The sequence below is a fragment of the Brassica rapa genome, chromosome A10 (genome assembly GCF_000309985.2).
Source record: "Brassica rapa cultivar Chiifu-401-42 chromosome A10, CAAS_Brap_v3.01, whole genome shotgun sequence".
Classification (NCBI taxonomy): Eukaryota; Viridiplantae; Streptophyta; class Magnoliopsida; order Brassicales; family Brassicaceae; genus Brassica; species Brassica rapa.
In genome coordinates, this window is record NC_024804.2 from 12,073,591 (window position 1) to 12,210,308 (window position 136,718).

The window sequence follows — 136,718 nt, forward strand, 5'->3', positions numbered from 1 at the left end:
AAATTATTGGTTAAAAGTTGTAGAGAATAGTTGATAACGGAAAACAATGTATTGGTAATTAATATTTGATATGTTTTTTAATAAATTTGGAAAACTTAAAACATACATCTTTCTGAAACGGAGATGATATTTATTAAAATAATAAATATTGTTTTATCAATTGTTAACTTTCATTCGAAATATATTAGCATTATTCAAAAGGTCTGAAAGCTCTAATCTATTACCATTGCAATTTTTTTTTAATAAAGTCACCATTGCAAATGTATTGTAAAATAAATCAAATAATTTTTTTGCTTATAGCTAAAGAAAGTTTTGTGTTAGAGATAGATTTTTCATTTTTCTATAGTAATAACTCACATGATATAAAGTCATCTTCTTCTTAAATATCAAGTTTGACAGGTAACTTTGTCAAACAAAAAAGTTTCACAGGTCACCAAAACCGATCAATTATTTTTGGTTCTAAACTATGGAGTCAATTTTATCTCTTTACAAAAAATCACTTTTTCAACGATAATGAAACGACACAACATCCCACTATCATACCAGCACTAATGCACTGGATACCATCAGAATTCCACAGTTAAACGTGTTTGGATAAGAATAGTATTAGGAAGGATGACCTCTCGAAAAACTCTCGTGTTACATCTCTTTTTATTTAGAAAAGAAAAGAAAAAAAACATAGCATTTATAATCCCGTAACTAATAATCACTAAATTATGTCTTATACATCACTAAATTATGTCTTATGCATTTATGTTATGGATGACAGAAAAAAACATTTATGTTATGATCCCGTAAATAAAAATCACTAGAATTTTTTATAACATTTATGTTATGACCAAAAATAACTTAATTGTTTTTATATTACTTTTTGTTGACGAGGTATGCAGTGGCGGGCGCCAGCCGATTGCATATCGCAGACTTTACGATATATACACTTCACTAAACAATATTTCTACGTTTATTTTGTCAACTCGTTGTATAAAATAACTTAATTTCTAAGTAAAGGAACATTCGTCCTCACCTTCGGCCCAGCAATAATAATAATTATTATATTATAAATTTAACGAGCAGCCGTATTTGAGAAGTCGTAGCGGGGGGAGGGTGGTTAGCTTTGTAATTAATAGCACCCTGGAAGAAACTAGTGCTAGTGCCAGTGGCGGATCTACTTGATCCAACATGGGGCAGCTGCCACCAGTCAGATTTTCAAAAAATAGTGTAAACTATAAAGACACTAGATTGATGCCCCCAGTCATAATTCTTTTTTTGCCCACACGACCAAATTATTTATAGAAAATGGACTTTGAATCCAAAATTAATAGCCCACTACTCTAGTCAATTTTTAATTCCTATATCACGTTAAACTATGTATTGATAGCAATTTTTTTTTTTGGTAATCTAATGATAGCAATTTATTTAGTCCTCCAATCTTTTCTTTATAAAAAAGGATAATCCTCCAATCGTTTTTCTTTGAAAAATATAGTCCTTTAATCTTCACATGCTACATTACCAAAACCAGGTTCAATGTGGTTTATGTTTTGTCCATTCTTTCAATTTTCTTAGTTGACTGCTTTTTACTATTAATCTTTCTCTTATGTTCATACACTAGACATGTTTTTTTCTTCTGAAAAAGCACTATAGACATATTTATTGAGATAACATTTGATATTTTAAGTTTATCTAGCTAGCATCTATATGAACTAATATTATAATATACGAATAATGTTTTTATTGGATACTATATTTAGTTATTTTTAAAGTTTATGCTGCCTAATATTTGATTAAACATATTATATATAGCTTTTATAATATAATCATCAAAAGCTATTAACAAAGATAACAATGCAACCGTGTTTAAACTAATAATACAACATGGTATTTGAAATATATATTAATAAAAATAAAATTTTAATATAAATATATATAAATCAAATAATTATTGGTAAAAAAAATATTATGTATATTAATAAAAAAATTATAACAAAAAGAAAATGTGACCACTTCTACTCGATTGATATTTTGATGGGTTCAACTATGGGAAAATAGCTTTGTCCCCAATTAAAATTATTTCTAGATAGTGTTATCCAATGCAAGTAGATCAGTGATCACACCATTTATTCTTATCCGTTTTAATTATTTGTTTGTAATTACATGAATATCAATGTGTTTGGGTTGTATTTCTCTATATGTCGGCATTGACTACCGGAAATTCTAACTATAGACATACCGTAGTCTGCTGGTCTCATTGTTAACTGTACTTGTACTTGAACTTGTTATGCGGCTTGATATTTTTTTGGCTTGAGATATTCCTAAAACAAATATAACCTTTTTCAGGGCATTTTTATTAGTTTTAACTTTTTAAGAATTTTGAGTTATATATACAAAATTCTAAATTTATGGTTTAATTAATATTTGTAATGATTTTCGGAAAAAAATTGTATACGAATCAAAACAAAAAGAATTCATCACAAAGACACAAAATTAATCTAGAATCACCCTATAATCTTTTGGGTTAGTGAGAACAACAATCAAGTTCACCGCATCTTTGCATCGAAATATCAAAGCTAACATCTCTATGTTGGAAATTTCGAGGAGGGTTCACCTGTCCACCACTCTTTTTCTGTGACTTATTCTTAGATCCACCATTTTTTGAGTGACTTATTCTTAGAATCATTTTTTTTGGTACAACCAATAGAATTGTGTTATTTTATATACAATATTTTTTAAAAAAAAAAAAAAATATTATTAAGTTATATTATGTTTTTAAAATAAAATTGTAAAAAAAAAAGTGAAAAATAATAGTAGTTACAAAAAAATATATAACGTTATCAGCAAAACACTAAATCATAAACCCTAAATCCTAATCTCTAAACCATAAATCCTAAACTCTAAACTTTTAGATAAATCTTAAATTCTAAATCAAAAACATTAAACATTAAAACACTCAAAAATTTATGATTTAGTGTTTTGCTAACGAAGTTAAAATTTTATTTTTTAATTTTTTTTGTAACTACTACTATAATATTTTGTTTCATTTTTAAAAAAATATTGAATATAAAATAACAAAATCATATTGGTTAGTAAATCTAAAGATAGGTGAATCCAAAAATAACTATTTTTCTCGTGAATCGTCATATTAAAAACCACAGATTACAAAAAGAACCTGTCAAAGTCAAAGAAAAGTCGTATAAAACAGGGTACCACTACAATAAAATAAGACAAAAAAACAAAGAAAAGAAATAATGAGTCAACGTTCAAACATGCACTCTTTATTTATATCTATTTCGTCGTAAAACCAACCCATATATATACAGACATAGATTATCAACCTTTATCACTTACCTTTGTTAGCTTCGACTCCAAAAAAATTAAAAACAACATTTTGTTAGCTAAACCAAAAAATAGAAATAATCACATGGATTACATTTTGCTCTTATTGCCACTCGTATTGTTTCTACTAGCTTACAAATTCTTATTCTCATCTAAGAGTTTCAATCTTCCACCAGGACCAACTCCCTTTCCCATCGTCGGCAACCTCCACCTCGTGAAACCACCGGTGCACCGTCTCTTCCGTCGTTTCGCGGAGAAGTACGGTGACATCTTCTCCCTCCGTTATGGCTCTCGCCAAGTCGTCGTGATCTCTTCCTTGCCCCTCGTCAGAGAATGCTTTACTGGTCAGAACGACGTTATTTTAACGAACCGACCGCATTTTCTGACCGCAAAGTACGTTGCTTACGACTACACCACGGTTGGAACCGCCGCATATGGCGACCACTGGCGTAATCTCCGCCGTATTTGCTCTCTTGAGATCCTTTCCTCTAACCGTCTCACTGGATTCCTCTCCGTTCGTAAAGACGAGATCCGACGATTGCTCACGAAACTCTCACGTGACTATAATGGCCAAGTCGTTGAGCTTGAGCCTCTTCTTGCAGATTTGACGTTCAATAATATTGTCCGTATGGTCACTGGGAGACGTTACTACGGAGACCAGGTTCGTTTCATTTAAATAATTACATAATAATGATTGATACGTTGAAATCACTAATCTTTTACTATTCTAATGTTCTTGTACAAGATAATCAGATATTAAATATTAATACCTAACATGGACATGTTCTGTATTGTGTTTACTACTTCTCATGCATGAAAAGTCATTCGATGTGGAATATTTTGGCTAATTAAAATGAATTATTTCTTAAAGGTTCACAACAAGGAAGAAGCGAACCTATTCAAGAAGCTAGTGACGCAGATCAACGACAATAGTGGTGCGAGCCATCCAGGAGATTATTTACCAATTCTCAAAGTTTTCGGACACGGCTACGAGAAGAAAGTGAAAGCACTCGGCGAAGCCATGGACACTTTCTTGCAGCGACTGCTCGACGATTGCCGTAGAGATGGAGAGAGCAACACAATGCTTAGTCATCTGTTGTCTTTACAAGTAGACCAACCCAAGTATTACAGTGACGTCATCATCAAAGGCCTCATGCTCGTAAGTTCTCTCATCCGTATGTATAAACCTACAAAATCATATAAATTATCACTCTTTGTGTTTCTTAGTTTGCAGAATGCGTTTACAAGTTCGAATAAATATTTTTCGCATCTAACATTAATATATATTTCATCCCAAAGATAAATTTTCCGAAAAAATTGTTTGGAAAATAATATTTTTGCCTTTTCTGATGAATCTTTTATTAGCTAATAATAATAAACTATAAACTTCTAAGTTAATTGTACTATTTGAAGTTTTACTAGTTTAGAATTATTGGAAACAAAGAAGTATATAAAATAATATATTTATAATCAAAATTTAATTATTTGTTATTAATATGTGTGAAAACTCTCAGAATATTTTTTTTTTTGAAACATAGAATGAGTATGTTTCAATTACAATTTGATTATTAATGCTACATAAAAAATTGAAAAAACATAGATGGTTTATGTTTTACTATCTGATTTATGTTTACATAATATGTATAGACTAACGTTTTAAATGTTATGTAGAGTATGATGCTTGCGGGGACGGATACTGCAGCCGTGACACTAGAATGGGCGATGGCGAGTTTGTTGAAAAGTCCTGAAGTGTTGAAGAAGGCGAAAGCCGAGATAGATGATAAGATTGGACATGAACGTTTGGTCGACGAACCGGACATTTTGAATCTCCCTTATCTCCAAAACATAGTTTCCGAGACCTTCCGACTGTGTCCAGCCGCACCACTCCTTGTACCACGTTCTCCTTCTGAAGACCTCAAGATTGGCGGATACGACATACCGCGTGGCACCATCGTACTAGTGAATTCTTGGGCCATCCATAGAGATCCAAGGCTTTGGGATGAGCCTGAGAGGTTCATGCCAGAGCGTTTTGAGGACAAAGAAGCTGCCAATAATAATAAGCTTATGATGTTTGGGAACGGACGAAGGACGTGTCCTGGTGCGGCTTTGGGTCAAAGGATGGTATCGTTGGCTTTAGGATCGTTGATTCAATGCTTTGACTGGGAAAAAGTCAACGGTGAGGAAATTGATATGACCGAAAATTCTGGAATGGCTATGCGCAAGCTCGTGCCGTTACGAGCCGTTTGCCATCAGCGTCCCATTATGACTAATCTTTTGGCTTAAAATTACTCGGTTCACTCTTTCATGATTACTGGTTCGTGTTTTTCGGATTTCTTTTATAATTTGTTTGATTTTTTGGGTGTGACTATTATAAAGATAATGTAAGATTCGATGAAGAATGTTGCAATGTTGTGAATAAGATTCGATAACGAAAGAAGCAAAGAGATTGCTGATTCGATGAAGAATGTTGCAATATCTAAAAAAGCATGAAAGAAAAACATGTAAGAAAGTCTCCTCTATAAAATCTGTCGGTAGATGCATCAAAAAAAATTCTAATATAAGGTAGTGTAATATAAACATATTTTAAAAAAACAAATCATATCAGAAAAATGTATTAATCTATTATCATAAATGCTAAAATATATAATATTATAATATTTTGTTCCAAGATTAAATATTGTAAGTTTCATTTCTAATTTGAAAATTTATATGATTTTAAAATTTTATTGCTACTTTTAATTAAACTATCTACTAAGACTATGTATAATGGTTTACAAATTCAACATCCAATTTTCAACATTTTAACATTCCATATCTTGTTCAAAAAAAACATTTCATATCATGTTGTCTTTCTTCCACATAATTTTCAACACATAATTTACTTTTATATATCTTAGACTATCTTCAATGGTAGATAAATTCAACATCCTACTTTTTTTGAAAATATTCTACATCATCTTCTATTTCTAATATTCATTTCAGTTTTAACATCTACAATAAGTTTGTTTAATATTCAAACCCTACCCCATTATTTTAAATTCATATTTTTTGTTATCTATTATCACTTAATAACTAGTCAATTTTTTGAGTGTTAAAATGATTAGTATATTTTATCATTAAAAAGTCAATTAGTTAAATTTTGATGGTAAAAAGGATTATTTTTGTGATCTATTTAACCAAAAAATAGTTTAATCACAAAATATTGATTGAAGGCTAATACAAAAATTATAGTAAAATTGAAGTTTTTTTATGTATCCTAATAAGGTGAGAATAGTCTATATTTATAGATCATAACAAATCATGAAATTTAATATAATATTTTTAAAAAAATCTGTTTACTACAAAATAAATGAGTTTCAACAATTTGAGGAGAAAAAAATCTCAAAATTTTTTTTGACAACCAATGAAAATATAACACCTTTCAAATTGACAAATGTGTTTCATTCTTTCAATTGTCTAGCATGTGTATTTCACTTTTTCAATTTCTTTCCATTGACATTTCACTGCCTGTCATTATGTCCATACTTTTGTTGCATTCAACTAGTTAAATAAATTAAATGTAATTCACATACACATTTTTATAATTCAATAGTCCCATTGTATGAATTAAACAGTTGAATTTTGGATCTAATTACCTCATTGCTGGTAGTCTTACAATGATTTTGTTTAATAAAATTCAACATTCTATCTCATTATTTTTATTTTCTATTTTACTTTTATATATTTGTGTATCTACATATTAACAACAATAATAAATTAAACTAAGATAAATAACGTTTTTTTAAAAAAATCTTATTTTATATTTTTGTGTAGTAAAAAATCAAATTAGTTTATTAAAAACTAGTAGAATTATATATTAAAATGTGTTTTTATTATGTATCCAAATAAAAGGAAACAAATTTTTCTTTGTAAAGTATGGAAAATGATAAATTTTGATATAAAAAAAAAATTGGCCTACTTATAAAAAAACTAATCACAAACAATCAAAGATTAAAAAGTATCAATATATATCATATCTCTTTCTCATTGAAACATTCAAATGGTACTTGTTCATTTTTTTGTTTTTGTTTTTAAACAAGTAGAAAACATTTAACTCATTTGAATCTACGTACTATTTTTGCTTTTGTCGACAAGTTCATTACAGAAATTCAACAGTTGAATTAAATAATTTAACAGATCTATTGCACGTGGTCTAAATTGTTACTTTCCACTTTTCATATTTTCTCAGTTTCTTCTATTGTCTCAGTTGGTTACTTTCCACTTTTCATATTGTCTCAGTTTCTTCTATTTCTATTAACACTTGTACATGAATATTTTTATACCTTGTAAAATTATCAGAATATCAATAAATTATGTTGACCACAAAACAAACAAGGGGGGGGGGGGGGGGGGGGGGGGGGGGGGTGCTTATTGAATTAAAGATTTCATAAAATTTTAGTTTTTCTCCAAATCCTCCCACCTTATTGAATATGGCATTCATAAAAATTCTTATAAATCCATGGTTATTGGATATAGCATTTATATAAATCCCATCAAATCTCCTTTTATTGAAAAGTATGGATTTCATCAAAGATATATATCAAGAATTATTCTGAATTATTAGAAAAAAATGATTTACACTTCAAATTCAATAAAATTAAATAGCATGTAAAGAAATGGAGTTTCAAGAAAAAGCACGTTTATTTTATATCCTCTCTTTATGCTTTCAAATTAAAAATAAAATGATCAAATCAGTTGAAAACCAGAGAAATGGGTTCGTTGATCTGATGTGTTCGTAAAGTGAGAGAGATGAAGGGGTGAGTGCCTTTCGAAACAAGAAAACCTTTCTTCTCAGGAACTTCTCCTTCACATCAGATCAACAACATTGAATGGAAGTTCCTCGACACACCATTTCTCCCTCGAACTTTCCACTTCTTCACATATGGACATTGATACTGTTGTTGAGTTTTGTACCTTTTAATCTTATTTACATTTCTTATTTTTGTATGCGTATAGACTTGTGTGTTTGCAGTGCGTAAACAATTGCAATGACAAATGGAATTACTGAAACTTCTTCTGCCTTACAGCATCAATTGTGAGACATGCATAGTGTTCTTTGTGTTTACTTTAATTTACTTGAAGACCTTTGTTGTCACAGTCACGATGAGTTTTTCTTTGCTCGCTTAATCAAAGTTATGTGGAAATCAGTCACTTTTAGAAGATTACAATATTGTTATGTATCACCAAGCTTGGTACGAAGAAAAGTTTGTGTTGTCTATTGTCATAAATTATTATCTCTTTCTGCGGAAAAATAAAAGTGATATGTGGGGGTTAATCAAATATACAATTTCTAATTAGTGTATTGAGACCCCATCTTTGCATATGTAATCGAGAAAGATATGTGTTGACTGATGGAGGAGAGTGGTTTGTTACATATATGATATACCTAAGGACCAAGGCACAAATTCCCAATCTCAGATATTTTTTTTTATCTTAACTTGGCACTATAATCCAGAGTATAATTTTGATACTTTTAGATGTCGTTTTTATATTTTCTGGGCAAGCAACATATGTGTCAATTTAAAAATTAAAAATCAAATTATTCATTTTTTTTCTTTCCCAAATCTCCAAATTCCATTCTAATCACCTCCTAAAGACTTGCTCAAATCCCAATTTTTTTATAAAACCACTTCGAAGTTGGTATATCTCCAAATTCCCACAATTCCACAAATCATCAAATCCAATAAGCCCCCACAAAAAAAAATCACACATTTGATTTGTCGGAAAGAGATAAAAAGGGCCACCATTAAAGAAGAAAGCCCAAAACAATCCAGAGAACTATAAGGCCCCAAAACCAATTAAACGTAAAACTGCAGATTGTCACTTCCTTCCCCCACGATTTAACTTCAAGCTAGAGGAGGAGAGGAACCCAGAAGAAGAATCACTATCATCAGTTCTTTCCAAGTTTGATTTGTAACGAAAGATTCTGCTTCGAGCAGTGAAAGCAAATCTGAAGAAGCAGCGAACATCCTCCAGGTTTTAATTTCTCCTTCAAAATCTCCTGCATCCAAATTTCCCATTGTTAATTTGAATTCAAGTTTGCGTTTGCTAGCAAATATACAAAGAAATCGACGATAAATTTCTCTTCTTTGTCATGATCTCTCTCTCACTCGTGATATGTTAAATGCGCCCATGTTGTTCGATGAAATGCCTGAAAGAAAGAAAAAAACTATAATATTAGCAGGTAATTGAATGGACTAGGTTACTGATCATCATCCCTTAAGCCTAATACATTTTTGGTCTGCTTCTCAGATGGGAGATACTTCATTCCTCGATAGAATGCTTCTCCACCTTCGCTCCACTTGCAAGTAATGAGATTTTATTTTGACTCATATAAAGTTTACAACTTGGTATACCAATCGAAAGTTTGTTTCTTTTTTTGTTTCTTCTGCTGCATTGAAGGTACTACAGTGGTTACCCTAAGGATCTCGGGCCATCGCGTGTTATCCATTTTACTTCGGAAAGAGAGTTTGTCCAGCTCCTTCACCAGGGCTATCCTGTGGTTGTCGCATTCACCATTAGGTAACTGCACTTCCCAGCTCAAATTATGCTATATTCCTACTCACTTTTTGTCTCATTGTGTATAACAGAAGTAACTACACACAACATCTTGACCGGATGCTTGAGGAAGCTGCTGCTGAGTTCTATCCCAACATCAAGTTCATGCGAGTGAGTTCTCAGACCATAAGAACAAGAATGCAGAAAACTTTGTAATTGAGTACTGTGACTATTGTGTGTTTGGATTGTTTCAGGTTGAATGCCCCAAGTATCCCGGGTTCTGCATAACTCGCCAGAAAAGTGAATATCCCTTCATTGAGATATTCCATAGCCCACAACAAGTATAGTTCTGTCTTTACTTGTATTGAAACATGTCATGCTTCTTTTGTTTATCTGCTAAAGTGAAAACCTTTCTGATGCAGGCGGGTAATGAAGGAAAGGTCCAGGATCCGAATATCACCCGGTACTCTGTGAAAGTCGTACCTGTAAGTTGAAGCATCACACATTGGCGCTTGTATATACCTTTTTGTGTATAGAAACCTGCATTGTTGTTTGAAACAATGCGAAGAAAATGCACGTATGAATCTATCGCAGAGTCTAAACATTGGTCTTGTTTGTTTCTTTTGGGCAGTACAATTATGACATGAGTCCTTATGGGTTCAGAGAGTTCTTCAAGCGCCAGGGGGTTCGTACTTCGGATCCGAAGTGATGCAACTTGAAGGTCGGTGCGTATTCAAAAAGCTTTTGAGTGTATCAATGGCTTCTATGAGCTACCAATGACTGTTTTTAAGAACTATTGTAATACTACTTTTTCCTTCAAAAGAAATAAACAAAATCATTTCTGAAGTATGAGAATTCCAGGTTTTGTGATTTGCAATGAATCAAAGTAAAATTAAATTGGTAAAGAAGGGAACTTTATACACAATACATGGAAGGTGTATTTCTTATGCCTTTAGATATAAAACAACCAACAACGAACGAACCTTCGCACTTCTTCAGAAGGTTTTGTAATTGTTACCTCGTTGGCAGATAGAGTCAACGTTCCAGTCCTTGACCTCAAGGGTCACGACTCACTCATATATTACAGGTTGCCAGTTAAATGCTTTTGTTTTGATTACTACATTGGGACAAAGAAATTGAATTTGATGTCAGAGTAAAAATAAATGATTGTAGTTGGGGAAGGGGAGATGTTTTTAGCTTTGAACTTTGTTAAAATCAGTGATGTAAAATGTAAGTCGTGTCATCCTCTTGTCTTTATATTATCTCTTTGTTTCCATACACATAAATGTCATTCATAGAACCAACCATTTTCCTTTTATTGTTACTAGGTAATTTTCCGTGCTCATGAAAATAAATATGTATAAAGTAAATATATTATAATAAATTATTGATTTTATTTTAAGTTTTTAATTATTTTTAATTTATATTGAAATTAATATGAGTGATTTATTTTGAATAATAATATCATGTTATTTTTTAAAGATCTTAATCATCTTCCATGAAAGATTTCATTTTCTTTCAAACATTGCTATTACAAGATACTAGAAATTAGAAGAGAGAATCGGTTGTTTTCCATTTTTTGAAACTACATAGACGAATTAGTTAGGTAGGGCTTAGCGAAAAATCAATAAATTGTGACTATTTGAAGATTAATGGGCGAATTATTTTTTGAGTTATTCTTGGGTTTACTCCCTGGTTCACCAACAAATAGAATTTTATTATTTCAAATTCGATATCTTTTAAAAAAAGAAACAAAATATTGTCAAGTTATATTATGTTTTTAAAATAAAAAGGTAAAAAAAATAGTAGTTACAAAAGAAAAGAATTTTTTTTAAAATATTGTTAACGTCGTCAGCAAAACACTAAACCCTAAATCCTAATCCCTAAACCCTAAATCCGAAACCTTAAACCTTTGGGTAAACTCTAAACCCTTGGGTAAACCCTAAACCCTTGGATAAATCATAAACTCTAAATCAAAAACACTAAACACTAAAATCCTAAACCGTTGAGTGTTTTAGTATTTAGTGTTTTTGATTTAGAGTTTATGACTTATCCAAGGGTTTAGGATTTCGGATTTAGGGTTTAGGGATTAGGATTTAGGGTTTAGTCTTTTCCTGACGACGTTAAAAATATTTTTTGTAATTATTATTATTATTATTTTTTTTTTATCTTTTTATTTTAAAAATATAATATAACTTAACAATATTTTGTTTTAGTTAATAAAAGATATCAATTTTGAAATAACATAATTCTATTGGTGAACCCAAGAATAAGTCTTATTTTTCGATTCATATAGATTTACATTTACGAAAACTTTAAGGCATCAGGTTGGCATAATTGTTTAGCCACTTCTATTGTTCTCGGCCAACCCGAGTCCGATTACGCGTAATGCAATTTTGTATTTTTTCAGTTCCATTAATGAAGGGTACATTAGTCGTCATTCACATGCCGTCTTCATCTTTAGGGTTTTCAAGTCGTTTTGTTGTGTGTTTTCTTGCCGTTTTTACTCCAAATCTTGATTTTATTCTTCATATGAGGATGAGAGCTATCAAAATTAAGTTTTATTGTTTTAGAAAACTTTCAGATATAGTTTTTTTTATAGATTTATTCAAGTCGTTTTTCACAGTTAACTCCGCGTTCCACATTTCCCCTGTTGACACAGAAATAACTCGGAGCTCCGCCTAGGCCAACCGATCATCACTTTCTCGGCACAGTGACCCTCTGTGCAGCGTTGACTCGGCCGCGTTTTTTATCATTTGTTTCCATAACAAAACTGTGGGCATAAAAATGAACGGGAGTAAGAACAAAATAGCAAAAGAAAGTGAAAGAACAAAGGCAAAGGAAAGTGATAAAAACAATATATAAATCTACTACAAACTTTTCTTTCGAAGGGTTGTGTCTTTTGGTATTTCCAGAAAAAAAAAAGAAGGTCCTGACTTTTGAATTAGCGATGATTGAAAGTTGAAATGTTTAGACACCGTTTAGATTAACGTCATACGTTTAAATGAAACTAAAAATTGACCATTAGATTGCATAAGGGAGCAATCTCTACTTTTAGATTTGACTTTTATTTTCCTATAAAAAAAAGCTGACATCATAGAAAACAAAAATTAGGTTTGCTATTATATATAGATTACTACTTATTTGTTATAAAAGGCAAAATCAACAATTATACTTTAATACTCCTCCGTTTTTTTAATATAAGTCGTTTTAAAAAAAATTTATGTTCCAAATTATATGACGTTTTCGGTTTTCTATGTAAAATTTATTAACACTTAATGTTATATGACCAATGCTAATATGCATTCTATTTTATTATTGGTTGATTTGTGGTTAGGTAAATAATTAATGATGTTTTTGTTTACAAAATATAATATTAATTTTTTAATCTATGTGCGTAATTTAAAACGATTTATATTAATAAACGGAGGGAGTACTAATACTATTTTACATTAATATTTTAATCTTTAACCAGCAGAGAGTAATTTAAAAAGAAATTGCAGGAGAAAAAAGATTTGCATGGTCCAGAAAAGTGCATGCATGTTTCTTTGCGGGCCATTCCCTTAGCAGTCTAGTACTCCATAAATCAACTCAGGCATGGTGGGATCGGTGTATAACATTAATTGATACTAAGAAAAATGGCAAACATTGGATCTGCCAAGTAACCATTGCTGCTACCCCATACCACAATCCACAAACGAATGCTCCTTTGACGTGACTGTTTTTTTTTCCTTCATTTCATTGTTTAGGGATTTTTGGACAACAAAGAGAAAAATGGTTATAATCAATCGTTTAAAACCTTGGTGATCTATTAAAATAAATCAATAATATATGATTATCAACTAATGCATCTTTTAACTTGTCCATAAATATCCCTTGCGATAGTTAACTAAAAGCCTTAAACAATTCTTTCTTTTTCTTTGGGTTCAATGTGACGAAGACTTGAATTTCGGATTCAATAAGAGAATATGAGACTTTGAGTCAAAGTCAGTCGTGTATTGTAGTCATCTGCACACAACTTCTACGTTCTTTCTATGTAAATTTAATTAATCATTGTAAAAACTCCCTCTCTTTTATAATGATGGATTTTTTTACCTCTTTTGCTGTTTTTATAAAGATAAGTTCTTAGGTTTCTGATGCATATCTTGTTAATTAATAGTAACAAATTACAGACATCAAGATATATTTGTTAACAATAACTGTATATTTTTGGGTTATTATTAGTTTAGAATCATAGGAAATTGTTTAACATAAAAGTTATATGTTTATGATTAAACATTAACTATTTTCTTTATATGTGTAAAAACTATTAAAATATCTGTGAAAAAGAGAGAATACATAGTATAATTTAATTTTCTATGATTATGAACTTCCAAATTCATAAATATGATTCATTTCATTCTTGGTAGGTTATAAGGTTATGTGATTGTCAATGTCTCATGCTAAATAATGGTTCACACAAATATCTTCAATTATAGTTAGAATACTCTTGTTCATATATATATACACACACACACATACATTGAGCATTATATTTTCTGAATTACTACTAGTTTAGTGTCATAGGAAATTTCTTAGTTACAAAATTTTATATTTATGGTTTTCTTTAACATGTCTGAAATTTTTTTAAAGTTTATCTTTGTGAAAAGAGAGAATATATATGATAATTTAATTTTGGGCTTTTTGTAAAATTGACCTACAACTTAAAGTCAAACACAAAACTAACCTCCTTTTTTTTTGAAAATTGGTTTTGCCCTATTCACCCCACAAGTTCATATAATTTACGAAAATGCCATCAATTTTTTTTTTCTTTTCGAAAATGACATTTTTACTCTCTCACCCTCATCATCTTCAAGTAATTACAAGATTGCCATTGTCATCAATACCACAACCACCATGAACAACCAATTTGAAGCTCTTAATGCTCCCAAAATCGATTTACCCTTCTTCTTTTTCCATTCTTGTGAACTAAACACAACATATCTCTCACTTTCTCACCACAATGAGCTAAAAAAACCCAAGATTTTGATTCTAAAATTTTTATGGTTCATAAAGTCATAGAAGCTAACGATTATGGGTGGGTGACTTTCGTTTGTGATTCTGTGTGCTTGGAGAAGCCTTATGTATGCTAAGGAACTTATCTCACCAATTTAAGGTATGAAATCGAGTTTTTTTCCAGATCTGTTCGTCAGACGACTTACTTGGGAAGTCGTCTCGCTGTAGACGACTTACCTTTCAGTCGTCTGGCTGTAGACGACTTACCTGGAAGTCGTCTGGTCAACGCAGAGGTTATTTTTGCAATTGACTTTGAAATCTGTAACCTGAGACGACTGAAAGTTAAGTCGTCTACTATTGTTTGGTTTCAAAAAAAATTCCAAAGAACCTAGACGACTTACATTTCAGTCGTCATAGGTTAGTTTTGCATTTGACTGGATAATTTCAGAAGTTTGACTTCCCCAGACGACTTACATTTCAGTCGTCTGGCGAAAATTAAAATAATAATATTTTTTTAAAGTAAACGACTTACAATTAAGTAGTCATAGGTTAGTTTTGCAATTGAAAAAAAAAACTTCAAGATTTAATTATACACAGACGACTTATAATTCAGTCGTCCACCAGACGACTTAATTGTAAGTCGTCCAGGACTTTTTTCCGAGATTCTGGTCAAACCTCGTAAATCCTGGACGACTTACATTTCAGTCGTCTCGTGGACGACTGAATTATAAGTCGTCTGTATATAATTAAATCTTGAAGTTTTTTTTTTCAATTGCAAAACTAACCTATGACGACTTAACTGTAAGTCGTCTACTTTTAAAAAAATATTATTATTTTAATTTTCACTAGACGACTGAAATGTAAGTCGTCCAAAAAGTCAAACTTCTGAAATAATCCAGTCAAATGCAAAACTAACCTCTGACGACTGAAATGTAAGTCGTCTAGCTTTTTTGGAGTTTTTTTTTTAACCAAACAATAGTAGACGACTTAACTTTCAGTCGTCCGAAATAACAGATTTCAAAGTCAATTGCAAAAATAACCTCTGCGTTGACCAGACGACATATAGTTTAGTCGTCTAGACAACTTAGATTGAAGTCGTCCGCGTCAGTCTTTAATAAACTTTCGTTTTCTTTGTTCTAAGTTTGCTAATGTGTTATATTTTGACTTTTTCAGATGATGCGTCAGTTACATGCAGTGTATGGAGAATGGTTGTTGAAAGATGGATGTTGGAATTTTGTGGTTGATCATTTCAAAGGAGCGAGAATGTTATTTTTGAATGAAAGTTCGACACATGCTGATCTTGTTGCAATGGCTCAAGAAGATTATAACCTGGACATGAACACAGAGTCTGTGGAGCTAACCTACTCATTACAACAGATGGCTCCAGACCTTCCTCCTATTCATGTTACAAGTGATAGACAAGTTCGGAACTTGCTCGAGATAACTAAAACGCATGAAGTACGTCTTTGTGTATCAAGCTTTAGCAAGATGAGAATGGTTTCAGAGGAAAGGGATGAAGATCATGTGGGGGATGAAGCTGAGGAGGGGGATGAAGCTGATGTGAGCGATGAAGATGAAGAGGGGGATGAAGCTCAGGAGGGGGATGAAGCTGAGGAGGGGCATGAAGCTGAAGAGGGGGATGAAGCTGAGGATCATGATGGGGAGGAGGATGCTGACATCCCTGTTGTTGCTGATGCTGAGGATTATAGTGAGTATGGAAAGGTTAAAGATGAGGATGAGGAAGAAGATGATGAAATCTGTTTTGATGATTACAAAGGGGCATATGGTTGTGAAGGAGAAGGATCATCTGCAGACAGAATCTATGTCAACCAGAGTTTTGCTAGTAAGGATGCACTGCTTTCAGAGTTGCGGTTGACAGCGGTGAGGCGTAGGTTCTCCTTCAGAATATTCAAGTCAACGAAAACTCTGTTTGTGGCAACATGTCGTGTTAGTGGTTGTCAATGGAAGGTCCGAGCAAGTGTGAAACATGGGACTAAAACGTTTTGGGTAACCAAGTATTTGGCAACTCATACATGTTCCATCCCAGACAGAATCGCTCAGCGGAAACGTTGTACTCCGAAGTACATTGGTCGACTTTTCATAGATCGAGTTGGAATCATTGATGGGTTGAATCCGCAGCATATCAAAGATGCAATGAAGAACATGTTTGGCATGACACTTGATTACACCACTTCATACAGAGCATTGTTATATGCGCAAGAAATGGTGAGAGGATCAGCGGAAGACGGGTATGAGCGACTGCCTTCATATTTGGAGCAAATCAAGGCAGCAAATCCGGGTTCTATCACAGCTATAGAACTTGATTCTCTGAATAGATTTAAGTATCTATTTCTTGCTTTTGGAGCTTCAATCAGAGGATTTAAGTATCAGAGAAGGGTCATTGTGGTAGATGGGACTCACCTAAGTGGGAAGTATGGGGGTACTATGTTGGTTGCAGCCGCACAAGACGGTAATTTTCAGATATATCCATTGGCTTTTGGGATCGTAGATGGTGAGAATGATGAATCTTGGGAATGGTTTTTCACAAAATTGGCGAGCTGTGTATCTGATGAGTATCCTCTGGTGATAGTCTCCGACAGGCACGCCTCCATTATAAATGCGTGTGAAAAGGTGTTTCCTTGGGCAACCCGAGGAATATGTTATTATCACCTTCAAGAGAATATTGTCAAAAAGTATAAAGGGAAGCATCTCTTGTACTTGGTGAAAGGTGCTGCTTATGCTCATACACTTTACGATTTTGATCGGTACATGGATGAGATACGGAGTGCAAATCCGGATCTTGCTGAGTATCTGGAGGAAGCCGATGTGACCCTATGGTCTAGGGTTCATTGTCAGGGAGACAGGTACAACTTAAAAACGAGCAATATCGCTGAATCAATTAACTCCGCACTGAAGCGAGCAAGAGGATTTCCTATTCAGTTCCTGCTGGAGTTCATAAGGGAGAAGCTAGGAAGGTGGTACTGGAAAAGGAGAGGAGATGCTTTGAGTCTTACAACTCAACATAGTCGGGGTGTTGAACACTTGCTTGCTGTCCGAGAGGAGAACGCGTATACTCTGAGAGTCCAACAAATTGATGGATGGAAGTTCTTTGTGAAAGGTGGCAATAGGGACTGTAATGTTGATCTGGAACTTCAAAAGTGTGATTGTGGTGTCTATCAAGTCGAGAAAATACCTTGCTCTCATGCTATAGCAGCTGGAACAGCAGCTGGTGTGCATATCTCCACACTTGTGTGGCCGGTCTACTCAAAGGATACTTTGTTTGCAGGATACTCAGAGAATATATATCCTTGTGTTGGACAACTTGTTGAGGCACGCACATGCTTTCCTCCGGAAGTAAAGCGTGGTCCGGGGAGACAGAAGAAATCAAGATGGCAATCTTGGTTGGAGCTATCCAGGATGAGAGGACGCAAACCCCGGAAGCAACACAGGGTTTATAGGTGCTCAGTCTGCAAAGAAACTGGCCATAAGCGTCCACAATGTAAGAACTGACGTGGAAGACCTTTAAGTAAGTCGTCCAGAAGACCTTTAAGTAAGTCGTCCAACGTCTTAACTAGAATTTTCTTCTGGTAAGTCGTCCAGAAGACCTTCTGGTTAGTCGTCCAACGTCTTAATTAGAATTTTCTTCTGGTAAGTCGTCCAGAAGACCTTCTGGTTAGTCGTCCAATGATTTTCTATGTTTTATGAACTTCTCTGTAGTCGTCCAGAAGACCTTTAAGTAAGTCGTCCAATGATTTTCTATGTTTTATGAACTTCTCTGTAGTCGTCCAGAAGACCTTTAAGTAAGTCGTCCAATGATTTTCTATGTTTTATGAACTTCTCTGTAGTCGTCCAGAAGACCTTTAAGTAAGTCGTCCAATGATTTTCTATGTTTTATGAACTTCTCTGTAGACTCTATGTTATGAATTTATATGTTTTATGAACTTTTCTTTGTAGACCTTCTATGTTAAGCATTACATATTCCGAAACTAATTCCAACAGTGCAATTTAAAAAATACAAGTTAAACATTACATATTCCGAAAGGTTACTGCACTACCAAACTAATTTCCTACGGAATTCTAGTTTGGTGTGAGGATAGGTTACAAAAAACATCATCCTATCCTGACCCTGTTAACATCCCCTAATCTACCTAACAACAGTACACAAAAGCATCAAGTTCAAATACAATCGCAATAACACATCCAATATCTAATCATACGTTGCCAGGTTCTCATCATTGTCTTGGTTTTCCCATTCATGGCACTTAGGAAGCTCTCGAAATATATCCAGCGCCATCTTCTCCCTGATGGTCTTCCCGTGTTTTTTGTCAAACGCGGTGGGAAATTCTATCCCAAGAGCATGACATTCGATGTACTTCAGAGTGAAGGGGCCACAATCACCAGCTCGGCACTGAGGTACTCCAACGGTTTGTCTCGCATATGTGTATGGCTCCAATGTGTATTGAACCTTTTGTTCGTCAGAGAGCGCGCACTCAACAAGCAGATAAGGGACCATTGTGACAAAAGGCTCCATTACCTCATCGAGTTCTGCAGGGCTAATATGAGAGACAATGCTGTCCCAGACGACGATGTGCCTCTTAGGGATCGATATCCATATAGCAATCCAATGCTGGTTCTTGAAGTTCACAGGTGCATAGATATCATCCACATCCACCCCCCAAACCTTCTTAGATTGGCAAAAAGAAGGTATCAAGCCTGCATGATAATTCCACGCCCCACCAGGGAGTCTTCTTCCTAAACCGTTGGCATCAGGAGCGTCGCTCTTAAAATCAGGGTAGGAGGCCCTCCACTGCCGAGAAAAGACATGATCAAGAAAGCACATTCTGTCGCTCCTGAAATGTTCTGGATGGTTTTGGTACCGTTGCCTCAGTATATTAATAAAAGCATCCATTTGCTGCATATAAAACAATACAAGTCAAAAAAACTTACAGACGACTTACAGACGACCTACAGACGACTTAGAGACGACTTACAGACGACTTACGTAAGATAACTACCAGACGACTCACAGACGACTTAGAGATGACTTAGAGACGACTTAGAGACGACTTAGAGACGACTTACAGACGACTTACGTAAGATAACTACCAGACGACTCACAGACGACTTAGAGACGACTTAGAGACGACTTAGAGACGACTTACAGACGACTTACGTAAGATAACTATCAGACGACTTATAGACGACTCATAGACGACTGACAGACAACTCACAGACGACTCACAGACGACTTATACAAATCAGAAAAGTACCAGATAACTACCAGACGACTTATATAAGAGTAAGAAAATAGCAGAAGACTTACATGGTCGGTTAGCCATTCTAAGGGGGTTCGGAGGACCTGATAGAATCGACTTCGACATCTACGTGGTTTTTTTTTCAGAGGCAGTTTATAAGAACTGCAAACACAAAATGTAAATAATCAAATGGAAGCTTTTTTTAATCAAATATAAGTAAGCATATTTTTAACAGCAACTTACGGATCTTTTTGCACCCATGCAGTGAGCTCCTTCGACTTCATCTTGTCAATGGGTGCAAAAGGATCATAGCCTCCGCCAACCTGTTTGTTTGGAATGATCTGTTTGGCAGTGCTGTTTCCCTTAAAAGGAGTTTGCTGTGTGGGAGCAAGCTTCCTTTCTCGCACACTTTTTTTACGGAGATTCACCAAAGCAGTCTCCTTCTTTGTCTGCCTTCTAGCTTCTTCAACGAGTAAATCTGAAGCGGTCGAAACTTGTTTGTCCAATATAAGAAGGCTAGGATCTTCACTCGGTAAGTCGTCTGCAGGACTCACAAGACAGAGCTCTCTCGAGGAACTCGGTTCTGTAGTAAGACTCGGTTCTTTGGCTTCCTTCTGTCCTGCTTTCGCCCCATTCACACTTTTACTCTGCAATTTCGAGTTCACAGTGTGTTTAAAAACTATTAACAAAAGCCCTTACTGCAAAGATCAAATTCACACTAGAAACAAAGCACACATGTTCAGAATCAAGGCATACAGTGGTTCATCAAAGCACACTAGAAACAAAGCACACAAGAAACAAATCACATCAGTCCTGACTCTTCCTAACACATTGCCTAGTGACTCTCTTCTCTGCAATTTTGGGAGAGGTTTTGGTACTAACCCCGGGTTCGTCAACAGGTTTTGGTGGATTTGAAGTGGTTGTAAGTTGACGATCATCAGAGAACCCCCTCTGTTGGTGATTCCCACCTTCTTCTCCACAGCTTCAATCCTATCCGCCAGTAACTTGAGCTCCTTAAGACACGTCCCAAAGCCAAGATTAATGGCATCAGATATGTCCTTCAAGGTCTTTTCAATCTGCTGACCTTCACTACCCGCCGCAGGTTTCTCAGCAGAAACAGAAGACCCTTTACGAGCTTTCTTCCGAGGTCTGCTACTTTCTTCCTTCACAACACTCTCTGACTTCACGGGACTCACTTCATTCTTCACTGGAATCACTTCCATCTTCACAACCTTGCGAGTACCGGTGACTGGCCAGCATTCCATGGTCCACTCCCATCCAGGATCATTAAACATGACTTTAATTATGTTATCCGCGGCAGGGTCATCTACGTCTCCGTCCCATTTTGGAAACATTTCATCAAAATCCTTCTGAACGAAGTTCTTCACGATAGTCTGCAATAAATAAAAGATATAAACTTAGTTAAGTCGTCTGAGAAGTATTTTGTTCACAGACGACTTAAAGTTAAGTCGTCTGAGAAGTCTTAGGAGTGAAGTTAAGTACTTGTTTATTGATAGCAGCCTTAAAAAATTTGCGTTGTCTTTTGCCACCCTTGTAAGCCAGCAACAGTGAAGACAGTCTGTTTGGTACGGGAGACCCATAATTAGCACCCAATTCTGGCAGAGCATAGTACGCCCACACTTGGAGCACTTGTATGAACCCATCAACAGTGTAACCAGTTTGCGTTAAGTCTTTTGCCTTCAGAGAATCCATCAGCACCTTAAACGCCACTCTCCCCCATGGATAATTCTCAAATTTTTCTAAATCCATCACTAGCCTTGCAAGACTAGCTGATGTAGCGGATGAGAACTTTTTCCCTTCGATGTACCCTGCGTAGATGGCAAGGTATCCCAGCCGCATGCGATCATCCCGAGACCACTCGTCGCAGTTGTAAAATGCTTCTGTTATCTGATCAATACTTGGCCCAGTATCGATATCAACACCCATCTTCTCCCAGAAAGCAGCCATCTCCGTCGTAACCTCACACCTTGGATTTTCCAGGTCCTTGATGTAATCGCAGTTCAGCCCAGTGAGGTATTCAAACTCTATCAGTGAAAACCTCACAGGTTGTGAAACGACAAGACTCCAGAGCTCAAACTTCTTCTTGATGTCTAGCTGGAAAGAGAGCATAAAATGTACCAGCCTTGAAGTCCAACCAAAGTCAAGCTCCTTGAATTTGATGAACACTCCTAACTTCGACGCCTTCAGATCCTCATATTCGTCAGCTGTGAGACAATCACATAGAGCTTTAAACAACTTCGTGTCATCAGAATGATACGAAATGCTCCTGATTGCATCAGGCTCTTCTCCTAATGTAAACATCCTCGGCGGGAATTCTGGTAAATCCATTTAAAGGCCTGCAAATAATCACAAACAACCATCTCAAACAACCATCTCAAACACATAGGTTGCGCACTATGCTAAATGCTATAGAAGACTTCCAGACGACTTCCAGGAAGTGAGAAGACTACTCAGACGACTTCCTGGAAGTCGTCTGAGTAGTCTTCTCACTTCCTGGAAGTCGTCTGGGTAATCTTTCAGCAAAAGACTACAACAATCTCAAAATCTTTTAAACAAAAGACGAATGACTTACAGTTGGAGAATATATTGTCCGAGAAGATATGGTCGGAGAAGATGTGGCCCCAAGCCGTTACAGATCTGCAAATCGAAGGGAAAAGAAGAATCAATACTAAAATATTTAGGGTTTTTCCGGCGGCTAAACGCCTTAATACATGAGAAATAACATACCGGCGGCGGAGTTTGGCAAACGAGATTTCAGATCTGAAAAAAAGAAGCGGACGGTCAGTTTAAACTACGAAAATACTCTACGGCATGAAGGAGAAACGAGATTCGTCGTAATCGGAGAGATTACCGGCGAAGATAACGGCGGAACACGACCACGGTAGGGTTTTCGTCTTATCGCCTTCGAAATCGCCGTTGGAGAGAAACGGCGCTAGGGTTTCGTAAAATTGTGAAATAGTGAAAAAAATAGCTTTTATATGTCCGGTAAATGATCCGGTTAGGTTAAAACGTACATTGGTAAAATTAAAGGTTCGGTACGATGTGGACGACTGAAATATACGTCGTCCGTGTAAATTATTCAACAGACGACTGAAATATAAGTCGTCCACACCCTAAACATAACCCCTAAACTTATTTATCTAATTAAACACTTCATAAAATCAAATCAAACTTGAAAAGTGTTTACTATACACAGAAATAAACACATATTGGTGAAAACTAATTTTTGAAAAAAACATTTTAGTTTTCCAAGATCTAACCCTAACAATACATACAATACTACAACATATGTTTGCCAAACTCCTAAACCAAAGAATATAATGATACACTACTTCCACTCATCTATCTTCAAAACAAATCAATTTTATCATATCTTAATTTATATCACTTAAAACTGTTTATAATTACTTGATTTTTATTTTTCACGCATCAAAATATTTTTTACAAGATTTATAAATTATTTTTAAAATAAGCTGGTACCAGACGACTGAAACTTCAGTCGTCTAGACGACTTCCAACAATTCAGACGACTCAGACGATTTACTGGGGCTATATTCGTAAAAATGGCTTCTGTTTTTTTGTTTGGTCACAAGGGGCTGAACTGTAATTTCACTAGGCTTTTAGGTTAGTTTTGCATTTGATTCAAGTTTGAGTATATGTTTGGGATTAAAATCAAGTTGTGGGTTAGTTTTGGCAAAAACCCCTTTAATTTTTTGATGAATTTTCAAAAAACCTTAATTATTTTAGTTTCATTTTTGGTAAGTAATAAGGTTATGCAATTATTAATTTGTAATGCTGCTATCTAAAATAAAATTGAAATGACAAATAATGGTTCACAAAAATATCATCATTTATAATAAAAACAACTAAATGCGTGTATATTAAGCAGAGCCCATATACGTTTTCCTTGTCTTTTTATCTTCCATTTTAATAGTTTGCCTTGTAAGGTGTTTCTCTTCGGAAATGTTGATCTATTAATAGCATCCACTACCGAATTTTGATATATACCTTTTTGTTTCTGTTAGATCATTCTGGCTTTCTGATTCTCTCTCTGATATTTTGTTCATAGAATCTTTAAAATCAACAAACGTCAAAACAATTGCTTATAATCAGTCTTACTTTATCATATGGTATGTGTTTTACTTCATTCATATGATTATTCACTATATATAATAGTTATGTTTCATTGGTTTGTTTTGTGTGCAAGGCGGAAGAAGAAGAAGGAATGAGAAAGCAGGTTGTGTTGGCTAAGCCTTTCTCGTTAGACGATGAGAAAGACTCTGAACATACAACTTCCAATCTCATCCAACGTATCCTAAGTCTCTTTAAAAACGTACGGCCAGGATCCGATCTCACTAACTTTCAGGTATGTAACTCCCTTTTCTCTGATCTATATACGTTTGCCACTTTTGGGTCTAATAATCTCTATCTTTCACAGATTTCAGTTACCAACAAAAGAAAATCTATTTTGTGGTAGATAATATAGTTTGCTATAAAAGGAAATATATATTCTGTGGCAAATAATGAGAAAAAATATTTTACCATTATTATCTTAATATAATACATATATACTGATATATACAATGGTCTCTGGCTTGGTGAACAGATTTTTACTTCCTTTTATTATAAAATTAACTTAATAGTTTTTGTTTACTGTGAAAAGCTTCCACCTCAACTGAACCTACCGAGATCGCAACTACAGTGCTACGGCGAGATGGTCTACAGTCTGAACGGTCAAGATTTACTGGGAGAGTGTGGTCGCCGTGAACAACCAATCGAACGGTTCAAATCAATCGTAACGTGGAACATCTCAACTCTCCGGCCATTGATCTTTGGCCTGGCCCCGTATAATCCTATCGTGGGCGAAACTCATCACGTCTCCAACGGTCACGTTAACGTCCTCGTAGAGCAAGCAAGTGCCTTTTTCATATACTCTTTAAATTAATAACAAGTGTATTCAATGCAAAAGTATAATCATTAGCCTTTTTTTCTGTTTCTTGCAGATATCGCATCATCCACCAGTATCTGCTCTTCATGCAACCCACGAGAAAGAAAACATAGACGTAACGTTCTGTCAATACTTCACACCAAAATTTCGTGGTACAAAATCAATATTTATATCCCCTTCTTTAACCTCTAATAATTTTTTATTTGTTTTGACACATTATTAAGTATTTATTTAAATTATTCCCTAATAATTGGTATAAAATTCAAATTTATTAATAACGTCAGGGATTTTATCTAATAGAAATTTAGATAAATAAAGTAATCATAGTGGTTTATTTAAAAAAAAAAATAGGTGCGTACGTGGACGTCGAGGTCAAGGGTAAAAGAGTGGTGAAACTTCTAAACCAAAAAGAGACTTACGAAATGAACCAACCAAGACTTGTCATGACTTTTCTGCCGGTGACAGGAGCACACTGGGCAGGAAAGATCGTGATAAAGTGCCTTGAGACTGGACTCGAAGCCGAGTTGCAACTACTCTCTGATTCATTCTTGAGTAGATTCACAGGAAATAACAAGAGATCCATTAAAGGCAAGATCTTTGAATCTTCCTCTGGGAGACGACTCTATGAACTCTTTGGACAATGGGACAGGTAACAAACAAACAGAACCCATCTTTCAAATCTTATTACAAGTTACAAAACATAACTTAGTGTGTACATAAAATGTTTTCAGAACCGTTACTGCAAAAAATCTGAAGACTGGAGAGGTCGAGGTTATATACAACGCGAGTGAAAACATTGCAGAGCTCAAAACGCCCATCGTCAAGAACCTGCAGGAGGTGAGCGCGAGCGAGTCGGCGATGGTGTGGAGCGAGGTCAGCGAAGGAATCATGAAGCAAGAGTGGGAGAAAGCAAGAGAAGGCAAGAGAGATGTGGAGGAGAAACAGAGAGAGTCTCGGAGGCAAAGAGAGGCTTCTGGACAATCATGGATTCCAAAGCATTTCTCTGTGGTTCGAGCTGGTAAAGACTGGGACTGTGTTCCATTACAGCCTAGAGTTCCCCAAGCTCCTATTGTTGTACCTCTCTGATTCATATATATAATTCTCTCTAGAGGTCCTACAATAAGTAAAGAACTCATGATAAGTACAAACACAGAGTTGCAAGAGATTCTCAAGCCGCAAAAACACAAGCAAATAGATTTTTAACTTACCAGTTTATCTCAGATGAGTTAGCTTTGGCTTTTGGTGGTTTTAGCAGTCACGAAAACACACTGACCTATTTAGGCATACATGAGAGCACAGACATAACAAACTCATTAGCTTGCTTCAGCTCCCCAGTGGAGCAGAGTGAGCTAACGGTTGAGTGAAGGCTGTGAAAATCATTAACAAAGCCTTCTTTCTCCACCTCTTTTTCACCAACACCATTCAATAACTTCAACCTTTGATAAGAGCCCGAGTTTTTTTTACCAGACAGATAGAACGTGGAGCTTATCTCATCTAGGATCTTAACAGCCTGAGAGACCCTTCCTTGCTCACACAGCTCCACGAGGAAGCCTCTGACTGATTCGGATTCAACTAGTTCTGCATCAACTCTGTTAATCAGCCCAATAACAGGTTCTGAAACAAGCATTTCTCTCAGGACGCTTCTCGCTTCTTCCATTCTCCCTTTCGTGCATAAGCCTTTGATCAGATACAGAAACCCCAAGAAATCGGCTGAGATGTTTTTACCCTTGAACTCAGCAAACACTCTGAGAGCTTCTTCCATGTCACCTCTTTTACTGTAACCTTTGATCAAAGAACTGACAGTGAACGCATCTGGCGTTACCCTTCCCATCATTTTACGAGTTAAAACGTTCACGGCGTCCTCTGTTCTCCCTAGCTTGCAATACCCGTCAATCATGGAATTGTAAATGAGAATGTTTGGTACAAGTCCCTTACACACCATCGTGTCTAAAAATTTCTCAGCGTCAAGAAACAACCCCTCTTTGCATAAACTGTCAATCAAGATTCCGTAACTGACATGAGACGGGACTAAACCGATTTTCTCTAGAGAATCAAATAGACGAAGAGCTTCTACAAGACAACCTTGCTGGCAAAGTCCGTTAATGAGTGAGTTGTATGTGATGATGTTAAGAGTGATGCCTCTCTGTTTAGCAACAGTGCACAAATATAATGCCTTTGTCATAAACCCTTCCTTGCAGAGACCATTGACGATGATTGTGTAATCGATAACATCCATGGAAAGCAGAGTATTTTCAACAAGTGAATAAGCATCCAATGCTCTGTGATTGTCCACCAGAGCTTTTAGAAATGTGGAAAGACATGTAACGGATAAACCCTTTCTTCTCACAACCATATAAACTTCAATCGCAGCGTCGAAAGAACCGCTCTTGCATAAAAGCAATATAGCATCATTGAAAATCATGCTCGAATTCAACTGCTCGAGTCTAGAAACCAAACAGAGTATTCCTTTCTCGCCTCCGCTAGCATGAACTGAATGTAACAAGGTATGAGATGTATTGATGTCTAGATACAGACCTTTATCAAACATCTCCATAAGAACTTCCGTGGCTGTTTCAAACATCTCTTTCTTGCAGAGTGCGCAGATGATGCGATTATAACACACAGCTGAGGAGGAAACCGAGCTTTTCCTCAACTCATCAAACACCTCAAGTGCCTCTTCGATCTGCCCCGCTCTGCAGCAGCCTTCAATCATCGTCGTATACGTGACTGCATCAGGAGTCAGCTCCATCTCTGGCATTGCCCCGTAAAGCACGTGAGCTTCTCCATACGCACCGATCAATAGAAATGCTTTCAGGAGAATGTTGCACATAACCAAGTCCATAGGGATTCCAGCTTCTACAAATCTACGCCTAACCTCTAACACAGCATCAACATTCTCTTCCTTGATATAACTATCTAACAAAGTACTATACGTTACAACATCTCCCAAAACCCCTTTCGAAATCTCGTCTGCTTCGGATACTCTCCCCGCCCTGCACAGTCCATTAATCACGGCGTTATAAGCAAGAACGCTCGGTTTAACCCCTCTCTCCTCCATATCTCCCAACAAAGCGAAAGCTCGGTTCAAATCTCCTTTCCTACAAACTCCATCGATCAAAGTCACATACACAAACTCATCCACATCCATTCCCATGCTCAAAACTCTATCAAACAACCTAAACGCCTCTTCAAGTCTACCCCTTTTGCATAGTCCTCTCATAATAGCAGTGAAAGTGATCAAACTCGGTTCTATCCCTTCTTTCATCATCTTCCCTAACAACCCAAACGCCTTCTCGAACCTTCCTTCCTTGGAAAACCAATCTATCAGTATAGAATAGCTAACCACATCTCGGTTTATCCCCTTCTCCACCATCTCCCTATCTTGGATTAACGCATCCATCAATGCGCCTCCTTTAAGGTACCCATGAATCCAGTTACTATAGAAAACACAATCAAACTCAAACCCGTCTTCTTCTTCTTCCTCCTCGAGTCTCCTAACTAAACCCCTAACTTCATCAACTCTACCTAACTGACAAAGAGCGGTGACGATCGTAGTATAAGTCACAACGCTCGGCGACAAAGCTTCTGACTTGACAGCAGTCTCGAAGAACCCTAACGCGAGCTCCGGTTTACCGATCCTACAAAACCGGGAAACCACAGCGCTGGAGACGAAGTTCACATCCTCGCTCGTCGTCGTCATCATCATCTCCAAAACCTCGAGGGCTTTCTCCATCTCTCCTCTCGCGACGAAGCGGTGGATCAGCGAGGAGAGCGCCGAGGGGGAAGGAAACGCGCCGTGGCGGTTACGGTTACGCAAGCAATCGCTGAGGATCGAGAGGGCCTTGTCGGGATCGGTGAATCCGCGGATCAGGGAGTCTAGCGTGCGGGTTCTGGGGAAAAGGGAGGATTTTGAGATCTGGGTGGTGATGAAGTTCGCGGCGTCTTCGTATCGGTTGAGGTTGAGGAGTGATGAGGAGACGAGGGAGTGGATGGTGGGGTTGATTGGGAGTTTGTTGGAGGCTAGCTGAGAGTAGAGGAGGAGGATGGTGGTGAGCTTGTGGCGACGGTGGAGGTATCGGAGGAAGGTTTCGATGGAGGTTAGGGTTGGGGAGAAGCCGCTTTTGAGGAGGGATTGGAGAGAGAAGAGTCCTGAAGAGGGACGAGGATGGAGCTTCATGGGAGAATGAGCAAATGGGACTCTCCTTTAGCTAATTCGCCATTTCAGAGAGAAGAACCGAACCATGGCAACGAAGCAAACTAATCGAATACAATAATAGGCTCGAGTTTGCATTGGATTTCGCTTTGAAATTGTACCGGTCTCTTCTGATTAAACCGGTAAATTGGTTTAACCACCTATAGCTTGCATTTCGCTGCTTTGAAATTAGCTTGGCGGGCTACAACAACAATGGAGGTCATATTATATACTATGGCACAGAATATTTATAGTAAAAAGTTCTCAGCTCATTGTGCTAAACTACTAACAGCTCAAATATTACAACATCATAAACCGGTTCATACTAACCAAACCATGGCTAAAATCACAATAACCAATTCCTTAACCAAAAATCTCTGCTTACTACAGCTTAAAAAGCAGAGTAGCCCTGTCCCATCAAATCAAATAGACAATTAAATCCCAAAAGCATTTTCAGATTCTATCGAAAATTTACAGTAATATGCAATTCCAGTCTCAAGAATTTGTGTCTGTCTCTCTCTCTCAAACTACTGTGCTGGTGTAGTTTGGGAAGAGTTTGACCAGTTTGTTAACAGAATCTGAGTGGAACTTCCTCGCGAATAGGTAACATGGACGTCTAATTCCATTCCATGTACAAGGCCAATGCAGCTCATCTCCACGCTAAGCAAAATAATAAAGAAGAGAAAACATATCACATTTTCAGTGTTTTCAAATACGGTAAAATCAAGCAACGTACCTTGCCAACGCTTGTCACGTGCACGCTCATGTCGTCTGACTGCAAGAAACCAAGGAGAGAAAGTATATATCAGAAAGCGAAGAGACAAAAGAGAGGAACTGAATGTTTAGAATATATCAAATGTTTAATAGATGTGTTGAAAAGAGTGTTGTTGGAGACATTACCGTGATATTTTTCAAGAACTTGAGTGAGATATCTCGGGCTCTGTATGTCTTTGGATGCCATCTACGCTCAGACCAATCAACATACGTGACTGACCAGTTCGAGATTCCTCCAGGATCAAGCATCTTTTAAGATGAAGAAGAAAAAGTAAGAACGTCAACAAGGGACTAGAATCAAAGTTGTATAAGAAAGAGAGAGAGAGAGTTGCATTAGTTTGATACACTCACATGGAAGAATGTAGGCAGGTAATGTTCATCCGCAATGCAGTTCTTATTTGCTTCTACCCCAGGCTGTAAATTTTGTAAGAAACACAGATCAGGAATAGAGTAAGACAAAACTGAAACTTATCTCAGAGTTTAAAATCTAAAGCTTGGTGACCTTTAATGAAAAAAGGTTGATTAAAAGAAAGCCGAACTCACTCTGCAATATTGGCGGAATTTTGAGTAGTAGAGATTATCAGCCATCACTATCAAAGCGTGTTGACGCTTCATTGTGAACCACTGCACCCAAAGGACAGAAACCAGATTTACAAAACATCATTCTCCATACATATTATAAACATTTCATAACCAAACAGAACATTCCACAACTCAGGGATTAAGTTTACCTGAGCACCCTTTCTGAAATCTTGCTTGGGGATTTCAGGTAACATGTGATCCATGTGTCTACCAGTCCCATGCGGACCAGGATCCTCAAAACTTGATAGAGAGAAAAGCAAGCATTAGTAAATAATAATGGCAGAAAGATATTAACAGTTTCTGAGAGTCCGTTATTTTACCTGTCAATGAAGCTGACATTTCCGTGAATCAAATATCTATAGGTGTAGTCAAACGTATGCAACGGTATGCAGCTGCAAAGTTAAATCAGAGAGCTGTAAAGATAATATTAGGGATAAGTATCACCCCTTCGGGAATTCAAAGGGACCTTAAGTAATATATAAAGGGTTTAGGGCCACTCCACTAATCACCAATTGATTTTAAGTCGGAAGCCAATACGTTCATGATGACTCACCTCTCAGAAAGAAGAACAAAGTGTTGGTTATCAGGATCTTCAAGAGCGTTTGCCAGAAGCCGCCTCTCAGCATCAACCATAGAGATCCTTCCCCACGTGACATGGTCGCTGTGAATCTCACGGTCCGTAAAGTGACGGCTGATGTGAACTGGTCTTAACCTCGAGGGATGTATGTAAATCGAGAACCTCCCTTCTTGACCCTGGAGAAACTTATCCCAGAGCTTCTCGAATGGCAAAGTACCAGGAGACAAGAACATGAAAGCTATCTTCGATCTAGAGGTCAGAGCCGGAGGCATTCTGAGTATGTCTCTGATCACAACACGAGCAGCGACTTCTTCGTCTGTGTGTTTCCTGACGTGAACGTCAAGCCATCCGGAGAGCGCGGCTTGGCAGCCTCTGCTGGACAAACCCTCACAAGCGGGGCTCTTAACGCTGTGCTGTGGGTACATGTAAGTGCAGATTAAGAGCACGCTTGTGATGCAGATCAATAGAATGATCAGTAAGGGCTTCTTTAGAGAAGACCGAGTTCGTAGAGGTAAGTGTAGGTTCTGTGTCTCCCCCATTTGAAAGCTCGAAAGGTAAAGTTTGAATCTTTTTTGAACTTTCTTTTACATTGAGCTAAAACCTGAAGATGGAAATAGAGTAATTTAGAAACAAATTGTATTGAAAGCATGAAACTTTATGACTTTTAACACAACTCTCTTCAGAAACAAGCAACTAGAAACATTGAAAAAAAAGAACCACACGTTTGGTTTATAAGGATTTTCAGACAAGAAAACCCTGCTTTCTAGGGGAGCATACAGCACGTTGTTATTGTGAATTACAAAAGAGGAAACTCACACAGCACGTACAACACAATTAAGGGAAGTCTCCTAAAGCTACCTACCAATACTATACACACAAAAAGTCTAATTAATTTGCAAATTCGATTTAAACAGAAAGAGTGAAGCCAGAAGCATTCATTTATCAGCGAAGGGAATGAAGAGTTATTATTACAGTACCTGTAAAAAGATTCGAGCAGGATCCGATAATAGGGGGAATGAGAGATGGGTAGAGACAAAGAAAAAAAAAAGAAGAATCTTTGTCGGAACCCAGATCTCAAAAATGGAAGCTTGATGATCTTACCTTAAAGATATCGAAAATTTAAGGAGGACAAGCCAAGAACTTTCAAAGAAACTAAATCAGGCCAAGTGTTTATGTGGATGGATGAGATGATAGTAGGAAAAAAAAAAACTCTTTAATTATCTTCTGCATTAAACACACTAGTACACTAGACTTTTCTGCTCCCCCAATAATGGCGGAATCAGAAGAAACTAGAGATTAGAAAAAAGAAACTCGACTCAAAAAGTTTCTCTAGGCTTAATAATGTAGGCCCAATAAGCTTAGGCCCGTAATGCAAATACCAAGTTCGATTTTTTTTTTTTTGTTTGACCATAAAACCTATAAGGCTTGTTGTCTTATTCCCCGCTTAAATCAGTTAATTTGGTAAATGTTAATCTTAATTCTCAAAATACAACTTTTGACAAACACTAGTTGTCTCAGTTCTTAAAGAATTTTATCACTAATGATGAAACAAAGTTTTTAAAAGAGAGAGAGAGAGAAAAACAGAGTAATGGCGACCAGAGGAGCTAATAACAACTATTTATATGATGAAAGCTCTGGTGAGATAGAAATTACTGGATTGGTGAAAGCATACTCATAATAAGCTAAGACAAAATATGGTGTAACCGCCATTGTTAGCAAAAGGTTTTGACTCTTCTTCTCACCATTTTGTCTTTTTGAGTTGTTCCTCAAAATCTTAGTATGATTTGTATCAATACTCAATGCTCAAGTCATATTTTTAAAATTAAAGTTGTTTTAACATCATACACTGGATTTTAACATTATACACTGGTTTGATGGAAAACATTTCGTTCTTCACTGTTTTTGACTTTTGAAAAAATGTTTCAAAAATCTTAGCAATATTTGACAAAAAGAATAAAAAATTAAGAAAATTATTTCTAAAGACACTTTTTGTCTTTATATTTACTCCGTTAAACACATCTTGCTGGTCACACACTTTTTGAGTGTCCAAAAGCCAATATGCCTTTCAACAAACAAATACTCTCGTTACTTCATTTTGTCGAACAAAATACAACTTGCTGTGCATTTTCTAACAACTTGCTCATATCACTACATATTCCACATTACCCCGTATACATTTGAATTCTCTAACAACTTTCTGCTTGACCTCGCAACTCCACAGAAATGGACCACAACTTATGTAAAATGCCTTAAGCATTTTCTATTTAATCCGTCTACTTACCAACTTCCCAACATCTAATAGTTGGTTACTAATGATTCATATTCCAGCACATGGAGATCCTGATGACCATGTTAACCTAGAGGCACCAGAAATTACTTGTAGACTACAATGTTATTTTTGCCTCACATCTTGCGTCTGGTCTATAGGAGAAATTCAAGGAGTTCGATACGGCCACTGACTTGTTCCATTGGAACGACGAGCTCACAACTATGTGCCTCCAGCGAAGCAAAAAGTGGTGCACGATATCTACACTGTCTACGCCCCAATGATTTAGAACTAAAACCATTGGGTTGGCCTTGTTACTGAGCTTGACAATCGTATTGTTGAGATCTTAGACCCACTGCCAACCTTGTACAAAGACATCTCAGTGCAGCGATTCATGAAACATGTCCTCAAGTCACTCCCTTATCTCTTGAAGCAGATTTCAAATCCCAACCCAGTCCCTGACCTACAGCCTTTTTGCTGCCAACGTGTATCTGATCTATATGTCAACGAAAGGTCTGGTGACTGTGGGCCTCTAAGCATCAAGTTCATGGAGATGCACGCACATGGTGACCCTGCTCCACACATGTCTGACTTTACAAACAGTATTGTAGATGACTTCCGCAAGCAATACTCCATGCATGGATATCTGCCTGTGTACTATGCGCCTCCTTTTGTCTACGACGGTTCCCACACTTTGGTTGTAAGGAGATAAGAGCAGTAGTGGTGGAGACGGTGGACCTCTCTGATACTAATTCTGACAAAGAAGAAGAAGATTCTTCAGTGGTTGCTGATTCGAATGAGGACGAAGAAGAGGATGATGATTCTTCATCCAATGCTGGAGATGATCATGAAGTCAGCCAGAGTCTCTACCCTGTTGACAGTGAAGGCACAATTTCTAATGCTGAAGGTTGGATAGTTCTTTGTTACTAACCAACTAACACAAACTTGTTTCTGAACCTTGTTTTTGTATCAGTTGTTGGAGGTGGAGTCAAATCCATGCTTTACTACCACCCTCAAGAAGAACATGAAATACGAGCTGGTAAGAAACAAGGACTTTTAGATTCGTTTGATGTCTTGTTACTTCTCTTAATATGGTTGGCTTATACATGTATTTGTTGTGTTATGCATCTGATTCCTGCAAATGTAGTGAAAGAACATGGGCTTACATTTTGTGAAAGTATCAAGTACAAAGATGAGGTCGTGCATGGGGTTAGAGAGAGGTCTTATGGTATGATTAAATTTAATGGATGGGGCACGATTCGTAGAAGTAACATGCTTAAAGAGAACGATATTGTACACTGTGAGATGCTTCATATCAGGAAGAAAGTTCACTCTATCAAGATCAGAATCACTCATGGTTGAATCACTCATCACCATTACTGCACTTACCATCATCACCATCAGCATAACTATCATTGTTATCGTGAGTTCTATGGCTTTTTGTTTTGTTTTAGGAGTGTTGTAGTTTTCTTATCAGGGTTTATCTTAATAACACTTTCTTTATCCACAAGAAACCTTCTGAACTTATTGATGTTCATACTAACTAAACGGAAAAAGAAACAACATTGCTCATTGTCTTAGTTCGCTCAGCGAAAGACATTTTTGTCCGAAAACAGCTTAAGAAAGAGGAAATGTTGCTGGAGAAACAGCTTAAGAAAGAGGAAAAGTGTCCAACATGTGTCTTAAGTTGTAAAAATAGTCAAGAATGTATCATATAAAGTAAAGCACTCTAAAAAATTCTTAGCAATATAATTAAAAGCCATTGGATTGACGGTCGGACCAGAATAAATAAAGAACATATTAAACCCAGTTTCCTTATTTGCACATATAAAAGATAGCTTAATAGATGATAGGTAACTAACTGTCACTGTGATAGTTGCTCGCACCTAATGTCCAACAAAGAGTTTTCTCTTTGTGGATCATCTTTTGGACTTAGGAGATGCTTCAAATGCGGTGGTATCTTCTGTGTCAACTGCAACGTTCCACGGCACAGTAAGCTATCGTGCAACAACAACAAGAAACTGTGTCCTAATAATTTTGAAGATGCAGTCGACTATGTAATGTTTACACATGGCATCAATGTCATGTGTGCCAACACATGGAACACATGGTTGAGTGTTCTTTCGGATGCAGCCGCATAACTTGCAGGCCCTCTCTATAGAACCAGTACCATCGACTCTGTAATGTTTCAGGGTGTGTAAACGTATGTAGTTTTTGACTAAACTTTGTATCCATTTGTAGTTGTGGAACCAACAATTTGGTAGAGGGTCCTGTTTCGCTCTTTTTGGTTCCTCTTGGTTATTTTTCTTGATGTACTAACTGTGTAGCCTCTTGATATATATGAAACGAGCAAGTAGAAAATTAATTTTCCGACCATCTTCAATAGGGCCGTGTATGGATCATTAAACATCTCTCTAGCATTACTCTTAAGAATTAGACTAAATAAGTTTCATAATAACCAGAAACCAAACATATAATTCTGACATTGCATAATAATCATAGAGCTCAATCTCAAAACCGTTTCGAAAAGAAAAACAGAAAAACCAAAACAAAGAATCTGAGATCAACAACCACAGAAACTAACACCACCTTGGAAAGAGTTTTATGTTTTGTCTCTGGTCTTAACCAAATAGATCAAAACCAAAGTCACCTTCCTCCTCTTCAGATTCTTCCTTCTTCTTCTCTTCCTCCTTTGCGGCAGCGGCGGACTCACCTCCACCACTGGCTCCTCCAGCTGCTGCACCACCTCCGGCAGCAAATCCTCCTCCAGAACCACCGCCGATGATCACCTGCTCGATTTCGTTTTCAACGATCCAATAAGCATTTCAACAATGTAGCTCGTAACTGAAGATTCTATTACAGCGATCGCAAGTCTTGGATTCGAGACAATCAAATAAGAAGCAGGGCACAAATCTAGATTCATCTTCTTATGAGAGAGTAAGCAATATAGAAACCTGGAAGACGGCGGAGGTAGGGGAGACGAGGGAGAAGGAAGACTGAACTCCACCGGAGGAATCGGCGGAGAGAGCAGTCTGAACAAGCTTGCGCTGGAGATCGTAGGTGGAAGAATCGGAAGCTTCGAGGTCTCCCTCGTGCTGCTTAGCGGTCCATTCTCCGCCTTTGCTTTTGCAAACGAATGTGAATACTCCCATCTTCTTCTTCTTCTTCTTTCTTCTGACGGCGGCGAGATTTTTGAGCTGACGGGAGGAAGTGCTTATTGCGTTTTATATATGAACACGTCGCTGAGTGAGTGAAACCTAATGGGCCCGATAAGCCCATTAAAAGCCTTTATTTTTTAATTGGTCTCGACGTCTTTGTGTGTTTTGTAACTTTTTGATCTTATTCTTCACATAACAAACACTTTTACGCCAGAAGTTTCATGTGATGATTTTATATTGAGATTGTTTTCAAATTACGTGTGTTTATTTGTAATGAAATTTGATAAATAATAATTTGAACAATTTAACAATTAAGAAGCAAATTCACTCTTGGACAGAGCTTTATTTTTCAAGTTTGAACTTTTACAGTTTGGGAAGCCGATAAAATGCACAAGGAAAAAGAAAGGAGAAAGATCAGAGCTTTATGGCAGAGTGAATGGCGACAACGCCACCAACAAGGTTCTCGTACTCCACCTTCTCAAATCCTGCGTCTGCTATCATCGTTGCAAATTTCTCCTGCATTAATCAGTTTCATTGAATCTTTAGCCATTACAAACATGCTTTAAACTTAAAACGTCTTATATCCCGACCAACATATGATGTGTTCATATAACCTTATTAGCTATCAAAACTGTAACGCCTATCTTCTTACATGATCCTAGCACAACCTTTCAACTAAATATTTGGTCATGGCATGTTGTTACTACTAATGTTTTCAAGAAACCCACTAGTTAAAGCATCATTATGGCTACATCATTTTAGCCAAATCTTCCAAACCACGCAAAGCAAAAAATCGCTACAAGACAGGTAATAAAAAAAGTTGAATATTTTGAACCTGAGGGGGAAACCGACGAACACTCTCAACCAAGTATTGGTAAGATTCCCGGTCACCGGCTATTAGTTCCCCTAAGTTTGGAATGACCTTGAATGAATACAAATCGTATCTGCAACACATGAAACAAAGTGAGTCTATCAGAGAAACAAACAATAAAAAAAAAAGACTTAGGGACGTGCTTCCACAGCATTGTATAATCATCAAAACTTACACATCTTTGAAGACCGGAATGTCTACATGGCTGAGCTCAAGGCACAAGAATCTTCCTCCCCGTTTTAGTACCCTGACAGAGCGAAAGACTTTTATAAGATTTATGCATAACCACTGAAACAGGAAACAACACACCAAAATCAAGACCAAGACAACGAAGAAGGTGTAGATATTTATATACCTGTAGGCCTCCGCGAGAGCCTTTTCGATGTGTGTGACATTCCTTATCCCAAATGCAATAGTGTATCCATCCATTGAGTTGTCATCGAAACTCAAGGCCTCTGCATCTCCTTCCACCCATACGAGTGACTTGTTATCTCCTAACCCTATTCAGAACAGTAAAGGAAGCCTGAGCTCACACACACACACACACAAAGCAAAATAGAAAGCAATCAAAAAGGTTAAAGACTTGATGCACAAACAAACATCTGATGTCTGACCTCTCTCAGCAGCACGTTGTTTCCCAACGTTTAACATGTTGGGATTAATATCACACACGTATATCTGAGTTTCTTCAAGTGAATCCTCATCAACTTTCCGCAATGCTCTTCGTTTAACACTGTTAACAGCGTCAAAGATCCTAAACGCAACATCACCTGCACATTAAAAACAACCCCTAACATTTTCAACTATAGAACTCCCAAGAGTGATGAAACAAAAAATTGTACAGACTAACCTGTTCCACCGGCAACATCAAGATGCTTCATCCCTGCAAATGGACTCAGCTTCCCAACGAGTCTGAAATCACCAAAAGCATTGTTTTTTTTAATACAAAACAAGTTATAACACTTGTAATATAAAAGAGTATCACCAGAGAGAGTCTAACCTTTCCTTCCAAAGCCTATGCAAGCCACCGCTCATGACATCATTCATGATATCGTAACTGGAAGCTACGTTGGTGAAAACGTTACCAACCAACTTGCTCTTCTCTTCTTCCTTCACTTGTTGAAACCCTGAAATGGAAGGTTAAACTCAGATTGTAAAAGTCATAATCCGAAATACAAAAGAGATAAAAGGATAGATTTTTATGAGAGTGATACCGAAACTTGTGGCGTGAGAATGAAGGGAAGCAAGAGAGGAGGAACGGTAACTCAAGACTCTGCTCCCAAACCTCCTGCTGATCGATCGAAGTGCCATAGCTTCTGTAAAATTTGTTCCTGCAACAAATCAAATCCCACAGTTTTGATGATGAGAGAGACCACTTCACCTACCAAATCTTAAAACAGAGGAGAAGACAATTTGCAAGAACATAAAAATGCTTCACCGAGAAGAAGCCAAAACCCTAATCTGAAATCTACCCAGCTCAGCTCGACGAAGAGGGGGACGTTCTAGACTCGAGAACTAACGACGAATCAAGAGTAATATCAATGGGAATCTTACTTAGTTTAAGAAAAAATCACAAACTCACAGCTCCGAGATCGAGTCTTGTGTTGCCGGTACCGGATCAAACTTTAACCGGCGTGTTATTCCAAAGGAGTAAATATTGGGCTTCTTGTAATTCGTTATAGGCCCATTTGGTTTTGGTCTCGGCCCATATGACTTAATTCGTTTAACCGGCCAATTAAAAAAAAAAGAATATTGGGGTTTGATAATAGAAGATGAACCGAAAAGATTAAGAGAGGAGCAACATTAATTCGAAAATATTCGATCATAATAACTGGTAGAATCTATGCTGACTTCGAGAGGAAGTAGCAGCGAGATCGAGTGAGGCGGCAAAGGAATGGAAAACATTGTTTGTGTTGAATCTAGCTCGACTCTTGACTCCTTCTACCTCGATCTAACGGTTTGTGCGAACTGAATAAGCAAAGAAAGAAAGAAAACAGAGACACCGTGATTTGGTCACCCGGAGTTCACCGCACTCCTCCGATGAGGAAGAGCCGCTATAACTCTCCGGAGCTGGAAAGATCCAGCAACTGCACTAGAGATCTTAGCTCAATTGAGCTCTTGAGATACAACAATGGCGACACTTCTCTTCTCGCACTTTCTATCTCTCTTCTCTCTAAATCACCTAATCCTTTTCTTCTCTACCTATGCTGTTATCTCATTCAGCTTACAACATAATAGAATTAACTCGAGACTTATATATATAACGTATAAGCTCGTGATTAAGTGCAGTCACACGTGCTCCTCACGTGTAAGATGGTTTACCCAAACCAAGTCTTCAATCTCTCTATCTTGATTGAACCGGAGCCTTAACCTGATCAGGAACACCTTATTTCAACACTCCACCTTGTTCCTTATCAGCTCCACCTTAAACTTCCACTTGTGCCAATACATCAACTCCCTTAACACTTCTATACCTTAACTCCAAGCAACCCCGCCTGGCTTATAACTTATGACCTCCAACGTATCAAGCTTCAGTGACTCTCAGCAAGTCCAATGCACCTTTGAACTTGCCAACGGGCAACACTTTTGTAAAAATGTCTGCTGGATTGTACTCTGTTGCGATCTTCACTATCTGAACCCATCCATCAGTAATCAGTTCCCTCACAAAATGATACTTCGTCTGAACGTGTTTGGTACGCTCGTGACATACTGCATTCTTGGCAAGTGCAATAGCACTCTGAGAATCGCAGTATATCTTCACAGCTTCCTGACTGAACCCAAGTTCGTCTGTAAACCCTTTCAACCAAACCGCTTCCCTTGATGCCTCTGAAAGAGCAATGTACTCTGATTCTGTAGAAGACAGCGCCACAACCTTCTGTAAACTTGACCTCCAGCTCACTGGATTACCACCAACCGTGAAGACCATTCCTGTTGTAGACCTCCTCTTATCAGCATCACCGGCATAGTCAGCATCACAATAGCCACGAACCACAAAATCGCCTTCATTTCTGAACACTAATCTAGTCTTAACCGAGCCTTTCAAATACCTGAGCAACCACTTAACAGCTTGCCAATGATCCTTTATCGGTTTACTCATATATCTGCATACAAGTCCAACTGCGAAGGCCATATCTGGACGAGTGCAAATCATTGCATACATTAAACTCCCAACCGCACTCTGATAAGGAACCCTCTTCATAGCTTCTGCTTGATCTCTCAGTTCAATCTCTGTAGCTGCTCTCAACGCAAAATGAGTACCCATTGGAGTACCAACTGACTTGGCCTGCTCCATTCCAAAATTACCAAGAACCTTAAAGATATATCCCTCTTGTGAGACTGTCAACACTCCTTTGACACGATCTCGAGATATCTCCATCCCTAGAATCTTCTTAGCTTCCCCGAGATCCTTCATTTCAAATTCTGAATTTAGCAGAATTTTAAGCTCCTTTATATGTTGACGACTTCTCGAAGCTATGAGAATATCATCAACATACAACAGCAGATATACAACTTCACCCTCCGGAAGTTCTTTGTAGTACACACAACTGTCAAACTCGCTTCTAACATAGCCACACCTCAACATGAACTGATCAAACCGTTGATTCCATTGACGCGGAGACTGCTTTAATCCATACAGTGACCGCTTCAGCAAACAAACTTTCTCAGGATGATCCTTGTCTTCATAACCCTCAGGTTGATCCATGTAAATCGTCTCATCCAAATAGCCATGGAGAAACGCGGTCTTCACGTCCATCTGTTGCAGCTCCATGTCAAAATGGACTACTGCAGACAGGATGATCCGTATCGAGACCATCTTCACCACAGGAGAAAATATCTCCTGATAATCTATTCCTTCCTTTTGAGAATACCCCTTCGCAACTAGTCTGGCCTTGAATCTTGGACCTTCCTCCTTTGTTGCACCTTCCTTTTTCTTGAATAGCCATCTATACCCAATAGGCCTTTGGTTGTTATTTCGATCAACCAGAACCCATGTTCCATTTTTCTGTAGTGAAGTCATCTCTTCATCTGATGCTTCTGACCATTTGTCACCATCTGGACTTTCCATAGCTTCTCTGAAACTTCCTGGTTCCTCATTACTCGACGCATCTGTCATCAGATACGCGTACCCAGATATATCTTCATCATCTGGATAAACGTGGTAGTCTTGAAGCTTTGCAGGTGGCTTAAGAACTCTTCTTGTCCTGTCCCTCGCAACTTGATAATCACTCTGTGCTGTAGATTCTGATTCTGCCTCAGTTTCCTCCTGAGCTTGAGTTCCTGGAGTCATTGTACAAGGAACGTCTTGTGCATCTCCACCTTGGACCTCCATATGCTTGTTCGTGTCTGATCCTACAAAATCATAACTCAAATTTTTTTTAGTAGAATTTGTTGTGATAGGATTTATACCTGAGTGATCCTTGTTCTTGTTGTTCTTGTACATCAAATCTTCTCTGAACACGACGTTGCGACTGATAACACATTTCTGTTCATCCATCAGCCAGACCCTAAACCCTTTCACGCCCTCTGGGTAACCGGTGAACACCCCTTTCTTAGCCCTTGGATTGAGCTTTCCATCGTCTGTGTGAATATATGCGATGCATCCGAATCTTCTGAGTCCTGTCAGGTCTGGGGCCTCTGTTGTCCACCTCTGCTCTGGTATCTCGAAGTCGATGACTGAAGAGGGGGTTCTGTTCAACAGATACACTGCTGTTGACACTGCCTCGGCCCAGAACTTAGCTTCTAGCCCACTCTCACTTAGCATGCTGCGGACCTTGTTCAGGATGGACCTGTTTAACCTCTCTGCCACCCCATTTTGTTGGGGTGTGTACGAACACGTACGATGCCTTACAATGCCTTCTTCTTTGCAAAATTGATCGAATCTTTGGTTGCAGAACTCTAACCCGTTGTCCGTACGTAGCTTCTTTACTTTCCTCTCTACTTGTACCTCTACCATCTTCTTCCACTCAACAAACCGCTGAAATGCTTCATCTTTCGTCTTCAGAAAATACACCCATACCTTTCTAGACCAATCATCTGTAAACGACAAGAAGTACTGGCATCTTCCTAAGCTCGGCGGAACATTGGGAGACCCCCATAGGTCTGAGTGGATGTAGTCTAGTCTTTCCTTGGTAAGATGTTGTGCTGGTCCGAAGCTCACCTTGTGTGTCTTACCTAAGACACAGTCCTCACAGAACTTCACCACGGAGACTTGATCACTCGGAATGCAGCCTCTTTTTACAAGCATTTCAAGTCCTTTCTGCCCAACGTGGCCCATACGACTGTGCCACAGTTGAGTCTGATCCTTCTCAGGTGATTCTCCCGCACAGCTCTCAGCTCTTATCGCAACTCCTTTTAGGAAGTACAATGTGTCTGTCCCCTTTCTGTAACCTCTCATTATCAAGGTACAGCCCTTGACAATCTTCATGATACCATTGGAACCTTTAAATTCGCAGCCTTTGTTTTCCAAGGTTCCGAGAGATATGAGATTCCTCCCTATTCCTGGCATATACCTCACGTCATGAAGCACAAAAGTAGTCCCGTCTGGATTCTGAAATCTGATAGAACCAACTCCTTTTACTTCGGTAATGGAGTTGTTAGCCATCCTGACTCTTCCTTCTGCGACCTCAGTCATTTCTATGAACAGATCCCTTCTTGGCGTCATGTGAAACGAGCACCCTGTGTCGAGAATCCATTCTTCTGACTCGTCTGTTGACTGAGTAATATTAACCTCTGCCGCTATTAACCCCACCAGATCGTGAGCATCATCCCTTACCATTGACGACTCTCCTCTGTCAGATTGATTCTTGTGTTTATTCTTCTCAAGCCACTTGTAGCATTGTTTCTTGTAGTGTCCTTCCTTACCGCATATCCAGCACACTTTCTTTCTATCTGTTGACTTGGATCTGGACCTGAAGTTCTTCTTACTTGCATAACTGCTTTGATGATTTCTGCTTTCTGATCTTCCTCTCGCAAAGTGCCCTTCTGAGCTGCTTCGAGACCCCGACACATCCTTTAGCTCCTTCTCTTTAGACCGAGCTGAGCTAGCTACTTCGTCAACCTTTATGACATCTCGACCATATTTGAGCGTCTCTTTAAGTTGATCATACCGTGGAGGCAGCGAGTTGAGCAAGAGTATAGCTTGCACCTCCTCAGGAACCTCAATGCTTAGATTACTCAAGTCACCTATGATCTTCAAGAACTCATCAATATTGTCATCGATGGTCTTGCTTTCTTGCATCTTGAAGCTGTATAACTTCAGCTGCGCATGAACTCGATTCGGTAGTGACTTAGGCATGTACAGCTTCTCCAACGTCTCCCAAGTCTCGAACGCGGTGGTACACCTCTCAATCTTACGCAGAACGTGATCTCCTACATTCAAGAAGATTATATTCATCGCCTTCTCGCACCGTTCAGATCTGGTGCTCTCTTCTTCGACGATCTTCTTCTTCTTCTCAGGATCTTCCTCTTCGGTTTCATCTTCAAGCTTCACCTTATCTGCCAGTACATCTTTCAATCCCGAAACACTAAGGTAAGCGTACATTCTTCTTTTCCATAGCGAGAAATCGCCATCACCATCGAATCTCTCGATCTCGCACTTAGTTCCCTTCATCTTCGATCGATCTTGAACGGATAACCGTCGAGTAGGTTCGCTAGCTTGCGAACCTGGCTCTGATACCACTTCTGTTGAATCTAGCTCGACTCTTGACTCCTTCTACCTCGATCTAACGGTTTGTGCGAACTGAATAAGCAAAGAAAGAAAGAAAACAGAGACACCGTGATTTGGTCACCCGGAGTTCACCGCACTCCTCCGATGAGGAAGAGCCGCTATAACTCTCCGGAGCTGGAAAGATCCAGCAACTGCACTAGAGATCTTAGCTCAATTGAGCTCTTGAGATACAACAATGGCGACACTTCTCTTCTCGCACTTTCTATCTCTCTTCTCTCTAAATCACCTAATCCTTTTCTTCTCTACCTATGTTGTTATCTCATTCAGCTTACAACATAATAGAATTAACTCGAGACTTATATATATAACGTATAAGCTCGTGATTAAGTGCAGTCACACGTGCTCCTCACGTGTAAGATGGTTTACCCAAACCAAGTCTTCAATCTCTCTATCTTGATTGAACCGGAGCCTTAACCTGATCAGGAACACCTTATTTCAACAGTTTGTTACTATTTGCGCCGTGAATTGATAAAACCCCGCCGCTCAAGGCTCTACGGTCATGGGGGAAATCGATCGGCGATTTTCCAGAATTGTTTGGATTCGCGGTGGGGAAGAAGAAGAAGAAGAGGAAAGTGAAAATAAAGAGAGAGAGTGAGAGAAACTGACCTTGCGGCGAGGGGACAAGTGAAAGTGACGAATCCGCACGAGAGGTTAAATGCATTCACCTTTTCTGATTTCTCTAATTCTTGTTTAGGCTTTCGTTTTTCATAACCCTCCCTATGCGTTTTAAACTTAATTTTAATTGAAGAGACGATTAATATTTTATTAGCCAGTCACTGAAATCCATAATAATCGAAAATAGCTTAATCTACTAATTAATTGATATAGCTAATATTGGATTTAACCATTTCATCATTATGTTTTGCCAAGTGACTCTCTCCATTTTTTTTATTTTTTTTTTAATTTGTTTTCGATGTGTTAAAACCCGAAATAGCGGGAAGTCCAACCACAAAGTTCGCATCTTATTTTCTCGGATCATCACATTTTTCTTTTCTTCGCATCAAGGAGAATTTTTTACAACGATGCACGCAGCAGCATTGCACCTTGTTCTTTAACAAAACTCTGTAAAAAAAAGGTATTCCTTTGTAGCAATTCCTGCTTTTTCATTTTTGTCTTTGTTGTTGTAAATATACAGAAATAATTATTTTCTATCTATAATCCCACCATTATGCATCACCTTCATGCATGAAGTTTATAATCGTTCAGATCGTTTTTTTTTCTTACTTTTGGGTTTTATGCATGTGGATTCGATCGCCTCGAGACTAATGCATTTTTTTTCTAACGAATCTGTCTGAATATTCATCTCTAATTTGAATCTTCTTTTTCTTCTTGTTTGCTGCCTGAATATCCTCTGTTATTGTGTCTTTTGTCTGAATCTTTGCAGCTCTTCTAACGATCATGCTACCTTTTGTCATGTTATGGTTGAGTAGATATGGTTGAGAATGTTTGGTGTTTCAGTAAAACATGAATCAATAGAAGTTTTTTTCGAGTCTCGATTACAATGGTTGTTGTCACAGCGATTCTAGTACCTACATTGTACCAACTATCAAACACCCTCTGCACGATTCAAGAGACTTCTCCTTTTTGTTTTCAACTGCATTGCGTAGATTATAAATTATATGCCGGTTACACGCACTGATATATCGAGAAGCACCTCTTTCTTTCCTTTCTGTAAATCTGCATTTACAACTTCTTCCGTGTTCCTATTCATAGTCGTTAACAATCTTTGCAGGTTGAGTTTGTTTCTTGAAATCTAAGAAGCAGAATGACGTTTTCTATGAGAGATTTAGATCAGGCTCTCCAAGGATGTGGCCAGAAATCGTAATGCTTTTCTCACTCTTAATGTTTTTCTGTATTTTACAATTGCTATTAAACTATCTGCATATTTTATATCTCATGGTTGTTGCGCATATACAGTGGGATTGAAATATGGCGCATCGAGAGCTTCAAACCTGTCGCTGTTCCAAAAGAGTCCCATGGTAAATTTTTCACCGGGGATTCCTATATTGTCTTAAAGGTCGGTGATCTTTCGTGTATACATCTCTGGTTGATTATATATATACTTCTTTTGATTGTTTTTAAAACCTTCTTACCTAACTGTCTCAATGCCAGACCACAGCGTCAAGAAGCGGTTCCCTGCATCACGATATTCACTACTGGCTTGGTAAAGATTCCAGTCAGGTAAAACACTCTCTTCATATTCTTCTTATTCTTCTTTTTCGTTCTCTTCAGCAGATAATAGTAATGGTGGTGTGTTGATTAAAACAGGACGAAGCTGGTTCTGTTGCTGTTATGACAGTTGAGTTAGATTCAGCGTTAGGTGGGCGTGCTGTTCAGTATCGAGAAGTACAGGGTCAAGAGACCGAGAAGTTCCTTTCCTACTTCAAGCCTTGCATTATACCTCAGGAAGGTGGCGTCGCCTCCGGGTTCAACCACGTCAAGCCTGAGGAGCATCAGACGCGTCTGTATATCTGCAAAGGCAAACATGTCGTCCGTGTAAAGGAGGCAAGTCATTTAACAATGTCCTGTAGATTTCTTTTCACTCAACCTGGAGATTTAATTTGCTCTCATTTACAGGTGCCGTTTGCTCGGTCTACTCTCAACCACGACGACGTTTTCATTCTTGATACAGAGTCTAAAATTTTCCAGTTCAGTGGTTCCAAATCGAGTATTCAAGAAAGAGCCAAAGCTCTTGAGGTTGTTCAGTACATTAAAGACACGTACCATGATGGAAAGTGCGAGATTGCAGCTGTTGGTAAGTGAACTGAACTGTCAGAAGCTATGGAGGCTAAAAGCTTTTTGCCAACTTTATTAAGTTTTTGATGTGAGTTCCTTTCTTGTAGAGGATGGGAGGATGATGGCTGATGCTGAAGCTGGAGAGTTTTGGGGTTTGTTTGGTGGATTTGCTCCGCTTCCTAAGAAACCAGCATCCAATGATGACCAAACCGCTGAATCTGACGGGATCAAACTTTTCAGGTAGAATACCTTTGATCTTAACACAAGTTGCCTTGTAATTGATTACTCTAACAGATTAGTATGTTCTGACGTGAGATATGTTTCGTCTTTCAAGTGTTGAGAAGGGAAAGACAGAACCCATAGAGGTTGAGTCTTTGCAGAAAGACCTTCTGGACACTAACAAATGTTACATTCTCGACTGTGGGCTCGAATTGTTCGTTTGGAAGGGTAGAAGTACTTCAATCGACCAAAGAAAGAGCGCAAGTCAAGCTGCAGAAGTAAATTTCTTCTCATGCACCAAATGAACAGTCTTGTTTTGATGAGCTTTTGCTATATGTCATATTGTCATTCTTGGCTTTTTCAGGAGTTTTTTCGTTCGTCTGAACGTCCAAAATTGAACCTGGTCAGTGTGATGGAAGGGTTTGAAACGGTGATGTTCCGATCTAAGTTTGATTCATGGCCAGCTACAAGTACCGTAGCTGAGCCCCAACAGGGCCGAGGCAAAGTTGCAGGTGTAGTAGACTAGTAGCTATATTGATCAAATTGCTAAAGTTGCAATCTCTCTGATTATGAGATACTAATCTCTGTTTGTTCTTTCACTATAGCTCTTTTGCAACGGCAAGGAGTTAACGTTCAAGGCCTGGTCAAGACTTCTTCTTCTTCTTCTAAAGACGAACCTAAACCATACATTGATGCCACAGGAAATCTCCAGGTAGCACTATATCTTTGTTGATGTATTCAAATAAGTGAACATAACCATAACATAGTCATTTGATTGTTGTTAACTATGATTTTTTTCAGGTCTGGCGAATGAATGGCGAGGAAAAGATCTCTCTTGAAGCAGCAGAGCAATCAAAGTTCTACAGCGGAGATTGTTACATATTCCAGTACTCATATCCAGGAGAAGACAGGGAGGAACATCTAGTGGGTACTTGGTTAGGAAAGCAAAGCGTCGAGGTAAACCTCATCTCATATATATAAAGCTTCTTTCTCTTTATATGTGCTCAGTGATGATGATGATATATAGGAAGACAGAGAAACTGCTATTTCCATAGCAAGTAAGATGGTTGAATCCATGAAGTTTATGCCGGCGCAGGTGCTTCATCCTGGTTTTTTCGTTATAGATTCTAAGGCTACGTACATATCGGACAGGAGTTTATTAGTCTTAATCCGTGCAGGCTCGCATTTACGAGGGAAAAGAACCGATTCAGTTTTTCGTGATCATGCAAAGCTTCATCACATTTAAGGTAATATCTAGGCTTTTGTTTTGTTTGTTTTGAAGTGATTTTGTATAACAATCTCTGCAAAAATCGTTTATTTTTGTCGCAGGGTGGTGTAAGTGATGCTTTCAAGAAGTACATAGCAGACAATGAAGTCCCTGACATTACTTACGATAAAGGTGTAGCGCTCTTTAGGGTTCAAGGTTCCGGACCAGAGAACATGCAAGCAATACAGATAGAAGCGGTACGTGTGTTGAAAACCATTATCAAGCAATTTTGTTCATAAGTTTTAAGACAGATAACTCAGCTATTATCCGGCTCCAACAGGTTTCCACAGGGCTAAATTCTTCGCATTGTTATATATTACATGGTGACTCTACTGTTTTCACTTGGTGTGGCAATCTAACTTCCTCCGATGATAAAGAACTTATGGAGAGAATGTTGGACCTGATCAAGGTAATATTGAGCTTTGTTTCTGCAGTTTGGAAGCTTACCTCCTCAGATCTCTAACATGGTTGAACCTCTGCTTCTTGTCTTTTTTTATTTTCTATGCAGCCAAATGAACACACCAAGGCACAAAAGGAAGGTTCAGAGTGTGAACAGTTTTGGGAATTATTAGGAGGCAAATCAGAATATCCGAGCCAGAAGATCAAAAAGGATGGAGAGAGTGATCCTCATCTCTTCTCTTGCACAATCTCAAACGGTAAAAAACATTCCACGACTTTCACTTTTCTTTTTTCTCTAAATCCAAGCACTGATATAAACTCTCATCTGCACTCTCTGGTGGGTTTTGTTCTCCCTTGATCATCTTGTGGATGTTGCTATCTCACCAGAAAATCTAAAGGTAACGTATGGCTTTCATTTTGATAAGCCAATGTTCATGTTATGATCCCACATCTCGGGTACTTACCAAGGCTATTATTTCTTTCATTTTATCCGCATATAGGTTACAGAGATCTTCAGCTTCACTCAAGATGATTTGATGACTGAAGATATCTTCATTCTTGATTGTCACACTGAGATCTTTGTCTGGGTCGGTCAACAAGTTGACCCCAAGAAGAAACCACAAGTTTTAACCATTGGAGAGGTACTTAATGTTCATTCAACTATATATTAATGTAGAAAAACTACAAAATCTGTTCTTATGAATCCTCTGCCTCAACAGAAATTCCTTAAGCACGATTTCCTTCTAGAGAATCTAGCAAGCGAGACGCCGATATACATTGTAACTGAAGGAAACGAACCTCCGTTTTTTACTCGGTTCTTCACCTGGGACTCTTCTAAATCTGCAGTAAGTGACATTTCTTTCTACACTTGCTCCATATTCGCTCCCTGTAATCTAACTCTACACTTCCTTCAGATGCATGGAAACTCTTTCCAGAAAAAGCTTGCAGTCCTGACAAACAAAGGAAAGCCGCTTCTAGATGTAAAAAAACTTTAACCTCATTTGGTTACATTTCTGCAAAAACCAATCTGGACTTCTGTCTTATATGTTGTGTGGTCTATTTGCTGTCAGAAACCTAAAAGAAGAGTACCAGCGTATAGTAGCCGGTCCAGCGTTCCAGACAAATCGCAGCCGCGGTCAAGAAGTATGACTTCTAGTCCAGACAGAGCTCGGGTGAGGGGACGATCTCCAGCTTTCAACGCACTTGCTGCAAACTTTGAGAAATTAGGCACAAGAAACCAATCGACTCCACCACCTATGGTTAGCCCATTGGTCCGGAAGCTTTACCCGAAATCTCATGCACCAGACCTCACAAAGCTCGCTCCCAAATCCGCAGCTTTTGCTGCCCGCACAGCGCTTTTCGAGAAATTTAGGCCTACTCCTCAAGAAGCAGCACCAACTACCCCCAGTTCATCTGAAGGTGCGCAGTCACAGTTAAACACCCCCAAAACTATCGATATGGTTAGAAAAGGTGAAGATGTTGAGCTTACCCTTGTTTGATCTTTTTGATGCATGAAGCTACAAACGAAGCAGAGGCACCAAAGCCAACATCAGAGACGACAGATGAAGAATCAATGAACAACATTCATGAAGATTCAAAAGAAGAAGCAGAAGCAGAAGAAGACAGCAGCCTGCCTACTTTCCCATACGAACGCCTCAAAACGGACTCAGAGGATCCTGTTCCAGATATCGACCTCGCTAGAAGAGAGGTCAGATTCTTCAAAACATATTTATTAATAAGATTGTGGTTTGTGTGCTAATGAAGAGAGCTTATGTTTCCAGGCATACATGAGTGCAGCAGAGTTCAATGAGAAACTTGAAATGACAAAGAAAGAGTTTTATAAACTGCCAAAGTGGAAACAAAACAAGCTTAAAATGGCTGTTCAATTATTCTGAACAAACTTCCCTCAAGAACTCCCGGGCTTCTTCTTCATCATCATCCGTAAGCTGATCCTTTTCTCGGAATTTGAACCTATTGATAGAGATCAGAAGAGGCGGTTCAACTGAGAACTCATATTCTTATGCAATGATGGATCAAGAGAACCAGTTTAGTATAGTGGTTATGCCATACTCTCATCTTTGGTTAATCTTTATTCCTTTTCGTTTGCAGTTCAAATAGAGGGCTTCATCCATCTATTTTCCTTCACCTTTTGAGCTTGCTTACAAATAATCAAATTTTTACATTTTTAATATCATACATAATACAAATCTTCTAAGATGATAGGATTCTTTCTGTTTATTATCTCACTGATCTGTGTGGCTGTAGATTTTGCATTCCCTAGACTTGACTTGACTTTCCTCTGGTGCTTTATTGAATAAAGAGTGTAAATTAAATCATAAAAGCACTCTAAACAGCCACATTGTGCTTAGAATTATCCTTTGAAGCTCCTTTCACAAGATTGTCAATCTGCAAACATACAAAACAAAATGATCAAGTACATTCTTCTTTTATATATATACGTTTTATAGCAGATGATGGTAGCCGTTCAAAAAAAAAAAATAGCAGATGATAGTTATACCACTGAGATTATGATAGCTCGTCCAGGTATACGATCAGGGAACACGTTCACAAAACAATAGTTTGAGCCTCTAACATTGTGTGTTCGAGGAACAACTCCTTCATCCACAACTTTGACAAACTCTTCTTCCTACATAATATATAAGTAAAACAAAACTAGTATCTGGCTTTGATACATACAACACAAAGAGTAAAAACGATATCACAATCTCATAAGACGATTATAACTGCTGGCACAAGTCTTGTGTTCTAACTCCGGGAGCCATTTCCACATATATAGTCGATTGCATTCGGCGGATCTACTCAAACAGTAGAGGTTTAGTTTTTAACGATAACCGTAGAGAAGATGATGCTAGAAAAATCAACACAATTTATACCGGATCTTACAGTAGAGTCCCTCATTGACTCTACCTCGCGTACTTGGAATCCATTATTAAAAGCTGTGATTCTCTTCAAAATCAAAGAGGTCACTAAAAAAAGCAAAGATTCAAAATGAAATTAACAAGTTGAGAATGTACCTCAGCACCAGTGTAGCCACTTGCACCGAGAAGACCAATACGAATTATCCTTTTCAAAGCAATATTATTGGCAGAAACTCTGAAACTCATTGAAGAAGATGGCCTCCTCTTGAAAATTCATTTTAAGTTAAAAAAGAAAGAAAGTGAAACACACATTTGTTGGGAAACTGCAAATACAAAAAAAAAAGACCTTGAACCAGCATCCTTGTTCGAAGCAAATTGAGCTAAATGTAGAAGGCGCACGCACTACTCATTCTCTCTCGGATAAGCTTTGTGATTTGAATAATCAACGATTGAATTCGAAAATTGCATAAACCTCTCTCAACTCTCTCTCGAGAGAGAATGTGAAGAAAGCTTTGTGATCGGTCATGAAAACCGTTGAACCGGATCAAAAACCCGGTTTTCTCATTATTTTTTGTTTTAAATGTTATAAACCAAAATATTAAACAGAGCCATATAATAAGGAAAGAGAGAGATACGGTTCGAACAAAAACGGCAAAGAAAAGTTTTGGCGATACCTTTTTTAACTCTCTTTAGCGTGAAGGAAAAATCAGTGAAGAAATCCTTAAGAGTAGATCTTGTTTTTGATTCTGGTACAAAAACCAATGGCGACTGAGCGTCCTCCTTCTTTTGAGCTCGCCAAAGGTATCAATGGCCTCGACAAAATCGTCCTCCGCCAGTCTCGTTTCCGCTCCGCCGAGGTATCTATCTCCTTTTCACTCTCTATCTCTCTAACTGATCTGAGATTTTTTTACATCTTTTGTGATCGCCGATTGCGATTGCGATTGCGATTGCGAATCTCATCTCTAGTGATTTGAACTAGATCTGTGGATTTACTCAGTCCTCTACAAAGTAGTCTAGTCTATGAATCCATGGATCTGTTGAATTGATTGATTCCGAGTGGATTATATTGATCATCAGTTTGTTGTGTTATTATTATGATTCCTTCACAATGATGTTAATTTGGTTTCTGACAAAAAAAAAATGGAGGTATACTTGTATGGTGGTCATGTGACTTCTTGGAAGAATGAGAATGGTGAAGAGTTGCTTTACCTCAGCAGCAAGGTATTATCCACATCTTCCATCTGATTTTAAAAAATCACATTATGGTTCATGAAAACAGCTTCAAACTCCCTTAGAAACAGACTAACTGTCACTTTTATCTTGAATCTGCGGAGAAAATAAGAATAATGCCTAAAGAAGTTGATATTGGAAATGCTATACATTTGCCATTAGATGCTTCTCTGGTTTGCCTGTGATGCAAAAGAGTATTTATCTTCTTAGAATGATTGCTTCAAGGAGGTTGATGACATCAATTCTTACTTTCATGTTTAGTTTAATTTCCAAATAAAGCATGTGAAAGAATAGAGGACATTTGATTTTGCAGTCTCGTTGTTTTGTTTTTGGCCTCGTTTAGTGAGTGTATGAGCGTAAAGCGATAGAGATCTGAGACCAATGTGCTATGCGTTGTGCAGGCTATATTCAAGCCTCCAAAGCCAATCCGTGGAGGGATTCCGCTATGCTTCCCACAAGTAGGGTGTTTGTGTTTCTTCCTTTGTTTGTTCCATTTTACTATTGAATGTGCTCCTGAAATTCTCTTCTTTTTTTGTACGTGCAGTTCAGTAACCTTGGTACACTCGAATCACATGGATTCGCTAGAAACAGGATCTGGGAAGTTGATGCTAGCCCACCTCCTTTGCCAACGTATTCTTCTCCTAATGCTTTCGTTGACCTGATCCTGAGGCCAACTGAAGACGATCTGAAGACATGGCCTCACAAGTAAGATTCTTCAGAACTCGCTCTCGTTATACTTTTCTTAGAACAGTATGCACGTATTAAACTTGAAATGTCTACATTGAATCTTGTGCGCATTTACTAACTTCCGTCTCGTTGCATCCAATTTCAGTTTTGAGTTCAGGATGAGGGTGGACTTGGGATCTGAAGGAGAATTGACACTGACATCTCGTATCAGGAACACCAACGCTGATGGAAAGCCGTTTACATTCACATTTGCTTACCACACCTATTTCTCTGTCTCGGACATCAGGTACTCTCATTGCATTCATGTGTTCACATGCCTCGATCTCCACTGTCTTTTGCTTTCATTTTCTCGAAGTATTGAGTTTATACTGTATTAAACTCCTACATATATCTTCCTGGGAAGCTTTGGAATATTAATTTTGGTATATGCATGGGATTTTCCTTGTGTTCAGTGAAGTACGGGTTGAAGGATTGGAGACTCTGGATTATCTAGACAACTTAAAGAACAGAGAACGTTTTACGGAGCAAGGAGATGCTATTACTTTTGAATCCGAAGTAAGTTTGACATATCCAGTCTCTCCTTCTTTCTGAAATATATGTCTTAGTATCATCACTTTAAAAAAGGAACTTGTTACTTGTTTGAAAACTAGATTGACAAGATATACCTAAGCACTCCTACAAAGATTGCTATTTTGGACCACGAGAAAAAGAGGACCTTCGTTGTACGCAAGGATGGGCTTGCTGATGCAGGTAAAACATAAAACCCTCTTTATTTGTACCAGAATCTTAGTTGCGTTCTACTAATTAGAATTCAAAACTGATTCATTCATATTCGTGTGGTCAGTGGTGTGGAATCCATGGGATAAGAAGTCAAAGACGATATCAGACTTGGGAGATGAAGACTATAAGCATATGCTATGTGTTGAAGCTGCAGCTGTGGAAAGACCCATCACATTAAAACCGGGTGAAGAATGGAAAGGAAGACTCGAGCTCTCTGCGGTTCCTTCAAGTTACTCCAGTGGACAGCTTGACCCCAAGAAAGTCCTCCAATGAACCTTTCAAACTTCAAAAAAATATCACTCTTTCTCCTCTCTTTTTCTTATTTGATTTCAGGTAGCTTTCAAAATATATACTCTTTTCCCGTTTATATCTCCCTTTCATGAACACTTTCTTGTGTGCGTTCCAAAACGACAAGACATACAAAATCTTTTCGTTTATATTGGTACACATGATCGGGGTATCTTTCCTTTGATTTAGATATTCTGTCATTTTGTTAAGAGAAATATTTTGATTTTGTGGTTTCTGTTTATTTTAAATGATAAAAAAAGAATTACATTTGGTTTGTGCAGTACTATGAAGAAACGAGTGAAGGAAGGCGTAAAGATGATATGGTGTTTTGGTTTTCGCAATGGAATAAATAAATTTCTTCTAAGTGCACTATAAAATAATACTTGTTGATTAGTTTTTGCCTATTGGAGAGTTCTTTTTTGTTTTGCTTATATGGATAGTTGTAGTAGACCAATCAGTGCTTGTGTCTAGCCTTTGTCCGGTCAGGTCCAAAGGTATTTCGAACTTGTAAAAATATATTGATAAAAAATGAATATCAAATCGAAAGAATAGTATACAAGTCCCTAAATCAAATACTTTTCGAGTATGATTATGGTGCGTTAGTTATATTGTTAACGTCTCTGTCTTGAGTTCACAATGCATCCACTTTGTCTAATTGACATCAAACCAGCATTAACTTTGAAATTAACACTACTAATTTCTTATAGTTACAAAAGTTAATGGTTTGATGTGGACATCAATTATTGAAGTGCCGTAATAATTGTTAAGTAACTCGAGATCTTAATAAGTACGAGATAAATCATCGTGGGGATACTTAACAAAGAAACTGTTCTGTGAAAACGAAAACTCAGAACGAAAATATATCTCCGGGAAGGAAAAAAGAAAACAAATAAGGCATTTTTTTGGATCCACACGAGATTACATCTGGCTCGAACATCAAGAGATTCCCTAGCTTTTGCATTAAACTATTTTATACAAAAATAATAGTAATTATTATTGATAGTGTTTTGTCGTTAATGCTTTTCATTGGTTACATAGTCATATTCTGAATCTGATTCATTGTATGTGGGAGCTGAGGTTGTCCTTAGTTGGTCCACTGTTATTACCACTATTATACAATTTTGGAGAAACAGTATTAAAACATATCCGTAGTATATTGTACTCTATATGTCATATAATATATATATATATATATATATATAATATCCAACTCGAGTTAATCTGTCAGTTTGCCTAATGTTAATGAGATCGTTTTTTGGCGGGTTAAATATTAATGAGATTAGTTGAATATAGGTATGAAACAACGCAGCCGTATAAATAAAAAATATATACAAAAAATGAAACTATACAGATATAATCTAATTTAATTAACAGATTGAGGATAATTATTTTTTTAACGAAAATAAATAATTGTGGAATCAATATAAAAGAGAAGAGTATATTTCACTTTAGTAAATTTTGGGGGGAAAAATTGTAAGATCACTCCATGATATTGCGAATATGAACTACTCTATGAACTAATCTAAATTTTTCATAAATTGTCATTTCAGGTTTCGTTTTCAGCTGAACTATATATGTGATGTAATGTACTAATAATCACCAAAAGCAGATAAAATCTAATCTAAGAGCTGAGTTACAAGTGGAGAAATAACCCACATGAGGAAGGCCCACTTTTAGCGTCCAGGTTTTCGACACGTGTGTTTCTGGGACCACCAACTAGCTTCAGAAAACCCTAATGATATCGTAATTATCTGAAATGTTATTTATTTTTTTTAAGGCAAATGTTATTTTATTTTATCGATTTACTAATTATCCCTCCCTGAAAATGTTTAGCTTTTTCTGACTTGAGTGAATATGACAACTTTCGGTCCGATCTTCTTCTTTCTTTACACTGATCTTTGGTCGGATCTTATAATATATTGATACCACCACGGTTTATTCATTGTTTTTCTTTATACACAATCCTTTTTTTTTCCTTTCCTTTGTACCTACTTACCTCAGTGAGGAATTAAATACGTTTAATAAAGAAAGAAAACTATAAATTATATACAGAACAAGTGTAATTAAAATTAAATTGACGGTTGTTTTCTTTAGGTTTATACATAAACTCTACAAATAAAAAGACAAATCTGAATGTGTGTGTATAGTCACTATAGTGGGGTAGGAGCAGGACCCACAATGTCTATTAGAAAGGCTACAACGCGTGCTAACTCTTTTTATTATTAATCCCAAATTTATTAACTCTCTCTTTGCTTCCACATGCCGTCACTTCACTTTAAGTCTTCTTATTATTTCTTTTACATTTATTCACAATAGATCATAATGACCAAATCACCCCCTTGTTTTCACCATTTAACTATTCATACTTTTGGGATTCGTTTTATGACCTATAATTATTCATAAACTAACCAACCGGGCACATAAACAAGAAAAAAAAAACTAAATAGGTTTTAGCAAAAAATACGTGACTATTTATAATAGCAACAATGAGAAATGTTTTATATTACGATGTAACAAATTGCTATTCATGTATAGTACCCATGTCCGTTCTTATTCGTGTGTTCTAATATTATCCAATATGAGGCAGACAAATATAATTTTGAGTATCTTCTGTAGTTTTTTTTTCATCTATTTCACAGACAAAAACATTGTAAGTAACGGTCTATCTGTACAGAATAAACAGACAATAATTCATGTGATGTACTATTCGAAACTTAGATGTTGACCTGCAGATTCAAACTTTGGAACTCTAAACAAATCTGATTTTATTTAAGCCAATAGAAGCAATCATCGTGCCCCTAATTACTGTTAAGTATTGTACTTGATATCATGTTTGGTTTGGTTTTAGAATTATAGTTTAACTAATTGTTTTTATATGATTTTATATGAGTTTCCTTCTTGCTTCTCGTCTCACATGGCTCCGCCTAATCCAGCCATCTCTTTTTCTCTACAATAATCACATTTAACTGATTTTTTAATTTAATAACATACGCATGCATCCGCGGAAGGAATCGTTTGATTTTTTATTACAACATCCTGTAATTAAATATTAACCGCAGATCAATATAGTTTTAAAAATTGTTGAATTTTATAATATTTGAGATATAGTAATCATTTTGGGATCTATATTCAAGAATTGCATTATTGCAATAGCAAAACACGATGCAATGTGTTTCTTAATGCACCGGCAATTAGTTGAAACTTAAAAGATTGGCTAGATCTATGAACTCCAATATAAAATATTAGTATATTTCACTTATCCTATTGTTACTAATCATAATCATTAGAAAACTTAATTAGCATCGTTGCCATCTTTTGAGATTGATATACAGATTGATGAACTTTTAGACCAAATTACATACACACAGATTTTATTATGCTAAATCTTTGGTAGTTCATTAATTTACATGGATTAATCAAAAAGATCTTTTTAATGTATTTATACTTTTAGTTAAAAATGTATTTATACTCTACACTCGTTACTTACACACAAACATGAATACATCATACATGATAGATATAATTATACAACATAACAACATTATTAAAATAACTCAAATAGAGTATATATACTAATTCAAATATTCATGTGACCATGTGAGTATAACTCAATAGAGTAGTAATCATTATCATTTTTATATTTAATATGTATTATAATTCAAACATAACTACGATAAGTCGGTGCGTAATCGAAGTACCCCATGTTAGCACAAGATATATTTTTTTTTTAGAAAACTGGCCTTAGCACGAGATTTCTTTGAGAGGAGATTGCGAAACAAGTAGAAGACAAGCTAGATTAAAATATAGAAATATATTTTTAGTTTTAATGAAACTTTTGATGTCACTAAATTCATGCTGATAGTTTTTTTTTTCGAGAGGTTTAATTTGGAATCTTATGAATTAAATTATATTTCTTTTTTTTTTGTTATGGTCCCTCTTTTTTTCAATGGCCATTGATTTTAGAACAAAAGCGAATCATTTCACGCAGTTTATATTCATTCAATTTATCTCAAAAATTATATCACTATTAGATAATCTATGAATTAATCAGCTATTGATCCGTCTGCATTTTCCGAATCATATCCAGTAAATCAAGAGTTATTTTAACATGTGTTTATAGAAGCTTAAGCAAAATTATCACCATCTAACGTATTCGGTGTTACCTCATCAATTCAAATTTCGATAATGTCAGCAAACGTTAAAGTCTTAAAAAATCATGCATTATCTTTACGATCTTCATTCAGATGTTAGGTTTTTTCAAACGGAAATGTTTTTCAGATGTTAAGTTGGTCATCTTAAAATGCATTTAGTCACTAGAGTAACTACACGAAATGGTTATATGAATCTAAGTTTCCTAAAACATCAACCATATAATTATATTTCCATCAAATATATACAAAAGTTTACGTACTCATATGTAGGCAAGTTGGAAAAACGCAAGACAGGAGAAAGGCAAAGAAAACCAAAAAACTATTATTCCATTTATAAAAAAGCTAACAAGTGATATACTATAAGAGGATGATGAGGATCTATCTCATTAAACTTGGTGTCAGATGAAAAAAGATAATCATGAGATTTTTGGGTATGGTTGGATAATATCATAATACCCAGTACGGAAGATGATGGTGGAGAATATATACGTCTTCATTTATATTGGTAAAAGAATATACAGAAATGGGAATCATTTGAATTCCCCAAAATAATACAAAACGACACTATTTTCATATTTTGTTACAAAAGATAGTAGCTCTGTCTCCAATTGGTTGTTATTATAATATTTTATCTGTTTTAGTTTTTTATATGGTTACATGCATATATATATATATATCTTGATCATGTCCAGTGAGGACTTGTCTGGAATATATTGGCTAAAAATCATTTTCTTTTGTTCATCATTTGTCCAAATCCTCTTGATCTTCTCAGTTTTATATTATATCAACACATCCAATTATTTTCATACCCCTGCATACACATATAATATTCATAACCAAATCGTCTTTCATAAGACTTAGGATTCTATATTATCAGTAATACCTAACATATGTAAATTCTTGGGACATTAATTGATTCATTTTTTGAGTTAAAAGTTTAAACTACAAAATATAGTAGTTTTTTACAATTCATCTTTACTTGAAGAGTTTTATTACTAAAAACCCTTTATATTTGTGGCATATAAATTAATTAAAAAGGCTCATCTTCTGGAGAATATTCGAGACTAAAATATTAAGGTTATAGTTATACTAGTGAATTCATAATATTTATATAAAAGTGGTTATTGTTTTCTCTGTCTATTAGAGAGTGGAGAAATAGATGAACATACAAACTTTTAGCATATGGAAACCCTCAGCATTTTCCTTGCCTCCTTCACAAATATCACAGCCTGTCAAAATTAGCCCTTTAAAACTACTATTAAACTTCATCACTATATAGGGGGTATTTGCTTATTAATCTTTTAATTATTATAAGCATTTCCTTAGCTGTGAATTCCCATTATCCCCCTCCTCTCTCGCCCCCTCTTTCTCTATATTTCTCTCTCCTTCCTCACTGCTTTACTCCTATATTGATTGTTGACAAAGTCCTAAAGTGATCTCTTAGATTTTGGATTATTTATTAAGTTATGCTTTGGAGCGAATTGTTGAAGAAACATATAGCATAAGGTAAGTGTATGCGTCTTAAACGGCTTCTATAAGCTTCTCTAAGTGAGTTTTCTGGCATGAACTCAGAGCCTTAGAACATGATCAATGACCTTCTTTGGAGACAATCACAGCTTGGCCACTCTTCTTTTCAGGTAAGTTTTATAGAAATTATATGTTATATATATATATATATATATACACATATTCTTTTATGTGGGTATTTTACGGATTGATGAAGGTGATGGACAACTATAGAATGGGTTGCTATATATGTATATATGTGTGTGTGTTTACTTATAATCGAACAGATCAATCTGTATACCAGAAATTGTGTATATGTGTGTTTGTATAAAATCACACATTGGCTTTTTTAAGTTAGTTTAGACTTCAAGACCTCCGTGAAAATTTATATTATTCTTTTCTTAACATATCATACAACGTGAAGAGTAAAGTTAGTCATCAAAATTTTGATAGCGAAACAGATATTTTGTTTAGAAAATAGACATATATATCACAAAAACTTATTAAATAGAAACCTTATCTTTTAAATAAATTATTGTCCTTGTCTTATCCTTATTGGTTATCTAATTTGGTTCTCCACAAAATATAGATCTTCTCATGTCTTTTTTTGTCCTTGTGCGCGTGTGTATAGAGATAGATGTAAGTAAATGAGTCAGAGATAATTTATTGACATGATTTTTGTGTAGACAACTTTTAAGAACATTGAAGGAAACAAGTTTAAGTGGAAACTTAGGTGATACAGTCATTTCCGCATGAATGCAAGAACATTATGAACGATGAGACCGATTCGTATATATTTATTAAATATATTCATATTTAATGATTTATAACATTATTATTTATTATTTTAATTAAAAAAATTGTGCTTTATTAGCATGGTCATCAAGATACACCAAATAGTAAAATGACTGCTCGACTAGAGTTTATTGATGGTTTCCCTCCTATCTATTTGAATCATTCTCAAACTAAGCGATGCTTATCCAGAAGAAAAGGAAACAAAAATCAACAACTTGCATGCTGTCTTTTTTCCCTCCCTTCACCGCATATTTCCACTTTATTGCAGCAATTCGATGACTCGGAATATTATATTTTAAACTTAAGTAGTGAAAATGAAGATTATGGTAATATTTCGCATCAATTACTTAAAATAAAAAAAAATCGAATCGTTTGATACATGATTTAAGATATCTTATTTTCATACCTTTTACCAATGCTTTTTCATGGATAATATATATAACTAAATACAAAAAAATTAGGTATTTTGCATTGCTTATCAAAGTAAATAAATCAATATTCATGAAACAAAATGGTACGTGTCTAGTGTTGTCCTGGGGGCACTACTTAGATACTGACTAGCGAAGTATTTTGCATACTCTGTTCAATGGCTACTATATTATATTTGAAATAATATGAATTATATCACTAATTTTTCTTTTGAAATAACTAGAATGTAATAAACAAACAAGTTTCAATTGGAATAAGCAAACAAAAAGTAACTATCTTAGTCATTTTCAGTTGAAGAATTGTAAATCTTCTACTTCTATGATTGTTAATAACTTTGAAGTTTTTAATTAGAACTCCAATATTTGTGGTCTCACTTGCTCTATCCATTGATATGGTGGTGATCAGAAAGACATTTTGATTCTGTTGATAGAAATACTTGGCTTTGGGTCAAAAGACCATGAGAGAGAATATAATCAAATTCAAAAGTGTGACCCACTAGTCAACCTTCTTTTGTCTATAAACCCTTCACTTCAAGAACTAGTGGCTTCTGACAATCACTCCATCAACATCATAATCACATGTATCATGTACGCGCGCGCACACACCCCCACACACACACATACACTATAAGTAAAATTAGGGCTCCTTTTTGGTGTGCGTTTCATCAATATAATCATCAAATGGCTATTAAGTGTGTGACTCTACGTTCTTTTTTTGGGGTAAAAATGTTAAAATGTGTGACTCTACGTTTCAGGCATGGGAACAAAGATCGTTGAGCGAATTACGACAAACTCATTTGGCTTAGAGAGTGTCGATTGTAGTGGATTCGTCAGATTTGGTGTTGATGATCAACGAAAATCTTCAAAGGAGAATTGACCGACGACAAAGAAGAGAACGGAGTTTTTGTTTAAAGGTCAATGGATAGGTTTCTTGAAAAGCAAAGTGCTGAGTCCATCAGACGGACAATGCAAGCCCAAGAAGATCTTTTCAAGCAACAGGTACGTTATACTTACACATGCATATATTGCATACATATTAATTTGGTTATTCAATCCGGTTTCGTGTTCAATTTTGGTTTTGATCTTTCATTTTTTTTCTTCAGTAACCAAACTAAAAAGTAAATCAGTATATACGGATCAGTTTGGAGTGATTCAAACTCGATTTCTATTTATTAAAGATTTACGATATATGTTTTGCTTTGAGTATATTTTACCTTTTCAATTTAAATCAGTTGCATTTTGGATATCAGAAAAGATAATCTTTAGTATAAACGAACTAAGACACGCTTTACTTTTTGCTTATTTGCCTAGTACTTTATGATTATATTAGGTTGTATAAGTTGTATATCCATATCATGATTTTTATAGATATATATATATATATATATCTGCGTGTACATACTTAGATTTGTATATGCCTTTTATTTTCGTTTTTAGGTCCAACTAATTAAGATTGTAATTATTAACAATAATTTAACTGTTTTAACCAAACTTGGTTTGTGTTCATAAATTGGACCAACTTGGTTTGTCGACATCAAGCTAAACACCTTTGAGGTAATAACCTTATATATAAGAAATTGATTTTCGCAGGTACGAGAGCTGCATAGAGTATATAATATACAGAAGAAGATGATGGAGCAACTCAAACATAGAAGCCAGTATTGTACTACTAACAACCAAGACCAAACCGGTCCAAGAGAGAGAACCGGAAGCTGGTCAGGCATAGTCCTGGAAAATGTAGCTAGAGCCAGGAACACAACAACGGCGGAACATGTTGAAGAAAGCGAACTAGAATTGACATTGAGCATTGGAATGTCTTCTTCCTCTATGAACAAGGACATGGACTACTCGTCGACGACGTCATTCAGATCATCATCGGATAATTGTAATAATCAGAGCAACAATATTAACTGTAATAACCAAGAAAGTAGCGGACCAACCACGCCTATGAGCAGCTCAAGTACGACGTCATTGGACCGAGAGAAGAAGAGACCTCATTGGCTCTTTCAGGGACTTAGTATTAACCGGACTTCATGATTTTTGTTAATTCACTGACTCTTTCTTTTTCCTTCTTCGACTTCTTCTTGGTTTTCTTCTTTTGTATCTTATTTGTTACTATTATTATCTACCAGATTTACTGATACTTGTATTAGCTCTAATTATTTTTTCTTAATTGTCACCAAAAAGTCAAAAACCCATTGACAAAATAAACCATCAAGTATTTATTTGAGCCTTCTTCAATCGAAAAATTTGAACATGTAGAATTAGAGAGCATGAATATATTATTGTGTGTGTCTTAAAATAAAATAAAAACTAATATTTATTGTGTTGTGTCTTAATGACTTACAAGATAATTGTATATACATAAAACTTAAACCTATTTCAACTACGAATATAACTTATTCAAACTTAAAATATATAGCTAAATCATCTAAACATTATGATAAAATGATATATATAATATTCTTCGGCTGGGCTTGATAGATTTCACGAATTTCATTTCATAATAGTTGGACTCCAAAGGTCCATAACAGACACAATACATCTCCAATATAACACAAAATCTATATCTGAGAGCATGATTAACTCGGGTTCTTAATTGAGAGTCTTAATTTATGATGACACTTTTTTTTTTTACATTTTTCGGTTAAGAGCTAGCTTTTATAGTTTTTATATCTCTTATTTAAATAATAGTTATTAGCTTTGCTTAATTAAAAGCTAAAAAACGCTTTTTAGCTCAAGTTAAGAATCTCACCTTAAGAATCCGGGTTTATCATGGCCTGACTATGATATAATAGCACATGGTATACACAAGCCTGTTTTTTCTTAACTGTTGTTCTTTCTCGTCCGTAATAGTAATCAATTCGTCGTTTTCTTCATTTCTTGATCGGAAAAAGTTTATTGTCACGGCTGAAGTGGCTCCAAGAAACATGAAGAGAACGAGGGGTCGAACCCACCGCCGACACCAGCTGCCACCGCAGGACCAGGGGCAAAGAAGGAAAACGGTGACAATCCCCAACCGCCGCATCCATATCCATAACCACCGATCAAAGGTGGTGCGACCGGAGGATTAACGTAGATGTTGGTCCTATAAACAGAAAAATGCGTTAGTGATATAAAGTAGTCTTTATCCTTTTTTTTTTTGTAACAGAATAATTTAAGCCACTGAACCTAAGAGGATAACTTAAGAGCATCTCTAATGTAAAACTCTATTTTTTCCTTCAAAATGGAGTAAAAGTAAAAATGAAGTAAAATTGCTTTAACCCTACTCCATTTCCCACTCTATAATGGAGTGATGAACAAACAAAAAATAGTTTACTCCATTTATGGAGTAAATTTCATTATGGAGTGAGATATGAAGTTGGATTGGAGCATTCCTTACTCCATATTCACTTTTACTCCATTTTAGTCTTTATCCTCCAAACGCCAACTTTTGTGTGTTTGGCTGTTTGCATTTACTTTTGCATTTACTTACATATGAAAAAGCATTCACAAGACAATCATTTGTCTAAAATCTATATCATTTTTGTTCTTCGTTTTTTTTTAATGATTAATCAAAAAAAAATTGTTCATAAAGCTAACGGTTATTTGAAAAAAAAAACTGCATAACCAAGGTGTAACCTTCGTGGTTTGGTGTTTTGTATCCAAAGTATCTCTATAATATTATTTGACAAGTCAGTTTCCTACGTGTCGCGCTTACGTTAATTCTTACAACGGCTATTTACAGAAGTACCCTTAATAAATGAAACTATTATTTCAAATTGACATTATTAAAGCTATTTAATAATTTATTCCATTTAAATTTTAGTATCCTTTGTATATTTTGTTAAATTATATATAATAAAAAGAAAATATTCATATAATAAAAACGAAGTTAATATTTACAAAAACGAATATAGTTATTCCAATTTACATTTTAAATTTTAGTTTCCTTTTTTATTTTTTTTCTAAATAGCATATATAATAAAAAAGAAAATGTTCATATATTAAAAACGAAAATACTATTTACAAAAGGAAAGACAAGGTTTTTTATAAAAAAATATTTATATAATGTGATTTCATAAAAAATAAAGTTCACAAAAAACAGTTTGATGTTAAAAAAGATAACCTCTCTTTAAAACATAATATTAAACAACAGAATATATATTAATTAATAAAAATATTGTATTTATGTCAGCCATTTTCTTAGATTTTTACAAAAGGTAATTTAAGTAACATATACTAAAATATCACTGATGAACTAAAAATATTTTATAATTGATACGAATGAGATGTTTATTCAATTTTATAAAATTTCTTTTTGTTAAACTTTTAACTATGAGTTTTCAAAATTTTACAAATCTACAAATATCAAATTAAACAAAAGAATTTACAAAGTTTTATATATATTTAAATAAAAATCTGAACTAATGAAATAAATAAAATCAAATTTAGTTTAACTAGAATCAAAAGTAATCGTGCTTCGAATTGAAAACATATGTGTAGTTTAATATCATCCACAAATGAGTAATTTAGACAATATATATTTTAAAGTCCAAGACCAAAATATAAATGTAAAAAATAAAACTTAATCAAAATAATAATCTATATTAGCACAAAAAATACTACGGTTAAATATGGAGAATTAAATACAATTCAATATACCAAAGTAATAATCACATCATCGACTAAAGATATTATATATTCAAATTTTATGTCTAATTAAAATTATATAATGTTATTTAAAATAAATCAAACATATAAATTAAAATTAGAGTATTAGTAATGAAAATATTTTTATTTGTATATATTTATATCCGTGCATGAGCACGGGAAAATCACCAAGTTAAAAATATACGGAATACAAATGCTTTAAAGTTTGTTAGTAATGGGCTAGTATCATATACTTTGAATTTCGAGAATGTTAAACAAGTCTAAAATAGAGAGCTTCAGATAACAAAAAAAAAAAAATATAATTACCTCGATCGGTTGTTAATTCTAGGTGGAGCCGTCGAGGCCTAGGAGCAGAAGACCGAAACGCTTGACCGCCAATTCTTCCACCGCTCTTAGCCGCAGACGCAACTCCAACGGATCCCAAAGCCAAAACGCTAACCGCTAACGTCGCGATTGCCAATTTCGCCAGCTGATTCTCATTTCTCCTAACAAATAAATAAATAATTCTTGAATAAGGTAAATTAAAATTAAAACGGATAAATTCTATAGAAAAGTAAAGAATATTACCTCGGTCAGATTCGTCTTCATGGTGTGGAGCTTTGCATTGCAACTGATTATGTTTGGGTTTGAAACTGTATCGGAAACTGAAAAAAGTTTGATAAGAAGCTTTGTCGTGAAGAAGCTATAGCTCCAAGGTACATGTTTATTGTCTCACTGTACTTTTTGTTCTAGAAGCTTTCTTTCCTTTTTTCTAAAGGATCTTTCCTCGGCTTCTCGGTTTCTTTTCTAGCTTTGGGTTTGTGATAAAGCGATTGCCACGCGACTACATGAGTTACAACTTAGTGGTCGTCTGATCAAGAACACATGCATCCAAGGATTATGATATCCGTTTATGTATATCTTATCGGTCTGAAGATAATTGAACCGCTACTCATCAAATCGGATCCCAATCTTGGACCAAGAAAGAATAATGGGAATGTTATTCTATGTGCATTTTGATTGCCTTTTTTTTATCTTTCTCACCGATGCTACTTACTTTAGTGATTCCATAAAACTTTATATTTAGGCCATTGGTATAAGTCTTACTGCGCGGGATAAAATTATATATAAATTACATTTAGGTATTATATATTTTTTACATATCATAAAATAATAAATATATATTGAACAATTAAAAAAAATTTAGTAACTATAACGTATATAATTAAATTAATACAAATACATAAATAAATTTTATTAATCCAAACAAACAATTTTTCTATTTTATATGGTATATAATTAAGTTTAAATGATATTAACATAGATATATAGTAAATTTTTAATATTCATATCTGTTAAATAATATTTTATAATCATATTGTTTTTGATCATTTCTATTTTTCTTATAACAAAAATTTTAATTCACTGATAACAATTTTTTTTGTGGAATGTTCAATAGTTTTAGCAATTTAGTAATTTATAATTTTGAAAAAAATCTAAATATTAAGTTGTGAATATTTGTTCAAAGCTTTTATAAAAAAAGTAATTTTAAAAATAAAATATTTATGTATTTTATATTGTATATAATATATTTTAAATGATATATATATATATATATAATTTATATATTAATATTTATTAAATGAGACTTTTTACTTATATAAATTTGTAATAATTTGTATCTTGTCATAACATAAATTATAAACCATGGAGCACAAAAAATCCAATGTGAGATTTAACAGCTATAGTCATGTATACTCATTTAAAAAAATACAAAATATAATATGTATGAAAAAATTAAAAATTTTATTATATAGTTAAAGAGTTTGTTTAATTTATTTTAATAAGTTAAAATCTAAAAAATGATAAGAGTATAGACTAGTTTTTATGAAATTTTTATTATTCATACATTAATTGTCATATATACTTCAGTCACATTAGATAATTTCGTAATTTTTATTTAAGGAAATTATGAAGAATTTTAATAACTAATTTATGATTAATTTAATAAAAAATTATTTAAACAAGAATGTTGCACCATTTCTTTGACTAATAATATTTTAGTCTTATTTTAAATTTGACTAACAATATGTTATCATATATTTATCTAATAATAATTTAATCAATTTAATAGGTGGTATAACTAGATTTCTTAAATTTTATGAGATTTTCCTTAAATAAAAATATTTTAAATTTTTTTTAACATGATACAAAGCCATCGTATATCTTTCTAAAGCTTTTGCGAACTTCAATGCTTCGTTGAGATTTGTGTTTGCTTAATTTTCTCCATTTGCGTTTTTCTTTTCATATTTTTTTTTCTTTGCACTTTTACATTTAAAATTATAAAGGGTATATGGTCGTTGTCAGTGTAAACCATAATTTTAATAACTTAAAACACTCATATTAGTTTGCATTTAACCAACCTGCAATTAATATTAGAAAAATATCCACATATTAAAAATAGTAGTTACAAAACATATGTCATTAATATACTATTAAAGAATCATAAATTAAATAGTCTATTTAAATTTATGTGCTATTAAAAGTATATCAAAAACTGAATTATATTTTTAAATATTATTTATATGGGTTTTTATCGTGTCAGAAACTATCGAATCGCGGATTAATGACAAGTTTTCTGATTTTACTGGGTTTTATCTGGTTTTCCAATATTATATTTTAACTGAATCTGAACTGGATTATATACGGATCACCGGATTTACCGGTTCGATTGTATGTCTGAATCACAAAAACACTGTTAAAAATTATTAAACCCCATAAAATATATACTATTAATTTAGTCCAAAATCTACCAAGTAAATCTTACGTCTAACCAATTCAACAGATGTAACTCTTATAAAATGAATATCTAATTATATAAAGTACACCTTGAATCTCTCCCACAGTGTCCAGCTATGATGCCATGTCACTATTTCAGATGCTCTCGAGCTGACACGTGGCTATTTTAACAAAAACACAGCGGTTCATTAAAGCTTCGTTGTACATGCATCACTTCTTTAAAGATCCGTCGTCATGGGTTTTGTTTGTAAATATTGTGCAATTGGGCTTTAAATTGGAAATTATCCGGGCCCGGCGTGAAGGAGACCCTCTAACCCTAATCCGCTGCAGTGATGAAACGAAGTCTGTCTATCCTCTACCTACGTGCGACGCGCTGCAGCGACGTTCACGATTTCTCACCATCTGAAACAGTCTGAGTAAAGGCTACTTGATTACTCCCATTGATTCACACCCCCCACTCCGTCTTCTTCAATGCTGTTTGATCTGAGATGTTGTGGTTTCGGTATAAATATGTGTGAGATTTCCTTTCGTTGATCTCATCATATCTTCATATCTCTTAAATCTCATACTAATAGATCGTGTTATGGCTAACTCAAGGTTTTTTTTCTCTGATCTGAAGTCCGGCAAGTGCTCCTCCGTCGTCGAGGCGAGGCTCCTGTGGTTTCGGTTCTGGGGAGACCAGAAATGTTAAGCCTGGTGGTGAACTGGTGTGGGTCGATATGTTAATGGTTGACGTGAATGTAAGTTCCTTTTTTCCAGATTTTGATAGTTCCTTTTCTGTTTATTAGCACCTATACTTATTTTCCGGTAAAACTCATCCTGATTGTTATCATTGATTTTGATTTCCTGTTAATTAGCATTGATATTTATTTCCAGTTAATTTTCCTCTGTTAATCAACACTGATCTATTTTAAACTATGTTTCAGGTGACCCATATATATATATATATCTATGACGTATATTTCAAACTTCGGTGAGTTACGTCCCTACTATATATCTATGTATGTATACATCTAGACGTATACAAGTGTATTTTAATAATTTGGCTTCCTCATTACCATCTCCTTTCAGCTATCGTGTTGAGATGGCTATTGCTGATGATACTGCTGCAGGAACATTTGTTTGGTTTGATGGTGTGATGAAGAAACTACATAATCTCAGAGCAAGTGAGGCTGTTCAGATGCTGGTAAAATACACCTCTGTCTACTTGCGTTTTTATCGCCTATTAAATAAAAGCTTAATTTGTATTTGGTTTCCTGTCAATTAGGCTGAAGATGGAGTGAACTCTGAAGACTCTAGGAGACTAGGATACCTTCGTTCATTTCAGATATGGAAAGAAAGTCAATACACTTTCCAGGTGAGGGTCACTGCTTATAACTTACCCGGCAATCATAAGACGTTTACCATAACATGATATATGAAGCAACGTTTCAGAAAGAAACAACAATGTAAGTATAATGTGTAATAGTGTTAATAGTGTTAGTTTATTGACGGCATTCCACTAACGTTTTGTATACTTCTTTAGATTGATATTCAGCATTGTTGATGAGCTTGGTCGTGTGCGAGACGATGACGTGGGTGACAATGTAAGTATAATGTGTAATATGTTATCTCATTGTCTTTTTTTTTTTTGCTAAAAAGCCTTATCTCATTGTCTTATCGCTGTTTACGAATACGTATATGTATAACAATCTCAATGGATCAGGGAGGTAACGAGGATGATGATGACAACATGCCTAATGGCAAGCCAGCTCCTGTTGGGTTTGCATCTGGAAGGGCCACTGGTAATGGATCAGATGGGTCTATACGGTACTGCGCGTAAGAATCCGGACGTCTCATCCTCTAAGGTGGTCAAGAAGGCGCGTGTTGCTTAGGATGTAGCAGTAACAAATTTTTGATCAGAATCTCAGTTTTAATAATACTTATGCATCTTTGTTTAATTTCAAGTATTTGGATATTTATGTTTTAGATATTCCCAATTATATGGGTACTTTTAAGTTTGTTTCAGTCTTTATTCACTTTTATATTATGGAGTCTATTTAGCATTCCAGTATAAATTGTTCTTAATACAGATCATATACGAAAGTGAAATTCTGTTATCATTTGATCGACCATATTTAAAGACTACCATTTCTTATTTAAACAGCCAAGTCACTTTGTGTTTGGGATATTAATGGAGAGATTATTTTTGATATTGGTCAAATTTTAAAATTTTACTAGATTTTGATCCGCGCTTTTAAGCGCGGCTTATTTTTCAGTTGATAAAAAGATATGATATGAATTAGTATTTTAGTCTTGTTATACATTATTATGTTACAAAATTTTATTATATCAAAAAAATTATTATTTTTATTTAGTTAGTTAATGAAATTATATTTTTAATCGTTGATTACTTTTTTCAAAAATATTATATGGATTGATCAGACTCAGTGCGTCTATTATTTTAAAATAAATTATTTTCAATTAGATGAGAAGAATACTTTTATATCAAGTTTAGACCCGTCGTCGAACCAGTAAACACGATGACTTGTACATAAGCTGGTTTAGATTTAATGAAAACTCGTTAATTTAAAGCATGCAAACTTCGAAAAAACATGCAATCAAGTGTGATCCGGTATTTGGTTGACATTGTAGGAAAAAAATAATCTTCAATAATATTTTAAGAGATGAATGAAACTTATAAAATATATTAACGTAATAAAAAATAATTTAACGTAAATATATATAATTTTGTTTTAACAAATGATTTGCTAAAATGTTTTTTTTATTAAATTTGATTTTGTAAATATTTAGAATTATATAATGTTAGATGACATGATATAATATGTTGTATGATATATGCTTTCATTCTAATAATTGATATCTAAATATTATATATCCATCTTTGAACATAATATATGATGTATATAACGTTATTGAATAACAACAATAACATTGGATGATAATAGAAAAATAATTAGAGAAGTGTATCATACAAAATGAGAAATAATAATAGGATTTATTTAAAATATTTAAATTATTTATAGTTATTGTAGTTAATGGTAGGATAAAAAATAAAGAGTTTTATATAGATGTTATAAATTCTCTTATAATATATTTAAAAAAATATTTTCTTTTAATAATATAAATTTTCAATCGCATCTATAATATATTCTTATCAAAAATCATCATAACTAAAGTACACAAAATCATCTCTAACAATATATTTAGAATAAATTGTTAAACTGTATGCAAAATAACTTCCTTTAAAATATAGTCAAAATTATTAGAAGTGTTAGTCAAAGAGAATCTATGATGTATAAGCTGTGTAGATAAATATTTCAGAAAGGTCAACATATTCATTTGAAAAACCACATTTCGATCAACGAAAAAATGATAGAGTGAAGCTTTTGGTCAAAAAAATAAATGATAGTGTGAAATGTTGCAAAGTTGGTGGCACCAAGGAACAATATAGTTTTGGTATTTAAATTTACCAGTCACGTATTGGTTATTGATTCATTATGGATTCATGAGACATGTTTTGGTAAGATGATATTTTAGTATAATGGAGTTATGTATAATTTTTTGGTGTATTATAATAAGTTGAGTAATAAATAAGAGCATTGATTATTTTATAGTTAGAGAAATATAAGGTAATTGATTATTGCATAGTTAGAGAAATATAAGGTGAGACCAAAAAAATAGTTAAGTCTAATGAAAGGGTCCAACAACTTTTCATAGGTAGATTTTTTAAAACTCCTTCCCTTTTAATAGTACAGATGTTTTGACAATTGAATTTGGTGAGTCTTATGTTAACTTATAAAGTTTAAAATTTGTTACTTTATTTTAAAGTTTAAACTAGATTTTGACCCGTGCAACCGCACGGGTGTTTGTTTTCACTTTTCTATACATAAATTATTGTTTTAGAACATAAGTGGTATAACTATTTCAAATACAATAATTTTATAATTTACATGTTATAATTAATTAATTGTTTAAACCTTATATATATGGCGCTTCTTATTATATATTTATCTTATTGTATTTGCATTTAGTTATTAAGAAAATTAATATATTCATGAGAAAATATATTTAAAAAATATTTTGTATTTAATTTATGCTAAATTCTGACCCGTATTTCAAAACTGAATTTTTTTTACCAATATTTTTATGCTTATTCATTTTAGATAATTTATTATTGTATATATAAAAGTGTAAGATATGTTAATTTTTAGACATGTATTATATAGTTTGTTAATTTTAAGTCGTTCTATCATCATATTATATTTTAAATAAATATTTTATATTTATGAAAATAAAATTTAAAAATTTATCAATTGAATATAATTTTATCATATTTATTTTAGTATAATAATTATATTTTAACATGATCATGACTATAAAAGTAGATAAAATATGATATAATTTATTTATTTACATTTCTAAATGATAACTTAAAATACATTAAGTTATTGTTTAAATATTACACAGATTTATTAGAATTTTTAAAATATAATATATAAATATATATTATATTTAAAATGAAAATATATTATGATTAAAGTAGTTACAAAGATTTTATATAATTAACTTTAAAGAAATACATGTTAATTTTTATACATGTATTATATAGTTTGATAATGTTAACCCATCTTACCAACATATTAGATTTTATTTTTGAACATAAATATTTTATAATTACAAAAATAAAATATATAAATATATAAATTTAATACAATTTTATTATATTTAGCTCAATATAATAATTTTAATTTAATATGATTGATTATGATTATATAATAATTAAAATATTATAGATTTTTTTATTTTTTGTTTTATATAACTGAATATATTAATGCATAATAATATTTTAAACTAATTTCAAAATTAGTGAAAATATTTAAATATAATTTCAAAAATGAAGATCTTATAAAAATCTTCTTAAACAGATTTGTTAGAATTTTAAAATAAATATATTTATATTTAAAATGAAAAGATATCAAAAGATACTATGATTGAAATATTTTAAAAAATATTTTTATTATTAGTCTGAATTAAAATATAGTATGAATTTCTATGAATAGGTCCATTAGGTCCATTTTTAAAAAAATCACACATGAATCAAGGTTGTGATTTCTGTTTTAATATATAAGATAATGTTTTAAGCTTATAAAGTTGCTATTTGCTAATTTTAATTTGTCTAGAGTCGGTTACGTCATACACACGCAAAACACGATTGTAGAATATAAACGTAGAAGTCATGGGGTTGGTCTGTAAACCAATAAAACCGAATACGGAATTAATTTATTCACTTATAAAAACAAAACACTTTACATTAACGTAAAAAATCAACAAGCCAATATTTGCTTTAAGCTTCGACGAGAACATCGTTTTCAAAACTACAAATGCTATTAGTTTATGGGGTATATAAAGATTTTGCCAGCATACTACTCTATCTTATCTTAGAACACTGTCTTAGAGATTTATATTTCCTGTAGAAACATCATACTAAAACTTACACTTAAGTCAAATTATTGGTTTCAAATACAGACACCCAAATATGTATATTATGTGTTCCACCGGTTAAAAATATCTATGGAATATATATCGTACAAACTTATTCACATATGACTAATAATAAATCGTCCAAATATTAACTTTTCTCAGATATATTTACCTAATCTAAAATACTAATAATGCCACCCCAAGAAAAAAAAACTAATTATCAAGATTGCATGATTATTTTAGTCTTAAAAAAACCTTCCAAAATAAACTAATATGTATATTTTAATTCATAAAAAAATATATTAGAAAAATTATTCTAACTATCTAAATAATTTTTAAATCTTCATCCCGCCCGCAGGGCGGGTCGGCCCTAGTAAAATATAAATATAACGTTGTTACATAAGAGCGTGTATACAAAATCTCAAATAAACTAAATGATAAATTATATAATTTTAAGCAAAAAAAACATTTCACTTTTCGGTATAATATGATTTTAAAACTTAATAATGTACATCACAATAAAATCACTATTTTAAATCAACTTTTTATTTACCGGAAAAACTTGCGGTTTCGAAGCGATTACTTTTATAAGTAGAAGGGTATATTGAAACTAAATTGACCATATAAAAACCTTTTATTTTTCTTGTAACTTAATCAACGGCGGTGAATAGTTTTGTTATATTCACTTATTATGTATGTTTAACATTGTATAAACCTAAGATGTCATCATATTACTTTTGTCTTTTGTCTCCAACACAGAGCAAACTGAAAACACAACAATAATTAAGCCTAAAATCAAGGAAGAAGAAAAAGAAACTCTCGGAGTTTGGAGGAATTTAACACTAACATTAACTGAATAAAATAAAACCTTATTCCCTTCTATCTCTTAAACAAACGATCTTCTTCTTCTTCTCCCTTAATCATGTTCTGGTTAAAATTGGGTCCATCTTGTCATTAAACGGTGTAGTGACCAGCCGTCTCAATATCAAGTCCCTTCAGCTTCACCACTGACTCTACATGTCCTTTAAGCGTATGAAGTTCCCTTAGCCTTCAACCAACAATAACAAATTAACAACACATTAAAACCCTAACGTTACTCACAAGAAGCCCTCAGATATCTTCAGCTTCTCTGGATCTGAGTTCTACTTGCTAAAGAATCAAATAATCCTGGAACTTTAACAAAAAAAAAAAAAAGAAAGAAATAAAGAAAAAGAAATAGAAAACCTCAGATTTTTGTTTAATTTGTGATTTAAAACTTTAAGAATATAAGGGCATCATTATCTAGAGACTCAAAATTTTACTTTAACGTTTTAAAAAACAGTAAATATATATTACCTTGAAATCTCAGCTCGTCTCTTGGCTTGCTCTGCGATCTCAGAAAGTTCTCTGTAGCCACCTTTCTCAGGGAAAACATTAGCCGTTTCTTGATTCTGAAGACCATGTAAAGACCTTTGTGCGAGAGCCCATTGTGCCGATCTCTCCTCTATCCCATAGTTTTGCTTAGTCGTAAACGCAGTCTTTAAGACCAAAAGGAGAGACAGAGATATTGCGTTGGTCTTAAGAACATTTATCAGAACAAGAATAACGTAGTAAACAAGTAACTAAGAAACCAAAACATACCTTGTTGTCAATGAGATTATTCCATGCGGTTCCAGATAGTATGTACCTGATAGCAAACTTGAGTACGTCTAATGGAATGTAAAAGACAATACTGTAAAGCCAGATGACACCAGCCCATCCAAGCCCTATTCCTTTAATTCTAGCAAACTCCCAATTCGCAAAAACCGCAACCCCCGTTGCAATCTACAAGATCAAAGTTTATGAATAACCAAGGAGAGTTTAAGAATCAAGAAAGCAGAAACAGAACCATGTTTTGTTCTTTTACCGCTTGTGCAATCCAGAAGGCAATAAGCAAGAGCCATCCAGGTCGTTCAAGAAAAGACCAGCCTCTTGATCTAGTGACGAAGATAAGAGCTTGGCTCACAATACTGACTTGTAAGTACAAAGCAGACATCATTTCATGTTCATTGCCTCTCAAGTCTCTCACATGGAATGTTCTCTAAAAGAAACAAGAAAACAAAACAGAGTTATGCTTGCGTGACAAGGAATTTGATTATATGATAGATATATATACCGGGAAGAAGTCAGTTCTGTAAGCAGCCCAGAAGAAAACGACGGTCATCAAAGCCATGTAGCCTCCAAGGACAATGCCGGTTGCGAAGATTTCTTTGAGTTTCCAGCTATCTGGTGTAGGAGAAGGCACCACTTTGTCCTTTGAGATGGTCATGATTGTTCCATCGTTTAAGATAGCAATGATCAAAACCATGAATGGCGAAAAGTCGAACTTCCATATCAAAGCGATGAGCATGAATCCAAACTGTAAAAAAGGCACAAAGGAGAGATCATTAACAAAGAGATAATATGATGATATTCAAGAATGCATACAAGTTTTGATTACTTACCACTATACGGATAGTGATTGAGACTGCATAAATCTGTTTGAAAAAAGAACAAAAAACAAGTGAAATTTGGTGAAAAATATATAAACTATAGCTAAAGAGAGAAGCATGCAGAACACTCACTGTGTAGTTCTTCATTCTTTGGAAAATGGCTCTACTGGTTAGAACCGCGCTGATGATAACACTGAGCCCAGGCTCAGTGAGAACAATATCAGAAGCGCCGCGTGCAGCATCTGTAGCATCAGCCACAGCTATACCAATATCAGCTCTCTTCAAAGCGGGAGCATCGTTCACTCCATCACCAGTCATTCCACATATATGCTTCAAATCTTGCAACTTCTTCACAATCTCATACTTGTGCTCTACGTATACAAAGAAGGGCCATGTAAGAGAGAGAGATAGCAAGCTTATGAAGACAACAAAACTCTAGTTAACCAACCTGGGAAGACACCAGCGAAGCCATCAGCTTTCTCAATGAGCTCTTCAACGGGAATAGCAGCTAGGTTTGCATCTTTGTGGTTACCAAGAAGAGAAGCTGATGGATACATGTTTGATCCCATCCCTAGTCGACGTCCTGTCTCTTTAGCAATAGCAAGTTGATCACCTGTAATCATCTTGACGTTGACACCAAGGTCTAACGCTCTTCTAATGGTATCTGCACTATCATGTCTTGGAGGATCAAACAAAGGCAACACACCAACAAACTCCCATGGACCACCAGAGCTTTCTTTTGTTCTCTCAGGTACTGTCTGTCTTGCAACAGCTAATGACCTAAGTCCCCGCTCAGCATACTTATCAATTGCTGAGTGCACTCTCTTCCTCAGATCAGCTCTTGCGTTACAAAGATCAAGAATCTGAATATATCATCAAAAGGTTAGAGACATTACGTGACTTGCAAGTAACACAAAATGAGATTCTAGTTACTTGACTTGCAAGTAACACTGAATAAGATTCTAATTACCTGTTCTGGAGCTCCTTTGCTTACTCTGTGCCAGTCTCCATTACCATCAATGTAAGTAAGTGCTGTTCTCTTGTCAACCGGATTGAATGGGAAGAAGTGAACCTCTCTAATACCAGCTCTCGCCTCTTTAGGATCAGCAAGCATTCCAACCATAGCAGCATCAATAGCATCTTGATTCTCGGTTCTTGAAGCCCTAGCAGCTAAAAGCAAGACCTCTTCTTTCTCAACGCCTCTAGCACAAACCTCAATCAGATTTTTGTCAACACTAAGCTTGTTTAGCGTCAGCGTCCCGGTTTTATCACTGCACAGAACATCCATACCAGCCATCTCTTCAATTGCTGTCATTCTTTTAGTGATAGCTCCTTGTTCAGACAACTTGTGGGAGCCAATAGCCATTGTCACTGACAGAACAGTAGGCATTGCAATGGGGATCCCACCAATCAAAAGCACAAGGAGGTTGTCGATGCCGTCTCTGTACTTTCTGCGCTGGATAGGGTACATAACTATTATCTCAATCACTATACCTACCGCAATGGAGATGATGCAGAAGTTTCCTATTGCGGTAAGAACTTTCTGGAAATGTCCCACTTGGTTTGTGCTGTCGACAAGATGAGCTGCTTTGCCGAAGAAGGTGTGGACTCCTGTGGCGATCACAACCGCTTCAATCTCACCTTGCTTGCAAGTAGAACCGGAGAACACTTCTTCTCCTGGACCTTTTGTAGCGGGGAGGGACTCACCGGTTAAAGCAGATTGGTCTACTTTTAAAGCGTCGCCTTCAAGAAGACGTGCATCAGCAGGAATGATGTCACCTAGCTTGATGCTCACGATATCTCCAGGAACAAGAATGGAAGCTTCTTGCTCACTCCATTTGCCATCTCTTAGAACCTACACAATATATATTGTTACTTGTGAAACAAGCAATCTAGTGGAACAATGAGAGGATGAAAGAGAACCTTAGTTTTGGGAGCAAGACCAGCCATGAGAGCAGCAGCAGCATTACCAGCATTGTTTTCTTCCCAAAAGCTGATGGTTGAGTTAATAACCAGAAGACAAACAATACCAACAAAGTCTTGCCAGTCAGGTGGACGTCCATCTCCATTAGCCAAGGCAATGGCCATGATTGCAGCTGCTTCCATGACCCAAGAGAGAGGGTTCCACATAAAACCCAAGAACTTTAGTATCTTGCTTTCCTGATTTAGTTAAGGAGAATGATTAGTGGCTTCATTTATGTAGTAGTCCATTAAGAAAACTACGTATACAGGTTTAGTTTAACCTTTTTCTCCTCGAGCTTGTTTGGACCAAAGAGCTGGAGTCTGCTTTCTCCTTCTGCTCCAGATAGTCCATCTCTGCTGCATTTCAACTGCTGGAACACTTCTTCTATTGGTATTTTCTCCTGCAATTAATATAAACATGATTCAGTTATCTCATAACTTGGTTGTAAGTTATCAAACTCTTATTCAAGTCTAGCAATGGTGGAAACATTATGCTCAATTTTGTGTCATCTATATATGCTGACTAGTGTTTCTTCTAACGGTCATACGACATCAGAACAAAACAAACTACATATAAATATGGTCAATAGGAAAGAACTGATGTTAAAAGAAGAAGAAAAATCATCGACCAACAAGAAAATAATAAATAAACATTATTCTCTTTACTAATTAAAAAGATATATTTAACAGGTGTAGTAGATTCTGTTGAAAAAGGCCCAATAGTTTTAAAGGTCCATTGTAACCGAAGATAATGGTAGGGGCAGATCCGTCAATATAACATGGGATATTTTAGCCGAGTTCAGAAAATCAGGTGAATATTGGAATTTAGGTTCATCTAGGAGGTTGTTCAAAAAAAAAAAGAAGGTTCATCTAGGAGAAGTGATTAAAGATGATTGTGCAATTTTCCGTGAGTATGAAAATTCCAAAAACGAATTAATGAATACCAACAAATTCACTAATTAAAACCTCTCTTAAGAATTTTTTTTCAAATTAGGTAAACCCCAAAAAAAATCATGTCAAAACAAAGAGTACTACTTAATAATACTATACTTTTTCTGGTAATTATAAATAACATAATTGTTAGCTAAATTCCCGTGATTCTGCGATTTGTATAGAAACTCAAAATCTAGAGGAAATAAAAGAAAAAAAAAAGGTGAAAAAAACACCAGAAATCCTGAAGTAAGTTCTGTTTTTTCATGGATATTTATCATTCTCATCGATGAAACGAAAAATCACGAGTGAAACTTGTAAAAGAACAGCGTAGTGAAAATATATCACCAAACTCCATTAATACGTTATGTTTAATTCAACAATTATAAGGAGTTTAAAGATATAGTTAATAAAAAGTGTATAAAGAAAGAACATTCATACCAAATCAACATTCTCGTTCTTGATATCCTCAAGAGAACCACCACCACCCACCATGTTTTGCCTCTGGCCTTCGTCACACAGGAAGATCGTTAGAAATCATTCAGAAAAAAACTACGGAAAGTTAAGCCAGAAAATAAAGTAACGATGATGAAGATATATTCGAGGTTACAAAAAGAAGAAAATATAAAGAATGGACAGAGAGAAATCGAATTGAAACGAACCAGATTCTTCTGAGAAAAGAGAGCAAGTGAAGGTGAACTACGTTGGCTATTTGGTTGCTCTATTTATATCCCCTTGCACCTTTAACGATGCCGTTTTTGGTTTCTCGACTTCTTTTTAATATTCTCAGCCCAACAAGTCGGAAAAGGTTATTATTCTGAAAATTTTATCATCTCTCTTTTTATTTTATTTTTGTTTAACTTAGTTATTATCGCTTTGTCAATGAGGTATTTTAAAAAGATAAATATCATCACTGTTTTTATATCATTAATGTTAACTCGGTTAAACTTTGACATTTGACTTCCAAGTCTCGTCATGTTATTGAAATTGTTCATCGAGGATATTGTTGTCTTATTATTTTCTACGCTACACATAGAGATATTACTCAATTTATTAAAATATTTTTTTTCTTATAACACAAAATCTTATTAAATTGAAAATAAAAAACGAAATTATTAAAGTTTCAATCGTTAAACCAATTGATCCTATTAATTTTACATGGCTGGGGTATACCCGTTTTTCAAATTTTCCCTTTTTCAAACTTTTATTGAAAATACTATATTAAATTATTTCCGAAATATCATTAGAATACTCAAAATTTTGGATAATAATAAAGTTCTATAGATACAGCTATTTTTCAGATTTAGTCGTTTTCAAAAGATTTGAATCATCTTGGATTATCTTGGGATAAGAAAAAGATCAACTAAAATATTGTACATAATAAACTTTTCTCAAAAAGGCAAACCTAGTATTATTTTGTTGATGTTAAAAGGCAAACCTAAATGATAATACTCTCTAAAACTATCGTGTGTTCTTTTTGATAAAAGTTTAAAAAAATAAATAAATAAGTTTTAAAAACGTTATAATTACCACTCCCACATTAAAATAATCAGGTATACCTAAGGAGACTGTTTTAATTAAGACTGGGCACAAAATAAATACTTGCAAGTTTTTAGGTACGTAATCCTTGTCCTGTCTTGGCTTGTTCGAGTAGTTTGATTTAATACTTGTACTTGGATTAATTCTTTTAATCAAATACTCGTTCTATCAAGTTGCTTGACTCGACTTGTTATTTGCCAAAATCAAATACTTGTTTACAAAATATTTTATTACTTGCAATTACTTGAAACAGAAATACGTAAATAATAATTTTTTTAGTGATTAATAAGTATTTTTAAGCGGATAACAAGTATTTCTAGCAAAAACAAACGAATAATAATTAACTAAGCAAGTATATATCAAGGCAAACATTAAAAACTAACAATATTTGATACTTGACATGGACTTGCAAACAGTAAAATTTGTTGACTTACTACTTGATTTGATATTGCCTAAGTACTCAATTTTTTCAAGGCAAATACGAAACAAGTAAAGAATATAAGCCAAGTAGCAAGTAATTATGATCAGCCCTAGTTTTAACCTCGTTAAGAACGGCTGGTAGCTAAGCTAACTATATTTGTGAAATCATATCGAAGTTATTATTTTAAGGTGGGAGTATGATTATTAGACAACTATAAAGTTAACAAAATAAATACGTTAGGAATCATGCATAATTTATAGAAGAAAAAAAAACACGCATATACAAATCAATACAATTTTGTTATGGTAGGTGTTTCCTTAGTTAAGATACAAAGGAAAATTGTGAAGAAGGAATTCGAAATAAGTAGGATGGTGGTGGGGACAAACTACACAGCGTCGCAACATATGTTACGTGCAATTATGGTTCGTACACCTTCACGTACTCACTCCACTAACAATGACGTAATTGCTTTGGACTTTGCCTTTAGCTCAGAAACTCATCCTAACTAGTGAAGGTTACTTTTTAACAAAAAGACTAGTGAAGGTTACTACGTTTTATTGTAACGGCTACACATTCATTTCTTTAAAATAAAAAATTCTCATGCTCAAAGTCAGAGCCTGAAAACTAAAACATTAAAAGGGCAAAACAAAACAGATATTAAATAAAAGTATATAAATGAGAGAAGGATTATTAAGGAACAAAGGTGAGGTGGTGAGTAAAGGATGAAATCGAAACATGCAAGGTGCTTGTTGGAAAATGGTTGGATCAACGCTGATTGTGATTTTCATGTTCTTATTCTCAATTTTTGTTTAAAAATGTTCTTATTCTAAATAGGGGACATTTGCTAAAACTAACCCAAAAATTTAAGTCAAATGTAAAAGTATACCCCATTTTCAGTCAAATGCAAAACCAACCTAAAAGGGTGGTAAAAGTACTATTTAATCCTTATGACCAAACAAAAAAAATAAATGTATTTTACATTTATGTCCTTCGTAAGTCTACATATAACAGAAAGAAGTCTACATACATGTAGACTTCATACGAACTCTACCTTGTAGATTTATTATATAGTCTACATTTTAATTTGATCTAATAATTTAATTTTAAAAATGTATAAAAATATTTGTTATGAAATTTTTAGTTAACCTTCAATATAAGGGTTAATATGAGGTTTATAAATTAAAAGTTTATATAATTTAACAATTTAAGAGAATATATTGATTTGGTAACCATGTGTTAGAACATTGGTTATGGTATAGCAACAAAAGGTTCTAACATATTATGTCTATAAGGGTTAGATTCTTAGGGTTAGATTTTAGATTGAGATTTTTTTATTAATTTAAATTTGTATATTAGTGTTGAGTAGTTTATATTTTGCAAATTTTGATATTTGATACAATAGTTAGGATTTTTTTGATTATCAAGCAAATATTTAGAGTTTGAGATTTGTAATTTAGGGTTTCGTAGACTTACAATAAAGTCTACTTCACTGTAGACGATTTTTTCTGTCTATGTTAATCGGTTTTACAAAAAATATTATTTTAAAATTAAATTTAGTTCTTTATGAATAAAAATGTGAAATCATATATTATAACTATTAAAAAAAATTTAGTAAATCATATATTAAAATTATTAAAACAATAAACTATTAAAATAGTTAAGAACAAAAGAAATTTAAATCATATATTATACTTAAAAATAATAAAAGATAAATATCAAAAAATCATAGTAGACTTATTTACAAGTCTACCAAACTGAAAATAATTTATGCTAACCAGACTTTAACCAAAATAGTTTAATTTAACCAAACTTAAACCAGGAAAATTTTAACCTAACCGGATCACGTACCCCACATATAAATACACTATCTTTTGTGAAATTAGGTTAAAATCACAAAACCTAGCGCCGTTGCTCTTTCTCTCCGACAAGGCGATTTTCGGCACGATTTTCGGCACATTTCCAGCGGTCTTCAAGTAGTTTCCATCACCGTCCTGTCGTCGCTGCAACATCTTCCCTCTGACATGGTCTGTTTGATGTCTATTTTCAGAATTTCGTCAGAGTCATGTCGTTGTTGTTGTCGTGTCAGAGTCGTGTCGGTTGTAGTTGTTGTTGTCGATTTCGTAGCTGTTTGTTTGTTAAGTAATCTTTTAATTTTCTTTTGTTTCAGATCTGGTTGGTTTCACGGCGAGCAGTGCTTCTGGTCTCAGATGTGGGAGATGTTGAAAGTATCCACCCCGAAGACAACTCATCACAATGATCTTGTAAGTTTAGCTCGTAAATATTCCCTGAACTTGATAGTTCATTATTAGAGCTTTCTGAATTTTCTAGTTTGGGTTGCACTTGCAGGTTAGCTTCTCAGCTCTTGGCATGGCTCGGTCTTGGTAGGTTTCACTTTACGTTTCTCTTAATCTGAAAAGCACAAAAAAATTTGAAACTGTTTTTGTTTGTTTGTTTCTTTAACAGACGTTTAAGAGAGATTCTCCACTGGTTGTAGACATGACAACATCAATCCTGAAACTCTGAGACGAGAAAATTGCAAGACGGGTGGAAGCTTTGTATCCGAGTATGCAGACCATGTATATATACTTCTCAAATGCAGCACATGAAGGTATGCGATTTCATTGCTACGAAAATTAGTGCAAATAACTGTTGTTGTGGCTGGCTTAACACGGCCTATGCTGAGGTCTAAGGTAGTATCCTGAGCAATTTTGTTGGGAATGATGCCTAATATGTAACCGTGCTACAGGATATTGCTGGTACTTTGGCGGCAGAAGATGCTGGCCAAGTGGCTAAGCTTCGATCAGTTCTGGAGTCCGTTGACCACAAAAAAAGAAAGGTACATCATCTCTCTTGTAAATAAATGATAAAGTTCTGAGGTTACTTTGATTGTTTTTGTATAGGTGTTCTTATGCTCATGAATTTAGTCTACTCTGTTTATCAGATTTTACAACAAATGAGAGGTGATGCACACTTGCTTAACTTGGAAGAAGGCAGTCCTCCTATTCAACCCAAGTTCTTCAGCCCCATTCATCATAAAATGTGGAGGTAACACCAACTCAGAGCTAGTGATCAAGGCTGATGCACGCGTTCAAGAGCCCAAAGGGAGGTGAACTTGAAAGAGTTATCCCAAGAGCTTCTGTTTTAGTAAAGCATGAGCTACTCAAAGCTCTACAATTTGGCGCATTGTGATCTTATATATTATTTTCGGCCACTGGCCAAATTTGGCGCATTTATGCTACCTTTGGGGTCCATATCCATTGTCTGTATATAACTTCACTTTGTATATTGCTATCATTCATAGATCAATAATTGTTTACTTTCACAGCCAGTTTTTGAATTGCTTCTCAAGTGTTAGATGATAACAAAATCTAGTTGCAGTAATAGTGTGATTATAAAATGGATGCCACCATTTAAACACACGTTATACATAAGATGTGAATCCATTGTGTTTAGCAGTAAGGGTCTAAGACTTAAGTTCATGAAACCACCACAAAGAGTTTTTCACCATTGATTCTTTGCAAAAGAAAAATTAAAGAAATAGATTGTAGTATACACTTACTAATTAACAACATATCAAAACCAAAATTTCATGTTTGATAAAATTATAAAAGTAGACTTACAAAAACGTCTACACTTATTAGCTAACTACATAGTCAAATAAAAAAATTGATAGTTTCATAATTATAAAAGATTATCTTTTGAAAATAGTTCAAAACCATTAGGATTAACTAACACACAATATCAAACAATAAAATCTTAAAAATACTTAATGAATAATACACAAATTCACTTTATATAGATTTTTGGACGTAGACTTCATATTTCGTCTTACATGCATAGACTGTCATGTAGGTCAACTATTTGGGTTAGTTTTTGCAATTGCAAAATTCACGGGTTATTATTTGTATTTAAATAAAACTTGTGATTTTATATTTGTAGACTTTATTTTCAGTCTACATTTTGAAAATGTTAGTTTTTACAGTTGACCAGAATTCACATAAAATTTGAATTTCAAAAGTAGACTTCATATATAGTCTACATTTTTAATTTTCTTGGAATAGGTTAGTTTTTGCAATTGACCAAGTTTGACTTTCCATGAGTAAATTGAAATTAACGTCTACACATGTGTAGACTTCACATAAAGTCTACTCTCAAATCCGACAGGTTAGTTTTGCATTTGACCAAAATAAAAAAGTAGACTTCATATGCAGTCTATGTTTTTTTTTCCGAGAAGAGTAGACTGAATATGAAGTCTACATTTCTTTTTTCTTTCGGTCAATTTTTTAACATTTTAGTCAAATACAAAAATAACCTATTCAACGAAGTCAAAGTTTTGGTCAAATGCAAAACTAACATTTTGTAGATTTCCTTAATAATCTCCAGAATATAGACTGCTAATGAAGTCTACTTTGAAAAGTCAAAAGTTCAGTCAAATGCAAAACTAACCTCTTTTAGGTAGACCTCTTAGTAAGTTTACCTATTTTTTTGTTTTTGTTTTCAAAGGAAAAGATGTAGACTTCTAAGGAAGTCTTCTTTACAAAAAAAATTATTTTGGTCAATTGCAAAACTAACCTAAGCATTGACAAGTAGACCGCATCGTAAGTCTACGCCACTGTGTAGACATACAAAACAGTCTACAATCGTGACACAGATCTGAAAAATGACGAAAACCATGTAAACAGTTACCTTTTTCTGGTGCAAAGCACGTTTCCACCCTTTTCCACTATCCAAGCTCCAAATATGAGCAAAAAATAGCATCTTTGATGATTCACAACTGAATAAACTCGAAAATATGAAAGTTGTGCTTATGAAAATGAAATCTATGAGAGATTTTTAGATGAAAATGGAGAGAAAATGTGATGAAATGTAGATTTGTTGGTTTAGAAAGAGAAAAAAGTGGTTAGAAATTGAGTTCTTGAGCTTTTATAAGCTCAAAAATGGTAGTTCATGGTGGTTGCAAAATTGATGATAATGACATTGTTGTAAATAAGAAGAAATGTTTAGGGTGTAATTGGTTTTTGGTCATTTTCGAAATAATTAAAAAATTAAATAATAATGGCAATTTTGTAAATATTTCAAAAACATAAGGATAGTTTGGAAAATTCATTGATGAATAGTAATGGCAAAAAAAAAGGGGTTAGTTTTAGGTTTGACTTGAAAATATGGGTTGGTTTTGAAAAACTCCCTCTAAATAGTAACTATACAGTTTTAATGTTTTTTTGGGTACAAATGTTAAAATAGTTATGTTTTCTAGTAAATACGTGAATATCTGTAACTTTCATGATCTTTGTGGATTTTTTCACATTTTATCTTATTATATAAAGCTTGGTTCTTCAAAGTTGCTAATTAACATGATTGCGATACATGACAATTATATATTTTAAGATTGTGACATGTGTTAATCTATCTCATAATTAAAAATATATATACAAATATATTAACAAAAAATTCTTATTAAAAAGTAATAATAAATATTATGTAATAGTAATTTTCCTTTTTAAAATCCTAATCAAAACATTATTGCAAATGATTATTTGATAATAATTTTCTTTCTAATATTGTGACATGTGTTTAAATATATAATGATTAAAAATATATATAATAAGATAATAAAACAAATTTTGAAAAAATTACTTTTAAAAATTATTTAATAGTAAAAAATTTTAAAATATATTTAGTAGTAATGATTAAGAAAATTTTCCTTTTTTCAAATCCTTAAAAATATATTTGAAAATAATTTAGTTAATATAATTTTCCTTTTCAAAATTTTAATGTAAATATAATTATAAAAGTTTATATTGAGCTTGGTTCTTCAAAATTACTAATTAACATGATTGTGACACATGTCAGTTATATATTTAAAAATGTGATATGTGTTAAACTATCTCATGATAAAAAATATATACACTAAAATAATAAAAACATTTTTTTCTTAAAAAAATAATTATAAATATTATTTAATAGTCTTATTATTATTATTATTATTATTATTATTATTTTTATATATAAAGCTTGGTTTTTCAAAGTTGCTAATTAAAATGATTGTGACACATGTCAATTATATATTTGAAAATGTGACATGTGTTGACCTATCTCATAATCAAAAATATATATACTTAAATAATAAATACATTTTTTCTTAAAAATTAATTATAAATATTATTTAATAGTCTTATTATTATCATTATTATTATTATCATTATTATTATTGTTAATTTTTATTATAATGTTTGTTTTAAAAGATACCAAAGATAGAGAATTATAAAAGATAAATATTAACTAATTAACATGATTGTGACACATGTCAATTATATATTTAAATGTGATATCTGTTAAACTATCTCATAATCAAAAATATATATAATAAAATAATAATAAACATTTTTTTCTTAAAATTAATTATAAATATTATTAATAGTCTTAATAGTATTATTATTATTTTTATATATACATCTTGGTTTTTCAAAGTTGCTAATTAACATGATTCTGACACATGTCAAATATATATGTGAAAATGTGATATGTGTTAAACTATCTCATAATAAAAAATATATATTTAAATAACAAAATCAATTTTTTCTTAAAAATTAATTATAAATATTATTTAATAGTCTTATTTTTATCATTATTATTATTGTTAATTTTTATTATAATGCTTGTTTTAAAAGATACTAAAGATAGAGAATTATAAAAGATAAATATTAACTTTTAAGAAAAAAATGTTAAACAAAAACAAATTGTAAAATCCTACAAGTACAATAAATTATTTAATAAAAAAATGAAGAAAAACTAACTTTAAAATAAATTATATTACTTTTTAAAAATCCTAATAAAAAAAATTGTAAAAGTACTCTAATTATTTTCTTATAAGTAACTAACTTTTCCTTTTTAATAGATAATTGTATGTTAAAAAATTATAACTAAAAATAGCTACAAATATTTCACATCTATATTTAGGTTTAAGTTTTAACATATTATTTTTACAAAACACAATAATATTTACATGAAAAGTATACATGAGTTTTTTCTTTTAATTTCTTGATACAACTCAACTTTTTATTATCTTTATTACATTTTATGATGCTAACATAACTTTTAGTTTTGTTGTTGTTGTCGTACATGAGTATGTGTGAATATGATGAATATGATGAATATATATTTGTATGTATAAGACAAAATATATAAATAATTAAACATAATTTTATATTAAAAATAAAATCGTTGTATAAAAATCTAAAAGAAAAACCAACTATAAAATAACTAATTTCTTTTTTAAAAGACTAAATAAAATAAAAAAAAGTAAAAATAATTTTACTTTTCTTATAATTTACTAATTTTACTTTTTAATAATTTTGTGTTAAAATAATATAAACCAAAATTAGCTTCAGATATTTCACTTGATATGATTGTGACAAGTGTCAACTAAAAATTAGATTGTGAATGTGTCAATAAAAACTGTGATTATGTCAAAACAATTTCTTCTTTTCATAAAATTCTAAATAATAGATATTTCAAAAGAAAAATTCTTTTCTAATAATCTTAACCAATTAAGATTTTTTTATTTAAAAAAAAACCTGACCAAAGAGAATTGTAAAATTTTATTTAATAGTAATTTTTACATAAAACATTAATGATAAACATGATAGTAACAATTATTTAATTAACAATAAAAATATAAAATTATTAGTAATATTGAAAAAAAATGAATTTTGAAAATGACAAATTTTAATAGTTAATATTAACTGGAAATAATTATTTGATAGAAATTTTATTTTTTAAAATCCTAGACAAAATATAATTGTAAAATATTATGTAAATAATAATTTCCTTTTCTAAAATCCTAAAAAAACTGTAAAAGAATATTTGATAGTTGTTTTAATTTTTTATAAAAAAAAATCCTAAGCAAAAAAAATTTGTATCAAATTTTTAAAATCTTATATTTAAAATAAATGGTGAAAGATATATTTAAAATAAATAATAATTAAATGTAATATAATATAGTGTGCCTAAAATTTATTTTTATCAAATATAATTTTAACTTTATTAAAATATAAATAAAATCAAACTGAAGTTGTAAACCAAATCAAAATAAATAAGACTACAAAATACGTTTATGATTTTTTTCAAACTTTTGAAATTAAAATATATAAATAATTATGTCCAAATATAAATAATTTTTTTCTAAAATAAGAGAATATTACATCGAAAATTGTTGTTTATGCGCATGAAAAAGTCCTAGTTTATTTTATTTACACTGCAATATAGTTATTTTTTTTAAAAGATTAATTTTCGAAAGTTATTACATGATGTCAAATTACTGTAAAATGCTCAATTTATTATATATATACATATATTTATATTTATATTTTGACAAAATCAAATTAGACATTTAAATAATTTTATATTATATCAAAGATAAAAATATATAAATATTGATACTTATATCATTGAATTATATCTTGTACATTTTAAATAAATATTTATTTTTAATAGATAAAATTATATTATAATTTTTGTATAATATTATAAAATGTCAATTTACTATTAAAAATATTGAAAATAATCTAAATAATTATAATAAAAGTAAAATATTTTTAACATGTTTAATTTATTTTTTTAATTTTGTAATATTTATTATTTTTATAATAAACTTTATCCGTATAATTTATATTTTGCTATTTCGCAATCCAATCATAGAAAAAAAAATTATGTTCAGTAGTTGTTAAAGCAGTTTAATTATTTTCAGTGATTCCGCGATGTTTACAATTGTAATTGATGGTAAAAGTAAAAAAGGTTCGAAATCACAATAAGTGGGGGATAAAAACCCTAAACACAACCACCGTCCTCAACCACCATGGCAGAGCGTGACCGCCGCGAACGAGAGAGGGATAGAGACCGTGAGCGCGACCGCGATAGACGCCGTGACAGAGACGACCGTGACCGTGACCGTGACCGTGGGATTCGAAGCAAGAAGTCCCGATCTCGTACTCCAGACCACCACCACCACGCTCGCCCTCCTCGCCACGTGCGCTCTCCCGAGAGGTATCGATCCCGCTCCCGCTCCGCTGACCGTGACCGTCATCGCCACCACAGCAGGCGCAGGACTCCCTCTCCAGATCCCCCGCCGCGGAAACGGCCTCGCCATGGCTCAGCGGAAGACGACAAGGAAAGGAGTCGCAAACGAGAGGAGACTGCGACGGAGCAAGCTAAGAAGAAGGAGAATAAAGAACCAAGCGGCGGAGAAGGAGGAGAAGCGGAAACGGATGTGAATGAGATAGAGATGATGAAGATGTTAGGGATCCCTACTGGTTTCGACTCCACCAAAGGGAAGCATGTCGAAGGCGCTGACGTCAGCGGGATTAGGGCTGTTACCAAGCGGCAGCCGAGGCAGTACATGAACCGTCGCGGTGGCTTTAACCGTCCTTTGCCTGCTGAGCGTAACCGCTAAAGGTTAGCCCTTCTCACTAACCTTCCCAAGTTCATGTCTTTCACATCGTTTAAGCAATTTCATTTTTTTCATAATCCTTAACTAACTAGATTCTTGTTGTTGTGACTCTTTGCACTTTTGGTTTTCTAATTATTGAAATAATCACATTGCCTAACTTATCTTGCAGGTCCTTGTCAATGCTGTCTTAAACACGAGGTCAGATGTTGAGAGTTCGAGCTTGTATTTACTGCAATTCTTCCCCAGACTCTGTTCTAATGTCCTTAGAGAACAAACATGTACTCTCTGGAGTTAGAAACATCTCATGAATTATCTCTTTTTAGGGGTTTAGAGTTGTGAATGATGTTATGTGTGTAATCTCTCCGCTCTAACTTTTAGACTATGATTTAGTTGAGTTTTGCACTATACAAGAAGCAAAGTGGGAATTCCAAAATTATCGTTATGGTTTACAAATGAAGCAAATCTGATTAAAAGAAAAACGGATTTCAAAAGATTTAATGCCAGAGCTTGAGGCAGATTACAACACCAGTTGTTGATGATCTCTTGCTCGGTATGCATTTTGAGAATGTATCCACAAGTTATTGTCTCAAAAAAAGACAGATCATCCACGAATATCTCAACAAAAGGCTTCACAACTCTATTTTCTCGATGAGTGGCTCTTAAGCTATACCATGTCAAGAACCTGAACCTTTCCATAAAAACTCTTGTCTATATGCCCTTCTTGTTATCTAATGGTCTTTCAGGACTTGAACCAAGTCTTTACCGTGTGTAATGTGTGTCTGCCTACAGATGCTGGAGTAAACAAGTGAAGGTGGCCAAAGAGACTTGGCGTGTGGATGTTCTTTGTTACCGTGTTTCTTTAGGACAGAAGCTGTTGAGAGGTATAAGGAGGTATCGGTATCTGTTGGAACTCATGGATGGTGTCGCAGTGAATAAGCTCACTCATTCTACAAATATATACTTTAAATAAAAGACTACTATTTAGCTATATATATCACATATTATGATATAGCTATTAACATGTTAACTGCTGTTTACCAAAAAAAATGATAATTATTATAAGAAATTTAACATTTTAATTTGCCAATAAAGATTGTCGGCCCACTTTGGCTAGAATTTGGCAAACACCAAGAAAGGTTAGACCGTGTTTTTTAGGTAGATCGAATGGCACTTACGATTTCTTGGACTAGTTTAGAACGGATCAAATTTTGGTAAAAAGAAGTAAGAATGTATTCAGTAAGATTAATTTGCTTGAAATTAGAACACATAAACGAGTGATTGAAACAGAATGATTACTATTAAAAATCTTACAAAGTTAAAGACGACAACGTAAATATTATTAAATCACCCGTAATCATTAACCTATCTCCGATCTTTGGAGGAAGATGACGTTGAAGAAAAAGAAGAGCAGCTTGATCTGTAATCCTCAGACTTCTCAGTTCTCTCCAATTCTCCACAAGAATTTGAACCACCGTGACGAGCATTCTTATTATCTGATATATGAATCACACATGCAAATTAAATGTTTGTGTAGAGAATTTACATAATTAATAATTAACATAAATTTTTATGAAACTTAAAAATAACTTAAGAGTCACAATGATTATACTAGTAACATTAAATCATGATTTGCAGAATGGCGAAATGATTAACTTAGATAATTTTTCAAAGTTAAGATTGTTATTCCTGGGTTGATTATACAAGATTAGTTGACAATGATTAAAAAGACAAACATTTATGTGATTCCGCATTTTAACAGAATAGTTGACAATAAATCCATAAATATTTGGGTTGTACTTGATTGAAAATATACTATATATCTTGCGAATCATCTACACTATACTAAAAGGTAAATAAGCTCAATGCTTAAGGCATCCACGTAGACATTTAAATTCAACAAATCAAAATACATCAAATAGCCACATCATCAATTATCAAAGTAAATAAATATCTCCAAAACCAGACTTTTAGTTTCAACGTGGCCACTTTGTAATTCATTAGACCATCATCTGGCCCACCTTTTATGTGAAACCTATTATTTGTCATGATACGAGAAACTCATCTGAGAAATTCAATCGTTTCTACAGCTTCCTGTTCTCCTCTTCAACGCATATGTTTTTTTTTGGCCAATTAAACGTATATGTTCCTCATAAAAAAATCCTAAAGGCATGAATCGATTTCCTTCCCATCACCTCCCCACCTTATATATTCCTCACCTCTCTTCCTTCTCCCCTTCACCAAATTCACGGAAACCAAATTATTAGAGCAATCGATGGCAATCCAAACTGAGTAATCAACAGGAAAGGCCCCCTCCGCTCTGTTCTTTCCGTTTGTTTAGTCCAGAACGTCATAGAGGAGAACACCGAGAGGCAAGGCAAACATGGAAGCAACGCTGCAGTTGCCTCAGTGTAAACAACGATAGCTCTACTGACGATGAATTAGATCTGTTCGGTGGTTCTGCTAATTATTTTAACGCGAAATCCATGCAACGCCTCTGATCATCTCAAGGTATAAACCTTTTACTCTAGCCTCTCTTCTCTTGAGTAGTATATTAACCGTCTTCTAATCTCTATCCTATCAGAGCTTGATCCCATGCGTGATCATCACTGAGAGGAGCCTAAAAGATTGTAAAGATGGACAAACCAGTGAAACGAAAAGACTCTTTCTTTCCAAGCTGGTAAACATCTCTCTTCACAAAATCTTTATGACTGATGACATAAAACTTACTAACTAATCTTCAGGTGAATATGAGTACATAAATTTGTTTAACTCACTGTGTAATATATTTCTTAAAACCGAGTATAAATTGTGTTTTGCCATTATGCCTATCCTTCATCTTTGTTTTTCTCCTTCAAAATTATCATAGATTATCTTTTTGATTGGGAAAACAAATCTGTGTTACAGAATTTTACAGGTCTATTGGGTTTTAGGTAAGTAACAAGTTCTTATATGGATATAGCATTCTCTATGTGCAGGATGGCTTTACTTTGGCTTGGAGATACAATACTGCCACTACGTTATCATACGGCTGCGTCACTTCACTTACAGAGTCTCTTTATATGTTGGAGCTAGCAGACTCTTTTCTGGTTCCATGGACAATTCTCTAAACGTAAGTAGTGAAGTTTTGCGTTAATTTTTTGAAGCAGTTTCATTTGTTTATTTGGCTGAGATGAACATTGTTTGTTTTGCAGAACAACAGTTCATGCCAATGAAATTTCAGGTAAAATATTAAGTTTCGTTCTTGATGCAGCTTGGGATCAGCATAAACAAAGTTCAAAGTTTTGATCTTTTGTTTTAGTGATTTACGTTTTCACAGTTTAAACTAATAACAACTTAATCAACAAACCATCAAACTGATGAAACAAGACTTTGTTTTATTCCTTAGGTAATAGATTCTGATAGATTCTGATTTCAGTTGTTCGACCTTCAATGGTGCCTATCTTGAGAAAGCAGTTGCATACAAAGATAATTTCTCAGGTAGTCTCTCTCAGTTGTACCATCAGTTAGCCTTCGTGTTGTTATGACATTGGTTTATGTGTATCGTGTTTAATAAATCTCAAATGTTTTCTCTTTAGTATGAAACTAGAGTGAGTAGTGAAGGCCAGTTATGAAATCACTATGACCAGTAGATACTAGATAGTTATCATTTTTGCTTTAGTTTACAACTATGTTGTATCTTGATAGCTAACTCCAAGTTTAGCTATCTATGATACAATGAAGAGCTTGAAAAGTCCGGTTGGGACACATTGTGTTAGGCTTGCCTAAAACCTTGCAGGTTTTCTTCTTGCTGCCGCTGAAAAGGTACTCTTTATTTCACTTTATTTTGAAGCATGTGGAAACCAAATTGATCTTATATGCTAGCTAGACTCTGAGGAACTTGAAGTTGAATTATTGTTTTCTGTGAAAGGGTCAACGGTTTGCGATGATATTCAAAATGAAGCAAAGGAGCTTTCAAGGATAAGAAATTAACTCTTCAACTAACTAGCCAAAAATACAGGACAGCCTGCGGAAAAGGGTTAGTTTTGTTGTCATAATAATAATTGGCATCTCTGACTGCATAAGCTGATGATGATGAAAATAATTAAACAATGATGATGATACAGATCTTCAAAGATTTGAGCAGATTGAAAAGGTTTAACTCAGAAGAAGCTATAGAGTACGGACTTATCATTGTTAGACCACCGCGCATCAAAGACGAGGCCCCTCTCCAAGATGAAACCTCAGGTCTCGGTTAATCTGCTTTATTAACATTCTGTAATGTCAAAGTCTTACAAGCTTGGAGTTGTTGTTCTTTGTGCGATTGTTACCAAATAAAATCATTTATGTATATAGAGTTAATTAATTATCATTGGATCTTGAAACCAGTTACAAGTTCAAAGTTTTTTTATTTATCGCGATTGTTCAAAAATATATTAAAAATTAAGTATTAAATATCAAAAAGTAATAAAAAGACGATATAGGCTTTAGATAAAGTGTCCATGAAGGCGAAAATAATCGGTCAATAAGAAACTATATTTTTGCCATGTCACCTCCTCTATATGTTTTACAAAACGATCATTTAACTTTGTACTTAAACAATTATAACCGAAAATATTTTTTTAGTGAAATATATTATTTATATAGATATAATTATATTTTTTTATTTACATAATAGTTTGTAAAAAAATATTTAGTGTAAATAATATCATAATTTTATAAAATAATAAAATAAATTGGGCTGGTTTTCAACTTTCACAAATAAAACCTATTATTTGTAAACTTAAAAAAGAATATATCAAAAAAAATTCTTTTTTAGGAGAGAAAATAGAAAAATACATCGGAAGCAAATTCATCTCTATTATGAAATTCTTCTATTTTTTTAAAAAAAAATAGAGGAATACATTGGAGATGGTCTAAGGCATAGCCGACATGTAAATGATCGACGTTGAGATTTCCGCTTTTCTGATTCTTACTATTCTAATGTTTCAATATAATTTGAATATTCTCTTTATTTTATAATATAATGGTTTAAAAATATTTTTTGTTTCACTATATAAATTTTTTTTATATTTCAATGTAACTTTATATTTATTGGATATTGTGTGACCAACTAAATTATGTAAATTACTGTGTAATTGATTAAATTTATATATTAAATGACAGTTTTCTAAAGTAATAACTTTTAAATATTACAGATTTTAATTAAAATTGATTACATTTTGAAACAAATATAGTAATCTATAAACTAACTCTATATAGATATGAGGCTAAATCAAATTTTTATAGTACAAATACTCACTCTATTTTTGGAGTTTAATCTTTTCTATCTAATGATATTAGTAGTTTGATCCAAAAAAAAACGGTCAAACTATACATTGTAATTGGAGAAAGAAAACAAACAAAAATCAACCGAAGACTTTTAAGGTATATGAAACAAAAATTAAAAATAGCAATTCTCTGCAATTAAAGAATAAGGCAATAAAATTATAAAAATACAAAATAAAACAAAAAATGTACACATAAAGAAAGCTTTAGTAAAATAAAATCATAATATAATTTTCATAATTGATAGTGCTCAGTTACACTAAAAAGTCTAAATTTACAACATGCACAATTTTATTTACATCTTTAAACCTATTATATAATTAAAATGATTCTAAAAAAAGTGTCAGCATGAAGAGTTAGAAAATATACGATAAAATATAATACATAACGTTAAAAATACATTATCACTAATCACTAAAAATCATGTTAATAGTAATAAAAATGAAATGACAACACATTTATTAAAATCATAGAACGACACACAACAATGTGTTATTTAATATAAAAACTAGAGATTAAATATGCTCAACGCAAACACACATAAAAATGAGATATCATATTTTGATATATTTAAATATATAATTTTAACTATATTATACTCTTGATAATTTTAAATTTACTTAAAAAGAAACTAAATTATTAAAAATAAATATACAAATAAACTAAAGCAATATTTTGTAACGTTAATATAATAAATGAATAAAAATATATTATGTTAATAAAATATATTTTAGATTTTAAAGACTTCTAATTAATGTAATATTACAAAATTCAAAAAAATTTTATTACAATTAATATTTTACCATTAGATATATTAAATAATATTCTAGATCGATAATCAATTGTCAGTTTTCAACTATTACACGTAAAAGATTATTATTAAGTACGCTTTTTTTTAGAAAAAAGAGTTGTATATTTTAAGTAGGTTATTGAAGTACTTTTTAAGGAGAGAACTTATTTGAGATGAGATTCCGATCTTTTAAACTAAGATAATTGATGTTCTATATATAATTATATTTTTTACATAACTCTAAAATCTCGGACTTGATTTTTCATATTTTATTAGTTAATTGTGTTACATATAATAGAAATACTTACTTCAAACTAAAAATATAAATAAATTAAAATTAAAAATTAGTTATATATAATTTAATATACAAATATTCAAATACAAATAAAAATAACAAATTTAACAAATTTAAATATATTATCCGCCAGTTATCCGCGCGTAGCGCGGAGAAATGATCTAGTCTATGTAATAAGAAACTACAAACCAATATGTAAAACCTTTTATTTGTGTAAACAAATATGTAAAAATTGTCATAAACGTAACGCGTAATTACCTCGACTAAGCATGCTTTGGCTTGACCATTTAGAGAAATATTTGTTTCGAATATTCTTCCATTTCCAAAGCTTAACGTTCGCCGTAAAAATAGAACGTTTATTTGATTCTCCGAACGAAGGTTTCGTGAGGCTACGGCTGAGGTGTGCCGGTGGAGGAGTAATCGGAGGAACGATTTCTTCAGGGGGAGGATTGATCGGAGTTCCCGGCTGCATTTCCCACTTGAAAGGAACTCCATCGTCGAGGCTCCTATGATGGTAATAATAGAAGAGTCTAGAGGAAACTCCAACCGATGAGCTTCTTGAGATCTCCGATCTTCTCTTGCACAAGTTATCTTCCATCAACAATAACGAAGCTTTTGGTGTTGGAGTTGTGTTATTGTGTTCTTGATTCATGATGAATGTTCGTGTGAAGAGATAGAGACAAGAGAGAAGAGATGTGAGTATTTTGCTGGCTGAATCGTAGAAGATATGAGACGTTTGAGATTTATGGAGATGAAAATATACTTATATCTAATTAAGGAAAGACTGAAATCCTATCCACTGTAAATGGGGTAAGAATGGTTTATCAAAAAAAAAAATTAAGGTTGTTATAAAAGTTTATTATTTGAATCTTAGACGCATATTATTATTACATGTAACGGGTTTTTGATCATTATGTGTACGATATCATTGTAATAACAAGGGCAGGTTTGACTTCATATCATTCAAACAGCCTCTATTGCTTATTTCTTCGTTGACTTGGTTGCTTGCTTGCTTGTGCACCTGAAAATGTGTAACTACGAGACGAATTTGATTTCTTATCATATGAACGATTTATTATTTTATTTAAAATATATCAAAATTTAATAAAAGTAGTTGTAGTTTAGTGGTTTTCATCGATTTAGTTAAAAGATAATATCACATTTTATTTAACGCACATTTAGTTAGCAAACCCCAATATTTATTCTAAATAAACGATTTAAGAAACTCAATTAGCCGGTAGAAGAAATAAACTATTACAATCAAAAACATTTATTGCATATCTTTTTCCACTAAGGAAATACTGCGGTAAGAGAAAGGCTTGAATGTTTTTTTTTGTAGACTTGTAGTTATTATCTAAATAAAATAGTATTTGATTTCCTTATATGTATCTTTTATATTTTTGAAAACTCCGTTATATATGTGTAGTTAGATTACTTGAATTAATATGAACAGCACGTTATTATAGTCCATGAACGGTTTGATTTCATATGCGCAATCAAAACAAGCTTATATCATTGAGCTTTGATGTTTTGTACAAACACCTCAGTGATCTTTTTTTTTTAACACTGGATTTGAATATAAAAATAAAAGAATTACAGCGTAGTGAATGATGTCTTCCGCAAACAGAAAAATCCAACAAACAATCAAAAAGCACAAAAAACACAAATAGTGAAAGCTAAAAAATAGTATTAGTAAATACCATATGATAGTAGGGAATAAGAAAAGAAAGTCTGCTCTCGATCAAGAGCCGGGCATGGAAACACATTACTGCTAGGCCTTAGATCGAGACTGCTTCCTTTCTTAACTCAAACACAAACATAAAATCCTGAGAAGACTTGCATTAACAGTCATAACTGAAGTTGAAATTAACTGTATACCAAGAAACAATACTAAGAACAAATCGAAAAAATTGGTTGCTATCATATATATTTATATCGGCTAAACGAGTTGGAGATAAGCTTTGACTATTTTCTTCTATTTCAATAAAAATATGAAGCCATCGAACTCCACTTTGTGACTTTCCACAACTTAAGTAAACATGAGCCGAACTTTCAAACCATTAGACTAGAACCCGGAGAAACTCAGCCAAGAACTTGCGATTAGCGACAATTAACACCAAACCGTTGCCACCAAAAACAAAATAATACATTCCTCATAAGAACAATTTCTTCACCACCTCTAGCAGAACCACAAAAACGTGATATTAACACCTCATTGATCATAAATATAATAAGATTGGATTCTCCAGAAGCTGAAAAATCTAGTGACGCAACTAAAAGCTGCATATACATAACTGGATATTATTAGGGACAAAGGTCTTACATCGGTAGTTTAGAAGAGATCCTTAGTAATATATAAGATAGATGGACCACTTCCCTAATCACCAATTAGTTTTAGGTTAGAAGCCCATCGAGCTTAATATGGTATCAGAGCCCGATCTACACAGTCCAACCCGATCCACATCGATCTGGCCCAAAGTTGGCCCATCGATCCTTTCCCGAGCATTCCGAGATTGATGCTCATCTCAAGAGGGCGTATTAGGGACAAAGGTCCCACATCGGTAGTTGGAAAAGATCCATAGTAATATATAAAATAAATAGACCAATTCTCTAATCACTAATTGGTTTTAGGTTGGAAGCTGATCGAGTTTAATAGATATCGACGGAGAGTTAGGATAAACATGGGCCCATACCGTTTCAGTTGCGCCTTTTAAGTATAATTATTTGGGGGCTTAAATGTGGCTGAAGTGGATTATCTTTTGCACTTGTGCGAGTGTAGATGAACGAACAATCATGATTATCATTGTGTTTGGTTAGAAACAGACCAAAATCAGCGGGAGATTGTTTGATTGTTACTATTAAATTTTAAATTATCATCGGGGAATGAAATAAGGAAACACTAACGTATGTCTGTAGAATCGAAAAAAACAAAAATCGAGACAAATTAAATGGAAGATTAAATAAACTGAAATTTTGATCAAAATCAGTTGAAATCTATGTAATTAACCGAGGTAAGTTTTAAACATTTTCCATGCCTCCCATGTCGGATCTTCGAGTCTTCTTCTTCGAATCCCGAGTTATAAAATAAATGTATTTATATCTTCACTTATCACCATGATTATTACGAAATAAATTATTGATTGCTTCTAACCTAAGAAAATATGCTTCTTGTGCTTCGTTTTCATGTCTTATTGGGTTTGCTTAGCTCATTCACCTCTGGCTTCTTGGATCCACTCCCTAAAAAAAATTAATATTTCACCATTATATCATAATCATGCGGTAAGTTTGGATTTATCATTTTTTTTACTCAAAAGAAATTGATAATTACTAAATTAACTCAAAAATTTATATATATGAATGTTGATTCTTAAATCGAAATTTTCAAAGATTGGTTTCGGGTAGATAAGAGATTATAAACCTAAATCTATATATGATATTGCGTGATTTAAAATATTATTGCATAGTATATATACAATTTTATTCTATTATATTAATTTGGAATCAGGAGTGTTCCTCACTAAAATAGCTAGAAGCCTAGAATGAACACATCATTTTTTATTTAATCTTTGGATAGTTGATGGACCGAAATCTGTAATTATAGAGTGAAGATTAGATTTTTTTGCGCTCAATTACAGTCATATATAAAAAAAATAGGAAACATTTGAGTCTATATATGGTCGAACTTTTCCTCTTTTCTTCAATATATTCTTTCCGTTTCAAAAAAAATCATAATTAAAAAAAATTGTTTTAAAAGATATATATTTTACATTTTTAATACATATTTGATATGTTTTTTTTAATAAATATAAAAAACCTAAAACATACATCTGAAGGGAGGGAGTATTATATATATATGACGAACTTTATTCATGAACCTTTGAAGACAGCAGCAACGTCGATATATCTGAACTAGTTTACACTGACTTTTTGTTATTAATACAAACTACGAGTGCGTATGCGATAAATTGTAAAGAAAAAGTAGCTAGGTATGTATGTGCCATGGACGTGTGAATTGTTGTGTGCTTTTATTACTTACATTCTTGGTCTGCTTCATATGTATTGGTGTATGTACGAAAGAAGATGACGTGGAGCTCCCGACCAGGCGCGAGTCAAGGAAGCGAGGCGTTCGGCGACGGCAGCGCGGTCGTCTCCGCAGTCCATGCGTTACAATTTACAAGATCTCTTTTTCTATACCCTATTTCATTATTTAATTGATCGTGTCAATTTATAAGTCTTTAATTTCCTAGTTCGTATTAATTATATGATTAATGTACTGACTCTTGCAAAAATGTTCTTAAGATTCTCAACCTATGTTTTTCTGTCAGCTTGCTTATTGTCCACGTAAACCTTTTTAAGATTCATTATAATATTATTGTATTGACTCTTGTAAAAATGTTTTAAGATTCTCAACCGTTCTTGTGCATTACAAACTGAGTAATGAAAAAGAACCAAAATTGAGTTGAAAATTGGTTGATAAGATATGATTTTAAAACCACCTCAACACAAAAAAAAAAAAAATACTATATAGCATTTCCAGTAACAGCTCTTGTCCCAACAGTGATAGATCAATGCAATCAACCTGTAATTTGTAATAATAATAATAATAGTAGTATCTTTCAATACAAATGCACAAGTGTGAATTTCTACATGAATCCAACTGTTTCATTTAATAATTAAATATTCTATATGTTTCATATTAAGTGGCACTTTGACATTTTTCACGGAAATTAAGAAAGTTATGTAATAGACTTATATATTCTTATTTAACGTATAATTAAGTAAATAAAAATAGTTTAAATAAAAATAGTTTAAATAAAAACTTATTGATTATTCAAAAAGGTAAAAAATAAATTTAATGTACAAAATTATATCGAAATTGTAGAATGACTTTTATTTTATAACAATTTTTTTTTAAAGTGACTTATTATTATGAAACAAAGGAAATAGTAAATTGACTGTTAATTACAGATCCATTGTTTAACTGGAAACTCAAAGAGCAGATGTACGTTGAAATGAAAACTAAGTAAAAAATATTTAAGACAACAATGAAACAAAAATAATACACAAAATAAAAGACACCTTTTGGCACACAATTTACGCCTTCTCTATTTATTTGACTATTTATTAGTACATACATTCATTTTCACCAGAATCTTATCAACACAGTCTCTCTCTTTCTCTCAACACACGAAACCCTTTGAATTCCTTATAACGGATGTGGTTACAAATACCCTAAAACCCTAATCTCAGTACGAGCAGTTTCCAGCCACAAATCCAAGACTCTTCGAAAAGAATGTTTCATCAAGACAACACAACGCAACAACGTCGTGACACCACGACAAGAACACCATCCTTCATGCCAAACACTCTTTCGAGAAACCCTAATAGCAGTTCAAGCTCCGGAGCCGCCGGGAGATTCCCAAGGTTTGGACTCAACGTCGACGACGATCTAGTTTCATCCGTGGTTCCTCCGGTTACCGTTGTGCTCGAGGGACGTTCTATCTGCCAACGCGTTAGCCTAGATAAACATGAGAGTTATCAAAGCTTGGCTTTGGTTCTGAGGCAAATGTTTGTAGATGGAGCTGATTCGACTTCCGGGACTGATGATCTTGATCTGTCTAACGCCATTCCTGGACACCTTATTGCTTATGAAGACATGGAGAACGATCTCCTTCTTGCTGGTGATCTCAGTTGGAAGTAATATATCCCTCGTTTTAACTCTAAAGAATATATCTATCTTTTATTATATAATACTAATTAATTTGATTATAGTTTTGCAAGACCATCTTAAACTATTTTCAAGCCGTGTTAATTTTCTACAAATCATATATTTTAATTTTATATTATGTGCTTTACAATGATTAGGAGTTCCGACATGTATGCATACATGCTAAAAGATGGTTATGCTCGTACGAGCGTTCATGCAAGACAATAATATACTTTTTTTCTTTTATTGACGAAGACATACTCTTTTCTTTATAGAACTAAAATGTCTCAGTGTTTGGCTAACTTGATTTCTATGACTTTTAAACAACTTTAGTTTGCTCTCGTGTGTTTGAAGTTATATAGCTGATTATATGGAAGTTCTTTTTTTTTTTTCTAACATTTGGGATTATATGGAAGTTGATGAGAGATTTGGTTTTGTGAGGACACAGGGACTTTGTTCGGGTAGCGAAGAGAATTCGAATCTTGCCGGTGAAAGGGAACTCAAGAAAGGTTAGAAGAAACGAGTGAGTGAGAGTAGAGATAACGTTTTGCCAACGATGTCAGAAGATGTTTTGTAGCAGCCTAGCTATATGTCGGTGATTCCCAAGGGCATTATTGTAAACTTACTACCATATGTGTTTGCTTCTTTGTTCGCTTATCTTCCCACGAAATGAATGGAACAACAACACTAATTTTGTGGATGTAAAGGCAAAATGAAGTAGGATACAACAGAAGTAACTTATCTTTATTTAATTTTAATTTTATTGTCTACAACTCACCCATCACTGTAGTCTGTGTGATTATTATGTTTGAAATTGATTTTAAGATTGTAAATGACACATGTTAGTGATGCGTAGAGAACGGAGATTCCAATTCAGCAACCGACAAAAACAAGAGCAAATGAACCCATGTCTGGACGTGGGAGGAAGAGTTTGTACAATCTTTTTGTTTAAACGCCAAGGCAGTTTTTTTGTTTGGTCTCTTGTCATGTCACAAACTTAGTTTCCATTTTGGCTTCAATAGCCAGAAATCACACCCCTTGACGACATAAAACCTCATGGCCTTGTTGTCATGTAAGTGCCAAAACAAATATAATAAAACGACAAACAATCAATGCTCTCTCACAAATTCATGATTCTGACTTCTTATCATTACCTTGAAGAAGCTTTAGTTTGAATCCTCGAATGGAGGCAAACCCCATTCCTCTGGTTTGAAATCGAGTAGCGAAGTCATGATTTGATCTGCAACGTCTTGGTGAGATATATCTAGTCTAGGATCCGGTACCATCACCACGTTCCTGTAGAGAGAGGAATCAACAGGAATAAACTTGATGTAGATGTAATAACTGTGTCTGAAACTAAACAATTAAACTAAGCTGTTTTGGTCTATTCAATAGGAGAGATCCACTTACATTCCGGCGTTTTTAGCAGCAAGAACTCCGGAAGGAGCATCTTCAAATACCAGAACCTTTTGTGGGTCAACAGGACCATCCTAATGAATCCAGACGAAGAGGAGACTTTAGTTTACATCAGCTTGAATTTAGAGGACTCAATTACATCACATGGGCTTGTATATATATATATATATTAGAATCTAGGAGTATAGTTACCTTAAATCTCCTAGATGCAGCGAGAAAACCGTCAGGGGCAGGCTTTCCTTGCTTCACCTCAGGATCATCTCCGCGAACTACGTGATGCATCAGTGAGAAGAGCTCCTTGTGTCTTTGGGTTTTTAGATCAAAGTGACGTGTGTGAGTTCTGCAACCATTGCATTCAATAGTTAAAAGTCAAATTTCCGGATTGTAAAAAGCTGAAAATTTGAATGCACGGCTCAAATGGTATATTATTAAGAGAGAAAAAGATGTGGTGGTGAAGAAAAGAGATACCCCGTAGCTATACAAATAGGAATGTTCTTAGCATGGAGATGCTTGATGAGCCGGCTAGCCCCTGAAACAGTGGAATAAAAACTGAATACAAAGGCTGAAATAATAAGATCAGCACAAAATGATAATGATTTGACGCAAAGGCAGTGCCTTTCTGTCTACCCACATGAAGCAGAAATATCAAGGCATGCAATACTTTCCAGTGAACCATATGTTTGTCATGTAAAAGCAGAAAACGTACCAGGCATAAGCTCACTAGTAGGGAAGAGTTCTTGCAGCATGGCCTCTCTCTCGACAAGAAAGTCCTCAGCTGAAAGCGAGTCGCTGATGCCGCTTTCGTCAACAAAGATCCTGGCAGCTTCAATAGCTTTTCTTCCCATCATCTTAGCCTTGAGAGACCAATCAAAAGTTTTGTTGAATCTAGCAAGTATGATCTCCTGTACCTCAGTGTAAAACTTCTCCGTGTCTACAACAAAAACCAGATGGACATTGAGTTTATCTTCGCTTAGTAAAAACAAAAATTTGATCATTAGATAGATGCAAAACTAGTGACACATAGAAGTTTTGATGATAAATATGATGAGCAGAAGATTTAAAATCCAGATTAGAGTTTCACCACATCAAACAGGTGAGCGAGCATAAGTGTGGTTACAATATCAGCTAAACTGTATAGAGAATTAGCTAATGATTAATAAGACAATCCAGTGGCTAATCAGTGAACTAAGGTTTCATATCAGATTTAAATAACACGTTAGTACGTTACATTCATTAGAACCAATGAAGTATCCAAAAAATGAAATACGAATTTTAGATCCAGTGGAAACTCACTCTAATGCGATACAATAAAGAGAAGATTCGAAGAGATCAGATATACCGAGAAGAAGGCCGTCCATGTCGAAGATCACGTGAGTGATGGATCCTCTTCCGGCGGTTGCGGGAGTCGACATTGACACTACGGTTCCGGTGGATCTCCGATTGGATATCTAATGGTTTCTACTTTCTTGGAGCCGACACTGTCACTGACAACTAATCGAATCGTAGTTGGAGTTGGTGATACGCTTCTTGGATATGGGCCGGGCCACATATAAAGCATTTTTTAAGCAAAGCTTGAAGGCCCAATAAGGTAGAGCAAACGATGTCGTTTTTATGAATATCTCTCTTTCACTGCGAAGATCTCCTCTCTCTTTTTTCGTTTTTTTTTCATCGACGATCAGACTATCTCAGGTCCGATTGATTTTGATCCGATTAACAATTAATCTGAATCAAGCCAACCATCAAGATCGAGCATTAGAATCTCACAGATCAAATTCGAATCACAATCATGTCATGCTTAGCCTTAGCTCTACAACCATCAAACGGATCTGACATTTTACTCCAAACCAGAGAATGGTTCCCGCCGGCGAGAGCCCTAATCGCTCTCTCCTTCTTCCGCCAAACGCGTCAAGCATTCTCCCCCGCCAAACACCCACACTCAAATCCCAAACAGAAACAACCTCCTTCCTCCGCCGCAGACCCCGACGATGCCACCGCGGCGGAATTCGTAGGCGACGATCCCCTCGCCGCTTCAAACGGACAAGTAATCGTCGGCGTCGAGAGCAAGTACCGCGTCGTGTACCGGCTAGTGAACTCCATCTACATCCTCGGCGTAACCGTCGCGGACCACGACGACAACTCCATCAACGTGTTCGAGTGCATCCGCATCGTGAACCAGGCCGTTAGCGTGATCGTAACCGCCTGCCGCGGAGTCGACGTGACTCCGGAGAAGCTCGGGCGGAAGTACGCGGAGGTTTACATGGCGCTCGACATCGTCTTGCGCGGCGTCAGCAACATCCGTTTGGCCGCGATGCTCGGGTCAATGCACGGCGACGGGATCGCGAAGATGGTGCATTCGGCGTTGGACACGGAGAATAAGATCAGAGGAGGAGGTAGCTGGGCGTCTGTGGAGTCTCACGCGGCGGAGCATTTAGCTTCTGTGCAGGCGTTTTCCAGTGCGAGATTCGAGTTGCCGTTAGAGACTATTGCTGCTGGGGACGAGATGGCTGCGAGTTTAGCTCCTGTGGTGGTGCAAGAATCTGAGGAGTTGAAGGAAGAGATGGAGGAGACTGAGAGTTTGGATCCTTTCGCGGCGTCTGAGACGGTTAATAAGGAGAAAGAACTCGTTGGCGGGTTCAAGAAGACTAAGGATCCTTCCTCTAAGGACTTGACTTTGGCTTTGGCTGGACTTGAGGTGACTACGTTGCCTCCAGCTGAAGCAACGCAGTCTACTCACATCAATGTGGAAGGATTCGAAGGGGAGTACGGCGGGATTGAGTTCAGTAACGAGCAGGCTTCGATTGGAGAGACTTTTGAATCGTTTAGTGATGCTTGGGGAGGCGGGTTGGATCCGTCAGAGTTTATGGGACCGAAGAAGATTCATAAGAAGGAAGGACTCGGCGGGCTTGAGCTGTTGCACACGAGTGATCCCAAGGCGGTGGAGGGTAAAGACGGAGGTAATGTCGATAACTTAGTTAAGAAGCCTGAGATGAAAGGTCCTGAGATGTATATCTCTGAGGAAATTAGAACGGAGTTTAGAGAATCATTGCTTGCTAGGGTGGGACTAATGGGTGTGGTTTATCTGAAAACAATGCCACCTAAAGGCTCTGGTGAAGAGAAAGAAACCGAGTTCTCGTTCCGTGTTGAAGGTACTAGTCCGGTTAAGAGATTCGCTATGCAGAGTTCTCGGGTTAGTAGCTTAGGGAACGGTTTGTTTCATGTTAGAACAGCTCCTTCTGAAGAACCAATCCCTATCTTGAAGTATAGTTTGCAACCTAAGCTAACCCCGTTGCCTCTTAGAGTCCGAATGGTGAAACGAGTCAGTGGGACTTTACTTTCACTCATGATACAATACGTCTCAAGCCCGGAACTACCTCAGCCTCTGAAAAACGTCGATTTTGTTCTGAAACTCCCTGTTGATCCCACATTGCTTAAGGTTTCTCCTAAAGCTGTACTAAACAGAACCGATCGAGAACTAAAATGGCAAGTCCCTGAGATTCCTCTCACTGGAAGTCCCGGGAGATTAAGAGCAAGGATGCCTCTCGATTCAGAGAACAGCGAGGAAGAAGCAGAGATCATCTGCTATGTGAAATTCTCGGTTCAGGGAAGTAGCTCTTTGTCTGGTATCACTCTGCGTGCAGCTGCTGAGGGGAATACGGATTTCTATGAGGTAGATCACAGGTTCGAAACTGGAGTTTATATGTGCAATTGATACTGTTTTTCTCGTAAGAGTTTCATTTGTCTATAAATTTCTAAAAATGATTTTTTTTAGTTTGGCCTTTTTGGATGTTAATTCTTTTTGTTTTGGCTGTGTCGTGTATAGTTTTGTGTACTTGTGTATTTTGACATCTAATCATTGTTATGTTATCTGTTTTATCACATTTATGTCTACATTTGATGTTGATATTGTACTATTGGAATAAGAAATACAATATTTAGTTTATCAAAACAAAGTTCATCCAGTTTTGTTACTCATTAGTAAATGATGGTTGATAAACGAATATTTACATAGTTGTAGCTTTGTGTAAAAGAAAAACTATTTATCATATAAAGACAAAACACAAACAATATTGAAATATGTAATCTCTAAGAATTATTACATTATAAAATCAAGCATAACATATGCAAAAGTTGATATGAGGTATCGTGAACATTACAGGAACATTCAGCGTAGTGTTTTGTAATAGCATTAGTAATCCTATAAACTAGTGTGCGTTGTCAGCGCGGGTAAGAACAACAAAACAAAATCATGACATCTGCTACTATGGTTTCAGGCCCTTTGCACTAGAATGAGACCTCGTTAATGGGCTTTAACCCCAATAATGGTTTACAATGATTTTCTCTCTAAATATGCAAAGCACATGTTGGTTGACAAAAAAAGAAGCAAAGCACATGTTGTTTAGCTTTACTTACATTATATCTGGATTAGAGCACATGTTGTTTGGTACCCACTGGTATATGGGTGCTGTTCGTTTGCTCACCCAGATGATCCATCTGGGTTAAGATGCAAATCAATATTCGTTTTATGCATTATAATGCTACATCCAGATGGATCACCCAACTGAATCTCTTAAAATTTATCTCAAATTTTCACCCAAATGAAGGTGAGTCTTGGATGTTGCATCTAGATGACAAAAATGACATTTTAAAGTCAAAATATTATTTTCAAACCGTAAATTCTATTTTTTTGCAATACATTTTTCCGCCAGAACAGAAAATACATTTTCTCGCAAAAATTGAAAAACAAACTCCCCCCCAAACAGCAAAATGCGTTTTTTCGTCAAAAAACGTAAAAAAACATATTTCCATAAAACACACTTTTCGACCAAACCAGTAAAACCGCACTTTTCGGCCAAAACCAGAAAACACATTTTCTCCCCAAAACCGAAATAATGCATTTTTAAAACCCAAAAACGCATTTCCCGCCCCCCCCCCCCCCACAAGCATTTTTCAGCCAAAACCGCAAAAATGTATTTTCCCGCCAAATTTAGAAAAACGCAATTTTCGCACGAAAACTCGAAAAATGCATTTTCTCGCCAAAACTGGAAAACACAATTTTCCCGCTGAAACCGAAAAAAAATATTATCCCGCCAAAACCAGAAAAACACATTTTTCCGCCAAAACCGAAAAATGTATTTTCCCGCCAAAACTGGAAAAACGTATTTTCCCGTCAAAACAGGAAAAACGCATTTTCTCGCCAAAACCGGAAAACACATTTTTTCGCCAAAACCGGAAAAACGCATCTTCTCGCCAAAACCGGAAAAACACATTTTCCCGCTAAAACCAGAAAAAACATTTTCCCGCCGAAACCGGAAAAAGCATTTTTTCCGCCGAAACCGAAAAAAGCATTTTTCCGCCGAAACCGGAAACACACATTTTCCCACCGAAACCGGAAACATGCATTTTCCCGCAGAAACCGGAAACACGCATTTTCCCGCCAAAACTGAGAAAATACATTTTCCCGCCGAAACCGCAAAAATGCACTTTTTCCTTCAAAAACCCAAAAATGCATATTTCCGGCCAAAACCACAAAATGCATTTTCCCGCTAAAATCGCAAAAAAAAAATTCCCGTCAAACCCGCAAAGCGCAATTTTCCGTCAAAACACATTTTCCACCAAAACCATAAAATGCATTTTTCCGCTAAAATCGCAAAAAAAAAAAATCCCCGTCAAACTCGCAAAACGCAAATTTTCGTCAAAAACACATTATCCGCCAAAACCGCAAAACATACTTTTTCCACCAAATCGCAAAAACTTATTTTCCGTCAAACCCATAAAAACGTATTTTCCGCCAAACCCATAAAAACGTATTTTCCGCCAAAACCGTAAAAATGCTATTTTTTCGTCGAAACATAAAAAAAATATTATTTTAGTCATTTTGTTAACAAGTTCACCTGGATGTAGATGCAAGTTAAAAAACCCGAACATAACTGCATTCAGATGATTTATCTGGATGCATAAACGAAATGAAGAAATGGACAACACCGAGATAAAGCATCTGAATAAAACATTTAGATAAACCATCTGGATGCATCTTCGATACTGGATGCATCTTCGATACGTACAAACAAAGTGTTTTGACTTCTTTTTTTTCAATTGTACTACTATACGTTGCCTTCTTAGGCTTTACTATTGAAACATTCAGTGTTAAATAAAAGAGTCAACACTCACATAATCACGACATATAAAACTTCCCCTGCTATGATGCATTAAAATACTCATGCATTTTTCGTTGAATATATTAAATTCTTAATATATGATATAGCACTATACTAGCCGAATGAAATCAATGGAACATGTCATTCTGAGGTCAAATCTCCACTATGATATTTCTTTATTTAAGATAAATTAATAATGTCATGTGGACATTAAGCACCAATTACAATCCGTCCTAACTCCTAACTAAGGTTCACAAACATAAAATAATAACAATAATTTACATATTTGTCTCTTAACGTAGAGTGATATGTCTAGTGGCCAAGTTAATTATAATAAATCAACTGATTAATAACATAAATTATTTTATAAATTAAAAGTAAGCACAAGCTGTGGAATCCTAAACACAAACCTCTAAAGAGATGAAAACGAGATTTTGCACAATTTGATCTACCAAATCGTCAACTTTAAGTCTTTAACACTTCACAATTTATTTTAAAAAACATGTAACTTGAGTGTTCGTTGACATATAAGAACGTATTCGAAATAATATAATAATGGCAATGATGATTCTAAACTCCATACCTAATATATGACAACTGTATTGCCACCACAACAGAGTACCAATTATAACAATCACAGTATTAATAATTGGCAAGTGCATGCTATACACCAAAGTAGCAAGATGTCAATAACCAGCTTGATCCATTTTCTCGTATGAAACGACAATCATAGTTATTGTAGTTTTAATATTTTAGTAGTTAAAATTGAATGTTTGGATATTTAAATCTTTCATAATGGATTATTCGCATATTAAATCATTTCTAATGGCACACTATTTTTTTCTTTCTATAATTTATTCTAAAATAGAGAAAATGTCAATAACCAGTTTGATCTGCTTTCTTATATAAAACGACAATCATAGTTATTGTAATTTTAATATTTTAATAGTTAAAATTGAATGTTTGGATATTTAAATTTTTCAGAATGGATTTTTCGCATGTTAAACCATTTCCAATAATACATTTTTTTAATATAATTTATACTAAAATAGAGAAGAAATCAATAACCAGCATGATCCCTTTTCTTATATAAAACGACAATCATAGTTATTGTAGTTAATATTTTAGTACTTAAAATTGAATGTTTGAATATTTAAATCCTTCAAAATAGATTATTCGTGTATTAGACCATCTCCTATGTCATACTATTTTTTTTCTTAAAATGTTGATGAATTTGAATTTGTTTGATCAGACTTTTCAAATGTTAAAAATTTCAAACTTTGGTTCGCGATTTCAAATATATTACTTAGAAAATAATGTTTTGAGTCAGTTTCAGAACATATTTAATATAGTTTGAATTTTCTTCCTATAGTTATATACTAGGGTCGGCCCGATATTATAGAAATGAAGAAAAACAAATCGGATGATGTAGTTGAGGTATGTAACATGATTAATATTCATTATCCGATCCAAAACTTATAAATGCCCACATGATCAAACCGTGATAGTACTGGGTATAAAACGAACAATGGGTAGAATCGTATGACTGTGACTGTATATGCAGGAAAATGTTTACTTTAATTAGGATCCAATTATTGACCACAGTGTGGTCACCACACATGGTTATACTTTGACAAATATTTGGTCCATCATTATTTTAAAATTAGTAATGCCTAATGGGTACCCAGTGAGATCCACCTTTTGCATTTCCCATTCCCCACATACAAGATCCTCATCAGCCGCTTACCTTTTTGATCAACTTTCTACAACTTTCCTCTCACTTTCTTTTAGTTAAATTTTTACAATCCTAATTTATAATTTGTTCTGTCTTCTTCACATTTTCATCTGCTTCTTCAACAATCAAAAACAAAACAAAATAAAGAAAAAGAGGAAAGATCACAACTTTTCACCATTTTTGTTTTTACATTATAGACTTCAAAAACAAAAACAACATTGTTGATCTTCTCTAGTCTTTACAAATATTATCCTCAACCTCAATTTCCTCTTCATCAGTATCCTCCTCTTCATTTTGACTGTCTATAGCCCTCTTCTCTTCCTCCTCCACAATTTCCAACTCAGTCAAATTTCCACTCTGGCCCCTCAACTTCCCATCTTTCACATTCCCCTCCCCTCTACTCTTCAAATCCTCCAAAAGCTCCCTAACCGCCTTCTCCTTATCCATCCGGTTCTTGATCAAAGCCTCGCTCACGTCAGCAGGCGTCATCTCCGCCCTATCCACAACCCTCTCCATCTCCTTCAAAACGTCTTCCTCCACATCTTCCTCCTCATACCCCAAATAATTCTTCAACAAAATCTTCAACGAAGGGAAATCACAGTAACTCATGTGTATATGCATATCCATCCTCCCACTCCTAAGCAACGCAGGATCAAGCTTCTCGATATGATTCGTCGTGAACACAAAGATCCTCTCGCTTCCACAACAAGACCAAAGCCCATCAGTAAAGTTCAACAAACCCGACAACGTTATCGTGTTCCCGTTACCAGACTCTTCCCCCGAACCAGTCCCTGGTCGTGTCTCCATGTCGTAATAGCTCCGCTGCGTCTGCGTGGTCGCATTACTATTCTTTTTCCTGTTCGTTAAATTGATCGAACAGTCGATATCTTCGATCACAATTATCGACTTGGAACTCGTCTTCATCAACAGTTTCCTCAACTCCGAGTTGCTATGAACCTCAGTGAGCTCAAGATCGTAAATGTCGTAACCGAGATGATTCGCCATCGCTGCGATCATACTCGACTTACCAGTACCCGGAGGCCCATATAGCAAATAACCTCTCTTCCAGGCCCGGCCCGTCTTCTGATAAAACATTTGTCCTTCCGCGAAGTCCTTGAGATCATCCATGATCTGCTGTTTCTTGACCGGGTCCATGGCGAGAGTCTCGAACGTGCTCGGGTGCTTGAAAGGGACAGACTCCCACGGATGTCCCCTGGAGTCCAACGACCCGCCTCGGGAGTTGGTGTAAAGCAACCGGTCCTGGTTCTTCCGACGGATCTCGTTGGCTCTCTCCATGATGAAGTCGAGGTAAGAGGTGAGGATCAAGGCTTTGTCTCTCTTCTTGATGCGGAGAGTGAAGCCGCGCTTCTCCTCGGGCAACGGTCTCCAGGCGAAGGTCTGAGTTTGTCTCTGCGTGACGACGTGTTCCCAGAGGACGGTGACGTTGTTGAAGGTGTCGACGATGGAGTCGTTGTTGGAGAGGCCGAAGGTGATGGAGGAGGAGTTGACGGCGCGGGTGAGGCTCAGACGGTTGCCGGCGATGGAGACGGAGGAGCTGAGGTAGAGCTGGACGGCGTTGTAGAGCTCGTTGGTGTTGACGCCGTCGATCTCCGTTATGTCGAAGTAGCAGTAGGAGGAGAAGAGGTGGAAGACTCGGTTGAAGAATTTGAGGAAGGCGAAACGGAGCTCCGGCGGGAAGATTGATTGCATTAGGCTTTGGCAGAAAGCTAAGACGCCGAGGAGTGAGGCTAGTGATGTCCAATACTCTTTCATTTTCAAAGGTCTGAACTTTTAAGGCGTGTGAGGGAAGAAAAGAGCTAAAAGGTGAAAGCTTTGAGAGATCAAGAAGAGAGAAGTGATGGGTCTCTCTCAATTTATAGAGGTCAGAGTTTCTTTTATTTTATTTTATTTTCTTTCCAGGAAGCTTTATATAGAGAAAATGAAATAAAAAGGAGTTGTTACAGAAAAAAATGAAGAGAGGCTGGTAGATAGCCTGGTGATGGGGAAAGAGGCAAAGAGTGGGGGCCATTGGAAGTGGACAAGTGTATAAAGGTGAGAAAATAAAAACCAAATTTGGGTTTTGGAGTTTTATTTGATTTAAGCGTATTATTAATGTGGTTGCTGGATTTGTAGTGAAGATTTGTTTGAGACTTTTCTTTTCTTTTCTTTTTAGTGTTCCTTTTTCCTCTTTTTTTGTTGGTCAAAATTTTCGTCTTCTCTTAAACAAATAACTTTTTGTTGTTGATATGAGAAAAGCCTAACAAAAACATAATATAAATGTCATTTACACTGAATTTTTAATCATGAATTCATTGTTCTTGTAGTTTTTTACCAATTAGTTCAAAATCTTTTGCTTCTATTTTCTTGAGGTTAGATTTCCAAGTCATCGTTTATAAATGAGAAAAAACATACACAACAGAGTCGATCAGCAAGTCAGCTTGCAAAAATGATAGAAAAGACCATTAGACAAAGGATCATATCAACTCGATACCATGAGAATGAGAAGAAAGGGCTAGCGGGTCTATTACAGCGTTGGTTTAGTGCTCACATTAAGTAAGGATAAAGGGCTTAAAACGTTTTTGTTTCTAGGTTTTATTTGTAAAAACCATTCTTTTCCATGATGATCAAACATTGAGTAAGGATAAAGGGCTTAAAAGGTTTTTTTCTAGATTTTATTTGTAAATAACCATTCTTTCATGATGATCAAAGAATATTTGTGCACTAAGTGATTTAATAACCCAACAGACATTCATTTGGGGGCGGTTTTTAGCACTTGGTGAAAAACTGAACGGCTTTAATTTTTATTCCAAACTGAGAGAGAGCCCTTTCCTTCTTTTATGGTTTAAGGCAAGAGCGAGACCAAGCCTCGGTGAAGAAGTCACAGCCTTTGAGTCATACTCAGCTGAGAGAGTTATGAGCGACTTCAGTCTTCATTCACTTTGTACCACCATCCCAGCTTTCCCATTGTTAGAGAGTCTGGCCTTCACCGTTGTGAATGGATCCAGAGAATAAGAGCTTCCGATGGTAAAGCTGTTGTCATGACTGGAGAAGTGACGGATCAGTTCTGCACCAACGGATGTGGTTGGATTCACCGTGTGGGGCGTAAGTCCCTCGTAGACTCTCCCCTTTATCCTCCCTACAAATCAGCAATCTTTCAGTTCCGTAAAAAAGTCAAAACTGAAAGCATGTTAGAAAATGGAGCGTCGCGTTGGTTTTACTTACAGCATGAGCGCAGCAGAGAAGTCTGGCTTGTTGAAACCAACTCCGGCGTTATACTTGGTCAGTAACGAGGAAGCTGTTTTGAAACCAATTTCACCACCAAGGCAAACAGTCTGGCTTCCGATATTTGCTGATAGATCAAGGAGAGGAGTTGGGTTGAGGCCAATACTGGAATGGAGCATAGCATGAGGATGAACATATTGCACATCCAGCTGAAATATAACAGAGACACATGTTAAGTACGACTCCGGAGTACAAAAATTGATTGACATTTCCGTAGGAATGAGACTATGAGTAGTCATTTCTCATATGGGTTATGCACTGACCTTGCCAGACTTGTGATCAGGTATTTTGAAGCTGATAATAGCTTAGCAGATGGCATGAGATTTTTGATACTTACTTTTGTCGACACCTGCATCCAGTCATATGGTTATAGACAGTAAAGGTAAAAAAGATCAGAAAGCATATATCACTACAGCCTACAGATATTTACTTACACTTGAGTGGTCGTCGATTTTCATATCAACAATGGTGTTTTGATATTTATACAATGTGCTTATATCGCCAAAAAATAAATCATCCTTCTTCAAACCTGTAGCCACAAATTCTTGTTGGAAATAAAAAGTTCCATTATGCAGTATAGTTACATACTTCAAAGAAAAATTAAGCACAATTGTCTGAAAGGAGCCATATTTGGAAACTGAAGCATGTACATTAGCTGGATATACTACTAGCTATCACCTATTTTACAAACAAAGGCATGCAATGCTGGTATTCTTAAATACTCCCATGTTAAGCTGAGTTGATTGCTTCTCTCAAATAAAGTATTTTATAGTATGCATCCCTAGCTTTGGTCCAAAAAAACACATAGCAGCACGGATTATATATTGTAGGCATGATAATCTTCAACGTGCATATAAGCAAAATTATGTTCTCTATAAGATGGATTTAATATATTCACGTTAAAGGATCTAACTGATATCCAAACACCTAAAACAAGAATTCTCTTCTATAGCCTCACAACTATGGCTGCAGCAGAAGCAACTCTACATTGCCACAAAGCGGAAACGAATCAGCTTTTATCATGTTTATAACTAGTAACGATTAGAATCAATGTCAACGAGAATCACAAGGAACAATCAGAGTAATCACAATACAATGTCATCCTCAAGGACCTCAACTACATATCAAGAGAATCAAATCGATCAAAAGCCAAGCTCCATAATCTATCACTGTTGACAGAAAAACTAATTCGAAACTTGTCGCTTGATAAACACCTCCGTCGATGATTGAATTAGGCGACGGCGACGGTGACTTTTCCCCCTTTGAAGAAGACAGTAAGCACTATTAGCAGTAGCAAAGGCTTCGAGACACTCAAAAAAGGGGGCGGGGGGGGGGGGGGAAGGAGGAGGCCAATGCTTTCGATGAGCAAATGGTAATGTCACTTGGCGGTGAGGTTCGTTAAGTCACGGAGCTCAAAAGCTTTTTGGTAATTCGTCTGTGATGTTACGTTTGTCACAGCCAAAGCTGTATCCAATTCATGAGGCCCATTCACCCTCAACCCCAAGGAGCCTCTCTTCTTCAGATGTTAGAGTGACGAGTATACCCCTAAAATCTGTTAATACTTGTATTTAGGTCTTTTTGTCTTTGCAGTTTTTTCTTGCTTCAGATTTTCTTCTGATTCCAGTTGAGATTCCTCTCGACTGTATGTTATCTCCAGTTATGGTTCTTCTCACTGTGTTCCGTGAGCATTGTAGTATTGGTGTCTCATGCTCTTCTCTATTTTTCCGGCTAGTTATAAGAAATTTAATTGATGTTATGTTTAGTGGTAGAATTAATGGTGGTCAGTTTTGGTTTTTCAAGCTTGTTGAGAGTTTGATCAAGCAGGCAACCGTCTCCTGCAAGGAGCTGTATCGATCCAATCAGCACTCTCCCACTCCCTTGAAGGGCAATGGGACAAACTTCATGTGAAATCATATGCTTACAAGTTAATCCAAGCCATCAATGAGAAAGAACATCTCAAGATCCTACAAGATATCTCAAAGTTTTTTAGATTTTTTTTTTTTTGATAAAAGTTTTTTAGATATTTCTATCCTTTTCTTATTTTCTTTCATTTCTTGTTTTGGTAATGTTTTTGTAATACGTCCCACCACACACGACTAATAGTTCTTTACGTCTATTCTTTCGGTTTGCGAGTCTTATTCCATATGATGGCTAGATCACTATTTTGGATTCATAAGATTTATTTACCAATCATGCAATCACTATGTAGCTTTTCCATGTTTTAGTCTCATACGCGAGGCTTCACAAATCACTTCCGATTTACATTTTTGCTATTCCATTTCAAAGACTTACCTTAAATTCTTTTATGGAGAAATGACCAACAAAATAAGTGCAATTTGTTAACATATATAATCAACTCAATTCTTTTATTTATTTCACATACAACACTATTTCCAAGAAATCATGATGCTAGAATCTTAGCCAAAACTATATAGGTAAGAACCCACTTTTGGATTTCTCTTTAGCCATGTATCCGTCTTATCAATGTAATGGTTGTCAACATAAAGCTTGTTAAGAGTTTTAGTTTACATGGTAATTTTTTTTTGGGCATTTTTTGCATGGTATATTCAATATTATTTGAGAATGTTTGATTTGACAGATAAAATCCTAACTGTGAAAATAAGATTTACGGTCTGCCAACTTTAGAAACAAAGTTCAGTGATAGTCTAATATACTTGAACTGATTATAGACGACAAAAAAAAATATTGACGACAGACGACAAGGAATATTGATGTTGCACATTGCTTTGTGGGCAACCATAAAAAAAGCCTCAAGTATTCTGTTGACTATTGAGCATGTATGAAATACTTATTTACACAGATCATTATTAAAGGACATTAACGATCACAAAACAATTTTAAAAGAAAAAAAGTATACATTATACTAATCAAATGAAAGCAAAGCAAACCAGAAAACGATCTACGGTATGTGGTATAATTTAGAAGGCTTAAGGTTGCTAGTAACATTGAAGTAGTTCAATGTTCGTATCCACTTTTCTTGGTTCTTTAACAAATGAACTGCAATAGTGTCAGGCCAAAGCTCATGTGTGCATTTAGTCGGTGGCTCAGGGAAATTATACATCGACCATTTAGCATTAAACCGATTTTTCCCTCGCCTTCCTTCTTTCATCCAATCGCCAAACACTTTGTCTTCAGGACCTTCTAGATGCTTCTTGGGAATTTCAGAGTCTTTGAGCCAAACTGCGATGTCCCACGAGACTAAGTAACCCATTCCTGACATGTAATGAACGAACGGGTCCATGCTTTGACATGGAATGACGTAGCCGTAGTAAAGATCTTCTCGAGGTAATGGTTTTAAAGACGCTACGAGGTTTTCTAGTCTTATGTAAATGTCGTCGTCGGCTTTCATTATGTAATGGTATGGTGGGTTTGGTGAATCGGTTTCGTTGAACAGATCTGGTAAGCTTGAGAAGTATGTGTAGGTCTTGCCTGTGAATTGAAAAATTATATTAGTTAAAAATGTTACGACTATTCCAATTCCGTCAAGGTAGTCCAAATCAAACTAAAATATAAAAAAAAAATTGTAATTTAATGTAAAACCAACTAAATATGAAAAAATATTCATAAACTAAATGTTTTTGCAAAACCGTAAGATAAACGACCTCTTTTCGTTAAAATCGAAAGCATGTTTAACTGAATTGAACCATATATAATAATGGTTTTGGTTTATGATTAAACCAAATCAAAACCAAGCCTGTATATACTACACCAAGAAGGCAACCAAAACAACAATGGAATCTCAATTTGGAAAATTCGTTCTCAAACCGATCTAAATCAACTAATTAAAATCAAATCGAACCGAAATTGAGTTTAAACCGAGATAAACCAGATACCTTTGTTCATATTCTCGTTGCAATTGAGTATGATGATGTCATCATAACGCATGATCTCCAAAGCGACAAGCACTTTCTGGTCTTCTTTAGTCAAATTACAGAACACGAACTTCACGTCGATCTTAACGCCGTTGGGAATAGCTTGTGTCCCGTAGATCATCCGGAGAAAATGCCGACGTGGGTACTGATCGGGAAGTGTAAGAATCCCGACAAGAATCCTAATCTCATCACCACCCGAAGAAGAAGAAGACAACAATGGAGTCTCCGATGAACCGTTAGTCATCGGAACATTCGACAAAGCACATCGTCCGAAACTCAGTAAACTGCCGAATCTGATTTCGTTGATGAAAGCTAGTACACAGAGAGCTATGATGAAAAAGAAAGAAGGGATGATGAGTTTTCTCCCTTGTGATCTTGGAGTATATCTCATATTCTTTCTTCAATGGAGCTAGAGATGTTGAAAGAGACTATGAAGAAGAAATCAAACAAAACAAGAACGCTTTTACCTTAAAGAAAACGCATTCAGGGTTTTTGTTTTGTTATGGGGAATGGTAAAACAGAGCTTTAGAGAAGCTTAAGGAACGTGAGGTTCAAAGCAGATCGAGTTTGTAAATGAAGAAAGTGTAGAGCTTCAGTTTTCACACCATTTGACATGCCAATGTCTATTTTCTTATATAGTAATATGATAATTGATTCTGCTTTACTCATGAATAGTTCTTTTTGTTTAGATATATATATAGATTTAAAATTGCATTCAGCCTAATATAGTTGGTCTCAATAAATAGATGGAAGGATTTATAGTTCAATATATAACCTCCATGAGTAACATAGGCTATTTCTTAATTGTATTTGAATATTTAAACCTTAGTATGGGAATTATCATATTAATTGTCTACAATCTATCAACAAATTAGTTAAACTTGAAAGGTCTTTGCACTATATGAGATCTAAGTTGGAAGCAAAGGTGGTGGATCTTAACCTAACGTCCGGCCAGGAATGTTAATAATGTAAATAGAGATTTTCATGTTTGAAATTAATAATATACATATAAGCATGTAGCTTGGAAAACTGAAAGTTGGGTGGGGTGATTGGAGTCAAATTTAAATTTGGTAAAAGAAAATTTCAGAACGTGGTCGGCTTCGAATTTCGTGACCCGCAACAGGCTCATCTTGCCACTTTCTCTCTACATAGTTAATTAAGGCATTGACTTCTTCAGATCACACTATGGATGTGCCCCGTGTGGAGTTTTTTTTAACACTGGTAACACATTAAACCATTGTATAATCTTTAACTCTTACATAGGATAGAATGATTAATTACTGGAAAACATGTACGATATTAGTGAACAATTTTATGGATTCTACTCTGAAACATTTGGATCGATGGACGGTTATTCATGTACGACATCTTTGATGAATAAGCTAGCTACGCAGCAGATCATCACAAGAATGACTCTGTTTGCAGTACTTTGGAACCTTCAATGACTTCACATCATATAATCTACAAAAAAATGCAGTCTGGAATTCGAATCTTAGAATATAAAATATGTTTTACAAAATAATGCGCTTGCATGATTATAGTTATATATTAGCTATTTTGTTTAACGATTTTAAGAAAAAAATTATATGAAATTTTAATTTGGATGAAGTTTCTGTTTTGTAAAATTTCTATTGTTTTGTAGTGACAAAATTTTCAAAAATAAACGAAAAAAGTATCTGATGAAATTTTACTTTTTTACCAACGACAAAATTGGCATTGTGCGGGCCTAAAAGGATAGGTCAAGATAGTTATTTCCCATAAAGACAAATATTCACATTCAGCCCAATTAGGTCATATCCATTCATCTAAGGTAGGCCTATGAAATTGAAAAATTAAGATAAGAGGATATGGGTTGCAAGAAACTTGATTTTGGTACCTGAAATAGATCCATGTATCGATTCAATAAGTAATAAAAATATACACTAAAAATCTCTATAAAATAATATACCAAATTGAATTTTTAGTTCAGTTAGTATATCGATAAATTAATATCTCTATAAATTAATAAAAAAATTATAGTTTTGGTGTAGTTCCAACATTATTAATTTATAAAGGTTTCACTGTATTATCATTTTAGTTTATAAGTATAAAACTAGAAGTTCTGCCCGCACATGCGGGCATAGTGTTCTTGTTATATTTATCTATTTATAACTATTAAATCAAAATCAACATAAGAAATTATTAACTATGTTTTTAAAAAGATAAATCAAACATTAAACTTTATATTATATAATAAAAAATATTATTTCAGATAAAACACAACATATTTAAGAATTATCTTATGTTTTCAAAATATATTTTATTTTTGAGAATTTTATTATATTTACTTATATTCAATTATCAAATATAACACATAAACAAAATATTATTAATATATATTCAATTATCAAATTTTAATTTTTAAAAATAAATTTACTAATTGTTGTGTTACATATGAAAAACATTCACATATATTTTAGAAAATATATTTATTCGTTTGGTTAGCATTTAACTATAAATTGTTTTATATCTAACTATAAATTTTATAATAAAATATTATTTTCATATAACAACAGTATATATCTAAGAATTATCTTATGTTTTAAAACATGTTTTTATTTTTGAAAAATTTATTATATTTATTTATAGTCAATTATCTAATATAATATATGATATAATAGTATTAATAGAAATTCGTCTTAAATTATTTATATTTTAGATAATTCTTATTATTATTAATTTTACTCACTTATTTAATCAGATATATTTTAAATTCGTTTTTATTTTTGACTAATTTATATAGTTTATTCATTAAGGGTATAAACGATTTATTATTAATTTTAATTATTTTTTTAGTAAGATAGATTTGAAATTCGTTTTCATTTTTTGACTAATTTATATAATTATTCATTAAAGTTATAAACGATATTAACCGCTCTAATTTTTAACGTGAGAAATCTGTTGCAAAAATTTACTTTGTAAATAATAGTATAGATATATGTATTATGATCTAAAAATCATGATAATTCATTCTTTATATTTTTAATCATTTTAGTTCTCTTCGATTTTTATTTCGATCGAATTCTTCTTAACACAAAGGAAAACTATAAAACTATGAGACGATAAGAGCATAATTATATATCAAATATTCCACACATTAAAGTAAAGTAACACTGTGAATTTTTGGTCTCTCTAAATCTAATTTGTATTTTTGAACCATAAACATGAATTAACTTACCAAAAAAGCATTAAAACACACAAAATCCAAAGGGGAAATTATACATTTACACTTTGTTGAGTACCCCTTTTCAAATTTACACTCAGGAGGAGGACATTTTCACAAATACCTAATTGTTTAGTAGCCGAAAGACAATAATAACCCTCGCAATTTTAACCTTTTCTCTCGAATCTCTCTAGCTCGCCATCGAAGGCGACGAGATTACAGAGCTACGACGGCGATTCTAGCAACGGCGACGACAAAAGGTCTTCTCTCTCACTAGTCACGCCGTCTCTCTGGAAAGAGCATCCGGTGACGACGAATAACAATCAGACTATACGATTCAAAATTTCATCTCAAAAAATGTCGTCTACTCCTCACGATTCTCCTCTACACGATTCTCCTATACACGATTCTCCTCTTCACGATTCTCCTATTCATGATTCTTATCTTCACGATTCTCTACAAGTAAGTACCTAAATTATTGTTTGTTTCAAGTCATTTTTTGAATTTGTTATTTCTGTTATAAGAAAATAGAAGAACATTGGTTGAGGATTGTCATGTTTCTAGTTAGATCTAAGAGAAATAGTATCGATAGTGAACATTGAGTTTTTTTGAAAAATTATAAGCCTTTATAAATGTGGGTTTCAAGTAATTATAAAATGCGTGAACTCAAGAAGTGTTGTCTTGTATTGCAGTTGGATAGCAACGAGTTTTGCACAACCTTGAAATTGCCTGGGAGGGTTTATGAAGCTGTAGAAACACCAGATAATCCCAAAGCGATAATCCATCACTCAAAGATTGATTATATCGAGAAGGTGGAAGATATATTAGGAAAAGAAGAGTTTTCTTTCATAGAGAACTCTCACATTGGGAGCATTTTGAAGTTGGTTAAAAGGAATAGGGTTCAATTTTCAGAAGAGTTGTTCCATTTTCTAATGCAGCGAAGAGTATTGACGCAAGGAGAGGATCTCTGGTTTACTTTCTCGGACCAGCCTATGAGGTTTTCACTAAGGGAATTTCATCTGACAACAGGCTTACGTTGTGAGGAAGATCAGACAATAACAGAGCCGCTGTTCAAAATAATGAAGAAGCCATACATTTGGATGCTGGGCAAGATTGATAAGTTTACGGTGAGAACGTTATATGAAATGTTTAAAAAGAAAGCACGAAGCATGCCAACACTAGAAAGATTATCCCTTGGAACAGCAATACTCACAGAAGCGGTAATTATGGCAGAAAATCCGAGTTCTAAAATCCCGAGAGACAGGTTGCAGCGTTATATGAACTATCGCTCACACAAGATTGCTTGGGGTAAAACTGCTTATAGAATCTTGATGAGAAGTGTAAAAAGTTTGAGTGCAAGTTCCTGGACAGGAGATAGTTATGAAGTGAGTGGTTTTGCGCTAGCCATAAATCTGTGGGCAATGTCATCAGTGAATGTGCTTGGTAAATCTTTGGGAAAGCCATGCGAGACATCCTCTTCTTCTGATCCGTTGTGTCTACATTGGGACTCAACAAGAACTCCGACAATAGCTGAAGTGTTAGAGCTGGAGAAGATAAACAATGTGAGTTTTTATAAGCGTATATAAATATATTCGTATTGTATTGTTTGAAAAGTGGATTTCTAGGGACTCCTTGAAAAGGTCCACAAATCGGTGTCTTGTAGGATTGTAAATTTGACATGTGTTTATACAAGATTATAAATGTACTTTTATAAGGACTATATAAATTAATATATAAGAGGTTTACATAGATATGTTTTATTTATTCTACAGGTTGAGGTTAGCACAGTGATTGGATTGGCTGAGGAATACAAACATTTGGTGGGGGCAACACATAGTGACGATGCTGACTTTCACAGTGTTGTGAAACTAGTTCAACAAGGATACAAAATGAGGAGAAGCGATTGGGAGAAAGGTTTTGTGGATATGTTTGTTGCAACAGAAGATATAGGTCAACAACGCAAGACAAAAGACGAAGATGCAGAGCATGGTGAAGATCTGAACCATAATGAAGATGAAGAGGAAAAGAAAGATGAAGAGGAAAAGACAGATGAAGAGGAAAATAAAGATGAAGAGTATCAAAAGGATAAGGAGCAAAGAAAAGATAAAAATCATTCCATGTCTAACAGCGAGAAACTTGATAAGCTAATCCAAATGGTTCGTGATTTGGATAAGCGAGTAGTAATGATCCAGAATGTTTTAGGAGTTAAGGTAACCAATTCAATTTTACCAATTACTTATCAAATTTCGCGTGTTATTCCTCTCTAATGATTTCACTTGTTTTTTTGAAGTTTAACGACAGTTCACCAAACAAAGAAGATTGTGAAAATGGAGCTAGTTCTGGTGATAGAAGAAGTGCACAAGATTATGAAAATGAAGAAGATACAATTAATGAAGAAGCAAACTCTGATGATAAAAAAAATGCACCAGATGATGAAAATGAAGAAGATACAATTGCTGAAGCAGCAAACTCTGAAGATACAATTGCTGAAGAAGCAAACTCTGGCGATGGAAGAAGTGCACTGGATGATGAAAATGAAAAAGAGATATGTGATGAAGAAGCAAAATCTGGTACAGAGCATCAAAGGGAAGAAGAGAATATTCTTGGGGAAATTGAGACTACACAAAAAATCACTCAAGACGAAGACACAGAAAAACTTGAATCAGAAAGTTGCTTGAAACAAACGTCGCAGGTATGAATCTAAAACAGGATATAAAGGTTTATAAATTTTTTAATTTAGTGATAGGCAAATTGAATTTCTTATTTCTTTTGTAGGTTACGTCGCCTACTCCAACATTCAATACTCCAAACTTTGATACAAGGGTACAAAATTAATATATTTTATAAGGCCTTGTAAAAGTTTAATGTATATAGCATAAACATCTAATTTTCAAATATTTTGTCTGAAGGTTTCATCGCCTAATCCAACATTTACGTCTCCTAAGTTTGATCTCCTTTCCCAAGAAAGTCATAGTGGAAAGGGTACAAATGAGGTATTTTATAAAGCTTTATAAACTATTTCATGATCGTTAAGGTCTCTTAAACAATTATATAAAAACGATTTGCATGAATCAGGTTCTTATGAGAGATGTTTATGAGATTCCTGTTTTCCAACCTCTAATGAAAATAAAAAAGAGATTGGTACAACAACACAGCCAGGTTTGTTTTCCAAACTTTATGAGTATTGATTTATTTTATAGACTTAATAATCCTTTGTAAAAAGGGGACTATTTTTTTTGTTCTGTAGGTAAACGAAGATGTTGAGCCTCCACTTCAAAAGAAGTTTAAAGCTGATACAGATAATGTTCCGCTAAGAAGAAGTGAAAGAGGTCAAATACCATCCATTCATACACAACCACCGTTTACAGGAGCAAGGAAGAAACATCCGATTCTTCATCCCTTTGAGCCAGTTGATAAAACAAGAAAAGAAAAAATGAGAGAATGGAAAATGTCAAACAAAAGAAAGTAAGTTTTATTTTATAAGAAGCTATATATTTCATGAAACTAGATATCTACATAAAAAAGTATGAGTGTCCAATGTAGGAAGCTGAGAATCAATCAAGAGATAGTAAACGCAAAGTGGTTTTCGGATATTGAAACTCCGGGAAAAAAACTTTCAAAAACGGTTAGACTATATGTGAACAAAAATTCTTTATAATCCCTTATAAATTTATATTAATCTTCTTTATAAAACTATATGATCGCTATTCTGAGTATTTGTTTTTTTTTTGTTTCAGCATATTGAAGCAGGTTTTGAGTTGCTGAAACTGAGACAGATAAACAATCCAGATTTGTTTCTGAACAAAACTGCCTTAGTTGTTGGAGTGAAGTTTCTTGAAGAAATAGATGAGTTTTATGATGAGTTTTTAGATGACAAGAAAGGTTTCCAATTTGGAGCAGGCTTTGACAAGTACAACATAGAGAAGAATATCAACTTCCTCTATTCGGCCATTGCAGTAGCAGAGAAGTATTGGCTTGGAGTTGTAATCAACTTGGAGAAGAGAAATATCACAGCATTCAATTGTGCAGCAATGAAGTTCACAGATGCGAGTTTGGTCCCTTACGTTAATGCATATGCGATGGCTCTCCCATTCATGATTCGCTACTTCTTCAAAGATGTCAGCATGGATACAAGCAAGTTCTCGATAAAAATTGTATCTGAAGGTTTCCCACAGGTAACATCTTTATAACCGCTTATAAATCTTTATGGTAGATTTGTATCCAGGTTCTTCAGATCAAATAACTTATATTATAATTTATCTGCTAATATATTACTAAAACATATTTGTTTAAGGTTCTTAAAATAGAAGACAGTGGAGTTTATGCATTGAAGCTGATAGAGTGCCATGCAATGCGTATAGTGGATTTGACAAAGCTGAGTGAAGAAAAAATTGCAATCATCCGAGAAAAGTTGGCGGTTGATATCTTCTCGGAATTACAATGAATACTAATGTGGGAATGAACAAAAACTTTATAGCTTGCTTATAGTTATGTGTGAACAACTATCTGTTTTATGCGTGTTTGGTAAACTTTGTTTGTAGAATTCTGAGTATTATGAGTTTATGACTTGGATTTATGGTTTTCCTTAAATTTAGAAAGTTCAATGGTAAATTTGTATTTCAGTAGCTTTATAACACATTATTACAAATAGTTTATAACCTCTTATAAAATCAAAACAAAATGGTTTATTACAAATGAATTTACGATATATAAAGGAGTATATAAAAGTTATAAAGATTTATAAATCGTTTTTCAAGAGCTCATCAGTTCATAAAACAAAAAAGAATTAAGGTTTATAAAGTTGTATAAACAACCAAAATGATTGAAGCAATTTATAAAGGCTTCTAAATCAGTTTATATACAAAAATGATGATATGTAAGCAACATTATGAGTATACGTGCTAATCATAACGAGTAAGTAATATGGTCTAGTGGTAAGTTGAGGTTGCTTAAAATTTCAATTTAGACAGAAACCCGTGTTCGACCCATGACCTCAACGATTTATCTGTTTTTTTATCATTTACCAAAAGGGATGGCAAAACAGTAAATTTAACTCTTCTCACGCGACACGTCTTCATCTTCTTCACTATGACACGTTTTTTTTTTTGCTTTCTTGTTTTCTATCATTTCTTCATCGTTTCTCTATGTCCGTAAATTTCAAGAAGAAGAATCAACACAACAATCTTCCCCATTTTGAATCATTATCGTGGCAAAAGGTAATTGAGTTTCATCTTCATTTTTGAATCAACAATCTAAATTGAATTGAATTTTTGTTTGAAACCTAATTGATTGACTTAAAATCTCAATCTGTTTCAGTTTCAGTTCCAATTCAACTTGAATCGAATTTAGCAAAAGTTAATTCAAGAACATTCACTGTATTCTCTTTTGATTTTTTATATTCAATTTAGATCAAATTGAAATTCCTATTTGCTTTTGTATATACACTCCAAAATCGAATTGAATTTTTGTATGGAACCTAATTGATTTATCTAAAATCTCAATTTGTTTCAGTTTCTTGGATGCATGTCGTTCATTTGATCTTAATTCACCTAGTTTCTTTCTTTTCTTGATTTTTTTTTTGTGATCTGCATTTCCGATTCCTCCTCAGGAAGATGAAAAATAATTTGAAGAAAAAAGGAAAACTTTTGTCTATTGCCAAAGATTGTGAAGTAGAAGTATCTATTCAAGAAGATGGGTTCAGAGGTTCTTGGTATAGAGCTATCCTCGAGCAAAATCCGACGAGAGTAACAGGAAAAAAGCTTCGGGTTAGTTACAAAACTATGTTCAACGAAGATGGTGTAAGTCCTTTGAAGGAAACTATTGAAAGAAGTTTTATTCGGCCAGTCCCGCCAGAGTGTCTGAATGAGGGTGTCGTATTCAAGGAAGGGTCGGTGGTGGATGCTTATTTTAATAATGGTTGGTGGACTGGTGTTATCGTAGTTGAAAGGCCAGATGGTAGTTTTTTGGTTTACTTTGATGATCCACCAGACATAATGAGATTCATCAGAAGCCAACTGAGACCTCATGCTGATTGGATCGGCTCCAAATGGGTCAAAAGCAAAAACAAGGTATTGTTTTTTTTTGTATGTTTTAAGTTATAAAATTTTGAATGTTTGAGGGCTTTAGCTTATATATGATTGTTTTGGAATTGAAGGTATTGAGTCAACACATGTTTACGAGAGGGAAGTTGGTGGAAATGACCCGTGAAATTAGTGAAAGTGAAAAGGAAAAAATTTGGGTCCGAGCATTGGTAATTACAGAAGTTCGGAAACAAGGAGATGATAGAAGAAAATTTCTGATCAAAAGATGTACAATCTCACAAAATTCGAGTGATGAAGCGGAAGGAAAACATTTAATAGTTGATATTTGCAAAATAAGGCCATCTCCTCCTCGAGATCTTTGTGCAGAGTACAGTCTGAACGACTATGTTGAAGTGGTTGTTACCCATGGGTGGCGCAAAGGTCGAGTGACGGAAATTCTCCTTGAAAACAAATACAAAGTGTATTTCGCTGCCACAAAAGAGGATGCGGTTTTTAATTATACTGAGATTAGGCTGTCAATGGAGTGGCTAGGTGGTGGTAGTTGGATTCGCGCACATGAGGTATTTTCTCACACATAATTTGTATTCATTTTTGGTGCAATTTAAAATCTTCCTACACCATTTTTGCAGAGAGAATTTGAAAATAATGCTGGCACACCAATCAGACCCGGTCAAGATAGTCCTAGTAACACACTTGCCACCGATGAAGATGATACGTTGAATGATGATGCCACCAAAATCAGATCCGATCAAGAGAGCCCTAGTATCACACTTGTTTTAGAATCCAATGAAGAGGATAAGGTGAATGATGATGCCACAGAAATCACATCCTCTCTCGAGAGACACAGAAACACTTCTGTTTTAGAAGCCACTGAGGCTGAAACACAAAACCATGAAACCATATATGTAAGTTTTAGACTATCACCTATATATGTGTTCTCATAGGCTTCTTTTTCTTATCTTTAAACTATATATTTTTACTAATGATGTGTAGGGAAAGGAGTTACCATTACCTCATGAATCAGAAGATATGATGGATGATGTAGCCACTCCAATCATAGACCCTCAAGAGATTCCACGAGGTAAAATGTAGATTATGATTTATAAAAGCCTATAAATAATTTATAAAGACTTACAAATATGTGTAGTTTATAAGAGCAATAAATAGTTTACAAGGGCTTCTAAATCTATATAAAATTTTGACAATTATTTTGAAGGGCTTATAAGGTTTTATGAAGATTTATAAAATAAGGTAATATATAAAGACCTATAAACAATTTTAAAAGATTTATAAATCTGTATAAAATGATTTACAAATTTTGACAATAATTAATAAAGACTTATGAATCTCTATATAATAATTTATAAGGGTTAATAAAATTTTTTAAAAAGCATATAAATATTTTGCAGAAGCTTGTTAATCTATAATAGTTTATAAAACCGTTTTCTAAGCATTAAACCATAAATAAACTTGGGCCTTAAACATTGATAATCGAAATTGGGCCTTAGTGTAAAAAAAATAAAACCGTCACGAATTAGGGTAAAAAGTCGGGACTTTTCATCGCCTTCCTCCGTTCGCGTCTCTTCTGATACAGAGCTGAAGCGCATCTTTTGATCTCTATTTATACTCCGCCGTTCTACATTTCTTTGGTTACAAAAACTTACTTTTCACCATCGATTTCTCTTAACTCCGGTAATGTTATTGGTTCTTCTTAGCGATTCTTCTTCTCACTCTGTCATTTGCGATATATTTCATTGCTAGTTCTTTCGTTTTTGATGTGGTTAATCGATTTTAGAATGATCTATTATGATTTACAAGTGTTGATAAACAAAACCTTTATAAGTCATTATAAAACATATCTTTGACATTGCCATTTTGAATTGTTTCAGGTGAAACGATGAGTGAGTCTAATGACAAGATTGCTTTGCCAAAAAGAATCTCCGAAACTGGTACAAAAGGAGTCGTATTGCAAAGAATTAACAAGCGCTCCAATCTGAAGTTGGTTGGTAAAGTTGAAACCCTTTTGGGCAAAGAATTCAAGAAGCTTGAAGATTCATTCTTGGCTCCGGTAATTAAGATGGGAAGGAAGCAGAAGCTTATGGTGTTTTCAAGGCATTTGATTCATCACTTACTCTTAAGGAGAATTGATATAGGCGAGAAGGGTTTGTGGTTTACTTTTGGAGAACAACTAATGAGGTTTTCTCTAAGAGAATTCCACTTGACAACGGGTCTGCCTTGTGTTGTTGATAAAGATGAAGATGAAGCCGAGACTTCAGCAACAAAAAAGAAGAAGAAAGATCCATGGATGAACAAGAATCAAACTCTAAACACCTTGCTTAAGCTTCTTGTCGAAAAGAGTAAAGAGCTTACTGCTGATCAGAGATTAAGATTGGGAGCTACAATCCTTGTGGAAGGGATATTGATGGCAAGCAATCCGGTGACAAGTATTCCAGAAGAGCGTCTGCTTAGAGCTAGAAATTTCAAAGAGTTTTGCAAGTATCCCTGGGGGAATTTGGCCTTTGATTATTTACTGAAAGAAGTGAAGAGCTTTACCTATGCAAAGCTGACGGAGAATAATCAATACGCGATTTGTGGCTTTATATATGCGCTTCAGCTCTGGGCGTTATCTTCTGTGAATCAACTAGGCACATTCTTTGGTATTAGCGATGATGGAATTCAGTTTCCCTTGTGCTTGCATTGGAAAGAAACCAAAGCGCTTACTATTGAGGAGGTTAACAGATTCGACCAAATGGAGAAGGTAACCGTTTATAATGTTTTATAAAACTGTTTTAGTCTTTGCATTCTTCTTTTACCGATTGTTTGATCATATGCAAACACTTGTCAGGTTGATGTCAAATGTATCCTTGGAGATCCCGGATTGCATAGCGACTTGGTTGAAGATGTTGACTGTGAATTTGGAAGAGTTGTTGATCTTGTCAAAAGAGGATATCGTTTGAAGAGACAAGATTGGCTCAATAGAAGTGTCGACATTGCCGTTGCTGAAGCTGAAGTGGACGAAAATAATTCTGTTCCTGGGATTGATGCAACTGATCAAGAAAAGATTGAATTCCTCAATAATAAGGTAGTGTCTCTTGAAGAAAGAGTGAAGTACCTTGAAGGTCTTTTGAACATTCGTGGAGAAACTGTGAAGGTAAACTACTTTCTATATTTGTTTCGTGTTGTAAATGACAAAAAGATTCATATGCTTCTAACTTGTAACAGGAAACTGAGAAGTCAAAAGAAACTGAAGCCGCCACAAAAACCAAGGTTTGCTATCTATAACGTCTTCATATTCTTAATACAATGTGTGTGAGCTCACATATAATATTTCAGGTAAATGGACAGAATGCCGATTATGAACTTGACGAAAATGAAGTTTTAGGAGTTTATATAGATGCCAAAAGAAAGGAAATCGCTAAGGTTATTTTATTTTTGATATTTTATAATGTTGTTATTAAATTCGAAATTGCTAAGCTAGTTTTTTTTCTTGTAATATTAGAGAAAGAAGAATGGTGTAAGACCTCCACGTGAAGTAGGACATCAAGATGAAGATGATGTAGAAGTCGAAGTCAATGAAGTAAGCTTATTTATAACACTTTATAAATTGAAAACCGTTATAGAATTATAAATCATTAAAAATATGTAATTTTTTTTTTAAAATAGGAACAACCACAAGAAGAAGAGGAACAACAACAAGAAGATGATACAGAAGACGATGTGGACGATGGTGATAAAGAGAGTGAAAATCCGGAAACCAATGAAGTAAGCTGATTTATAAATCTTTAAAAACTGAACAATCGTTTTAAATTTATAAATCATTATAAATATGTAATCCTTTTATTGAAATAGGGACAGACACAAGAGGAAGAGGAACAACACCAAGAGGATGACGCAGAAGTCAATGAAGTAAGCTTATTTATAACCCTTTATAAATTGAAAACCGTTATAGAATTATAAATCATTAAGAATATGTAATCTTTTTTTTTTTAAATAGGAACAGCCACAAGAAGAAGAGGAACAACAAGAAGAAGAGGATACAGAAGACGATGTGGACGACGGTGATAAAGAGAGTGAAAATCCGGAAACCAATGAAGTAAGCTGATTTATAAATCTTTATAAACTGAACAATCGTTTTAAATTTATAAATCATTATAAATATGTAATCCTTTAATTGAAATAGGAACAGAAACAAGAGGAAGAGGAGCAACAACAAGAGGATGACACAGAAGTCAATACAGATGTTGACGTCGGTGCTAAGGAAAATGGATCTGAAAACCCCGTGAAAGGTTCAAAGAAACGTGGAAGAAAGGTAAATATCTCTCAGTGTATAAGGGTTTATAAAATGTTGTTTAGTATAATCTATGTAACTTTTTTTATTGTGTCATCAAAATTGAAGGATGGAGAAGAAAATGAGGATGCATATGAAAAGCCCGTGAAGGTTACAAGGAAAAGTGAAAGAGTAACTAAGGTAAATATCTCTCTGTGTATAATGCTTTATAAAATGCTGTTTAGTATAATCAATGTAACTTTTTTTATTGTGTCATCAAAATTGAAGGGTGGAGAAGTAAATGAGGATGCATCTGAAAAGCCCATGAAGGGTACAAGGAAAAGTAAAAGAGGAACTAAGGTGAATATCTCTCAGTGTATAAGGGTTTATAAAATGCTGTTTAGTATAATCAATGTAACTTTTTTTATTGTGTCATCAAAATTGAAGGGTGGAGAAGTAAATGAGGATGCATCTGAAAAGCCCATGAAGGGTACAAGGAAAAGTAAAAGAGGAACTAAGGTGAATATCTCTCTGTGTATAATGCTTTATAAAATGTTGTTTAGTATACTCTATGTAACTTTTTTTATTGTGTCATCAAAATTGAAGGATGGAGAAGAAAATGAGTATGCATATGAAAAGCCCGTGAAGGTTACAAGGAAAAGTGAAAGAGTAACTAAGGTAAATATCTCTCTGTGTATAATAGTTTATAAAATGTTCTTTCTGATTATCATTTCTGATTTACAAAGGCTGTTATTAAAATCGAAATTGCTAAGTTATTTATTTGTCTTGTAATATAAGGGAAAGAAGAAAGGTGTAACACCCCCACGTGAAGTACAACAACAAGTAGAAGATCATGCAGAAACCAATGAAGTAAGCTGATTTATAAGTCTTTATAAACTGATTGACTTTTTAAATGTTTAATATGCTCTATGTAACTTTACTTATTGTGTCATTAAAATTGAAGGATGGAGAAGGGAATGAGGATGCATCTAAAAAGCACGTGAAGTTTACAAAGAAGAATGGAAGAGGAAATAAGGTAAATATCTCTCTATGTATAATGGTTTATAAAATATTCTTTCAAATTTCATTGACTACATCCAATTATCATTTCTGATTTTCTTAATTGTTATGCTTATAAAGGAACACAATGTTGGCACCCCCAAATCGAAAAAACAAAAGAAACAATTTGAGAAAGATTCAGCTGATGATGTGATAGGAAGTGTTTTGGAAGATCTTAAAAATGCCGATTAGAAGCATCGCGAATTTGAAGAAATGAAGCTCTTTCAGTTTTTTAGTACTTTTAACAAATATCTATGGAACTTTTTCAGTTTTAGTGTGTTATCTTTTGATGATGTCTTCAATGAGGAACATCTTTTGGCTTGTCCCTTAATCCTTCATGATGAGGAAAATATATTTTGGTTTGTACCTTAAACCTTTGCTAAGGAAACATATTTTATTTATGTTCATGCAAGTAAGCTAAGATATCAAACGAACATATAATTTCTACAATTAATCTGAATCCTAATGATTTATAAAGGGTAGTTTATGTAACCACACATTTCGTATAATAAATAACATAACTTCTATTAGACACCTGCAAAATTTATAAAGCATTATAAAATGATAGATGTAAAAATAAAAGGAACATAACTTCTATTAGACACCTGTAAACTTTATAAATCATTATAAAACGATAAAATGTAATAGTAAAAGGTTCCCCAAAATCTATTCGATTCCAATTCTCTCTTATAACATCATATAAAATAATCAATTGCACACAAGTTTTTATACTACTCTGTTATCAAATAGGCCTTACACAACTACCTTTGTTGTGTCCTTTCTGTCCACATCTGCTGCATTTGTAAGCCTTGGGTGATGGTTTAGATATGGGCCGATATTTTCCATACTCCCACGAACTTGGTATCCTCTTTTTTTTCCTCCTCCCACTAGGAAAGCGTGTAGATGGAGGGCGACAAACAAACGAAGCTACATGGGGAGGAATATCCCAATATGTTTTATCACCAACAGGATATACACTCTCTGAATATGCTAGTGTAAACCTAATAAGAAAATTAAGAGAATTAAATAAAGGTACAATAAAGACAGAAAAATGAAAAAGAAGTGTTGTAGAACAATATTTATAAAACCTTATAAATTTGATCAATTTTGTAAACATATATAAACGTGCTGATGTATTACCACAATGGCTGAGAGAACGGACCTTTCATTGGAGAAAAACTCATCGACATAATCATTTTCGTGCTTATTCCCAGATTTTGCAGCGGCAATTGCATGAGCACAAGGAAACTTCTCAATATCAAACACAAAACATGAACAATGCCTTGTTTGAAAATTCACCACTTGATCTCTTGTATCTCCCTTAACCTCAAACTCTGAATCATTGATTTTGGAAACTTCAAGGAAGCGAGACGTAAAATCATATAGCTCCTTCATCTTGTTCCCCACTTCGACAGTGACAGGGTGCATGTGACGAACTCCTTCCTCACGTCGTTCAGTGAACCACTTAGTCATTATCATCCTAATAGTGTCAAAAAGACAGACAATTGGATACTCACGACTCACTTTCAGCAAAGAATTTATAGATTCGGCCAAGTTTGACGTCATGATGTTGAAGCGATTAGCAGGAGAATAAGCTCGGGTCCACTTCCTGAAGTCTGCTTTACGAAGATAATCTGCTAATACAATGTCGGACTCCTCAATCTCTTGAAAATAGCAATCGAAATCAGCTTTGGTGTAGGCATAACCAGCTTCAACAACCAAAGGGACAAGTGTTGAACTTTTGAAATTGTCCTGGACATTCTTTTGAAAGTGAAAGATGCAGATTCCATGGTGAGCAACAGGATAATGTTGTAAAAGAGCTTTTTCAATAGAGGCCGCACGATCAGAGACAAAAACCAAATCCTCTTCATCAGGAATGATGGTTTTCAGACATTTCATAAACCAACTCCATGAGGCTTCATTCTCAGAATCAACTATAGCAAAAGCTATAGGATACAAGTGAAAATTACCATCTTGTGCTGTGGCAGCAAGTAGAGTCCCTTTATACTTTGATTTCAGATGGGCACCATCAACAGAAAGTACCTTCCTCATCAACTTAAACCCTCTGATAGATGGACCAAGCGACAAAAATGCGTATTTGAATTTCCCAACAGCATCAACTTCGATAAAAGTCACAGAACCTGGATTCTTTTCTTTTATCATGTGAAACCAACTGGGCAAAGCTTCATAACTGTCATCAGGAGTACCCCTAGCTATATCTTGGCCGTGCTCTTGAGACCTCCAAGCCTTTGAATATGTAATCACAACACCATGATCATTTCTAGCTTTTTCCATGATCTGTTTAGGTTTCA

The 136,718-nt window shown here is 34.5% G+C and overlaps 23 protein-coding genes, 1 long non-coding RNA gene, 1 other non-coding gene and 2 pseudogenes across 59 annotated transcripts in view; 13 read left to right on the forward strand and 14 right to left on the reverse strand.

Annotated features, from left to right (window-relative positions):
- The first annotated feature begins 3,043 nt into the window (after positions 1 to 3,043).
- On the forward strand, positions 3,044 to 9,345 carry LOC103845160 (cytochrome P450 81F2). Its single transcript, XM_009121998.3, has 3 exons — positions 3,044 to 3,991; positions 4,202 to 4,489; positions 5,002 to 9,345. The coding sequence occupies exons 1-3, from the start codon at positions 3,416 to 3,418 to the stop codon at positions 5,611 to 5,613; spliced, it is 1,476 nt and encodes a 491-aa protein (XP_009120246.1). The 5' UTR covers positions 3,044 to 3,415; the 3' UTR covers positions 5,614 to 9,345.
- LOC103845162 lies at positions 9,143 to 10,732 on the forward strand. Of its 3 annotated transcripts, XM_033282592.1 has the most exons (8): positions 9,191 to 9,345; positions 9,528 to 9,553; positions 9,622 to 9,677; positions 9,772 to 9,891; positions 9,960 to 10,038; positions 10,122 to 10,208; positions 10,290 to 10,352; positions 10,499 to 10,716. In XM_033282592.1, the coding sequence occupies exons 3-8, from the start codon at positions 9,622 to 9,624 to the stop codon at positions 10,574 to 10,576; spliced, it is 483 nt and encodes a 160-aa protein (XP_033138483.1). In that variant the 5' UTR covers positions 9,191 to 9,345; positions 9,528 to 9,553; the 3' UTR covers positions 10,577 to 10,716. The 3 variants fall into 3 exon arrangements, with proteins under 3 accessions (XP_009120247.1, XP_033138483.1, XP_018510801.1); XM_009121999.3 differs by lacking the exon at positions 9,528 to 9,553 and having other exon boundaries at positions 9,143 to 9,345; XM_018655285.2 differs by lacking the exon at positions 9,191 to 9,345 and having other exon boundaries at positions 9,422 to 9,553; positions 10,499 to 10,732.
- Positions 10,733 to 16,038: 5,306 nt separating this feature from the next.
- LOC117129321 lies at positions 16,039 to 18,372 on the forward strand. Its single transcript, XM_033282902.1, has 2 exons — positions 16,039 to 16,386; positions 16,459 to 18,372. The coding sequence occupies exons 1-2, from the start codon at positions 16,039 to 16,041 to the stop codon at positions 18,370 to 18,372; spliced, it is 2,262 nt and encodes a 753-aa protein (XP_033138793.1).
- Positions 18,373 to 18,601: 229 nt separating this feature from the next.
- On the reverse strand, positions 18,602 to 23,351 carry LOC117129322. Its single transcript, XM_033282903.1, has 5 exons — positions 21,588 to 23,351; positions 20,917 to 21,511; positions 20,361 to 20,811; positions 20,186 to 20,279; positions 18,602 to 19,774 (listed from the first exon to the last, which is right to left on the reverse strand). The coding sequence occupies exons 1-5, from the start codon at positions 22,464 to 22,466 to the stop codon at positions 19,070 to 19,072; spliced, it is 2,724 nt and encodes a 907-aa protein (XP_033138794.1). The 5' UTR covers positions 22,467 to 23,351; the 3' UTR covers positions 18,602 to 19,069.
- LOC117129106 lies at positions 20,294 to 21,583 on the reverse strand. Its single transcript, XM_033282481.1, has one exon. It carries the CDS (start codon positions 21,470 to 21,472, stop codon positions 20,831 to 20,833), a length of 642 nt encoding a protein of 213 aa, XP_033138372.1. The 5' UTR covers positions 21,473 to 21,583; the 3' UTR covers positions 20,294 to 20,830.
- Positions 23,352 to 23,876: 525 nt separating the features above from the next.
- Positions 23,877 to 26,251, forward strand: LOC103845164 (oxysterol-binding protein-related protein 4C). Its single transcript, XM_009122002.3, has 6 exons — positions 23,877 to 24,268; positions 24,346 to 24,504; positions 24,802 to 25,050; positions 25,142 to 25,238; positions 25,438 to 25,735; positions 25,818 to 26,251. Exons 1-6 carry the CDS (start codon positions 24,266 to 24,268, stop codon positions 26,170 to 26,172), a joined length of 1,161 nt encoding a protein of 386 aa, XP_009120250.1. The 5' UTR covers positions 23,877 to 24,265; the 3' UTR covers positions 26,173 to 26,251.
- On the reverse strand, positions 25,737 to 29,339 carry LOC103845163 (pentatricopeptide repeat-containing protein At5g57250, mitochondrial). The gene is made up of 2 exons (XM_009122001.3): positions 26,295 to 29,339; positions 25,737 to 26,200 (listed from the first exon to the last, which is right to left on the reverse strand). The coding sequence occupies exon 1, from the start codon at positions 29,261 to 29,263 to the stop codon at positions 26,360 to 26,362; it is 2,904 nt and encodes a 967-aa protein (XP_009120249.1). The 5' UTR covers positions 29,264 to 29,339; the 3' UTR covers positions 25,737 to 26,200; positions 26,295 to 26,359.
- Positions 29,340 to 29,550: 211 nt separating this feature from the next.
- On the reverse strand, positions 29,551 to 32,507 carry LOC103845165 (glycosyltransferase BC10). 4 transcript variants are annotated; one of them, XM_033282754.1, is made up of 10 exons: positions 32,189 to 32,507; positions 32,028 to 32,078; positions 31,188 to 31,812; positions 30,955 to 31,026; positions 30,784 to 30,874; positions 30,596 to 30,676; positions 30,404 to 30,466; positions 30,179 to 30,301; positions 30,015 to 30,053; positions 29,551 to 29,938 (listed from the first exon to the last, which is right to left on the reverse strand). In XM_033282754.1, the coding sequence occupies exons 3-10, from the start codon at positions 31,748 to 31,750 to the stop codon at positions 29,801 to 29,803; spliced, it is 1,170 nt and encodes a 389-aa protein (XP_033138645.1). In that variant the 5' UTR covers positions 31,751 to 31,812; positions 32,028 to 32,078; positions 32,189 to 32,507; the 3' UTR covers positions 29,551 to 29,800. The 4 variants fall into 4 exon arrangements, with proteins under 4 accessions (XP_033138645.1, XP_018510739.1, XP_009120251.1 ...); XM_018655223.2 differs by having other exon boundaries at positions 32,028 to 32,065; positions 32,464 to 32,475; XM_009122003.3 differs by lacking the exon at positions 32,028 to 32,078 and having other exon boundaries at positions 32,189 to 32,506.
- A 3,403-nt stretch (positions 32,508 to 35,910) lies between these two features.
- Positions 35,911 to 36,692, reverse strand: LOC103845166 (60S acidic ribosomal protein P3-2). The gene is made up of 2 exons (XM_009122004.3): positions 36,432 to 36,692; positions 35,911 to 36,266 (listed from the first exon to the last, which is right to left on the reverse strand). Exons 1-2 carry the CDS (start codon positions 36,627 to 36,629, stop codon positions 36,099 to 36,101), a joined length of 366 nt encoding a protein of 121 aa, XP_009120252.1. The 5' UTR covers positions 36,630 to 36,692; the 3' UTR covers positions 35,911 to 36,098.
- Positions 36,693 to 36,921: 229 nt separating this feature from the next.
- LOC103845167 (2-methoxy-6-polyprenyl-1,4-benzoquinol methylase, mitochondrial) lies at positions 36,922 to 45,250 on the reverse strand. Of its 4 annotated transcripts, none has more exons than XM_018655588.2 (9): positions 44,840 to 45,250; positions 38,721 to 38,837; positions 38,507 to 38,633; positions 38,357 to 38,418; positions 38,121 to 38,276; positions 37,862 to 38,006; positions 37,682 to 37,753; positions 37,471 to 37,579; positions 36,922 to 37,151 (listed from the first exon to the last, which is right to left on the reverse strand). In XM_018655588.2, the coding sequence occupies exons 1-9, from the start codon at positions 44,892 to 44,894 to the stop codon at positions 37,050 to 37,052; spliced, it is 945 nt and encodes a 314-aa protein (XP_018511104.2). In that variant the 5' UTR covers positions 44,895 to 45,250; the 3' UTR covers positions 36,922 to 37,049. The 4 variants fall into 4 exon arrangements, with proteins under 4 accessions (XP_018511104.2, XP_009120254.1, XP_018511105.1 ...); XM_009122006.3 differs by lacking the exon at positions 44,840 to 45,250 and adding an exon at positions 39,061 to 39,401; XM_018655589.2 differs by lacking the exon at positions 44,840 to 45,250 and adding an exon at positions 38,947 to 39,153 and having other exon boundaries at positions 38,721 to 38,840.
- On the forward strand, positions 44,677 to 51,090 carry LOC103845171 (villin-5). 2 transcript variants are annotated; one of them, XM_033282753.1, is made up of 24 exons: positions 44,808 to 44,883; positions 45,239 to 45,308; positions 45,966 to 46,054; positions 46,151 to 46,250; positions 46,346 to 46,414; positions 46,502 to 46,738; positions 46,811 to 46,988; positions 47,077 to 47,209; positions 47,304 to 47,466; positions 47,553 to 47,700; positions 47,794 to 47,900; positions 47,990 to 48,145; positions 48,216 to 48,284; positions 48,367 to 48,435; positions 48,518 to 48,652; positions 48,736 to 48,864; positions 48,964 to 49,111; positions 49,242 to 49,252; positions 49,355 to 49,495; positions 49,574 to 49,699; positions 49,769 to 49,834; positions 49,925 to 50,273; positions 50,372 to 50,562; positions 50,636 to 51,090. In XM_033282753.1, the coding sequence occupies exons 3-24, from the start codon at positions 45,999 to 46,001 to the stop codon at positions 50,747 to 50,749; spliced, it is 2,895 nt and encodes a 964-aa protein (XP_033138644.1). In that variant the 5' UTR covers positions 44,808 to 44,883; positions 45,239 to 45,308; positions 45,966 to 45,998; the 3' UTR covers positions 50,750 to 51,090. The 2 variants fall into 2 exon arrangements, with proteins under 2 accessions (XP_009120257.1, XP_033138644.1); XM_009122009.3 differs by lacking the exon at positions 45,239 to 45,308 and having other exon boundaries at positions 44,677 to 44,883; positions 50,636 to 51,088.
- Positions 50,974 to 52,198, reverse strand: LOC103845170 (probable N-acetyl-gamma-glutamyl-phosphate reductase, chloroplastic). 8 transcript variants are annotated; one of them, XR_004452922.1, is made up of 4 exons: positions 52,080 to 52,198; positions 51,890 to 51,968; positions 51,373 to 51,811; positions 50,974 to 51,260 (listed from the first exon to the last, which is right to left on the reverse strand). XR_004452922.1 is itself a non-coding variant. In XM_018655590.2 (3 exons), exons 1-3 carry the CDS (start codon positions 51,977 to 51,979, stop codon positions 51,201 to 51,203), a joined length of 279 nt encoding a protein of 92 aa, XP_018511106.1. In that variant the 5' UTR covers positions 51,980 to 52,104; the 3' UTR covers positions 50,974 to 51,200. The 8 variants fall into 8 exon arrangements, 1 of the variants encoding a protein (XP_018511106.1); XR_001956785.2 differs by having other exon boundaries at positions 51,373 to 51,670; positions 51,749 to 51,811; positions 51,890 to 52,104; XR_001956784.2 differs by having other exon boundaries at positions 51,373 to 51,670; positions 51,749 to 51,821; positions 51,890 to 52,104.
- Positions 52,199 to 52,332: 134 nt separating this feature from the next.
- LOC103845172 (putative glucose-6-phosphate 1-epimerase) lies at positions 52,333 to 55,264 on the forward strand. 2 transcript variants are annotated; one of them, XR_628474.3, is made up of 9 exons: positions 52,333 to 52,590; positions 52,880 to 52,954; positions 53,365 to 53,421; positions 53,508 to 53,668; positions 53,796 to 53,936; positions 54,103 to 54,205; positions 54,301 to 54,400; positions 54,495 to 54,763; positions 55,000 to 55,264. XR_628474.3 is itself a non-coding variant. In XM_009122010.3 (8 exons), the coding sequence occupies exons 1-8, from the start codon at positions 52,495 to 52,497 to the stop codon at positions 54,701 to 54,703; spliced, it is 942 nt and encodes a 313-aa protein (XP_009120258.1). In that variant the 5' UTR covers positions 52,333 to 52,494; the 3' UTR covers positions 54,704 to 54,985. The 2 variants fall into 2 exon arrangements, 1 of the variants encoding a protein (XP_009120258.1); XM_009122010.3 differs by lacking the exon at positions 55,000 to 55,264 and having other exon boundaries at positions 54,495 to 54,985.
- A 259-nt stretch (positions 55,265 to 55,523) lies between these two features.
- On the forward strand, positions 55,524 to 71,056 carry LOC103845175. The gene is made up of 9 exons (XR_004452921.1): positions 55,524 to 60,506; positions 62,354 to 62,597; positions 63,189 to 69,543; positions 69,649 to 69,769; positions 69,956 to 70,002; positions 70,101 to 70,215; positions 70,297 to 70,477; positions 70,555 to 70,615; positions 70,735 to 71,056. It is a non-coding gene; the product is annotated as an uncharacterized LOC103845175 (transcript).
- LOC103846142 lies at positions 62,803 to 68,449 on the reverse strand (annotated as a pseudogene).
- A 4,114-nt stretch (positions 71,057 to 75,170) lies between the features above and the next one.
- On the reverse strand, positions 75,171 to 80,607 carry LOC103845176 (ATPase 3, plasma membrane-type). The gene is made up of 13 exons (XM_009122013.3): positions 80,518 to 80,607; positions 80,297 to 80,359; positions 79,207 to 79,326; positions 78,887 to 79,123; positions 77,934 to 78,818; positions 77,412 to 77,826; positions 77,096 to 77,334; positions 76,976 to 77,008; positions 76,648 to 76,890; positions 76,399 to 76,572; positions 76,134 to 76,316; positions 75,849 to 76,030; positions 75,171 to 75,561 (listed from the first exon to the last, which is right to left on the reverse strand). The coding sequence occupies exons 2-13, from the start codon at positions 80,348 to 80,350 to the stop codon at positions 75,468 to 75,470; spliced, it is 2,859 nt and encodes a 952-aa protein (XP_009120261.2). The 5' UTR covers positions 80,351 to 80,359; positions 80,518 to 80,607; the 3' UTR covers positions 75,171 to 75,467.
- A 3,100-nt stretch (positions 80,608 to 83,707) lies between these two features.
- LOC103845177 lies at positions 83,708 to 87,479 on the forward strand. The gene is made up of 5 exons (XR_004452510.1): positions 83,708 to 83,839; positions 83,983 to 84,076; positions 84,162 to 84,196; positions 84,279 to 84,423; positions 84,562 to 87,479. It is a non-coding gene; the product is annotated as an uncharacterized LOC103845177 (long non-coding RNA).
- Positions 87,480 to 90,559: 3,080 nt separating this feature from the next.
- LOC103845179 (U4/U6.U5 small nuclear ribonucleoprotein 27 kDa protein) lies at positions 90,560 to 91,696 on the forward strand. Its single transcript, XM_033281890.1, has 2 exons — positions 90,560 to 91,265; positions 91,430 to 91,696. Exon 1 carries the CDS (start codon positions 90,670 to 90,672, stop codon positions 91,261 to 91,263), a length of 594 nt encoding a protein of 197 aa, XP_033137781.1. The 5' UTR covers positions 90,560 to 90,669; the 3' UTR covers positions 91,264 to 91,265; positions 91,430 to 91,696.
- Positions 91,697 to 102,885: 11,189 nt separating this feature from the next.
- LOC103845182 (auxin-responsive protein IAA33) lies at positions 102,886 to 104,110 on the forward strand (the record flags this gene model as incomplete). The annotated part of the gene is made up of 2 exons (XM_009122016.3): positions 102,886 to 103,346; positions 103,805 to 104,110. Coding segments are annotated over 2 exons (540 nt in total), but the record flags the coding sequence as incomplete, so codon positions are not given.
- Positions 104,111 to 104,280: 170 nt separating this feature from the next.
- On the reverse strand, positions 104,281 to 106,317 carry LOC103845181 ((DL)-glycerol-3-phosphatase 2). Its single transcript, XM_009122014.3, has 6 exons — positions 106,112 to 106,317; positions 105,479 to 105,703; positions 105,241 to 105,301; positions 104,965 to 105,112; positions 104,767 to 104,846; positions 104,281 to 104,652 (listed from the first exon to the last, which is right to left on the reverse strand). The coding sequence occupies exons 1-6, from the start codon at positions 106,182 to 106,184 to the stop codon at positions 104,523 to 104,525; spliced, it is 717 nt and encodes a 238-aa protein (XP_009120262.1). The 5' UTR covers positions 106,185 to 106,317; the 3' UTR covers positions 104,281 to 104,522.
- A 1-nt stretch (position 106,318) lies between these two features.
- Positions 106,319 to 108,675, forward strand: LOC103845183. Its single transcript, XM_009122017.3, has one exon. The coding sequence runs from the start codon at positions 106,559 to 106,561 to the stop codon at positions 108,479 to 108,481; it is 1,923 nt and encodes a 640-aa protein (XP_009120265.1). The 5' UTR covers positions 106,319 to 106,558; the 3' UTR covers positions 108,482 to 108,675.
- Positions 108,676 to 112,804: 4,129 nt separating this feature from the next.
- On the reverse strand, positions 112,805 to 114,491 carry LOC103845184 (AAA-ATPase At5g57480). Its single transcript, XM_009122018.3, has one exon. The coding sequence runs from the start codon at positions 114,433 to 114,435 to the stop codon at positions 112,894 to 112,896; it is 1,542 nt and encodes a 513-aa protein (XP_009120266.1). The 5' UTR covers positions 114,436 to 114,491; the 3' UTR covers positions 112,805 to 112,893.
- Positions 114,492 to 115,359: 868 nt separating this feature from the next.
- LOC103845185 lies at positions 115,360 to 116,672 on the reverse strand (annotated as a pseudogene).
- On the reverse strand, positions 115,363 to 120,401 carry LOC103845186. The gene is made up of 5 exons (XM_033281889.1): positions 119,799 to 120,401; positions 116,379 to 119,394; positions 116,282 to 116,293; positions 115,885 to 116,093; positions 115,363 to 115,798 (listed from the first exon to the last, which is right to left on the reverse strand). The coding sequence occupies exons 1-2, from the start codon at positions 120,226 to 120,228 to the stop codon at positions 118,865 to 118,867; spliced, it is 960 nt and encodes a 319-aa protein (XP_033137780.1). The 5' UTR covers positions 120,229 to 120,401; the 3' UTR covers positions 115,363 to 115,798; positions 115,885 to 116,093; positions 116,282 to 116,293; positions 116,379 to 118,864.
- Positions 120,402 to 123,085: 2,684 nt separating this feature from the next.
- Positions 123,086 to 127,626, forward strand: LOC117128926. 2 transcript variants are annotated; one of them, XM_033281858.1, is made up of 11 exons: positions 123,086 to 123,501; positions 123,732 to 124,601; positions 124,812 to 125,249; positions 125,330 to 125,731; positions 125,815 to 125,862; positions 125,949 to 126,032; positions 126,115 to 126,198; positions 126,287 to 126,504; positions 126,583 to 126,664; positions 126,777 to 127,203; positions 127,334 to 127,626. In XM_033281858.1, exons 1-11 carry the CDS (start codon positions 123,397 to 123,399, stop codon positions 127,339 to 127,341), a joined length of 2,766 nt encoding a protein of 921 aa, XP_033137749.1. In that variant the 5' UTR covers positions 123,086 to 123,396; the 3' UTR covers positions 127,342 to 127,626. The 2 variants fall into 2 exon arrangements, with proteins under 2 accessions (XP_033137749.1, XP_033137748.1); XM_033281857.1 differs by having other exon boundaries at positions 126,777 to 127,214; positions 127,334 to 127,615.
- A 515-nt stretch (positions 127,627 to 128,141) lies between these two features.
- LOC117128925 lies at positions 128,142 to 134,818 on the forward strand. Of its 17 annotated transcripts, XM_033281855.1 has the most exons (20): positions 128,193 to 129,107; positions 129,194 to 129,640; positions 129,710 to 129,985; positions 130,074 to 130,161; positions 130,970 to 131,838; positions 131,926 to 132,231; positions 132,303 to 132,347; positions 132,414 to 132,500; positions 132,580 to 132,657; positions 132,744 to 132,842; positions 132,930 to 132,986; positions 133,075 to 133,173; positions 133,261 to 133,389; positions 133,477 to 133,548; positions 133,636 to 133,707; positions 133,795 to 133,866; positions 133,954 to 134,025; positions 134,146 to 134,217; positions 134,312 to 134,383; positions 134,488 to 134,818. In XM_033281855.1, exons 1-20 carry the CDS (start codon positions 128,652 to 128,654, stop codon positions 134,596 to 134,598), a joined length of 3,579 nt encoding a protein of 1,192 aa, XP_033137746.1. In that variant the 5' UTR covers positions 128,193 to 128,651; the 3' UTR covers positions 134,599 to 134,818. The 17 variants fall into 17 exon arrangements, with proteins under 17 accessions (XP_033137732.1, XP_033137746.1, XP_033137743.1 ...); XM_033281852.1 differs by having other exon boundaries at positions 133,261 to 133,548; XM_033281853.1 differs by having other exon boundaries at positions 133,795 to 134,025.
- The window catches only part of LOC117128927, a 4,613-nt gene continuing 2,289 nt past the window's right edge, over positions 134,395 to 136,718 (reverse strand). Inside the window, exons 6-7 of the mRNA XM_033281859.1 lie at positions 135,569 to 136,718; positions 134,395 to 135,407 (exon numbers count right to left, since the gene is read on the reverse strand). The exon at positions 135,569 to 136,718 is cut by the window's right edge and continues 445 nt beyond it. Of these exons, the coding sequence (XP_033137750.1) occupies positions 135,149 to 135,407; positions 135,569 to 136,718 (1,409 nt within the window). The 3' untranslated portion in view covers positions 134,395 to 135,148. The remainder of the gene's footprint in view (positions 135,408 to 135,568) is intronic.

Coding starts and splice junctions, on each gene's coding strand:
- LOC103845160 (XM_009121998.3), top strand. CDS start 3,416: ATGGATTACATTTTGCTCTTATTGCCACTCGTATTGTTTCTACTAGCT. Junction 3,992..4,201: donor GACGTTACTACGGAGACCAG/GTTCGTTTCATT, acceptor TATTTCTTAAAG/GTTCACAACAAGGAAGAAGC. Junction 4,490..5,001: donor TCATCAAAGGCCTCATGCTC/GTAAGTTCTCTC, acceptor AATGTTATGTAG/AGTATGATGCTTGCGGGGAC.
- LOC103845162 (XM_009121999.3), top strand. CDS start 9,622: ATGGGAGATACTTCATTCCTCGATAGAATGCTTCTCCACCTTCGCTCC. Junction 9,892..9,959: donor GTTGTCGCATTCACCATTAG/GTAACTGCACTT, acceptor TGTGTATAACAG/AAGTAACTACACACAACATC. Junction 10,353..10,498: donor ACTCTGTGAAAGTCGTACCT/GTAAGTTGAAGC, acceptor TCTTTTGGGCAG/TACAATTATGACATGAGTCC.
- LOC117129321 (XM_033282902.1), top strand. CDS start 16,039: ATGCGTCAGTTACATGCAGTGTATGGAGAATGGTTGTTGAAAGATGGA. Junction 16,387..16,458: donor AGGAAAGGGATGAAGATCAT/GTGGGGGATGAA, acceptor GATGAAGCTCAG/GAGGGGGATGAAGCTGAGGA.
- LOC117129106 (XM_033282481.1), bottom strand. CDS start 21,472: ATGTTTCCAAAATGGGACGGAGACGTAGATGACCCTGCCGCGGATAAC.
- LOC117129322 (XM_033282903.1), bottom strand. CDS start 22,466: ATGGATTTACCAGAATTCCCGCCGAGGATGTTTACATTAGGAGAAGAG. Junction 20,812..20,916: donor AGTCAGGACTGATGTGATTT/GTTTCTTGTGTG, acceptor CTTTGCAGTAAG/GGCTTTTGTTAATAGTTTTT. Junction 19,775..20,185: donor TAGAATGGCTAACCGACCAT/GTAAGTCTTCTG, acceptor TTTTATATGCAG/CAAATGGATGCTTTTATTAA.
- LOC103845164 (XM_009122002.3), top strand. Junction 24,505..24,801: donor CCGATCTCACTAACTTTCAG/GTATGTAACTCC, acceptor TACTGTGAAAAG/CTTCCACCTCAACTGAACCT. Junction 25,736..25,817: donor CTCTTTGGACAATGGGACAG/GTAACAAACAAA, acceptor AAATGTTTTCAG/AACCGTTACTGCAAAAAATC.
- LOC103845163 (XM_009122001.3), bottom strand. CDS start 29,263: ATGAAGCTCCATCCTCGTCCCTCTTCAGGACTCTTCTCTCTCCAATCC.
- LOC103845165 (XM_033282754.1), bottom strand. CDS start 31,750: ATGGGGGAGACACAGAACCTACACTTACCTCTACGAACTCGGTCTTCT. Junction 30,467..30,595: donor AATTCCGCCAATATTGCAGA/GTGAGTTCGGCT, acceptor CAAAATTTACAG/CCTGGGGTAGAAGCAAATAA. Junction 30,054..30,178: donor AGTTCTTGAAAAATATCACG/GTAATGTCTCCA, acceptor GGTTTCTTGCAG/TCAGACGACATGAGCGTGCA.
- LOC103845166 (XM_009122004.3), bottom strand. CDS start 36,629: ATGGGAGTATTCACATTCGTTTGCAAAAGCAAAGGCGGAGAATGGACC. Junction 36,267..36,431: donor CTACCTCCGCCGTCTTCCAG/GTTTCTATATTG, acceptor GAAATCGAGCAG/GTGATCATCGGCGGTGGTTC.
- LOC103845167 (XM_018655588.2), bottom strand. CDS start 44,894: ATGCATTTAACCTCTCGTGCGGATTCGTCACTTTCACTTGTCCCCTCG. Junction 38,007..38,120: donor ACAACGTGCTGCTGAGAGAG/GTCAGACATCAG, acceptor TGTTCTGAATAG/GGTTAGGAGATAACAAGTCA. Junction 37,754..37,861: donor GCTCTCGCGGAGGCCTACAG/GTATATAAATAT, acceptor TCGCTCTGTCAG/GGTACTAAAACGGGGAGGAA.
- LOC103845171 (XM_009122009.3), top strand. CDS start 45,999: ATGACGTTTTCTATGAGAGATTTAGATCAGGCTCTCCAAGGATGTGGC. Junction 46,989..47,076: donor GTGCGAGATTGCAGCTGTTG/GTAAGTGAACTG, acceptor CCTTTCTTGTAG/AGGATGGGAGGATGATGGCT. Junction 48,653..48,735: donor AAGCAATACAGATAGAAGCG/GTACGTGTGTTG, acceptor CGGCTCCAACAG/GTTTCCACAGGGCTAAATTC.
- LOC103845170 (XM_018655590.2), bottom strand. CDS start 51,979: ATGAGTTTCAGAGTTTCTGCCAATAATATTGCTTTGAAAAGGATAATT. Junction 51,502..51,889: donor GTGGCTACACTGGTGCTGAG/GTACATTCTCAA, acceptor TATATTATGTAG/GAAGAAGAGTTTGTCAAAGT. Junction 51,261..51,372: donor GAGCTATCATAATCTCAGTG/GTATAACTATCA, acceptor GTATGTTTGCAG/ATTGACAATCTTGTGAAAGG.
- LOC103845172 (XM_009122010.3), top strand. CDS start 52,495: ATGGCGACTGAGCGTCCTCCTTCTTTTGAGCTCGCCAAAGGTATCAAT. Junction 52,591..52,879: donor CTCGTTTCCGCTCCGCCGAG/GTATCTATCTCC, acceptor AAAAAAATGGAG/GTATACTTGTATGGTGGTCA. Junction 53,937..54,102: donor TTCTCTGTCTCGGACATCAG/GTACTCTCATTG, acceptor CCTTGTGTTCAG/TGAAGTACGGGTTGAAGGAT.
- LOC103845176 (XM_009122013.3), bottom strand. CDS start 80,350: ATGGTGGGTGGTGGTGGTTCTCTTGAGGATATCAAGAACGAGAATGTT. Junction 79,327..80,296: donor AGAACGAGAATGTTGATTTG/GTATGAATGTTC, acceptor TATTAATTGCAG/GAGAAAATACCAATAGAAGA. Junction 76,317..76,398: donor CCTTCTGGATTGCACAAGCG/GTAAAAGAACAA, acceptor TTGATCTTGTAG/ATTGCAACGGGGGTTGCGGT.
- LOC103845179 (XM_033281890.1), top strand. CDS start 90,670: ATGGCAGAGCGTGACCGCCGCGAACGAGAGAGGGATAGAGACCGTGAG.
- LOC103845181 (XM_009122014.3), bottom strand. CDS start 106,184: ATGTCGACTCCCGCAACCGCCGGAAGAGGATCCATCACTCACGTGATC. Junction 105,302..105,478: donor TACTAGTGAGCTTATGCCTG/GTACGTTTTCTG, acceptor CCACTGTTTCAG/GGGCTAGCCGGCTCATCAAG. Junction 105,113..105,240: donor CCTATTTGTATAGCTACGGG/GTATCTCTTTTC, acceptor CAATGGTTGCAG/AACTCACACACGTCACTTTG.
- LOC103845183 (XM_009122017.3), top strand. CDS start 106,559: ATGTCATGCTTAGCCTTAGCTCTACAACCATCAAACGGATCTGACATT.
- LOC103845184 (XM_009122018.3), bottom strand. CDS start 114,435: ATGAAAGAGTATTGGACATCACTAGCCTCACTCCTCGGCGTCTTAGCT.
- LOC103845186 (XM_033281889.1), bottom strand. CDS start 120,228: ATGAGATATACTCCAAGATCACAAGGGAGAAAACTCATCATCCCTTCT. Junction 119,395..119,798: donor CAACGAGAATATGAACAAAG/GTATCTGGTTTA, acceptor TTCAATTCACAG/GCAAGACCTACACATACTTC.
- LOC117128926 (XM_033281857.1), top strand. CDS start 123,397: ATGTCGTCTACTCCTCACGATTCTCCTCTACACGATTCTCCTATACAC. Junction 124,602..124,811: donor AGCTGGAGAAGATAAACAAT/GTGAGTTTTTAT, acceptor TTTATTCTACAG/GTTGAGGTTAGCACAGTGAT. Junction 126,033..126,114: donor GTGGAAAGGGTACAAATGAG/GTATTTTATAAA, acceptor TGCATGAATCAG/GTTCTTATGAGAGATGTTTA.
- LOC117128925 (XM_033281841.1), top strand. CDS start 128,652: ATGAAAAATAATTTGAAGAAAAAAGGAAAACTTTTGTCTATTGCCAAA. Junction 129,986..130,073: donor AAAACCATGAAACCATATAT/GTAAGTTTTAGA, acceptor AATGATGTGTAG/GGAAAGGAGTTACCATTACC. Junction 132,987..133,074: donor ATGACGCAGAAGTCAATGAA/GTAAGCTTATTT, acceptor TTTTTTAAATAG/GAACAGCCACAAGAAGAAGA.